The sequence below is a fragment of the Plectropomus leopardus genome, chromosome 14 (genome assembly GCF_026936395.1).
Source record: "Plectropomus leopardus strain MGB_pleo_1.0 chromosome 14, ASM2693639v1, whole genome shotgun sequence".
Lineage (NCBI taxonomy): Eukaryota > Metazoa > Chordata > Actinopteri > Perciformes > Serranidae > Plectropomus > Plectropomus leopardus.
Window position 1 is genome coordinate 3998711 of NC_142189.1, and position 144179 is coordinate 4142889.

General features: G+C 40.8%; 1 protein-coding gene across 6 annotated transcripts; it reads left to right on the top strand.

Annotated features, from left to right (window-relative positions):
• Window positions 1-20646: 20646 nt before the first annotated feature.
• fgfr3 (fibroblast growth factor receptor 3) lies at window positions 20647-119506 on the top strand. Of its 6 annotated transcripts, none has more exons than XM_042500597.2 (18): window positions 20647-21094; window positions 28348-28573; window positions 57871-58134; window positions 62275-62340; window positions 74056-74225; window positions 85943-86066; window positions 86249-86439; window positions 93722-93866; window positions 96384-96559; window positions 101846-101994; window positions 102323-102444; window positions 103331-103441; window positions 103529-103719; window positions 105350-105472; window positions 106358-106428; window positions 109413-109550; window positions 111293-111398; window positions 112559-119506. In XM_042500597.2, exons 2-18 carry the CDS (start codon window positions 28426-28428, stop codon window positions 112721-112723), a joined length of 2460 nt encoding a protein of 819 aa, XP_042356531.1. In that variant the 5' UTR covers window positions 20647-21094; window positions 28348-28425; the 3' UTR covers window positions 112724-119506. The 6 variants fall into 6 exon arrangements, with proteins under 6 accessions (XP_042356531.1, XP_042356530.1, XP_042356532.1 ...); XM_042500596.2 differs by lacking the exon at window positions 93722-93866 and adding an exon at window positions 95590-95734; XM_042500598.2 differs by lacking the exon at window positions 93722-93866 and adding an exon at window positions 95590-95734 and having other exon boundaries at window positions 101849-101994.
• Window positions 119507-144179: the final 24673 nt, after the last annotated feature.

Genomic DNA, 144179 nt, shown 5'->3' on the forward strand with positions numbered 1-144179 from the left:
GAAGCGTTGATTGAGGGAGCGATCATGCCAATTGCTATTGTAAGTGCAAGTGTCAGGGTGTTATTAATGCATCATACATGACAGCAGCGCATCAGTAAAGGAGAGAAGAAGAAGACAGCAAGGATCAATAGTGCAGGTTTTAAAATGTTGGAAAGACAGCCAATACAACATGAATACATGGACTTGGTTTATTGAAACATGACAGATTGTCCTGGTAGGTAAAACCTGATTTGATTTATTGATGTCAAATTACATTTCTGGGCCTGAAGTTTGAATTCTGAGCTCCTGTTGCCACTCTGACCTGCAAATGTGCAAAGATGTCCAATGTAATTTTGCTTTAAACTCACCATAAGTAATGAAAAGTCTGAATGACCACAAAGTTATGGCTTGTACTTTTTTGGCTGGTGAAGTGCAGTTTCTCCTCATTTGCCAAGTCTGCAGAGGTAATACCAACAATTCAGAGCATATCGAAGTGACAACTACTGTAAATCGCACTTCCAGAGCAATTCTCTTCAAATAGACCCTGCTAATGCTGTAATCCATTTCATTCTCATTTTTTTCTCACCATAACTGGTCTGAGACAAACTGATGAATGTACGAGCACTTTTAAAAGTGGGACCAACTCTTCACTTCCAATATTCCTTTATGTGAAAAACAACCACCATTACGTATTGTATGTGTTTCTCTCCTGACCTCAAAGGCCAAATAATTACTGAGCTCCTGTGCTGATCAATACAGATCAATATGCAATAAGTTGTCTGCTTTGTTTTGGCTTCAGGAGAGGACTCTGAAGGACAAAGTGCACGCACAAATGGAAATGTGGATGAGAAATACTGCCTCAAGAAAGGGATCAGTAAAAACTAGAAAACTGAATAAATACTTACACAGTGGGCATTCAGAATTCAGAAGTCGGACACATTTTTTATTGAACTGAGACAGTTGATGTGAAAATGTGACCAGTTGTTAGATAATTTCTCACACTTTTAGTGTGACACTGTAGAGTAATGTTAAGATTCTGGCAACTGCATCTCATTCAGCAGAATCAACACTGCAACAAATTGCTGTAAACATAAAGCAAAATTCCAATTCCAACAGTTTTGTATAGTCTTTTTTTTAAATAAATATAGTAAAAATGTCTTGATATTATTTGGGGCCTGCAAGTACTGCAGGCCCCAAATAATATCAAGACGTAAATATCAAGAAGTAAATTTAACTGTAATATGATTCTTAGGCAATTCTGAGGTCGTTTACCGTAACTTAACAGGAACATTTGTTAGAGTGTAGAAATGTAATAAATCTGTGGTTTGCAAAAACGTGCAGTGCCAACTTGACTTGCAACTGAGTTTGTTTCTGAGCATTTATGGGTTGTTGGCCTTCTTTTTTACTCAGTAGTAACTTAAAGTTTAAACTTATTTTTCTCAAACTGTAAGCAGAGTATTGGACCTGTGTTGCACCATAGCAGAGTTTACCTGGGAATTCATCATCACCTGAATGAAGACAAATGACTAAACAGTGACTAAAACAGCCTGCAGCGTAGCCATCTTCAACTCCTCCAGAGCTTCATCATGCGCACGCTGCAGATGTGACTACAGGAAAGATTGTAAAGAACCATCAGGGGAAATTTGGGCGTTTGAATTTCTCTGATGCGCAAGAGGAGAGCACAAGCTTGGCTGCACTGCGGTTTTTAAAAGAGACGTCTCTAATTGACAGCTTGCTCCTCTTCAATGTTCCAGGCGGTGTCTCGTCAAGGGTTCTTCTCCGTTACGCCTGTTTTCTCTGCTGGCCTGAGACTGATAACAAAACCCCCTCTTTAAGACACTCCACACACACTTGCATTAACACACAAATTTGCACACAGCATGACACACAAACATATAACTGTGCACGCTTGCATGCATCATATTGAAGCACGAGCACTCTCTCTCTCACACACACACACACACACACACACTCTCCCTTTTCATACATATGCTCACACACAACACTCACTCACTCACTTGCAGGGAGGGAGGAGTCAGCGCTAAAAGACTTGTAATTTGTGTTTTGCCAACAAAGGCTGGCTAATCCTGCAGAGGGCTTTGTCGCAGTTGCTATTGTGTTTGTGTGGTGTGTTTAAGTGACGGAGAGAGAGAGAGAGGGAAGAGAAATGTGTGTGAGAGAGAAAGAAAGCACCAAGGAAAGAGTGTGAGGAAGAAAGAAAAAACTGAGCTTGATTGCTGAGTCTTTTTTAATCTGTGTGTGTTTGAGTGTGTGTGTTACTCTTTGTCCCAGCTGTGTGTGCATATCTGTGGGGGGTGGGAGTGTGTATTCGTCGCCTCCCCCCTCCTGCCGTTTTCTGCATGACAGAGCTCATTTCGACCCATCTCCTTCTCTTCCCATGGCCACTCCTCCGCGGCCTGGCTCGGACCTCTGCTCCTCAGGCAGCCCGTGGTGCCGAGAGGTCGCGGGGGTCACGGGGGACAGGAGGGGAGGGCCGCAACGCTTGTTGGAGTCGTTTAGCCTAAGACGGAGATGATCTCTCTGATATCTGCCAGGGGGCCTCGGCTGAGTCGAAATAAAGTCACCAATGTGTGACAGGTGGAAAGAGAGCGAGCTAATAGCTTTGGAGCTGCGCGGGGCTTTTCTCCTCTGCCCTCCCACCCATCCTATCCCATTCACAGACTTAAAGAAACCTCTGAATCAAACTTACCTTCCAGTGACAAACAGAGAGGCGGCCCAGCGGGAGGCTAATCAGAATTAGGCAAATTCATCAGCTATCACACAGTGTCTCAAAGAGGAGAGCACAGGTATCACAGAGCTTGTTTGCCTTTTATTCCCAGCTCCAGAAAATTTCATTGTGTCGGATCTTTTTTGTAAGAATCTGCTGACGGGCCTCAGTGTTGGATCCAGTGGCCGCAGGGAAGCAACTGACATGCAGTCTGCATATTTTGCTCTTTTTTTTTTTCTTTTTTTTTTTTTGCTGCAGCGGAGAGGTGCTGAGCTGCTCTTGGCAAATTCTCCCCGTCTCGGAGCAGAGATCACAATCTGCATGTGGAGTTCAGTGTTTGTGCGCCAATAGCATGTGACGGAGCACGCAGGTGCAGCTGTGGGCATGTGCATGTGCAAGCAAACAGATGTGCAAAATGGGATTTCAACACTAGGGCACATTCACCAGTCGGAGTAGATAACAGTTGTGTTTATCATTTAGCTGTGATGTAAATTGGGATGTGTGTAGACTATGAACAATCAATGAAAAAAAAAGAAACAATGGAACGCTAAAATAAAACACCTGCTAAACCCTGTGAATGCCTCACTGACAGGAACATTTACTATCGGTTGCGTAACATCTCACATGGACAACTTGTCTCACCGTGAAGCTACACCTCCACCTACAACATGCAGCCAACTCGCATCCGGGAATTTCTGTGCTTTTCTGTGACAGATCCGGGCCAGCTGAAGTGACGTGATGATTGATAAACGCTGTGACATACCTGCCGTCTGCCAACAACACTCCCTCACAGGCCTGCTCACTGCTGAGTGCAGCAAAGCAGGTGAAACCACCACCCAGCTTCTATACGCAGACACAAGGCTTTATGGTCTTTATGCAGACACAGGGCTTTGATTTCATGTGTGTCTTCTCTTGTTTGCACATGAATGACAGAATAGATCAGTAGCATGCTGCATCTGTTTGATGAGATTGCCAACAAAGCCCAGACAAAGTCGCTCAGTTAGTGAATGAGACTACGACGCAGTCACATGAAATCTTGTGAAGCTCAGAAAAAACAGATTACATATTATGGATCCAATTTATGTAACTTGAATATTACTTTTTTTCCAGCATAAATTAACATGTTTACAGCATGGTACAAAAAAATGTGTGGATCTCTAATCGCTAATTTCAAAATTCATTACAACTATATGCTGGTGAATGATATACAACTCACCCGTTTCATGGTGAGTAAGGCTTTAATGGTATGGCTGTTATACTAAGTGGATAGTGTGATGACAGTGTTAGATAATGTAACCATGGTAATTCACAGAGTGTGGGCATAGCCGTAGCTTTTACTATTTAAGCTTGTTTTCAGTTCAAGGAAGTTAATTGTGACATTGTGGCTTTCCTCTAGTATCAGTAGTCCGCATGTTTTAAAGCTCTTCCTTCTCCAACGCAGCTGATTTAAATGATCAGGCTGTCATCCAGCAGCTTCAGGAGCTCTTAATGAGCTGATCATTAGAATCAGCTGTGTTGCAGCAGGGAGATCAAAAACATGCAGGACAACAGGTACTTGAGGAGAGGTTTGGGAAACACTGCGCAAAGGAGTCCAGTGTTCAGTATTGACCATTTTAAGGGAAAATTTTGTAATTTCACAGTATAAACTGTAAATGCACCGTGCTGACCAAGCTGGCAGCTAGTGTTAGGGTTAACTTCACTCATACATCCATATATGATCACTTCTCATCCCCTCTGGCCCCAAAAAATCCAAGATTGCAACAATCAAAACAAAGGGAGTCCTCAAACCAATGGGTGACGTCATCGTGGCTACATCCATTATTTTTCATACAGTCTGCGGATACAACTTGAGTTCAGATGTTCAGATGAATAAGAAACCTTTAAGTCTTTTCACTTGCAATTTCTAAACCCTGTTTTAAGATAGACTGCTCTGAATGCGTTTGTGCAATGGGGGAGCAAAATAATAGCCATAACAACCATGGACTATTACAACAGCTATGTTGGCTAGAAAACCTTTTATGCGTTGTCATTTTACAGTTGGAGGCAAGTGGAGGCACAATAACAGCTATATTTTAGTTCAATTCTTGAATTCACAGTTGCTATCTTATTTGTTGACACTAACATTTTCAAAGCATATCCTACTTCCTTTTGCATTTCAAGCTCATTTCCACCTGAGTTGTTCAGCTTAGGGTCAGTAATCAGCAATGAAAAAGGTCAAGTACATAGAGGTAAAAGACACAGTAGCATGGAAACAGATGATACAAAACAAATTCAGTCACAGTTCATGTGTTTAAACAGTGACTGAAGAATTAGCCCAGAACAAAAGACTTGTCATGAACACCTATTTGGACCGCGATGAAGCAACGAGGCCTTGTGACACTTAGCAGCAGGTGAGATAACATCTAGTTTGATTGGCAGTTTGTAAATCAAGTCTGGCTAAAGTCAGTCAGTCATCGAGGTACTGTGTTTGCTGCTTTCACCCAGGCTTTACGAACAGGTTTGACTGGCCATGTGAGTCTCTCCTTCACCTCCACCTCTCCTCCCACTTTGCTGCGCTTGCAATCCAGCGGACGAGCGCTGCAGTTCTGTGCGGAAAAATGAGAAAGCGGGGTCAGAGATCCGCCTCTCCTCCCTCCCACACAGTCATTAAAACAGCCACATGCAGCAGAGACAGAAAGAGAGAAAAAATATCTCTCTCTTGTCAGATGAACGCAGCAGAACTGGCAGTAGTTGAAAGGGCACCGCACTGCAGCACAAGTGAATCATGGGAGAAAACGGCACAGCTGTATTCGCCAATCACCAGTGTCGTTTTAATTTTAACCCCTCTTATATCACGACACACACACCCATCCCCCACCTGTTCCATCACCTCTGCGCTACATTGCTGCAGCTGTGTGGACGAGTTGGCGCTGACCTGCACACACACACGCACACACACATGCAGATGTGTACTCTCCCGCTCTCTGAAGCTCATCTCCTCGCTTGACGGTATCTTTCTTTCAAGCCCTCAGTTGTAGCAGCAGCTTTTTGATGTTGGTAAGAAACTGAGGGAGTGGTTATGAAAAAAATAGCAGTCTAAAAATAGCTTTAGGATGAGAAGCGGGCAGAAAATAGCCTTTCATGTGTCTTTGCAGTATGCCTTCATTTTCTCTCTTCTTCTTTGACAGATGCAGAGAAGGAAATCCTGAGCCGGAAATATGCGTGATGATTTATAATCAGTACAGGCTTGAAGAGGAAATAGGTAAGATCACTGATGGACTGGGGGGTGACTGGTCTTTGGTGTTCCATATGTTCAAAAAAAAAAAAAAAACACAAGGAGAGGGCCCTCTTGGATGCTGTCAAGTTAGAAGTGCTTAGAGTAGAGTAAAACGTTTAGATTACCCTTTCAGTGGAGAAAATGAGAGACATTGTATGGATAGATGCACTTTAGTGGAGAAAAAGTGATGAAGTGTCTTCCAGGCTGCCCTTATAGTGGAGAAAACATGATGAAGTGCCCACTGGGTGGCCCTTATAGCAGAGAAAATGTGAAAAGAAAAAAAAAAGGAAAATGTGAAAGTGCCCTCTTGGATGCCTTGATGTTTAAAATGTGATAAAGTACCTTTTAGTTTACTATTCCAGCTGAGAAAACAAGATGTAGTGTGCTAATAGATGTATTTAAATGGAGAAAACATGACGCAGTGTCCACCTCAGTGCTTCTCCAGTGGAGAAACCATGCCTCAGTGCCCTGAGGTGCCCTCTGCGCTGCCCTTCCAACAGAAAAAAAGATGCAGTACTCTCTAGGGTGCTCTTCCTTTGGAGACAACATGATGCTGCACCCTTTCAATGGAAAAAAAGGATGATTGTCCTGTGGGGTGCCCTCTTAATGGAGAAAACATGATGCAGTGACCCTGAGGGTGCTCTTCCAGTAAAGAAAGTGAAATGCAGTGTCGTCTAGGTTTTTCTTGCAGTAGAGAAAACACAATGCCATCATTTTAGGATGCTCTTCCAGTGGAGAAAATGTGATTCAGTCTATAACTGTATAGATACTGTGGCATCAGCCATTGGTTTGAAGTCAGCATTTTAGCTGTCACTCTCAGTTTTTCTGCAATGCCTTCACTTTTTTGGGGTCAGCAAACTATTTTTTAACACGTTTTATCATTCTTTGGCCCCTCTCTGATTTCAGATGTTTTTGTGAGTCCGTGAATGCAGTACAGTGCTGAACTCGTCATAAGTTCCCTATTTCCTCGGCAGCACCCTGAGGTGTTTGGGTAGTTTGAGGAGTTTGAATCATGAGGTGGATATTATTCCATCTATTTGGTCAAAGATGATCCGATTGATGTATGAGAGGAGCAGCTGCTGCAGTGGCAAAAGAAAGCAAACTTTTAGACCCCGTATATTCCCATAGAACACCTAATGAACAACCCAGCTTCAGAAATATCAAATCAATACATGGTGGCAGATATTTTAATTGTGGTGGGCCATCACAAATAAATGAATGTGTTGGAAACCCTGATGCAGTGCAACTAATAGGTGCCCATAAACAGAGATTTCATGACGTATTGCCCTCAAGGGCAGCCTTTAAATGGAGAAAACAGGATGCAGTGCCATATAGGCTGCCCTACATGCTAGAAAACTTTCTGCACGCTGGTGCCCCACAGCATGCAGCCTGTGCCCTCTTTATTGTATTCATTTATTTATTTATTTTTTGCCGCTGCCCCTCAGACAGCCTGAGTCTACCCACTGGGTCAGATGCTGCAGTCAGACAGAATTTCTGACCCTTGACACTTTCTCAACAAGATGTTTCTCCTGTTTTTCTTTTCATATCCATCAGTCTCACTAGAAAATAAGGCTTTACTACCATGGCTCTTTGCATGTTTAGAGCGTCCATCTGTTTGGTTTACATCACGTTATTGGTCGTTTTTGGTGAAATAAAACTCCTTTGGTCACTGAGATATGTACCGTATTCTTTGAAAAATTGGATATATCTGTTATGGTTGAATAAAACTGTAATCTGAAGTGTTCTCTAGGGTGAATGATTACGATAGCCTTTTTTGTGTTATAAAAGTCAGTGAACTGATACATATCTTGAATGTATTTGCTCAAATCTAAGGTGTTATTTGGTAAATTTAGAAATGAATTATTGACTGTGCTTGATCATCAGGATGTATTATATATGAATGCACCCTGCCAGTGTTTTGCGTTCTCTGGACTCTATGTATCATAGTGCATTGAGATTCGTTAATAACTGCAAGCCCCTTACTCATTTCTGTATCCTGTATGCTCAGGTTGGGAGGGTGGTCTTTAAAACTGCATAGACTTTTTTTATTGGCATTCTCTCATTAACAGAGCTGTTCTTCTAGTATATTTATGTGTCTACATTAAGCAAAAAAAAAACAAAACAAAAAACAATGAAAATGGCTATGCTCTCCATTCACAGAACTTGTTCTTATTGTCTATTATACCTAGGCCTCATACAGAGTTTGGATGTATACAGCTCCATATGTGTGTTATCTTCTGCAGAAAGACTTGATTTTGCTCTCATTGGTTCCTCTGGGTCATTTCAAAGCACTGTTGCAGGACTTCTGTTTGTCATCTTCTACATGCAGATGTCAGGGTGTATCTTAGCTGCTCTTTAACTGTTGTGTTTTATTAGTTCACTTAAAGTATATATTAATCTACTTTTTAGACTTTCCTTGTGGTAACTTTATTGTTCCACGTTGTCTGTCTGTAGCTTTTGTTGCTGCTCTTGAAAAATGCATTTTTAATCTCAGGAGGTTTTTCTGCTTAAATAAAGGTTAAATAAATGAATGAAATCCTAGCCTTATCCAGTTACAACTTTCTTTATCTTTTATGAATGTATAGTACATTACAAAGATGAAGGTGTGTCCTGCCTGGCTGTTACAGCATAGAACAGCAGTATGGAGATCTTTGAAGACTCGTGCTGTTTCTGCATTGGATGGATTCTGGTCTATTTTGACTGCAATTTCCACTCTGCTGGTGTGAAAATAGTCTTTGAGTGTCTACCATCATGGGTTCCTTCTTGTATTATTGCTAAACGTTGGCGCGAAATTACACATAAAGAAACCTTGACTCTTTGACTGACACCAGACCTGATGATTACCATTTTTCCTCCAAGCTCAGTTGTAGCTGAGCGAGTTAGTTAAACTAAAAATACACCACTGAGCAACACAATCGGCGAGAAACGACAACACTAAGCTTCCTTTCCGTCTCTTTTTAACTACATAAGGTTTCCACATTATACCAGTCAAGTTCATCTTTCTTTTTAACGCCACTTTCCCGCTGCTTATCTTCCTCACCGCAGGGCCTCCACTTCTCTGTCACTGTGTCAGCAGTAGCCTCAGGTGAACGCACTACCCAGATGCCTGCATGTCATTACCAATGTAGCACTGATGTCGTGTGATCAGAGCGTCGGAAAGATAAAGCTGAGACGCCGTGTGGCTGTGAGACGAGCGGCTGACCCGGTAAGAGGAGGAGAGACAGCTGACTTTATGTAACCTCAGCAGAAGAGCTTGCATATAGTTTTGGCTGCGTGCCCGCTCACCGCTGTGTTCAACGTATGTTTGTATAGTGAAATGTATAGTCTGCTGTCTGCTGTGTGTCTTGGATCGTCCTCTGCAACTGAACGTGAAGTCCCGCCGTCCCCCCAACAGGGATGGAAGAAAAACTCAAATTAGTCACTTCAGTAAAAAAGAAGCATTGACACACGTTAATGCTCTAGTACAAGAAACTAGAAGACAGATATATGTAGGAGCAAATACAACCAAGTATGTTTTGCTTTAATATTTTAAAATTGAAGAATGAAAGAAACCAAAAAGATGACAGAATATAAGGACAGAAGAAAGGAAGCACATAAAGAGGGAAAGAAAATTGAAGTGTACGTGAAAAGAAAAGGGTGCAGAAAATAAGGACAAAAGAAAGGACAAAAGAAGACAAAGAGAGAAGCAAAAAGGTTTGGGAGACAGGAGTCAAGAAATAAGGAAAGACAGAAGTAAAGAATACAAGGAATGTAAAACCCTACAATATCTTTGCAATATCAGGTATGTATCAGGTAGGTTTTTGGTCAAATATATGGTGTGGTATATGGTGTGATTTTTTTCCATATCACCCAACCCTACTAGGAAGCATCAGACCAAAAGATAGCAAGGAAAGTATGTCCAGCCTGTTGTCATTCCAAAACTGTCAAATACCGCCGCTTTTGCGGTGCTTTCAGCATAAGAGGCGTATCATGCAGATGCCAAAATCCACCTTTGGCGTCCACATGGTACGCCACTGTACAGTGTCAGCTGAGAATGCAGCTGGACAAAGCCGTTACTATGCGCCGGGGATGGCAGAACACCACTTATCACGGCACCATGATACACCTGTAACGGCTGTATGATCCGCCACTGGATGGCGTCAGGTTAAAACACTGCCAGTAACGGCGTAATATAAGGAGCATGAGAGTGCTTATAGGTTTGGTGTTGGCTTCCTGTCTGTATGTGATGGGTTTTTTTTTTGCTACACCTTACCCTCTGCCTCTCTCGCCTAATCCTAACCATCCATGGCAGCATTTACATTTGTTAACTTTCCGGCATAGGTTGCCATGTGCGTGTGTCGTCTAAACATAAACACTTGTTGCGGCATCCCACCGTATGCATTTGTTCACATCACAGTAACGCTAACTTGGACCACCAATAGCAGGCGTAGAAGGATACCAAAAATGTAATATGTTGACGTGGAAGTATGTGGACTTGATATGAGAAAGTGTTGGATTATACACAAATTACTGTTTTATAATAATATGGGGGATATATGCGAATTTTAGTGGATTACTTTTTGTAGGTAGATGTAGAAAAAGTGCCTGAGAAATAAAGAGAAATAAAGACAGTTTATGTGAATGTTAAATCTCAGTTAACTGCACTTAATATGTAAAAAGAGTCTAATTATGATTTTGAAGTGACTTAGTTTAACTCATATTACTTCCAATGCACTCACAGGCTGTGAAAGAGTTGAGGAAGAATAAGATAACTACATTTCATTCTCATCCAAGTACACATCAGTGTCTCCACGTTCTCCACCTTGATTCAATAAAGTTCAATAGAGCTTTTTTCATACAGTCTAGCTGGCAGAGAGGCAGTCGGCCAGCTCTTCGAGCCGCACAACAGCTGATACACAGCAGGCTGAGCTTTGCATTTTTTCAAATATTTTTTTTCTACTCCGTGCTTCTTGCCAAGCACTCGCAGCTGCCTATTTAACCAAGATATCACTTGACGTTCAGGTCTACCGATTAGATAACACTGCTTTGTTTGATCAGACTGAAGTGTTTAAGCCAGTGTTGGGATAAAAAAAAAAGAAAAGCTCCATGGGAAGAGAAATCTACCCGAAAATGTTGCCTCTTTTATCTGATTCTGCTTTTTCTTCCCCCCCTCTCGTTTCTACAAATCTTTCTCTTTCTGCTGCCGTGCAAACAGACTGAAACTCATGCTCCGTCTCAAAGCCAGGCGTTTAGCTCACTCTGTCCTCACAACGAGCGCTGCCTCCTGTTTGATTTTGTCTGTGAGTTTAGTTTGAATATAAATGGATATGTGTGGCGTAGTGCTTCTGTTGTTTATCCGCTGTAAACAGCAGATTTTCCTGAGTTCTCTGGGAAGGAGAAGCAGGTCTGCAGACTGACTCTTGGTATTTTCTTGGGTGAGTGCAAATGCAAACACAGCTGAGGGCTTGTTTTGTTTGCTCTGTTGACTCTCAGTTTTACACCTCAGCTCATAATCAGAGCAGAAGGGAGGTAAAGCCAAACTTGGAAATGGAGACGGATGGAGTGTGCCAAGGCCCGGACGCAGAACAACCGGCCTCTGTGTGCTGGGACAACACGGACAAGATTTAGCATCTCAGTGCTTTTGTGCCAAACTAAGTTTGAATGGTGGCAAATAATCTTTAACGAACTTCTTTTAATTTACTTTCAGGATCACATCAGTGTTTTTTTTTTCTTTTTTTACTGCATCAGGAGGATTCAAATCCTTCAAATTCAGATGGTGCAAATTAAGAAAGAGGGCATTTCACACCCTGCTACAGCAACACCAATAAGCTCCTTTGTCAAACAGGGAAAAACTCCACAAAACTCACTTCAGAAATCTTGCTGTTTAATTTTTCCTTCATAGGAACAAACTTTGCAAACTTTGTGACACACTTTCTACAGCTTATTCAGCGCTGTAAGTGTCTTTTCATTAATTTTGCATTGAAATATGAAGCTGCAGTCATCTGGAGAAACACCCATCCAAAATAACTCCTCAAACGCTGTGACTCTACTGACAAAAGCCAGTGCCAGAATATATGTTGGAATTGTAAGTTTCTTCAAACCATAGACACATTAATTCATGTTTCCTACACGTATTATCAGCATTTATATACTGCTGTTCAAAGTGGTCATTTTTGAAAGAGACATCACTGCGTTTCTATCCAGGCTTGTCACACAAAATGTGATTGTTTTTTGTAAAGACGTCACTGTATTTCCATCTGAGATAGTGCCATAAAAAGTGATTGTTTTTACTTTTATGGGACATCCCTGCATTTCCTGCCGGGCTAGTACTATGAAAAGCAATTTTTTATTTAAAGAGACAAGAGACGAGTGGTTATTTTTTACAGAGACATTTCTGCATTTCTAGGCAGGATAGTGCCACAAATAGCGGTTGTTTTTTAGACGACGCTGCATTTCAAGCTGGGATCGTGTTAGGTAAAGTGGTTGTGTTTCACTAAGACATTCGTGTGTTTCTAGCCAAGATAATACCTTAAAAAATGTTGTTTTTAATGTAGACATCACTGCATTTCCAGCATGGACAACACCATAAAAAGTGATTGTTTGTTACAGAAATATCCATTCATTTCCAGCTGGGATGGTGCCAGGAAAAGTAGTTTTTTCTGAGATATCACTGTGTTGGGATTGTGACACCAAAACTAGGTATTTTAGTCAAAACATTATCTTCTTCTAACAGTAACCGAGCTGTTTTTTGTTGTTGTTGTTGTTTTGCCTTTAAGTGAACCACGTTAACCACATGGATGTTGAAACATTAAGTTTTAACGTATTTGCTAAATAATTACGTGAGAATGTAAGATGTTCCTAGTTTGCAGGAATGTATAATGCCAACATTTATTCTGGCTTCTGGATGGAGGCCAAATAGGTTTAAAAGTTGCCTCAAGGAGGCAATAAGTTACATTGAAGAGCAATTTTCTTAATGAATCCCCAGTCAGAACGGGTTCCCACAATCCAACCCAGTCTCCAGGTAAAATGAATCCAATGTGAAAAGAGCTAATATCTCTCTTCAGTTACATACAGTTAGTTTCCTCTTTGCAATGGTCCCTCACAGGACCTCAGTCTTACTCTGAGAGTTTTGAGCACAGTGATCCAGTTGTGCCTGAGTGATTTACTCTCTCTCAGTCTTTAGATGTATTTCTCTGAGCAAACACCCAGGAGCTCCGAGTCAAGCTGTCAAACTGTTTTGCGCCCTCACCAACAAGCCCTCCTCTCTCACAGCGAGGAAAACGTCAAGCCACAGCGCGAAAATGACTCGTGGCTCGGCGGTCTACAACACAAGTGTAATGGGAGCGACTGTGCCGAGTAGGCGAACTGGCTCACTCCTCTACCCTCTCCTCCAAAAGGCTCCCATTACTGAGGCCATTACACCCAGCAGAGACGGTAGAGACAACACAAACAGTGTGCTGGAACCCCACAGAGCCCCGGCAGAGCGCTCAGCTCACCTCTCATCGAGCTTCAGACCTGCTGATCTCATTTCGTTTCGAGGTGTGGGAGCACATCGCAATTTGTGGTTACATGGGAGTCACACTGCACGCGCTCTCTCATCGACCGCATCCCCCTGTGCTCTGAGGCTGTCGTTGCACACATCAAATGCTTGTTTGTGAATGAGTACATGTGCAGATGCTTCTTAAATAGACGGCAGAAAAATCCCCTACTACAAACAAGCAAAACATTCTGTGATGTAGGAACATGTACTGCTATCGGGCTGAAATATCTGCTACTGTGGTAAACGCAAATTACTAGAGACGATTTGCTGAAACAGCAGATTCACTCAGAAAGCTTTTCAGCTTTGTTTTGTAACGATTTGTGCTTGTGTCCATTTGAAAACCATCTTGACTTCTGCCCTCTGAAGGAATGGAAACCAAAGATCCCATAATTGAGGAGTTATCATGTTAGCATGCTGAACTGCCAGCTCGTGCTCAACTTCACCAGACAAAAGACTGTATGAGTTGTAGTTGCAGCAGTGGTGGATCAATCAGCCTTCACATTAAATCCAAGAATGCTTGCCATGATTGGCTACCAGCAAAACCATAGATATAGTCCTTTTTTAGGATCTACAAAAATACTATACAAAAAGGATCAAATGCAGGTATCGTTTGACTGGAGAGGTTTCATGACTACTTGCTACTTTTTGAGTCAATACCTTAAAAGTATCAAGTGCCAATACCAAGCTCTATGCACCAATCTAATTTCACATTTTAAAAAATGACAAAAAGTTGGTGTGGTAGGCGGGTTTCCATAACAGATTTGCACAAAACTTTCTCGAAATGTCCATAAAACACAATTGCTAGATGACTGCATTTCCTTTGAGTGATGTTATGCAACTTATTTTTTCGCAATAACATTGCATGGATATTCAGAACATTGCCAGGTTTACTTCTTTTGCGGTCACTGTAGCTTCTGTCATTATTTCCAATCAAAGGCAAAATAGGCGAGCAATAATGGAAATGCAAGCCCTTTGTATGTGGGAGAGGCCATGTATGAGGGATTTCTGGGAAGTGATAGTTTATGATGCCACGACAGCTGGGTATTTTAAGTCAAAGCATGATTTTTTCCTGAATATAACCAATATAACCACTCTTAACCACAGCAATGTTGAAATTTAAAGTTTCAGAAAACTTACAAATGTAACGTATCATGGTTTACTGGTTTAATTCCAATACCAACATTCCTTGTGATTACATTATCTTGTGTAACTCACTGTCGTCTTTTTATAGTCGGAGTTCTTCAGGAAGTTGGTTTTTTTTTGGCAATTCATGAACTACCAGATCATTTCTGAGTTGTTTCTTCGTGACTCCTCAGAATTTGTGTTCCTTAAGCGTTACGAACCATCTAGCATTTCACAAAAAAGCAAAAATTAGTGAAGTCTGAAGAAAATGAATACAAACTTAGTGTTTTTTAGCTCTCTCCCCATCTCATGACCCCTCTGATTCATGTCATGACCTACTGGGAGGATCCTGACCCCTGTGATGGGAACCACTGCTATACAGTATGTGTGTGTGTGTGACAGAGACGAAGTGCGACAGTTGTTGTACGTGGGTCAGCAGTGCAGAGCAGAAAGCAGCATCTAGTCGAGTGTGAAGTGGCCTCGGTGATCAACTCCCACCCTTTGTGCTGCATCTTTGTCCGGCCACAATCCCTCGTGTTAATGAGTAGTCCTGCTGCTTTTGTCCGCCTCTTACAGACAAAGCCTCTGCGAGTCAATTGGTTGTTGCCCACACAGGCAATGTGCAACACACACTGAGCCCCGAAGAGAAAACAGTCAGCGCTACCAGCTTCAACGGGTTATCAGTGAAAATATGCACCCTGATAACGGCGTCCAAATAAACAGAAGCATTTTTTATTATTATTATTATTATTATGGATGTTTCTCTCTTTGGATCATTGCAGCTTAGTAATCAAACTAAACTCTGAGGCTTTCTTTTTGTTTAATTTTTAACTCCATTTTAAATGAAAAGGCCTCACCTTTCATCTCCTGCTGATCTGTTCCCTGGAGGGCTGGGGGGAGAGGAATGTGTGTGTGTGTGTGTGTGTGTGTGTGTGTGTGTGTGTGTGTGTGTGTGTGTGTGTGTGAGAGAGAGAGAGAGACTGTTCATTAGAAGTTAGGGTGTTGTGGGGGGTGCAGGGAGGAGTTTTGTTTTTCCTACTAACATGAGCAGTTGTGGAGAGTCAAGGAGTGTGTGTGTGTGTGTGTGTGTGTGTGTGTGTGTGTGTGTGTGTGTGCGTGAAGAGGTCATCTGGTCAGTCTGCCCATCAGTACTCGAGCTGTCTGACTGAGCATTCTCACCATCTGTATGACCTCTCCTCCTGACTGGCTGGCTTTTGTTCCCGAGCTCTCGTCCCTCCCACCGACGGTTCTCACAGATCACTGTAGTCCGAAGGGTCAGCGAGCCCGGCCTTCATCATCAGTCTGCTCTCCTCTTCTTCACCGTCTTTAATGAGAGCTGCTTGTTGTTTCTTCATTTGACTTTCCCATGAGCACTAAAGCATGATCACCTGTATGTGCTGGGATACATGTGATGGGATGCACCGTAAGCTCAGAGTTGTAAAACCACACGGAGAATTATTTAGCACTTCTTGAGGTCGCGGGCAGAATTGTTGTACGAGCTGATGATGCCAGAGATGATTTAGGTGCGTCATATTAAAGCACGTGAATACTTACGCACACACATATATTGTACTTTATATTTGTTGTTAATATTACTTTGTAGAAATGCTTTCAATTTGCTTCCTTCATTTTGCTTGGTGTAATAAGAACGATATGAAATCTGGTATTTAAAAAAAAGGAATATGGTAGAAAGAATAATGAAATGTCGCATTAATTTATGGAATTAATTACAGAAAAGTTACCTCAACTAGTCTTCAGATTTTAAGGCAGCCTGTACACCAACTTTTTAAAATCAAAACAAATATGTTTTTTTTATTTTATTTTTGCTGTTTTTACAGTGATACAGCGATTAACAAGGAAACAAGCTCGTCCTCATATCCAGGGCGTCAAATACTCACATCTTATCGTGCCCCGCGGCGTGCGACATTGACACCAAGGGCATCCTTTGGAATCTAAATGAATTTAACAGGGCTTTTAACAAACTACAACCCATCTGCGGCAATACTTGATGCTGAGTGCAAAGGACGAAGTATTTAGAGCGGGAAAGTCTGCGTAGGGCAGGAGGGAGTGGAGGAGGATGGATCAAACAAAACTGGACTTTAACCAAAAGCCCACACTGCGTCCCCATGTGAAACCAAAACTCTGTGATGTTCAAACATTTTGTTACATTACACACATACCTTCATCCCAGTAAGCCAAAAGTCAGCATTGTTTTAGCGTAATGATGTGCAATTTATTGTCGCACACTGAAATCACTCACGTTCCGTCGTATTTTTGTAATGATACTTAACAAAAGAAGCTTTTCTGAACCTAACCTAATAGTTTTGCTGCCTAAACCTAACTGCGAAGCTTTAACAACATTAACCGAGCGTTACATGTTTCAGCTACACCTCACAGATACGTTGTTTGTGTGTCGCTGTCGGTGACCTAAGAATGAGAAAGGGTTGTGTATGCACACTATATAAATTAGACAAACTTAAAATTGTCATTTTGACTTGATTGAAGATTAATTGATTTGCTGATTAGTCCAGTGGATCTCAACCCAAAGGTTTGCTTAATTATTATTTCAGTATGAGAACATTTTAATTCTGATTCACAAAATTAGGTTTACTTTTCAGACTTTCTTGATATCTTTGTTTTTCGCCGGTGAAATACTGAATAATTTTAGCCTTCCTCTTCAACCCTTTAAAAACATTCAAATAAAAAGCAGAAATCAATCTTTAACTAAACTGCTCATGCCTCATAAACATATACATACAAGAGGACTAGTGTATTGGTTTAGTCGGTAAAAGATCTAAAAATAGTGAAAAGTACAGATAACTTCTCTGAGCTCAGAGTGACATGTTTGTTTTATCTGATCAACAATCCAAAATTCAAAGATATTCAGTTTACAGTAATGTAAACCACATAAATCTTTCGCCCTGATGCTGCTGCTCTTTTTCTGTAATTTATGACGTGTTGATCGTTGCAGATCACAGTGAAGAGCCCACCTCCACTGAACAAACACAGAGGGCTGACGGCACACTCCATCCAGCCTCCTCGCAGTCACTTAGCAGAGGGCCGCTTCGCTTTATGGCGCCATAAAGTTCCTTCTCAAAACACAGTTTAGGAGATGACAGTAATTGCGTGTTGTTTAGAGCAGCTATCACCTCTGTCCTGACGGCGGTAATTAGCCCAAAGGCGGAAGTATACGGCGCATTAAATGGGTGGTTAATGGTAATTTACTGTTCACTCAGCACACTTTAGGGCTGACTGGTCAAACATTGGTTTGAGCTGGTTGCAATCGTTTAATGACTGCAAGGCCATTCTGCCTGGAAGTGACATAATTTACACCTTAACAGTGTTTAACATGTAACGATTAGTGAAATGGGTGAAAGGAAAGCAGGAGTTACTGCAAGATGGTAATAAAACTAATGAAGAGATGACATGTAGCATTTGAAAAACAGTTACTTTAAATCTCTACAAGTAGCAAAATAAGGTTAATTATACCAGAATAAGAAAATGGTAGCTTTGGATAACCTTACTTTAGGAGAATCATACATTGCTGGGTACAAAAACTAAAACCAAACAATTCCCAGCAAACACTGGTAGGACTGTGATGTTAGTCTTTGGCAAAAAATGGTCCCAGTTGGACACCAAAAAACTGTGATGCAGTAGTGATGCAGGTGATGATGTTGCTTCCACTTCCAAAAATGATCCATTCACATCCTCTCTTCTTCCTCACACCAGGATATATTTATGAGATTATTGCGATTTGACTTTTGATTTAATTTGATTTCACATTATTGTCAAACAAAGAAAAAAATCTGACATTTATCTTGCATCCTAGGACATCAACAGCCTCAGATATATACATATACATATTCGAAAATGACAAACAACATTTTAAATGCACGCATCTTTTTTAAAATACATTTTGTATACCACTGTGACGTCAGCTCCTCAGAGTAACCAACCTGTCTTCAATTGCTCATGTTTTTGGTATCTGACTTAGACCATTTTTTCATAACATGACGTCACTGTCAGACCTTTTGTCGGGTACAGAAACTATAACCAAATGAAAACCAACAATGTATGGAGGACATCTGGAAAATCTTAAAACTTATCAAACTCTGCTTTCAACTCTTCAGAATAAAATAAAATGCTTTTGGATCTAAGAGTGCTGAATAAAGACATTTTATGCATTTTTAAAAAGTAGCTGCCCAGGCTTTCTTCCACAGAGTCGCATGACACAAGAAGAGACAAAGTCCACACAGAAGGTCTGGTGGATGAATGGATAAAGTTCAGGGCTTAAACCCAGAAGGCCTGCAGGAATCCACATTAGTTGACAACCAGGTAACATTGGCACAACTTTCATTTTGGAACTATGTTTGAACCATAGCCTTGATTTGATGTTCAAATTACAATTCTTCAATGCCTTAATTTTGTCTGGATAATTTCACAAGAAGAGATTTCCATATTTCTCATACCCAGGACCCTGAGCACAACAACATCCAAAATTAAACACACTCGTTCCACATTTGTGGTTCAAAAGAAAGTTTTATTTAAAATATCCATCACGTATTTTAAGTGTTTTTAAGAATCTGGGAGGGTCACCGGTGGCTACACAGGAGAATAGTTTAAAAACAACTGACACACATTCACAAAAATTATCTCTAATCCTTGACATGTTCCAGGGCCCCTGGACAGCTCTGGGGCCCCTGAGTGTTTCAGGATTTATCCCTTAGAGATAACTTAAAAGACCTGAATTCTCTGGTCACAATATCTTTCTCCAGACATTCAGTCACTGTTAAACTCCACAGAGTCACATAATAGCTCAAATATTTTCCCCAGAGATCCCGTATCACCCTCTCCAGGTCCCTTTTGGGCTCCAAAACCCCACTTTGGCCCCCACTGCCTGTAAAGCATTCAGAAATCAGCTTTACGCACAAACAGCAGCGTTGGGTTCTCCAATAACGCTTGATTCACTTTTTTCCTGAACCAAAAAGTGGAGCTGGGAGGCGCTTGGTCCGGCCGTCACTTGCTGCCTCCAGCGGCCCCCGGAGGAGCCGCGCGCCGAAATCTGATCTCCCTCCCCCCGCTGCTGCTGTTTGTCCCGGCGGCGCGCAGCCCGGCGGAGGCAAAGGCAGCCAGGAGGCATCCCGGACCACGGTGAGGGACTGAAGGGGAGAGCAGCGTCAAGTGGGCAACACATGCGCACACCCTGCGAAACACACGTCAACCTTCAAAATAAAAGTCTTTTCTTATAGCTGCGTGGCACAATGGGATTCCTGTGATGACTTAATTGCGATCCAACTGAATTACGCACAGTTTTATGGCACAGAGGGCACTTAACTGACCTGTTTACTGTATGAAAGTGATCTTTTCAGTCTTATTCTGTTTTATAAGTGTGCACACATATAATATTGATTTATAATTTCTACTAATTGATGCTATTGTGCCTACTTATGTTTTAACTGTTTGTGTGCCATTCATTTTAACTTGTTGCACTTAAGTCAACAGTGATTCTTCTTAATCGTGATATGGGTTTAATAAGCTTGAGCTTTGATTTGCACTTTTTCACTAATTTAAGCATATTATTATACTTGTGCCAAGAAATTGCTTTTAAAAAATATTTCAGAAACCACCTTGATAGAAATAACAAAAACAATTAACCAGATGACGTAATGTTAAGAGGATAGGGGCAATTATGCTAAATTTAAAAAATAATTATCAAAAATTCTATATCTGGTTTAAAGATTGGGTATTTTGGGAGTACTCGTGGTTTATTTGACTTTATTATTGCTTAAAAACATTTCAAGAGATTAAATATGACCTTTACAAGATACTAGATTCAATTTTGTGGAAATGTATTTTTGTTTAGTGCACATTCTTCTTCAGATACACACATTCAGAGAAGCATTGCGTCATTGGTCCATCGGCTAAAGCGCTTATTTTGAATTTATTTATTTTGAAGGTGCAAACAGGAACTCCTCCTGTCTCCCAGCCGCGCTCTCTTGACGGCAGCAACGTGCAGCTCCTACTTCACAAGCAGCCAGCGGAGGAGAGCCACCAGTCCGAGTTGGTTGATCCGAGAAACACACCGACTGGCATTCGCGCTGGAGACGAGCGAGGAGCCGCGTTCACAGCGTCCGGTCCGCCTCCTGCTCCACACCGTCCCCGTGCGCGAGAGGATGAACGCTTTTCGGAGGTTTGGACACTTTGGACAGCAGCGCGTGGTGGAAAACAGGATTTAGTGGAGAAGTTGGCGTTCGGCAGCAGCGGTGCCCGAGCCGAGGACTCTCGCTGTCAGTCTTGAGGGGGATTTCTGACTTTTTTTTCTTCTTTCCACTGTCGCTTAACTGCTCCCCGAGGCGCGAGGACTTACGGATTTTAAGTAGTTTTGTGGGTTTTTATGAAGTTTTCAGGAGAATTACGACTGTTTTTCTTCCTCTGAATGTTTGGTGACATCTGAAATACTGAAATTTGCTGGCAAAACGGAATACTTTGGGTAAGTACTACATTATTATTATTATTATTATTATTATTATTATTATTATTATTATTATTATTATTATTATCCTCAGTCAACTTTTTGCAGCCTCAGAGGTATGAGAGAAATAGCTCCACTTCCTTGTAGATGTGCGTCAGACAGGTTGTCTCTCAGCGTTAAGTGGCCGTGTTGTACTAAGGAGTGTGTACGGTGTGTGTGACGCGTGAAGGAGCAGCCCTCAAGGCTGTGCCATCGCACAGGTGCCGCATAAGGAACGGCTCCGGTGTGTGCGCAATCAGCGCGTCTCAGCTGATGTTAGGGCGCTTTTTGCGCGTATTTCTGTCACCTTGGTTTGGAGAAAGCGCGCACAGGTTTCGGTTTCTGGGCTTATTGGTGCTGGCTGCAGTGTGTGTGGCGCTGGTTTGTGAAATTACGCACGGTGAGTGGCTGAAAATGACATTTTCCACTGTGGAACTGGCATTTGGCTGTGGTTATTGCCTTATTTTAAATGGAAATCAGCTTGCGTAAAAAAGTGTCTCTATTTAAGAAGTCATTTTAAAAGCAGTGACCCGTGTCAGTCTGTCAAGTTTGAAAATATCGACAAAAAATTCTTGGAGTAAGAGAAATCGTGCAAAGACAGATGTATGAATTGTGGAATTACGCACGTTACTCTGTCCATCAGGGTGGATTTAGGATGTCCATTAGATGCACCTAATAAAAGTTCTGTTTCCATTTGTAATCAATCAAACGTTTCCATGAATAATCTCACTGTCAAAAAAGTGAAATATTGACTTTCATCGCCGTCCTGTGCTCGCCAGGACGAACACGCCTTTTCTCCTCACTGCAACAGTGACGTCTTTACTGGTTAGGAGCAGAAATATGAATTACACATCAGCCTCTTTCACACAGCCGCACTCCCTAATGCCTCTGATCATCTCTGAAGTCCCTCCAGAAAGCAGCGCATTTTTTTCTCTCCTCCCTTTGAATGAACGAACTGTGCGGTTCTCTCCCCTCAGCAGCACATCACTCATCCCCCCTCTTCAAACACAAGCGCTTCAATCGGATTCAGATGGTGAGTTTTGGCCACTCAGCTCAGCTTTGACTCCCATCATGTCAAACCATCACCGGAGAAAATGACCGGATTATTGCATCCTTCGAGAGGAGGGGGTGCTGAAAATGAGATTTGGGACTTGTAGTGCGTTAGCCTATTAAATTCCAGAGCTGTAAAACAAGCGTGTGGATGATAATAGTTTGGCTAATGCTGCAAATTAATTGTATCTATTGACCCGAGAAATAACGCACGCCAGTTCGCAGCGTTTTCAATCAGAGGCACACATTTCTGTTCCAAATGAGACTCTGATTGCCTCTTTTCATTACCGAAATTGGCCTGAGACCATCCCTCTGCGCGGAGTTTTTGGTGCCCCCCCGCTCTATTATAAAGAGTAGAATAGTGCATTAATCCGCCCCAACTTGTCTAATTTGAGAAGAAAAGCTGATCTTTTTCAGGCTCCAACATTAATTCACTGTAATATTCCAATAATTAGAACCCTGTGTGTTGCAGCAGCGACCTTATCTGGCCTTTTTAAGCAGATTTATATCTTGTTATTTCTCTGTAGGACTCCCATCACTCAGAAAAGTGGTTCCCAACTTGTCCAGATTTCTCCTCAGTCATTAGTTCAAGGTCCACATCTAAAATATTTATTTCACAAAATGTAAACTACACGTAGGCTGAGATCACAGTGGAATCAAACATAATGCAAGAATGAAGTGCAACTACTTAAAACTCAGTAAATAAATAGGACTGCAGCTAAAAAAGTGCCCATTAGTGCTTTAACCTGTTATTGCCTGCTTCCCTTTATTAGGTCTATGAATTTGAGCGCTGTACGTGTCACTTTAGATGCCAGTGGACCAGATAAAATGAAGTCACAAGACAGAATCAATGGCAATTTTTGTCCTTTCCTGAAAGAATCTAACAGTTTTAGCCCAAAAGCTTAAAAAAAAACAAAAAAACAACATCTGACAGTCACCTGTGCAGTGGTAGATGCTTATAAAATGACGCAGGACAAAAAATAGGTTGGCATGATAAATTAGTCCCTTAACAAAGTCTGTAGGTCTCTACTTTTTTACAAACTTGACACATTCAAGAGTCACATGCGGTCCACTCAGAATGACCTGCGAGCCTCTTTTGGACCATGGCCCATCAGTTGGGAACCACTGAGGCAGAATATGTCTCTGATACTCGGTTGTGAACTTTATTGGCCTATATTCTTAGTATTTTATACCTTAATTGGCCACAAAAGTTAAATGTCCAAAGCACTGAGTCTGAGCAAATCGGTTCGATTTTTCAAAGACATGGGGAGAGGGCAACGATCAATTTAACAAGACATTGCTCAAAAATTTGCTAAAAAAAGTTAAAAAATTACAAGAAAGTTACAAATGAGCAAATTAAGTATCCTTTTTTTTGAGAAATAACCTAAATAGCTTGTGAAAAGCATCTGAACGCAGCACGAGAAAAGTGCTGTTGATCCAGGTTTCAGAGGGTTAAATGAACCTATATTCTGTCACTTCACATACTGACATTTCTCATCTTCTCAGAGGACAAATGTGAGGACAGGTATAGTCTTTTACACGTGCAGTATTGGACACATGACAAGATGTTTTACGTCGGGTTGAGCCTGATTCCACCGCCTGCAGCAGCGCTTTATACCTTGAGTCACACTGCACCTCTGACAGCTTTAAAATGCAGAGTCCTTTCAACTGATCAATATCTCCTCTCACCTGAGGGTGCGTTTGTTTTTGAAAAGAGGGCGGTGATGTGATGAAGGCAGCGAGGCGCAGCGAGGGGACAAGGTGAGGAGCAGAGACACGGGAATGAATGGGAGAAAAAAACAGCATTAGAAGAAGAAAGAGGCACTGATATGGAAGATTACCCACTTGTGCGTCTGTCTATCTTCCTCTCCACCACCCATCTGCCCTCCACTCGGCTGCTGTTTGCACTTGTGCTCTCCCAAAAAACCCTTTAATCCCCTTTTCCCAAAATGACAAAGTCGATCCGGGCCCGGCTGTTGATTCTCCGGCTTAATTATTAAAGATTACTGACACTCCGGAGAGGTGTGACTAGCATGTGACCGCCTCGCATTGATCCTCGCAGAGGGGAGAGAGGGGGGATGACAGGGATTTGAACCCCGGTTAAAGCATTTTTCTGCCTCGGAGCTATTACAATGTGAGGATAGTTCTGCATGATTAATGTTCATGTATTATTCACCGCGGCAGTTGTGTTTCTCTTTCATGCTTTAAGAAAATATTAGCATGAAAACACTGTGGAGGCTTTGAACTCCTCGCTGGGTCTTTGAGATCCATACCACCTCCTCCTCCTCCTCCTCCTCCTCTTCTTCTTCTTCTGGAGGTTGTTAAGTGAAATCAAAGTGTTTTCAGTCGGAGTCTGTGAAGAGTTCATTTCCAATGTTCAGCATGTCCACTTTGGTGTGAAAAAAGTTCTTAGTTGAGTTTTATCACTCAAAATAGAGGATATAAGGTTACTGTTTTGTCAAGGAAGGGCATTTATTGCCTACTGCGCTTACATGGGATTTAATTTGTTCCAGTTTCATGCTATCAATCATGTTGCAACACTTGGCTGCTCCTTGTATTCAAGGATTCACTTTGTGCATGAGGTTAGCTATTACCAGTGGTGTAATGTAACACAGTATTAATACTTTGTGACAGGATTTAAGTGTTTTAGGGAAGTATTTGTACTTTGCTTGAGTTTTTAAACGTTAACTTTTACTTCACTACATTTCCTTTAAGCATTTTAGTTACCTTCTACAAAAGGTAAGGAAGAAACAGACAAATGAAGGACTAGGAGGGAAGGAAAAACTGGATTTTGTTCTTTAAATTCTCAAAGTTGTTGTAAAGACACTGTTTATGTATTTGTTTTAACTTAAAGGTTGGTGCCCAGACTGCCTTAAATTTTAAAATAAACTGAATTTGGAAAGACAAGTTGAATCAATACAGAATTACCTCAACTTGATTTGTGAAATTCAGTAAACTTAAAATTCCTAGGCAGCCTCGGCACTCAATTATTGGTAAAACTGATGATTGATTAATCAACTAATTGTTATTTGAAAAAAAACAAACTTTGCTTATTTCAGATAATACCAAACACTTTTTTTCCTCAGTTAAGGCTCACAGCAACATACTGCAGGTTTTTCTACATTGCATAGCCTCTCTTAATTGATTACATTTCACGTGTGATTAAATTCTAATGACCTATTAATCAATTGTTGATTAATTATCACCCCCAGTTAAAACAAATAAGTGGGGGTTTTTTTTACAGTGTATTTGTTAAATAAACCTTACAATTCTCAAGTCTTTTTGCCTCTTCATCACCAGAATTTACTTGTGCTTTTACTTTCAATACTTATGAAAAATTACTTTTGATACTTAAGTACAGTAAATATCAGATACTTTAAGACTTTTACACAAGTAGTATTCACATAGGTGTCATTATTTGGTTAGAAATCTGAACTTTTAACTCAAGTATCACTTACAGGTACTTCATCCACCTCTGGCTATTACCCGTCACCAAATTAGTCAACGTTAAAGCCTGTATTGTTTTCCAGTGTCTTCTCACATGACTCGAGAGGCCGTCATGCTACTTGTCTAAACAGATCTGCACGTTGACATGAAACAACTCTGAAGACTTTGTCAACTCTCAAAGTGAAGTGGCTGTAAAAAGCTGGAGATTTATATTTTGCTGTGTGTGCCAGAGAAAACAAAAGATTCAAATCGGTGAGGCCTGCAATCAGCTACCTCCACGCCCGGCGAGCGAAGGCCTTATCGAGCTGTACAAACAAACCGCAGCAGCGTGTAGGCGTCTTGTGTTGTAAGAGGGTGAGGATGGGCTCGGCAAGGAGGAGAAAAGCTCATCGAAGTGCCTATAGTGAACATAAAAGGCTGCAGTGCTGTATGTCGAAGCATGAAAGGTGCAGTGTTTAGATTAGACTCAGTGTGTCTGCGCTGCTTTATCTGTTCATGTGTGTCTTGTGAAGTTTCCTCCAGTTGGTGTTTTCTGTGTCGAGGAGTGATAATGTGCAAACAGAGCCTTGCAGAGCCGGCCCCAGGCTTTGGTTTGTGCTGAGCAAGGAGTGGGTCACAGGTCCTCGGAGAGAAAGAAAAACAGTACCGTTAAGACTTAAGACAACACAACCTTTCTCTGGACTGAGTGTGTGTGTGTACAATACACCTCTGTGTGCAGAAGCTAAGCCCACTCTGAAATGTTTGCGTGTGTGTTCGGCAAACCTGTGCGTCTGTTTTCGTTGGGGTGGACATCTCACAGCCAGGGCTATTTTGAAGCTGGACAGAGCCCCTAAAGTTTGACACTTTGTATGGAGTTTGGAGTTTAACTTAGACTACATTTGGGGACATCGACTTAGGACCAGTCAACTGGGGACAGCTTGTGCAATTGGGGACAAAAAAAGGGAATGTTAAATATTATAAAGCTGATTATTGAGTTAGGGTTTGGCAAGTAGAAGTTAGGGTTAGGGGTGAAAGGTTAGTCTCCGGGAAATGAATGTAAGTCAGTGTAATAACCCAAAAAGTAATAGGGTGTAATTGATCTGGATCGATGCAAATTGGAAACATTGTTCCATGTCATCATCTTTAGGATACTTGAAAGTCTTTATCATCATCAAACAGCAGCAGGCAGATAATGGCAAGCAAGCAAGAGACAGACCATGAGGATTATGTTATGTTTATTTTGAATTTTGGAGAAAATAAGGGTCAACAGACAGGGCACATGCCATATGTAAACAGTTACGTTATGAGTTTAACAATGATGTACTTTTCTGGATGGGCGTCTCACTCCGCTAGCTTCTAGCAGCAACACAGGAACACCAGCTGCTCTGTTTCGCTCTGAGAATGTGTACCAATGGTATTCACACCCACATCAAATGACTGTGCAATGATGAGCTGTCACTAATTACTGCCCGTCTCCTCCCAAGCCGCACTCAAACATTATTCCAAGGTAGTCTGCACCAAGTTTGAAAGAGAGAATGAATAAGTAAGAGATATAGAAAGATGAGAAACCACTGAAAAGTTTTCAAAGACCTCTGTTCCTGCTGCTGTCAACTGTTTATCTGTGAAGTTGCACAGACACACCAACAAAACAACCCAAAAACACACCAGCTAACAGAAAAGCAGACTCGTCAGCTGCAGTGGTGTGTTCACTGGCAGTAGGAATGCAGTCAATTCCCTATATTTAGCGGGTTTATCCATGTTTGAAAAACTTGTGTGTGTATATGCTATATTTGGTGGGAAAGGAGTAAACATTTGTGTGTTTGTGCCTAACCTAGGCTTCCAGACCAGTTAGTTGGGACAGCTTATGCACCTGGGTCAAAGTGGGAAAAAGCAGAGTTTTTTGGCTAGTTAGGGTTAGTCTCCACGAAATGGATGTAAGTCTATTCAGTGTCCCCAAAAGTGACATAAGTAAACATGTGTGTGTGTGTGTGTGTGTGTGTGTGTGTGTTTGTGCATGTGGGGGGTTTTGGCGCTTTGCTTTTCTGGGCACCTCGCTCAGAGCTCTCTCCTCGAACCCTCAGTGCATTCCAGCTTCTCCCTGCTTAAGCAAACAGTAAGCAGAGCACTCCGCCGACTCTCGCCGGAGCCGTCACGCTCCTTCCTCCGCCTCCTCCTCCTCTTGCGAGCCGCCGGGCAAGTTGGGCAACTGATACTGTAGACTCCAGCATTCCTTATCCTGCAGGAAGATTAGTGAATCCGTGTCAATCGGTTGCTAAACCACGCAGAAGAGTTTCTCAAGCAGAAAAGAGTCCTGTGGAAAGAATGACAGGGTGTTTAGGTCTGAAATGATGTGATTTTTCTTCCCCCTCAACTAATCCTATCGCAGCAAAGCTAATTGATTAGTTGATGAACTTGTATTCTTGGCTGGGGGTACAGAGAGCCGGTTTCTGCTCCAACATCAGAGCTCCTGTGCGCCCATCTTAACGATCAGGTGCTCTGAGAAAGTTTCTGAGAAAAACTGCGAAGAGGGATTTCCACTCTAATCCCAGAAATCTGTGTGGAATGTCAGGTCAGAATATGGTAGCATGTGTGCAAACCCTGAGGCGCTTCTTTGTACTTTGTTCAATTTGCAGTTTATTTTATTTTTTTCAGAGTTGATTGCATGGTCTGCCTGAGTCAAATTTGGGCCAGAATCTGAAGAAGAACCTCCATATTTCAGCTTTGATTGATTTCTCCTCATGTTTGTTGTCTTTCAGGTCAGCGCAGGGGAGTTGTTGGATAGTTTCTTGCGGCGTCGGAGGCCGCCGTTCTGCCGGACAGCATGCGAACGGAGGATGTTGTCTGAGTCTGAGTCGGGCCTCGCTGCTCTACGTGTCACCTCGTCGTCCAGAGGAATGACGGCTCTGTGGTGCTCATTCTGGATTTCCTTCCTCCTGCCACTCTGCGTCGCTCCGGCCAGGCTGCCCACCGCTCAGCCCACAGGTAGGAAACTAAATCAAACCTTAAGCATGTTTGTACTGCTGATACCACTGCTGACACAACACCGGTTATTGTTAATATTGTTAATATTTTGAAGCAATTTGATAACTCTCAGGACAGAAAACAAAGATTCATACATTGAATTGCATCCAAATTGTTACTGCTGGACTCGAAAGTAGTAATCACATATTTCAGATATGAAATTACCTGTGTTGCATCCTTTTTCTGCCACCATCACAGCCAAAATCTGAGGAGAAAATATTCATAAAGGCATCTTGGGTGTTCATAGGCTTTTTTTTCAAAGTCCATAAGAATTAAACACATGAAAAAACATTATGCGTTACACAGTGTTGAACTCATTGGTTGATTTAACATTTACTTTTGATAAGATAACACCTATCTTATTGATAAGATATTGTGTGAATCCTGTCACTGAAATGCACTGTTGTGCGTGAACGTGTTCATGTTTTTGGTGAAAGATGAATTGAATGTATCCATTTGCAATGAATGGTTAGTGCAACTGACAATTTAGACAACATAGCTACTACTGAGAAAGCAAGTTTATATGAATATTTGATGGAGTTTTACCAACAAATCAGTGCATATTCCAACAGAAAAATGTCACAAATCTTTGCAAAATGTGCCCATTAGCTCCAAAACAACGAGCCTGAATGTCAGTCACATGTGCAATAAATTTTATACAGCATATAAAGTTTAAGCATCTGACCAGTCTTCGGAAATATCTGCGTTTGAATGTTGATCTTTAGATTTTATTTTATTTACAGAAAAAAACTGAAGAAATCACTTATGTGTTAACTTTGTCTAGATGTCAAATGATAAACTATGAACATAAACTAGTTCATGTTATTTGTGTAACTTGCTTGTGAAGTGTGAACGTGCATAATACTGCTGAAATATGAAGATTTCTAGCTTTTTTTTCTGTTATAAATCACTACGAACTAAAGATCTTCCAGTCTGACTGTTTGTCAGACGGAACAAGCATCTTTGCTCACACGAGGTGAGAAAAGCAAACTTAAAGCGACACTTTTCTTGTAGAACAAAAACACACCTCCGAAGAATTCCCGTCTCAAGTTTAGCTTCACACTCAGTCATAAACCGGGATAAAAAGAAGCCTGAAAGTGTGCTTGTCCGAAATCAAGAAAGACAATATTTAGCTGTTCATACACATTTCGCTCTATCCTCAATTGTTCCACGCTTCATTTTCCATGCTAATATGACATCTGCTCAGCTGTGTGTTCATCACTTCAAATAAGGGCATTTCAAAAGGCACATTTATTGTTTATACGAATGTGGCAGAGTCTTTTTTTTTTACGAGCAGGATTTAATTGGACTCTTCTTGGTTCGCTGAGCTTAGTGCGATTTTCCCTCTTTGTTCTCGAGGCGGAGAAATACCCAAAGATCAGTCCAAAGTAAACGTTGACTGTGTTTGCTTTAATCTCTCCATATTGCGCAAAAAAACTAACACAGCAGAGTAATCTTTTTCTGAGGCGTTAGCCAAGTGTTGTTTTTTCTTCTCTTCCCCCTTCCCTCCCTTTTTTTTCTTTTTATGTGAGTTATTTAAAATGAGTCTTTGACACACTTTACACGCTACAGTGCATTAAGAAAGACGAGGAGCCGGGCGCTTTCTGGATAGGACCCAGCTGTCTTATGCAAGTTGAGATACCCTGTGTGTGTGAGTGTGTGTATGCACAAACATGGACATGCAATTTTTTAACTTGTGCATGTATGTAGTGACTCTTTGACACACTTTAGACAGTGCAATCTTTCGAATAACTGATGTCAGACCAGAGATATATACTTGAGATTGGACTTAAGTCATAAAATTAAGACTTTTGACTTGACTTGGACTCTGCTGCTGCTGCTACACGTGTCTCCCTGAAGACTTGTGATTGACAGCAAAAATGTTCTTATCTCAAGTTTTGACCTGGAAAATGCCTGAAACAAGAAAACTTTCAGTTTCAGGCCTCCGCATTGAGACGTTTTGGTCTTAACTATGCAAGAAAAGCACGGTTAACAGAGCTTTGGAACGAATGTGAAATGTCTTGAGCATTTGAAGGTTTAAATTACTTAAATTTTTTATTTCATTTTGACACAGACTTGCCCCAAAAGATTTAAAAGCAGCTCTACGTCAGGCTGGTGTGACAGCCCCTCTACCTGTGTGTGAATTCCACTCTTCATACCCAAAAAAGCTCCTCTGCTCGCCTGTTTCTGCACTCCCTCATGAAAAAAAAAACAATGTTACAATAGAGGTGTTGTGATTCTGTCTGCCTGATTGCCTTCCCTGCTGGGAGCCATCACAGTCTATCATGCTTGGCATCATCCAAAAAGCAGTTTTTTAAGCCCCTCAGGGTGGCGGGTGTTCAGGCTGTGATCTCCGTGTACCTGTGCCGAAAGCAGACGGGGCCAGATACAGGATATTGTTTCAAGTTGCTAATGTTTGTCATGTTTGGGTGTGATGATCAATCTGACGTGAAGTGGATGATGGTCAGGTGATAATAGGCAACATGTGCAGCCATGTTTTTAGCAGAGATGTTTGAGACGGAACGTTTTTTTTGGCTCTGAGTGACTCTTTTGGGTGTCAGACATGTTTATTAGCCTTTTCAGACAGTGTCATCCATTTTTGATGTGGTTGAGGTTCCTTTGTGACCACAGATACAGAAAACACTCTGGAAAACCTGAATCCTGAAGAAAACTAACAAAAATGAAAAGCTTTATACTGTCTGTTTTCTGGATTTCCATGCATTCACTAGGGATGCACCAATCCATCTTTTTAATTTTCGATATCATTCCCAGGGCTTTGGGAATTGGCCCTTATCAAGATGTAAAATAATAAGCTGTATACCTTATTATGTGAAAGCGTATCTATAATGCAACATCAGGCTTGACTTAAACATTAATGGTAAAAAATTGTCTGTTTATTACAACTTAAAATGTTCGTGTCTTGGCTGCTGTAAAATTTAAAGTTGTTGACATTGAGATAATAAATTGAATATTTTTACAGTGTTGCTTTCCTGACTTTGCAAAACAAAATGTAACAAACAAATACATACAATACAAAATTACCCCTAAACAGCTACCATGTTTATTTTTAGCTTTCTCAGTTACGCAGTCTAACGATGTGCTGCTAATGCATGACGAAGTATGTACACGTGTCATTAACATAGAACTGAAGTAAATAGATCTGGCTCATTGTCACTGATATCCAATCCGGCAATTTAAGTCAGGATATATTTATAATATAGGATTGTTGCACGCCTAGTTTTTAGGTTACAAGAAAATTAATAAATGTCTCAGATTTATTGCCGTCCAGCTAAAAAGTTTTATTACCAGCAACCATGATTTATCATCTCCTCTTGTGTTTAACCGATAATCTACTGCCTCTGATAATCTGCAGACTGATTTTTTAACTAACCTTATCAGTCAGAAAGATCTTGAAATCATATTAAATCTCATAGTCTGACTCTCTAATCCTAAGCCCCCCAAAAGAAAAACTCATCCATGACTGTTTCTTATCTGCTTTAGCTTTTAACATTCACAATATATTGTTGTATCATCCAGTTGTTTTTGCATTTGTCGATATAATCATGAGGTAAATGAGGTTTTGGAGCTCACATACAGCGACCTTTGCACCTGGTAGGCATCTCCGGCCTGCGCCTCGTCTCCCCTGTCTCCCCCACGGGCCCCTGGCCTCCAGCAGAGTTCCCCACGTCCACAGATGGACGAGCAGTGGGGATAAAATGACTGTCGTTTACTGGCAGATGGCACAATTTCCCCTCAGCCGCCACAGCACTGGGCAAAGTTGTCACTTAGGTTTGTGGTTTTCAGTGTGTATTGCTCTATGTGTGTGTGTGTGTGTGTGTGTGACTGTGTGGGGGTGCAGATTAATGTGTGTATCTGTTTCAGGGTCAGACATTAGCAGGTGCTGAGGACAAAAATGCCCTTGGAAGTGTACAGCAGGCGTGTAAATAAACATTAAAGGTAATTGATTAATGTATGGCTGTGACCGCTGAGTGCCTGTGGGCCACCGTAGGGATGTTTTTAAAGAAGATAAAATAGCGTTCCATCAAAGATAAACAGGTTTTATGGATCAGAAAACAACACAGTATGCTTGATAAGCTGTTTAAGTAATGGCTTAACTTAAAGATAGATAAAGAGTTTATCTCACCGAATGTCGAACAAGCAGATCATTTCATACTTTTAAAAATGCCTCACGAAACAGAACCGCTCTACTTCAAACGCTCTCAATCACAGATATTCAGCTTGCTTTGCTTGGGGGCCACTTTTGCAAAATGACAGGAGGTCAGGGCTGAATTGCAGCAGCCCCATACATGTTTCTAGAATTTTAAGATGTTCCTAGGATTTTAGGACATCTCTTGGATTTTAAGACGTTTCTAGGATTTAAAGACATTTCTTGGATTTTAGGACATTAGGGGCCTAGCTTGGACATATGTCATATTAAAGTCATCCCCTGTATTTATGCAAGTGTGAGATCAGACACTGGTTTGTGTGTGTATGTGTGTGTTCACCATCATGTTGTCTGAGAGAGCTGTGTTGTTTATTTCTCCTGGTGGCATTTCCAAATGTTGAGGAGAACAAAAAAAGTTTTGAGAGCGCAAGTCGACCGATGTGAGAGACTGATGACAAAGAACAGAGTCTGTGTGTATGTGTGTGTGTGTGTGTTTGTGTGTGTTATTCTTCTCTCCTCTGTATTTACTGACCACACACACTCCCTGCTGGTGCCCCCGTGGAGCTGCCATGAAATATGTGTCTCCTCTGCTGCGACGTTTTCTGTGAAACGGCAGAAGTATAAATTCAACACATTCCGTTTTCAGCCATTGTGTGTGTGTGTGTGTGTGTTGGTGTATGTGAGTGTGTGACAGAGCAGGCCTACGTGGAGTCTGCAGTTAAGTGAATGTTATGTCTGTATGAGCAGAGGCGGATTATAAAAGGGAGGCAGTAAAAGAAGATGAAAAGAGAGAACGATAAAAATTAAAGGATAGCTGAGTGTGTGTGTGTGTAAGTGTGTGTGAGTATGTGTTTTTGTGTGTGTGTGTTGGGTGAGAGAGGGAGAAAGAGACAGTGTGGGCGTGTGTGGTCATTATGCCCTTCAACCAGAGAAGAAAGCAAATATGTGTCTCATTTTTAGAGACAGAAAACGTCAACGTTTTTGTGTGTGTGTGTGTGTTCGTTCATGCATGTGCATGTCTGTGTGTGTATGTGTCTGTGTGTATAGGTGTGTATGTGTGTGAGGTCACTGACCCCCCTGCCTCCCCCCTGGCAAGGACTGTAAATGTCAGCAGGGGTTGTTTGGGTGGTTAGGAGACTCGTTAAAACCACGCCATCCACAGATTTACGCCCAGGCTCTACAATTCTCTCACACACACACACACACACACACACACACACATGAACATGCACAATGTCACTCGACTCTCTCCTTGTTTCTTTTTCTCTGTTGAATTTCATTTTTCTTCCCCACCACTCTCCTCGCTCTCTCTTGAACACTCACTCACACTTGTCTTCTGAAAAGCTCTCCTGTGCTCTGTAAGTCTTTGATTGTGGCAGTGTTGTCCTGCAGGCAGTCTGTGTGTGTGTGTGTGTGTGTGTGTGTGTGTGTGTGTGTGTGTGTGTGTGTGTGTGTGTGTGTGTGTGTGTGTGCTGTAGTCCAACATACAATGTGTTCACCAGCAGCTTCAGTGCAGAACTTCAGTGAAATCAGGCAGCGTTTACAGTCTGAGTTTCCAGCGTGAAAAATACTCTCCGTACAGTTTGTCATTGTAGAGAAAACGGTCTTGTTCCTTTAAATGGAAGCACTTTAGGTCCCTTTTTTAAACCAAAATGTAACCAGAAAGTGTCTGGATCTGTTTCATGGTTTGTTGTTTTCAGCTTAGGTCCCACCAGGGCCCTTCTTGTCACAAAGCACACATCTTTTGTCACTCGCCTCCCTCTAGTCCACCAGAGTGCTCCTCTGGTCTGCTTGCCTGCTACTTTGGTGAGTCCGTAAACTTCTCTGTCGGGCTTTACTATTGGCACTTTTGGCCACTCCAAGTCAAACCATGCTGCATTTATTTCTGTTGCCATAACCACTTTGAATATGCCGAGTTGTGCCAAGTTGCACCCGAGACGGATCATCTTCAGAGTGGTGTCAAAGCGTGCCAGACTGCCTCCAAGCAGGTCATGGTAATGTCAGATGGGCTACAAATTAGGGACATGTTTAAAGAGCCTCCACTGCTGTTGCCAAACTTGGTGGATACCTCAACAACAGTTTCAACAGTTTGAAACTAGATGCTAAGCAAAATTGTATACGTCTAAACATCAATGATGATAAAAGTAGCTGGCTACCAACAACTGTTGCAAAGTACAATAGTGAGCAGCACCAAAGAGGGTGCTGGTTTTTTAATGTCGTAGACTTCGATCAACTTTATTGTCATTCTAACTAAACACAACAGTGCACATGGAACGAAATTTTTTTGCATTCAGCTAAAAAATAAAACTGCAGCTGATGGACCAAGTCAGATCGAATCAAGCCAAGCCAGCACAAGTGTATTTCTCTAATCCACGCTAGTGAGCCTCTGGTCTGCCACATGCCCCTGAAGTCTGCGTAAACAGCCCTCTGGTCTGCCTTTTGGGGCGTTTCCGCCAGGAGGTTTGGTTTGGCTCGGTTCAGTTCAGTTTGTTATTGAGATTTAATATGATTTTGTTGGGGTTTTTTTGCATTTCTGTTGTGAGACGTTGTACTTTTGAACCATCCTTTTTTTTGTCACCTAGCACACCGGTACTAAAAGGTGGAGAAACACTACAGTTCATTGATTGGTTGGTAGAGAATCAACTCTCTGTGCTCAGGGCTGAGCTGTGGCTGCTTTAACCGCTGTTCATACCGTGAAGTTTTTCATACGGACGTTTACTTGTAATGTTACTCAATGTATGAGCTGACAACGTGAATCCATAAACACACCTTAAATTTCAATACAACCATGTAAGTGCTTTTCTGTTTTGAGTCCACATCCTTCCATAATGAAAATACCTGGTTCAGTTTCTGATTTTCAGTAGATGCTGAACTGTGTGTGTGTTGTCTGAATTCAATAATGCATCAAACAGAGAGGTAGTATGGTCACATATTTTACTTTTTGGCAACCTTGACACAGTTCTGCTGATCATTTCGGCTTTTGTTCTCTTGAAGTTCAGCATGTTTTTCCTCCCGAAGAGATACAGTAGCTCTGCCTCTCTCCAGAGTGCATTTATAGAAAGGTTATTTTCTCAAGTATGATGGCGGTGTAATCTTCTGAGGGGCACTCAACATCACCACCCTTTAATCATCCTATTATGTAAATGAGCAGTGCTCCATGTGTGGGCTTTATGCTACTGTTCATCACAGCTTAAGCGTAAAGTTACTCTCCGTGCGAGTTTCTCTTCCTCTGCAGCAACACTTTCCGAGTCTCTGCATGAATGTTCATTTCCCTGGCAACATTATCAAGAAATCTTTTGGCAAGCGTAGAGGCGTGCAGTCCAAATAAGCTTTGGAGAATGACGATTTGTTGAACAATGGCTGTTCTATCCTCAGTCCATCAGGCACTTAATCCAGTAGACGCTTAAGACACTTTGTTGGATGGGAATTAAACACTGAACACAACTCTTAGCGCTGTTTAGCAAGAGGTCATAGTGGGAAGCTTCTTCTGAAAGCCAATCAGGATTTACAGTGAAACACTTATAATGAATTTATATATTCATCTGTAGAAAGTCTTAAATTTACACAACGATCATCTTTAAGTTATCAAAAAACATGGCACTATAAGTTGTACATTTTTAATAACCTTTGCTGATGCTCTCCTATGTTTTGTCATCCTTTGCAGTACATCATGTATTAGAGAGATTTTCATTAAGTACTTGCTGAGTATTACAGTCTAGACTCAATATTTTTCCAAGGATAACACACAGTTGAGCACAAGTGGAAAAAGCCTGTTGCTAAGCAAAATGTTATTAAAGGTTTTCATATCAGATCGCAGACTGAAGTGAAAATGGTCGACTTGAATGAGACTAAATTGTGAGACAAAATGCGCCTTGTATTTCAGGATCAGTGCTGGGTGTTGAATCTAAGTACTACTTTTGACACTGAGTACAAATTATTATACGTATGACTGAATGTCAAGTGCAGAAAGCTGGCATTGAATCTTAGGTCTGATTTGTATTCTTGCTCACTTACTTATACTTTTCTGATTTAATGAAAACCTCTGCTGCTAGAAACAACACTAATTTAGCAGTTAGAGTAAATTAAAACAATAAAGCAACCCTAAATATGAGTTGAAACAATCCATACAGCAGCCCAGTCACCATAAGAAAATGTTGTTATTGTACATTTCTGCAAACTACGGATACCTTGCATTTGTACATTTCATACGCATCATACAATGTAGTTTAGATTACATGTATGAGCTGACTTTGTCATCTGGATGTGGAGGGCGGGATAGATGGCATGAGCCATAAGCACCAAGCTGCAGACCACAGTTTGTGACCTGAAAAAGACAAAACAGGTTGGGATTTTGCTGCATTTTCAGCAGCTTTTTAGGCATAAAAAAGCGACATGGCTGCCTTTTCTGCCAGGATTATGGCTCCCAAATAGGATTTTTTAAAAGTCAAAAATGGTCTTTTCCAAACCATAAGTGTTTGTTACCCAAAGTGTTTTTCAAACATACACTACACAACACTACATACTAACGTGTGAATGTAACATTTGCAGAAATGTACAATGCCAGCTCTGGTAGTTGGGTTTTACTTGCCTCAAAATGTGTTTGAAGGTAGTTAACTAACACTGAGGGAATGTCTGCATATAAATTCACTTTACTGGAGTACACAGCATCACACTCCTGCTCTAAAACTAGAGAAAAAGAAGTTTGAACCTGGGAATGTCAAAACTGGTTGTTGCCTTGCGAAAAATCACAGCATTTCCAACAGTGATTGTGCCACCAAACCGTGTCAGCATTAGTTATTTATTTTTATTTTTCCTTTATTTTACCAGGTGAGTCTATTGAGAACCAATTCTCATTTACGACGACGACCTGGCCAAGAGGCAGCATAAAGCAAAGAAAAACAAACGAGACACATTCATACAAATCAATATAAATATCCTAATAATAGTATGTAAGTATTGACTGTAGCTGCTTCAAAGTCTGGAATTTAGAAACATTTTGCTGCAAGTACTAGGAATAGGAAGATATCAAACAAGCTTTCAGTGATTCGTGGCTTTATTGATTGATTGAATGTAATCTGATTTAGATATTCACTGTCACTGTTATCCTTCATCTGTAGTCACAGAGTGTAAAATCCTCCCAGAAGTCACCAGGCTGTCTCAGGTTTGGGTTAAATGTACACCTCAGCGAGCTCTCACAAAGCATGGAAAGAATTAGCAGACAGCTGTAGATCAGTAGGTCATTGTCAGCCAGGGGCCTTCGTACGAACCTTGTCCGGGGGCCACAGCTATGTATGTATTAATACACCTCATTAATGCCCTTTGAAACCCCCTCTGCATGTCTTCTCGATGAATTATGGATGAAAATACAGACCTGTCTGTTTGCTCTGCTCACATCTAACCCCGGCCGCCTCTTCTGCAGTGGGATTGTTTTTCAGTCCTTTATATCTCTTTTGAGTTTCGCTCCCTTTCGGCAAACAGACATTATGTGACTTTTACACAAACACATTTTAAGCTTTAAATCTCCCCAGTTATCTGATCTTTTTTTGGGGGGGGCTTTTTTTTTGCCTCAAATCAACATCAGTTTCGCTGCCCTTTGAAGGTTGCCTTACTGCCCATTCAGCCTAATGATGTCTTTGCAGCACGAACACACACTTGTGTGTTACACACACACACACCTGTACATGTCCTCTGCTCTACCTCTGGCTGCGGTTCAGGCTGGTTCTTAGTCTGCTGGCTGACAGCGGCGTTGACATACGGTGGGTTTTTAATTACAAAGCTCCCCTTAAGGAAATTGTTGAGATACTTAACAGATAAGGCAGACATGGAGGGGAACAAAGAGGCTCGTTGTATCGTATCAGGAGGACTGCGTTTGGAGGGCGCGCAGGGAGGAGGAGCGGGGGGTCAGTCAGCTGGAGCTGCAGTTACATCTGACAAAATATTTTTGTGCTGTGAAGTGACTGGATGATGGTCTTCTATTGAAAGTTACGTGTCTCCTTTCAAACATCTCTCACCGTTCACTCTCTCTTTCTGTCTCTCTCGCTCACTGACACCTGGATTTATTGCCACCATTGGTATAATTGCATAATTTTGATTGAATTCTTGTGATGGATGGCAATTGCAAAAAGGAGCCAATATACTCTGTCCTCATGCATGTATAAACATGTTTGCATGTGTGCGTGTGTGCTTGTGTGTGTGTTTGTGTGTTGGACTCCGTACAGCTCGGCACACAACCTGCCATCTGTTTGCCTCTGCCAGCAACAAAATGCACTCTTCCAGTGGGGTTGGCACAAAGCGCACGCACGCACACACACACAGACACACACAGACTTGATCTGTCCCACCCATCACTCAGCTCCTTGAACCTCTGCCCCTCTGCACCCCAACTGGCTCTTTAGTCTCTCTCTCTCTCTCTCTCTCTCTCTCTCTCTCTCACTCACACACACACACACACACACTCACACACACACAGTCTCGTTCTTGTTTCTTTGTGCTTCTATTTGACGTCTTTCTCGTCAGACTGATGTGTTACCTGAGCATATTTGCTCCACTGTTGTTCGATACAATTTCCAGGCTTAGTACTCATTTACACAGGCATATTTAAAAAATGTAGCTTTTTCTAAATGCTTTGGCCTTTTTTTTTAGCGCTCTGCAGCGCTTCAGTTGTATTTTTGCCTTTAATGTGGACAAAGATTATTTTATAACAGTGCTTGTGTGAATGGGAATTTAGTGAGAACAAAGGAGGGAAAACCCCCATTTTCATAAATATGTGTCTGTGTGGACTTAGCCTCTGTCCAAAAACCCACATATTTTGAAGCTACATTCTTTGCATGTAGGGTGCTATAAATATCAGCACATTCTCTCTAATTTCAAATTCTCTTTCAATGCATACACTGTATAAACCTCCTCTGACTTCCCAGCATACACGCTGTACGTCCTGCTTTGTTTCTCTTTTTCCATCATAAACACACATTTCCCCACACATACAGACACTCACTTTTACATTCAAACTTATGTGTCATGTATGTCTCAATTCATCCGTTTGTTGTGACGTATTTATGAAAGTGTTTCAAAATCACATGCTAAACATTAAATATTTCATATAAACTAATCCACACCCCCAAAAAACCCGCCCCTCTCCCCCCACTCCCTCTCTGACCACTAACCAGAAGCAGAGCTGTCCTGTCTGGCTCTGCTGCACCCCATTTACATTTCTGTGAATGGAAACAGAGAGCCAACAGACAGTGTTCAACTGTGTGTGTGTGTGTGTGTGTGTGTGTGGGTGTGTGTGTGTGGGTGTGTGGGTGTGTGGGTGTAAGGCAGAGTGGGAGAGAGGCCGTGAGTGTGTAGGGGTATGTGCGTACCTCCTTGCTTGTCACTGTGAGTGTGTGTCCCTCTTTCATCTTCTTCCTCCCTCTGTCTTTCTCTCTTTCCCTCTTCTCTTTTTTTCTCTCCCTCCTTCCGTGTGGTCACACTCACACATCTGTCCCTTCATCCTCCACCTCCTTTATCCCTCCTCTTTTTCTTTGTGTCTGCCAGGACTAATTCAAATTAGCTTTATTGGCTTGAGCATAATTAGGGAGAGTATACAGGGGTTACAGTGTGAGGGTGATAATTGTGAATTACTCTCTCCTCCTCCTCCTCCTCCTCTGTCTCATTTTCTGTCTTTCTTTCTTTCTTTCTTTCTTTCTTTTTTTCTCTCCATCGTCTTTGCTCACCTCCCTCACTGCCTCTTCGTTCAAAAACGTCCAGGGTCTCCCCTCGCACCCTCACATGCGCTTCTGTTTAAAGCCCCCCCACATCCAGGGCAGCTGACACATCTAATATTGAAACCAAACTCGGCTTCCATCCCTCCCACGTCTCCCCTCCTCCTCCCCGTCACCCCCTCTCTCTCTCTCCCCTTATGTTATTTTGCCAGGAGAGCTAAAATAATAAACCCTGGTCCCGTCTGCAGAGCGTAATGGAAGGCTTTTTCTCCCCTGGAAAGAAGAGAAAGAGAGACTTCTGCGTTGTGCTGTTGAGCAGTGACAGTCGAGCTGACTCGAGTTTTGGTTTTTTAAAATAACCCACGGTCAGAAATTGTTTCAAAAATTCCCATGAAATGTTATTTTTGAGTGCGGTGTATCTGGTAATTGAGTGCATTTTTTCCTTGTGTGACAACTTTCTCCTCATCGGTGGCGCACAGCACGACGGTTTATCTGCCGTGTGGAACCGCAAAGTCAGAATCGGAAAACATTAAATTATTTCTAACAGTGTAACAGCCTGGGTTTTAATTTTTGTTTATACAGGGGAGCAGTGTGTCTGGTCCTTTGAAGCATAACTTTGGTGCAGACTCCTCAAAGGATCATGATGTCATCTTTGACCTTTATCGACCTTGATTGATGACAAGGAGAAGTAACAGCACTGGAAAAAATAACTTAACAGCAAGACTTGTTAGTTTTTGTTGGCGGACATGATTTTCAGTTTCCAGTGCTCATTTGTTATGAGCATTTATTGTATACCATTAAAGGTGGGCAACTTGATGATATATACTGTGCAATGGGAGAGATTTGGTAATACCGTTTCTACCAAAGATATAGAAATGTTGATGCGTTATTGGCCGTTGGATTGTACATCACGGTCAAAGCAAGACATTCTCTACTAATGTCAGTTAGTTGTTTTAATAGTCATGTTTTTTTGTCTCTAGTTGTTTAAAAACTTAATAGTAAGGCTGTAATTGCTGATGCTCAAGAGATTCTGCGAAATGCTTACATGTTAGGAAATCAGAGCTGAATTCTCACATGATCTTGTGCTTGACGCATGATGTCGTGAATCCAGCTGCCTTGAGATTAACATGAATTAAGATAATCCATTTTTAATATCACAGTGGGGAAATTTTCACTATCACAGCAGCAAAGAGAAGAGAAACCTCTAATGCTTCAAAATATTGTTCTCGGGGACCGTTAAGCTATCTATATATAGAGTAATTGTGATATAAAATGACATATGCTGTGATAGAAAATTTTGGCTACATCAACCACCCTTATGCATTTAACAGCCCTGTCTCCCAGAAATTATGTTTGTTGTCAGCTAATTTAAAACAGCAAATATGTTTGGAGGAACCATAATGCAGAGCAAATTATGTTTTCTATTAACACAAAATGTTTCTAATTAACTTAAACTGCAAATATTTTTGATATTGAACATATCATCAAAATGTTGCACAGGCAGAACTGACCACGAATTAAATTTATTTTCTGTCAAAAGACTTGAAATATAATATCCGTACTGACTACAGCATTCATTTTCATTATTAACATTTTTATTTACAATTATCCAAAATCTCCATCTTCCCCAAAGTCACCGAATTGCTTTAGTTGCTTAACCACAGACAGGAGTCTGGATGCGAATCCGGGGGTTCTGCTGTCTCAGTCATGCACTTTGTACGTGAGGCACCGCTCTCGACCACCTTCATGTTAATCCAGCGTGGTACACATAAATGTAGTGTTTCATAAACTCAGAGAGACGTTGTGTCCAAACAGAATCCAGGCAGCAATTATGTTGTCACCACAATGAAATTATGAAAGCAATTCAGCAATACACAAACTTAGTTTGGAGGAGACAGGGTTACATATAAACTCATCGTCCCAGGTTTAATTCTGGTTGGTCGTCTTTGTTGCATGCCGTGCCCTTCTGTCTCTCTGCCCCCTTGTTTCCTGTCTGCATCTATCATATCAGCTTTATATGAAACAGTAATAATGTTATAGACGGATACATTTATCAAGACTTTATTAAACAAAACATTTGTTGCAGCCCCATTGTTCGGCTGTGATCACTTTGCTCCACTGTCACACAGAACGTCTCATATTCCTGTTGCACTGTTCAACTGCCGCCCCAAACTGTCGGCCAGCGATCTGCTTCTCTGCAGCAGTTGAAAGTCAAGTGCGAGCGCTTTGCTCAGTGGCACGTTGGCGCCGGCTGAATAGGAAAGCAATTGAACATTTTCATGTGTGAAGCACTATACTGTCGCATTGTCCCCTGTAGGAACCTCCATTGACTCCTTAATGAATGGCAAAGCAGGACTGTAGGCCACAGTGGAGCGCATACAGGCGCAGTCACCCTGGTTACTGAAGTGGTTACCATAGATACGTTGGGCTGTCTGGGTACCTGCAGGGCATGGCTAACTAGTTAGCGATGCTGACACTCTCTCTGGAGATACATTAGCATTGCAAAATGATGATTTCACATGTTTAGCATTTATAGTAGAATGTGACACAAAAACTGAAAGGCAGATGTTTTTTCAGTCTGTTCATATCAACGCTGCTTCCAGAAGACTATTGTGCAGTGTTCAGGCTGTGTTGGTATAGATGTCCTAGGACAACTGTGCTCCAGTTGTTCTTTCTCCCAAACAGAGGCTCCTCTCTGTGGCCTGTTTGTGCTGTAAGTGAAGGCAGGTCCTGGAGGGAAGCAGGAGGGAGGGATGATGGGATTAGAGGCTTTCCTGCTCTCGTTCTGCTCTCATAAGCAAACACGCTTAACACACCAGATTTTTTTTTTTTACCATGTTTAGATGGAGACACGGGGAAGTCCTTTTTTTGCTTCATCACATTCTTGGTTTCTTCTCATCGGGCTTTTACATAGTTAATGAGAAAAAAAAGATCTCTCAGAGCAGTGATGCTCAATTTTAGGCCTGTGGACCAAATCTGGTCTTTGATAGGGTGCCTAGATATGTCTTAAAATCCTAGAAACAACCTAAAATCCTTGGAACATGCTAAAATCCTAGAGTCATCATAAAATCCCATAAATTTCCTAAAATCATACAAACATCATAACATCCTGGAAACGTCCTTAAATCTGAGAAACTTCCAAAATACTAGAAATGACCTAAAATCTAATTTGCACAAGTGGCCCCCAAGCGAAGCAAGTTGAGTATCTCTTCAGAGTAAAAAGAAAGGAGATAGAAGAAGAGCCTGATGGTTGGTTGTTCAGTAGGTCCGGGACAGGAAGCAGCTCAGGAAGTGTTTGCGGGTTTCTCCTGGTGATCAGAGGCACATGGCAGCTGAGACTTACAGCAGGTTTCACGTAGAGAGGTAACAACCAGGCCGAGAGAGACGGACCCACGCAGTCCCACCGCACTAATAAACAGCATCATAAACAGGGCAGTAAACGCTTTTATGTCCCGCTGATTCCAACCTGGGGACACACACACACACACACACCGCCTCCACCATCAGACCTTCGTCAGATCAAACAAATTCAGGCTGCATAGCTATAATTGACCTTGATTTTTTAATTTAGATCAGACACCAAAAATCAAATATTTTCTCAAAAATGTCCCAATTATTTGGATTTCTCACATTTAATTTATTCTGTTACTTTTTCAAGTATATGTTCTGTATTTTATTTCCCCCCATGAAGGTTTAAATATGGATTCAGAGTCTTATCCGGGATCGAATCATTTTAAAATTCTGTTGGGAAAATATTGAACTCTTGAACTGAAACCGAATATCAAAGTCAGGCTGGAATCAACCTTTCAAAGTACGTTTCATCTGTGAAATTTAAGTGTTGATTCTCTCCACAATCCCATAAAATTTGTAGAAAAACATAAAGGACATGACCTCAGGGAAGGGAATACTTCACCTCCCAAATGAGCATCTGTCCGTCAGTTATGCACCCTGTATTACATTGCATTTGTAAAGAGAACCACACAGGACATGCAGACACCTGAATGACTGGACATCAAACTTCGTGCTTCATGTTTTTGGTGCTGTTCATTCAAAGTGACGACAACATGCAGGAGGCTGAAGAAAAGCTGCGTCTTAGTGATGCCTGACAGATTAATTAACAAAGTCACTGTGAGAGAGTGTAAACACTAATACTGTGGGGTTCTTCTTCTTATAGGGTGAATGCACAACTGATTCTGCTGTGTAGGGTTGCAGCGTTGCCACGACGACGCCCCAATGCAGAACAATCCGGGCTTTGGTCTTGTTTTGTATATATGTGTGTGTGTAGGTGTGTGTGTGTGTGTGTGTGTGTGTGTGTGTGTGTGTGTTCAAGTCCAAAAAACAAGTGTGCCTTTACATTGATCACGTTCTATGACACTGACATCTTTGTCACCTCACACACACACACACACACACACACACACACACACACACTGACTACCAGAGACGTGTGTGGGGGCAGGTCACTCCAGCTGGGGAGTCTCAGAAGTTGAGGTGTCAGTGTGTGTGTGTGTGTGTGTGTGTGTGTGTGTGTGTGTGTGTGTGTGTAGATGGGGGGTACATTCAGCACGCTGAGAGGTCAGGGCAGAAGTTGAGGTCAGCGAAGTCAAAGTTTAACGTTTCAATCCTCCTCGTGCTGTGTCAGTGTGTTTGGAGATGGTTTCTATCAGCTGTTTCTTGTCTTTGAGGTTTTAGATAAGATGCATTCAGACTTTGAACTTTTAGAAACACATTGTTCTTTGTAATCGATTTCAATGATTTGCAGCTGAAATTCAGGATATCCCCTAAAAACATGTAATCTTTAGATGTTTCACGTCTAACTTGATTAATTAAAGGTTTATTTCAACCAAACCAGACTTGGTGATTGTCGGAACAGTGAAAAGATGAACTGAGACGGCTTCTGTGAGTTTTTATTGTGTTTCTGTCAACTTTGAAGTAAGTGTTTTTTATGATGATAAAATTACTCTTAAAATATGGGGGGCTGTTTCTGGTCAAACAAAAAGCATTTTACTGTTTAACAAACAGGTCTGTCTTTGTAGGGATCCTCTCAGTTAGTTGTCAGACACAAATAACAACAATCTGAGTCTGTCAGTGGCAAAAACAAGCACTTTTAGGGGACGTAATTGACCGTGCGCGATTGCCTGGAGTGGTTACATTGCAGTTTTTTTTGGGGGGGGTTGTCCTCATTAGTCTCTTAGAAACAAAACATAAGAAAAAGGTTCCAGGTTGAAAAATATCTGCTTAAATGTTTCTGGTTGAAGGCAAGTTGACGTGGAGTTATTTTTTACGATGCTACTTTGATTGCTCAGGTATTTGAGTTTGGAATAATTTAGTAAGACTTTGGGATTGTTTTCAAAAGGCCCATTTTGTTCTTAGGCTCTGTAACTAATTCTCCACATCCTGCACAAACCTTTTTTTTTTTTTATTTTGCTCTTGTCCCATTTTCTGCTTTTTGTCTTTTTCTCATCTGATTCAGCAAACCCTCTCAGGATACAGCAGTGCTGACCCAGCATCCCTCCAAAGTCTGTGTGAAATCATGTGGCTTTTCCCAGAGTGACCTTAAATCAATACACTGTACAGCTGACTCTTCAAATATCACCACTAATCTCTTTGTTAAGGGAAAATTAAGCACTAAGACAAGTCGCTGCCTAAAAAAAGAAGCTTTGACATCCAGAGATCCAAAAAGCCGCCTTGTAATCGGATTGGTTCCTCCGTGTTGTTAAAGGAAGTGTGATTATGTTGTATAGTAGCCCCACACACACTTCGCAGACATCCTGGCTTTTGTGGGCCGAGCTTCTTACACTTGTCTGTTGAATTGAAACTAGGCCAGTTCGTCTTTGGAATGACAATTACCATGGACCAAGCCCAGGCCCTATTCTGAGGCTGGAGGGATGGAGGGCAGGTGGGGGTGATGATGAGGGGTATGAAAAGGAGCAAAGACGATTGGGCGCTGCCAAGATGCTCTGGATGTACAGTAGCTTCCGATGCTCGTTAGCGCAGCCGAGCGGAGGGCCAGGCGCTGGGGGAGGAGGAGGAGGAGGAGCGAGGGGGAGGCTGGCACAGGCCGGGGCGGGATGTTTAGAGGCAACGTCTATCTTTAACTTGATTTTAGGGGCTCTTTTGATAAAGCGCGGCTCAGCTCGGTGAAGAAAAGAGGCAACAAGCTGGGGGAAACCCTCCCTCCTCTCCCCCTCGCTCTCCTCTTTTCTCCTCTCCTCCTTGATCTCCGCCGAGCCATCCCTCTTTTCTCTCCATCTTCTCCTGGCAGGCCTCTCCGCAACGGTGTGAGGTTGTCAGGCTGGCCCAGATTAAGGGCATTGTCCGAAGGTATTTACATCCGGCCAAACCATATTAAACAGAGATTAGGGGTTTTCACTGCACATTGCAAAAAAGAGAAAAAAGAGGGGGTAAAAGAGAAGAGGGAGCTTTTCCAAGATGAGCAGGATTTACAATAGACATAGCTGTGAAATGGAGGAAGAGAAATTTGCTCTTTATGGAGAGGGGGGTGATGGTTGGTGGTGTTGGTGGTGGTGGAGAAGAGGGGGCTCCACAGATCCTGTTTGAAGGTCATGTGATGCTGGCTTGTCTGAGGTGGTGCTGAGCGTGCCAAACGGTTGGCAGCCGGTCTGGTTTTTCAGCATAGGAAGCAGAAGTAAAAGAATCTGTTGGCGGGATGCGGCGAGCAGACGGGCTGCTGTGGAGGACATCACGCTCTGAGGCAGGCTGTCTGTCTGTGTGTGGCTGCTCCACAGGAAATTTTAAAAAATAATCTCTTTCTATTGCAACTTTTGAATTATTTTTTTAGTTTTGTCCATCTTACCTGATCTTAATGGTGGCCTTATACCAAACAGCTTTTCAAATTCATTCATTCAATCTTCATTTGATCTTGATGGATCATTGAGAACAAGCTCTCATTTACAAAGACGTCGGTGTGTTCAAATGATTTCACCGTTGCAGACAAATTCCCAGTCGGAATAAGATCATGAGAGATCAGTCGGTGCACGCTTTGTGATAAAACACAAAACTCATTCCAATATGTGTTTAATATTATCGTAAGTTTTTGGCTCATGCAAATAGTGAATTTCAATGGCGTGAACAAGAATTAGCTGCACTCTCAACAGCCAGAGAGAGCACATCTTGACAGAATTGTTTGTGGTGTTACTATATGCCACAGATGGCCAAAGGGTGCCAAACCATATTAATCCAACAAACCCAGGATTTTCATGAGGGAGTCCAGTGTTCACTTCTGAATGTGATGTTTTTTTTAAAGCTTTCCATGTGTCTCTTTTGCCTAATCCTAACCATCCGTGTTAGCTTGTGCGTTTGTTGACGTCCCGGTGTTAGTTACTGTGTGCTTTTGCCACCAAAACATTATCCTGTGCAGCATCATACCACCACATGCATTTGTTGACATCACAGAAGCGGCATCCCAGAACATCAACAGCAAACGCAGAAAGATACCTAGAGCATAATATGTAGACTCAGAAGTCAACTGCAAAGCAGCAAAATGTGACGACTTTTTGAGTATTTTTCATCAGGTCCAGAATGGGAATCTCATTGTAGTCTTACAGATAGTGACCCTGCAAGATCCAAAGTCTCTGCAAAATCTAATTTGGCAAAACACTTCTAGTGGCTTTAAGTATTTTCAAGTATTTCTAATGAATAGTAAACTTAAGATATTTACCAGGTTAACTGCTGAGATCTGGGAGACATTGGAAGAACAAGGCTAAAGATTTTATTTACGTTTGAGCCCTTTTCCCTGAAGAAATACACAGATTAACTTCACCCACATGTGTGCAGACACACTGTACACATCCCGGCGTCACACACATTCACAGCAATTGGCCCTAAGTGATCACAGAAATGTGGAAAGCATTTGCTCCCAGTTCTGAAGAAAAGGAGAGTCCGTTCTTTTTTCAGCAGCAGAGGCAAACAACTAATTACCTGCAATAAAAAAGTCCATTTGTCGCTAAAATGTTTGCCACTGGTTTGGGAGCAGCCGGCTCTGCAGATGTTGGAAGCATGGCCTTGTTGTATTATTAGCTCCATGTAGTGAGAAGGAGGAAAAAAAACGAGAGCTTGATAGAGATGAATGTCTCTCTGGCCCATCTGGAGTCCATCACTCTCAGAAGTGGTTTAAACGCAGATATGGTTTAAAAAGGTATGTGCTGCTGCTTTTCTACCAGACTCAATAAAAGTACCTGTTAAGCTTCTCTACAGAAAGAGTCTTGTAATCTTTTGCTGTTTATGGTCCATCTTGCCGGCCTGTTTGAATCTGCAGGGATGTTTCTTTATGCAAAGCAGCTTGGCGGAACAAGAAGACTTTATTCTGAAACAGCTCTGTAAATCAGCCTGGAGAGCCAGTGGGAAGTTTAAAGGGCACTAAATTGGCAAAAATCTTTTTTTTCTGAGGATTTCTGGTATTATTAAAGACTCACTGGTTCAGTGTTTCAGCACAGCACAGATGAAAAACTCTGCATTTATCTCCTCCAGAGCAGAAAATGAATTCATCAAACTGCCAGCGCAGTGATGCCACGATTTAGTTGTTTACTGACAGATGTGACGTTCAGAAAATACCTTCCTCGCTTTTTCGAATTTTAAAGAGGGACACGCATCGGGAAACACAACACACACACTCAGACACAAAACAATCTTTTAAGCATTTTAAGGATCATGTCTGGATTCACGGTTGTCTCGTTTTAACTTTAATGTGGAGTTTTGCATTTTTACCTGAGCCAGGTGTCAAGCGCTTAGACAGCAGCGTCAGAGTGAAGAGATGTGTTAACAAAGCTGAAAATGGGGTGACGGGTCACAATTTCTGCAGAAACAGATTTGCTCCTGAAGAATAAGAGAGCAAAAAATGTTCATCTGAATTCCAATCTGCATGGTATTGTATTTTCATTCAGATAAGCGCAAGAGTTCATTGGAAAAAAATACCAAATATTTTTTTAAAATGCACCAAAAGCCTTTCACTTGCTACAAGGCTATTTGCTTTATTTTCCTCAGAATTTAACTAAATAAAATAATTATTGTATAAAAATCCAACTTGAAGTGACAGTTCACCCCAAATAAAAAAAAAACAAACATATTTTTTCTGTTAGCTGTAGAGCGGTTTATTATTCTCGATTGTTTTGGTGTGAGTTGCAGATTGTTGGAGATACTGGCTGTAGAAATGTCTGCCTTCTCTCCAATATAATGGGAGTAGATGACACTCAGCTTTTGGTGCTCAAAGTGCCAAAAAATAAACCTGAAAAACTCAACAGCAATGTCTCTCTCCAGAAATCATGCACCCGGTTACTTAATAATATAATCCAATAAGATAATCCACAGAGCTAGTTGTGTGCAGTTTCATGTTGGAACTATTTTCTTTCTACAAAACTGCACCCACCAACTGTAATACTGTGCAGAAGGAAGCCACTGCTAGTTCAGCTCGCATCACTAACCTTCCATTACGCTCCATTATAGTGGAGAGAGGCCAGACATCTTTGTGGCCGATCAGCCCGCTCTCATTCCTTAGTCGTCAAATACCACTGCTTTGACAGTGATCTTGATGCCAAAAGCCACCTTTTGATTGTCGTCAGCTGTGAACGTGGCCAGACAGAATGTGGTGGATTATACGCCACCGGGTGGATGGACATCATGCCGCGGCAGCATGACTCATCACTGGATAGCGTCAGGTTTAAACACTGCAGGTAACAACACAAGGAGCACAAAGGTCCCTATAGGACAGGTGGGACGGGCAGTGGATCCAACAATCCCCGGACTTTAATGCAGGAGTCCACTGTTTGCTTCGCGTCTGAATGTGATGTTTTTTTCTTCACCTTACCATGTGCCTCTTTTTCCTAAACCTAACCATCTGTGGCAGCATGTGCGGTTATTGACATCCTGGCATTAGTTGCCATGTGCTTTTGTTGCAGCGTCATCCCACCATGTGTTTGCGTTACAATCAACGTAGCGGCATCCTGGAACGTCAACACAAGACGCAGAAAGATACCTAGAACGTGTGTAGATGTGGAAGTGGACTGCAAAGCAGCAACGTGCCAATTTGGGATGAGAACGCGTTAGTCTAAAAGTTTATTTAGTCTCCACTGAAACTTATCAGGCTCATTCTAGAGAGACTCTACTGAGGAGGACTGCAGTAAGACAAGAATCGAAACATGTTGAGGTAAAAAAACAGAACACCTCGCTAGTCTGTCGATTAATAAAAAGTTTAGCCTAATGAGAACATGTTGGGTTTTCCAGCTATCGGCAACTCACACCAAAACTATGTAGATAAATGGCACTATAGACAAGAGCAGAATATGTTGTTTTTTATTTTGGAGTGAACTGGCCCTTTAGTGAATCACAAAACCTCACATATATGCTCTAAAAATAAGCGAAAAAGACGTTTGATTCTGGAAATATTTTCTTTGAGTCAGTCAGCTGCAGATGGTCAGCCCGTGTTATAAAGCAGTAAAACTCTTTTTATCAACCCTTTAAGATATATGCTAGTTGGATACACTGGGATTAAGTGCGTTTACAGAGCTAAACGTCATCCACGTTCCCTCCTGTGACCTGATATGACAGCAGCCATGGCGACAGCTCCTCCGTCTGGTCTACACTCCTTCCTGTTGGTCCAGGATCCCTCACTCACTCCCTCAGTGTGTGTGTTAGAGAGGCAGGCGTGGAAAGGCTTCCCACATAAAGAGGTCTTTTCATCCCCAGGGCCGCAGCCTGCCCGCCGGCCCCTGGAGAAGTTTGTAGAGGATAAATAAACCTCTTCAGACGGACAGAAAAGATGGAGTCTGTGCGCGGCGCGTTAACGTACAGCCGTGCCGCAGTATCTCAAAGAGAGACTTTATATTATTCTGAAGGGCTATTTGTTATGATATTGAGCCGAGAGGGTAAGAAGGGCCAGGAGGGCAGGGGCCTCTTGATTTATGGAGTGACCGTCCACATGCACACACACACACACACACACATGCACACACACACACACACTGTTCCCCGTGTACAATCGCAGATACATACGTGCACATGTACATATCACATTTACACAGACACACACACATACACCCAAAGAGCACATATCACACATTGCTTCCAGCTGGCCCTAGGTTCCGGCAAGAGTGCTCCCACCCCCTTCAAACACACACACTCACACACACCAGGCAGCCGATAGCTCACACATGCCGCGCCGGACGAGAAAACAGCGGGAATGTCTCGATGACACGAGGCTGGACGGCACCAGAGTGCTGCAGCGGAGCTTTCATTTATCTGCTTTGTCAGAGTCACTTCAGGTCTGATTTATTCATGAAGCGCTTTGATATCAAACCGGTTCGCCACCGAGAGGTTCACAGGGAACAGAGGACGTAAACACAAAAGATCTGAGGAAGACAAAGCCTTTGAATTAGTGCTTTTAATCACAAAGAACAAAACTATGTGCAGGAATGTCTCAGTGTGACATCAGCGCGGTCACACTGTCGTCTTCTCCTGGATTCAGTATACATAGATTTACATATGGGCATCATGGTGATATCTGATATATTGTTTGTCTGTAGATTCTTCTATCTTCTTCTGACTGCAGCCACGTCAACAGACCTTAAGCCCTCTATGGTACAAATAATTTGTTGGTTTTTTCTTGTCATAAAATAGACTAAGTAAATATAATTTAAAGAAATTTAGTAGGTTTCTGTTGCCGTACGGTGTTGCTTCCATTGTAAAATTTTTTCCAGTTTGTAAAGTGACTGAAAATGATGCATTCAGACCGTTTTTGTGGAGAGTTGGAGTTGAACTGTGCGAGGAAGGCCCCGGAAAAGGGACTCAACGTGACCTTCAGAAAGTCAATATAAACCTTGCCATTGGTTTCTTTAGGGCCCACAGTTGAGGATGTACATTACCTTTCGGCAGCACATTACCATGGAGGGTTATTTCCTTGTTTATATGTTGCATCGTTGATATAGTTGATATCGTATAAAATAATACAAAGAAATAGACCAAAAACAACAATAACAGAAACAGTAAAAGCAATAAAACCACATGCATACAAAAAAAGTAACATATTTGTGGTTTGCAGAAACGTACAATGCCAACATTTTCTCCTGGCAACTGGGCTGAAATAAGCAAAAACTGTTTTGTGACTAATTTGGGAGCTTTAGCTGTGGTTTTAGTGTCATAAATATAAAAAGAAATTCCCAATTACTGCACTTCCTGCTGTCAAATGCAGGTAAAACATCTGAGTTTCTTTAAGGGTTTCTTGAATATTTTCTGCGGTCAAAACGTGGACCTAATACCCGTCTTTCCAGGACTCCAGTTCATTAAACCGCCCTGTCAGACTCAGAACCACATGAGACAAACTGGCCCCGTTTGATTCCAACCTCCACTCTGAGTTTTATAACCTTTGCTCACACGCAGAGGGAGGTGACTGAGTAACGCCCTTTTTTTACATTTAGTTTGTTGCCACCTCTGAGCTGCTCAGTAACACCAGCACAGCTGGACACACAGCAGCTGGAATTTTCTCTTCAGGAATTTAAAGTGCTCACTCACTAATTAGGAATTCCTCTTTTTGCATATTTCTCTATGACACACGGCACATGGAGACAGTGTGATCAAACCTGTGGCCGCACATTACAGGACGTCCGCTTGAAAGGTGCAGCTCGCCAGCCACAGTCTCTACTAAAGCTCAGCGTCTGGTCGATGTGTCCTGAAAGGTTGCGCAGTGAAACCTTTCAAACCAAATCCACTTTTATTCAAATTAGCTTTTTTTTCACTCCCCCATATTTAAATCTGCATTTCAAAGTGCAGGATCTGAAGCAGAAGTAGATATTTTGTCATTGATGGTGACCGAAAAAAGGGGGCTTTGCTCTTTTGTGTGACACCTGAGAAATGGAGTTTTTTTTTGTTTTTTTTTTTAATGTATGCGAGACATATCTTTGTTTTGTTTTGTTCTTTCAGTAAATTGCATTTTGTTTCGCCTCTGGCAGTGTAAACATCCGAGCGGTGCACAAACGTTGCTCCGATCTATTTTCCAAGCATCAAAGAAAAAATATTTCTTTTGCAACAGGATCATACAAATGCACTGCCTCGCCTTGCTATTAAATAATCCTAATTTAATAAACTGATATGTCTAACTCACAGTGTGCTTTAACCCTTTGAACCCTGGGCAAATAGACTTGATATGTTTAAAGAGAGGAAGCCAGTGAACTACAGATGAAGAAATGACCCAAAAATTTGCAAGGAATTAGTAAAAAAGTACAAAAGTATTACCTAAAAATTATTTTTTTTAAGAAAGAGAAAACATTTTTTTGGAAAAGAACAGGAAATAATTGAGAAAAAGTGCTCAAAATATCATAATTCTCATAATTATGAAAACTATCCATACATGAAGTCTTTCCCAAGCCTACTTTGTGGACGACACACAGGAGCATGTACCAACTGAGATTAACCCTTTCATACCAATGAAAATTGGCTTGATTTCTTTCAAAATCATTTTTTTTATTACAGAAATAATTTTTTTTCTAATGTTTTTTATATTATTATTATTTTATACATTTTTTCTAAATCTACTTTTTTTTAGTTTTTGTTCTGTTCATTGCCTTTCACATATTTTGGAAAAGAATTAAACCGATTTGCTCAGGGGTCAAAGGTTAAAATACATGTGAAAAGTGTCTGGAAGCAGCATGAGAAAAGTTATGTAGCTCCAGGTTTTGTTAATGGAGAGAATAGTAACAGATGATCAAAAACCTCAGCTTATAAAACTGAAACTATCTGCAAGATTAAATACCATTAAGTAAGAAAATATGTTTTTTATAATTTGGGCAAACTAACCCTTTAAGCAGGAAATATGTGCCTAATACAAAGAAACCGCTCCAGTCAAGCCTCGCTGCCGCCGCCGCTCATTCAGAGCAGCCAGAGAAGGTTGTGCTCATGCGCTCGGGCTCCATAAAGCCGGAGTGAGCTATGAGTCTCTGGAGATTATTATATCTACCCCATAAAGCCCAATTCACCATGTTTAAGACCTGAAGATATTCTAAGACCAACTTTCTCCTTTTCTTTCTCAGAGGTCATAAGTAATACACGAAGGTAGCGAGCCATTCATGCTGGGATTGAATTTATGCTCTGTGCACCGCAGCCTCTGTGTTTTTCTTCTCCTGAATGGGCCTTTCTGCTTTTTAAAAGACGTGTTGTAAATATTGTTGTCAAAGCCAGAGGCCATGCAGAGAACTGCACAGCCATATCAAGCACGGTATTGACTTAACATCTCCAGGATTTTTAATGGGTGTAATAAGAGAGAGAAAACAATTCACAACTCATCTATTCAGTTCACTTTGTATAAAGGGATAGTTCAGATTTTTCATGTGGCGTTGTATGAGGCACTTATCCATAGCCAGTGAATTACATACAGTAGACGTCTGTCGGTGCGGCCTCAGTTTGGAGAAGCAGGCTTTGGTATCACGAGGAAGAAATGCAATATACTGCAGTGGACGGCAGAGGCAGAAAAACATGTTTTAGCCACATAAAACTTACTTGCTATCAGACTGTACCAATGATAAAGCCCCCGTGTACACTCTCATAAAAACCACCAGACTCCATTGACAAAAACAGTAATTTACCTCGTTGAACATGGGAGTTGCTGTTCTGCTGCTTTGACCAGTAACTTTGATGTTGTTGTTGACTGGTAAATCCAAGCTAACCACAAACAAACTGGTAACAAACTGTTTCCCGTTGAAAATCACAGTCTCACAGCAAGATAAAGATAGAAGATATAAAGATATTTTTAGGTGGCTGAAATATCAATCTACCTGTTGCTTTGTTGATTTAATGTCATGACAATGTCTATTGCCAATGTCAATTTAATGTAGATTAATGACATCAGATGCTGTTAATATTTTAATGGTCTCAAGATGTGTAAAGTAACAAAAATCATGCTAAAGTCATCTTGATGTAGACTAAAACAATGTCGTTAAAAAACAAACAAAAATAACAAGGAAATTGCCTAAAAAAGTGATAAAAGAAATATAATAATAATAAAAAAAAATAATAATAATAAGTTAAAAATGATAGTTTACTATATATATTTTCCTTTTAATTTTTTTTATAAATACCTTTTTCTTTTTTTATCTGAAACCCCCCTCCCCATAAAAAACCCTAATTTTTAATGATTTTTTAGTTCATTCCCTTGTCGCCTTTCCCTTGCAATTTGCAGGTATTTCTTACCAAAGTGCTCACTTTCTGTTTCCCAACTATAAGAAAGAAGGTTTTAATAATTATGAAAGGTGCCTGAATGCCACACAAGAAAGCTAATGTCAATCCAGTTTTCAAAGGGTTAACAGCACGTCTGTCTGTCTGTCTGTCTTTTTCTGTCTGTCTGTCTTGTGTGTGTGTGTGTGTGTGTGTTCGTCTCCTTGGCTTCGTCCGCACCAGCATCCCGTCTCTCATTGAAAGAGCCCATCTATAATTTAGTGGACCTATTATGTATTCCCCGTGAAGATTGTCTCGTCTGGGCCGCTCCAGATTCCAACCTTGCCTCTCGCCTCCCGTTCGAGGCTGTCTGCGAGAGCGCCGCGTTCACGTCCGCTGCCTGTCAGCGAGCCTCTGTAAGGCCGCTGCCCTTTCGGCGGGTCAACAGTGGGTGTATTTGCCATCATAAATCACGCTCTTAACACACCTCGTCCAGTCTTTCCCATGGGTGGGTGTGTGTGTGTTTGTGTGTGCAAACAAAGTGTGTGTTGTGTACACTGTTGCCCAAGCAGCTCATTCAAAGCGTGTTGCATATGTGGAAGTATGCATGTGTGCTTGTACATGGTGGCGTTCGCTTGATTGGTTGCCAGAGCGACCAGAGTGTGCATGAGGTTACTTTGCTCCCTGATGGAGATGATGTATAATTGAGGTCTGGATGAGAAGACACTTCTGATGGACAGACAGGAGGAGACACAAGGGGACCCAGTGTTTATTTATCCAGACGTGCCCTCGATGTCTCCTGCGTCCTCAGTAGAGGCCGGCATCCTTAGCGGAGCCAGTAAACATGTTGATTTTTCCCTGGCTCTAACCGAGCTGGCACACGAGGCTCCTGGAGTAAATGAGCTGGTGTTTGACAGCAAAGGTTGGAGCTGGAGGGGGGGATGGAGGTTCATTCCCACACAGTCCAGATCTGTCTCCTTCCTCACGCTGGAATAAAAAGTTGCACTTTTCTGACTTCCAGAGGCAGATTAGCTGATAGCTCGCCAGCGGGTCTGCGGTTAATTCTGCATCACTGAGTCTTTGTTTCGGAGGGAGGTGGGGGCGTCTTTTCTTTTACTGAGAAAACTCTGTGGCTGAGTTTGCCTCTTAATTACACTCTGGAAAAGAAGGTGTTTATACAAAATCTTAAACCCTTAATTATTTCAATTCTTCGGCATATACCTGTGGGGAGAAAAGTGAGTTAGATTAGGTAGCAAACAGGCAGACACCTTGATTTCCATCATTATTGCTACCATTGTATACTAATGTTGTATGCTGCCATTGGCTGCTAGTTGCAATTTCAGTATCTACCCTGTTGTTGAATTTCAATTAATTTATTTATCGTTTAGCCTATAAAATATGATCTTAAAGTGCTTGAATGCCTAAACCAAAAGTCCAAACTGCACTATGTATTCAGTTTAGCGTTGTATGATTGGAAAGAAGCATCTAAACATGCAAACAGAAAGAAACAAACCCTCAAATTTGAGAAGTGACACCAGAGAATATCTGGCATTGTTATGACTCCGCCCATGTGATAGCTGTGGCCGGGGCATCACGTTCTTTGAATTGTCCATCTGTCCGATTCTCGTGGACGTGATATCTCAGAGCACCGAGAGGGAATTTCACCGTGACCTTGGATCCATTTCATTCTCGTGAAGATGATATATTTCAAAAATACCTTAAGGGAATTTCTTCATATTTGGCATAAAACGTCTACTTTGAGATAACAATAAACTGTTTTGAATTTAATGCTTGCATGTCAAAGGTCACCGTGGCCTCACAAAACATAATTTTGGCCATAACTTAACAATTCATACACTAATTATAATACAATTTCACACAAATGTCTAACAGGATAAAATGTTGATGTGATGAAATTTTAAATCAAAAAGGTCAAAGTCATCTTCACTGTGACATCATAATGTTCTGCAAAAACACTTCTGGCCATTTCTCAATGTCATAACTCAGAAACAGAAGGGGAGACTTTTGTTCAGACACTGAACTGGTTTCAGTAATCTTGAGTGTCCACATTGAAACTGTGCTGATTGTATCAGTCCTCCATATTGTTAGGCAGAAGACGTACATGAGGCATTCATGTTTTCACAGATATCAACAAATCATACCTAAAGTTCTTGAAATATGTTGAAAATGAGTCATCGGTCTCATAACCCACTGTGTCCTCTTTGTGTTTGCAGACTCTGTGTCCAGCGAGACAGCCTTCCTGGAGGACTATGTTCTGGGCATGGGGGACACCCTGGAAATGTCATGTGACCTGGAGGACCACTCGGAGCCCGTCGTCTGGTTCAAAGACGGCGCCGGGCTGGTGCCTAGCAACCGCACGCGGCTTGGACAGAGGATGTTGCGCATCATCAACGTGTCGTACGAGGACTCGGGCGTCTACTCGTGCCGGCTCGCCCACAGCAACACGCTGCTCAGCAACTACACCATCCGGGTAACAGGTGAGGGAATTTAACCTGTAGTCTACAGTCGGGGCTCCAGTCATCAGTGAAAAACAGCCAAAAATATGCCAGCAGTGCCAAACAGTCTATCATATGTTGAACTGATTCCCAGTCCACCTTAACTGCTTGACTGTCCCTTGAAGCAAATACAGTATACTGTATATTGCTAAATAAGAACAAAAGAAATAAACCTGGCCATGTTTCCATGATAAAGATGTAAATCTAATATTTGATGGCATTTCCCTTTAAATAAAATATAAAACTAAGGACATACTAATTTTCTAAGACACTTGAGTCACTAGCAGAGCTCCAATGGAAACAGGCTTTGGCTGCACCATGTGGAGCGCTCCGAAAACCGACCAGCCTCGGTTTTTCTGCCTGTCTGACGGACAACTTGAGAATCAAAGTATTTCCTATCCATAAACACAGTGGAACAGTTACAGCAGTGATGTGTGGACATGACAGCTTTTCATAACGGTTCGTAGAAACGCAGTGAAAACTTTGCCCGAGAGTAAAATGGTATTTTCTCTTCCTGCTTAGTTTCAACTGCGGGGTTAGCTGCCTGCCAAGCTGCACACACACACACACACACACACACACACACACACACACACACACACACACACACACACACACACACACACACACACACGTTTCCAGCATGACACCGGCACAGACTTTCACCGGCTAACACCCAGCCAAGTTTCACACAGATTCCCCCTCCTGATGCACAGTCAAAGGTGAAATTCATTATCGTATGAAGGGATGAGTAACATCTTAAACAAGTGTGTGATGCAAACAGAGCTCTAATAGGAATGCGGGAGGGGAGGAGGTGAGGATGGGGGAGTGTGGGTGTGGGGTCAGGAGGGAGCGAGCAGTAGCTTAAAAGTCTGGCGGCTTTTTCCCGTAAAACTCATGGACACCAGCTGAGCCTGTTATTGACAACTAATTAGAAAGCAATTAGCTCGAAACATTTCATCATTGAAAACAGATGGGGTGGCAAGAAATGAGAGAGTTCGCTCCCTCTCAACTCACCCCCCACCTCCTCACACACTCACACACACACACACACACACACACACACACACACACACAGATGCATGTGTTTGGCTGCAAGCCTGGGAGAAAATGGCCTTTTCCAGGACTGATCAGAGGTGGACAGCTTCTCCTCTTGGACCCTCATATCATCTCACGACTGCAGGACGACACGTGCAAACAAAAGTTACAGATTAAGAGCGGAGAGTTGAGTGATATGTCATAAAAAGCAATAAAGTATGATTAAATTATCAGAAGTGATGTATAAATGGTGAAAATTATTAGATAAAATGAAAATATTAGATAAAAAGTGTAAGTTATGGACAGGGGATCTTCTCATGTCGCCCACCGTTCCGTTCTTAATCTGTCTCTTTAATTCTCATAAAATAACACGTTTAATTAACTTTTTTCTTGTAAATGTATGATTTTAATATCCTAATAGTACAACTTTATTTTTGTAAATCAATGAGTTTTTTCCTGAAAATATTATGACTTTTTCCTCTCGAAATCTACAATTTTTTATTTTATTTTTTTTTTCAAAGAGGCCTCAGTCCTGTGTTGTATGTTTGGCTTTAAAATCAGATTTTTAAAAAAAATTTTAATGAGAAAAAAATCTCCTGTTGAGATGAGGTGAGATAATTGCATTTGCTTCCAGCTCAGTGTGTTTCAGCAGAAAAACCACGCATGAAGCGAGTTCATCGCAGCCCGTTGTCAGACATTTCATATCATTTTAACACTCAGTAAATGTTTAAATTACTTTGGACTTGTGGTGGAAACATCCTGTTCTCTTCCCTCTTTTTTAAACACAGAGTCTCAGCTTCATCTAAGACACACATTGTGTTTTTCCTCAAATATTTGACAAAGGTGTCAGATATTTAGAAGCCGTATCAGATGTAGCACCTGGACGGCGTCCAAATGGCGGAGAGAGCGGCCAGCTCAAATTGTACAAACACACACACGGTACACATGTTGGAAGCAAGAGGCTGTAATGTGAGAGGGTGAAAGAAGTTATCTGCAACACGAAATGTATGAAAACCATCACAGGTTGTTGAGAGGTTTTGTAGGTGTGGTTTAAATCTTTGGAGGGCTGTCAGAGAAGTGAAATATTTACCTGAGTGTAGATCAGAAAAGCAAATAGTATGTAGACATAATTATTTCCATATTTTCAGGACCAGCAAAACTGTCTTCCCAGCCAGCAATTTTTGGTTCTAAAAACGTTCTCACAATGGTGCAGTGACACCATTGCAATGTTTTAGTCATGTTTTCATGTTTTAAATTTCCTTTTAATTTCCATAACATTCTTATTAACGTATCACATTACATTACATTTTCTTTTTTTTTTAAATGGTCTGTAATCTCAAGCCTCAGAAACACGTTCTGAATGTTGCTTTGAGAATGTTCTTCCTTTATTCTCATGTAACATTGTGGGAACGTATTATGAAAGAACATTGTATGATCTGTCGCCTCTCAACATCACCAAAACATCCTCAGAATGCTGCACTTTTAACATTACTTCGTAGTCTGCATTTAATCTTACAGGAACATTATTTGAAATGATAAACATCCTTTAAACCTTCTTTGAACATTGGATTAAAACATTTTCCTTAAAACATTATTGCAACTTGTAGGTAACGTCAGCAAATATTGTGGGAACGTTGCCTCAAGAAGCATGGCGATGGATGTTTGAAACATTAGCAGGTTTTATTTTGCAGCGCCTGCGCTGGTGGTCATTATTTCCAATCGAAGGTGATATAGGAGTGAAAATGCAAAGGCAAGCTCCTTACACATGGGATCGGCCATATGTGGCGATAGTCCACGATTTCATAGAGGAATTGTGGAATCAAAGTTTTGCATGAACCGCTCTGGTTTTGACGAGTCTTGCAACGCAATAACAGCTCTTATAGCGCCTGCTGAATCATGCCTGCATGTTTTTAAGAGTGTCATGTGACTCTTTGTTGTACATCATGTGTCCTATGGAAGCGAAAAGTGTTTCCATTGCAGTTTTGCAAAATATGACTTCTTCAAGTCACTTAAAATACCACTTTATCCAAGCATAACAACTTTATGCGATAAATGGGAATTGACATGTTTACATTAGGCATATTTTATATTCACAATTAAAATGTGTGAAATTTGAGGGTAAAAAGAAGCCCGTCTACTCTGTCAAATTTATTTTGACAGCTACATTTTTTAATTTTTTTTTACAATGGTGGATCTCCTCCAGACTGTAATGTGAGTCAAACTCGCCTCTCTCTGCTTAGCTGCACGACAACAGCGGTGGAGTGGAGTCATGGACGAGGTGTCAGATAATAGAAACTAAAACCTGCTAGTCAAGACTTTCAGGAGCCGTTTTAGCTCACCGTGGCTGTCGATGGAGCAGCTGGCTCTCATTAACCAGACCTGCGGAGCTGAACCAGAAAACTTGGAGGTCAGATTGAAAATAATTACAACACAGCCGTGCAAATGTGTGATACAGCGAGCCTAAACAGTCAAATCTGTGGTAGGAGAATAATTAGACGTCATCCGACACGCTAACTGTTAGCCAGAGCTAGCGCGTCTGTGTGTGTTGCAGTGAGTTGTTTTTGTGTGTGTGTGTGTGTGTGTGTGTGCACATGTGAACACACACGCACACGAGAGCTAATGACACTCGCTTTCAAAATCTGTGGAAATGTTTTGGTTGTGATTTCTGTGCGAGCCGCCACGCTGCAGAGAACTGTGGACTCATTCATGAGTTTCTCAATGAGCAGTTTTAATATGCATTCATGCACGTGTGTGTGTGTGTGTGTGTGTGTGTGTGTGTGTGTGTGTGTGTGTGTGTGTGTGTGTGTGTGTGTGTGTGTGTGTGTTTGTCTAATCAAACTTGTTGGTGAACACACACCATTTAATCTCCACTGGGCATTTCATATACGCTAAATTCCTGCTTCGTTTTTTTCCCACCTAATTTTCCTCTTGTCGTGAGCAGAATCAGTTCTGGGCTTCAAGCTTTCCAGATGTACTTTTTTGTGTTATCTGATATAGTTCAAGCAGTCTAAAAATGAATGAGTAAAGATGCAAAATCTATTTTTTTTAATGTAAATACTAACTCTAGTGTTTTTTTTTTTTAAGATTCTCTGTCGTCTGGTGATGATGAAGATTACGACGAAGATCCAGAAGATGCAGGTAATGGAAATGGTGAATTCTTAATTACTATTTTTCAGCTACTTTTTTTTATACTTTTGTCATTTTGTGTAAGTAAAGATTGTTTCTGAAGGCGTCATGAGGATATTTACAATTTGGGCTGCAACTAGCGATTATTTTCTCGATTAATCAATTGAAGAAATCGGTTTAAAAAGGTTGTTTCTCATTTAAGTTGTTTAGTTAACTTTATTAAACAGGTGAAAAGTGAGAGCAAAGTGTTTATTCCACAGGCCTTGTGTGCAACAGCAGTTGTGTCTTGGCATTATTTATGTTGTCAACAGTTAATCTGCATTTTAGAGTTTCACTTGTCACTGTGAGAAAAGATTTTGTCTGTAGGAGCCACAAGAATTGCTTAGAACGGAGCTTTTATTGGCAATTACGTGACTCTCATTGGATTTGTGCAACTGATTAGATTTATATGAGTGCGATGAGAGTTTTATATCTGTAATTGGAATTATATGGCTCTCATAACCGCTTCACTGTCTCGCTGTGCTCGCATTAAAGCTTCTCCCCAGAGCACTGAACTAAACGGCACTATTGCACAGATCAAAAGCCGGTGGTTCTCCGGCTGGTATCACCCCTCTCGACGCCCCGTCGTGATGTGAGCTGTTTTGGCACATTCGGAGACGTGCCGAGTTCAGGCGCAGGTGAACAAAGAACGATGAGGGACGGCTTCTGCTGGCTGCGTGTGCTTTACACGCCCTGCTCTGTCAGGTAACATAACTGTAGAGACAGAAAGCGTCTCCACCCATCAGCGGCCTTTTGACCAGCCAGACGCAACACTGTGCTGTCTTTGTTGTATCGTATGGAGCGAGACAGACGTAAAAAATAAGTGAAATGATGGAAATATGGTGAGAGAGAAAGAGATGACAGAACAGAAGTGAAGCGAGGCAGACAACAGAGCCTGATGCAGAATCTGAGGAATCTACAGAAAGAGATAGGCGGATTTTAAGTTATGCTTACACCATTACAAATGCTTAAATTTCCACTGAATCCTCGAACAGTTTTCATACAGTTCACAAAAGTTCAAAGAAGGATTCGATTAGCTGTCAGTGAAAAACAGCCAAAAACATGCCGGCAGTGTCAAACAGTCCATCATATGTTGAACTGGATCCCAGTCCACCTTAACTGCTCGACAAAATTGGAGCCAGAGGCGAAATGTGGAACTGCTTCGGTGACGGAGCGACAGGCGGACGCCCAACCGAAATCAAAGTCTCTTTGTAAACGTCGATATAAAGCTCCGAGCCAAATCACGTGTCGTCACATTCGACTCAAAGTAAAGCACTGAGACAGTGACGGTGACTCACGCTGAGCTTGCTGAAAAAATACCACATGGTCGTCATTAATGTTTCACCCAATCTATTGTCATCAAACTACAGTCGTTACATGGTGAGAGAAAGACGTGAAAAAATGGACTGGTGGGCAAAAAGACAGATTTTAGTTATTTAAATGATGTTAAAACTGAACATATTAACCTTCATGAAGGATATTTGTATTAGACTGCATTAGTTTTAACCAGGTGTACCAAATAAACTAACAGCTGAGAGTATTTTCACTATTAGAGGGGGCTTGTTTTCATCCTTTATCTCCCCTCATTTCCTGTCACAGCTTTACTATCAAAATAAAAACAAAATATGTAGATATCATGCGCTTTTACAGCAACAACCATTAAAATTTCCCAGTTGATTGCTTAGATATTACAAGTTTTCTGAAATGTTATGTTCAAATATGCTAATGACGCACTGTCAACAGCAAAAAATATCAATTTTTGATTTTGTTTTTTGGAATAAAATGTTCTCAGTAACTCTTGCTACACTTTTTTGTCCTATTAGAGTCAACAGTTTTAAGGAGGTTATTTTGGATATCTCTTTTTATTATGCCATAAATCAGACAATATTTTCAACTGCCATTGAAAATCAATTTTCGCCTTGTTTTCAGAATTAAAAAGTTCTATAAATTAGGCTTTTTAATGACATAAGAATAAATCACTCAATAAAAGCATTTAGAATGTATAAAGTAATAAAGCTTTAAAATGTGGTGTATATAAGTGCGAATGAAAATTAGATTTTAGACAAAAATAAGACACTAGGGTGGAAATACTAACTAATATATATCACTATTAAACTTCCCATGTTGATTACTTACGTTAAGACAGTTAACAGTTAGACCCTAACCCTAACCCTAACCCAAATGCAAATGATGCATTATCTAATTAAACTGCATACATTTCCAGAACTGAAGTCTTAACTTAACTAAACATCAACATGTGTATTTTGGACGTTTTCCCTCCACTAGTCTGAAAGAAGACATGTTATGGGATTAAAATTGACCAGTGCATGAAAAAAACGATGTCTTCACCTGGAATGAACTTTATTCAACTGCTGATTCCTGTTTGTCTGCATTTTTTTTTTTTTTAAGTTAAGGATTTCCTTTCTGTTTGGAGACAGGAAAGACGTCTGTATTTTAATGAGACAGTTGTTGCTGGTGGCAGTTTGCAAAGGCAGCTTTTAGAAAGACAGACTGTCAAAAACAGGTAGCAACTGCTAGTAAAGCTGGTGCCTGGAAAAATAAGAGTTACACATCGAGTAATCACCTCCTAATTTATCCTAATCCGCTTATTTTATGACTTTACGACATGAAGTCATAGCTGTTTTTTGTTCTGATGGCAGCGGTCAAGCACTCTGAATTTTAATGAACGCAGGAATGTCTGGTAATATTCTTTGTCTTGGTTCACTTTCAACATTTAATCCCTGCATTTTGCTCACTTTGGATGTTAGAGAATTAAAAATGTAATCTAGCTTTATATTCATACAGTATTGCCTTTTTTTCTCGAAGGCGTTTAGCTCTTATCCAGAGAGATTATAGAAGAAAGCGGCAGAATAAGCTGTAGAGTAACACTGCAGAAAGCTTGATGTCTTTGTGCTGAAAGTCGCTGTGGATAAGCTTAACACCTGCGATGTAAAACCTGAATGCGCAGCTTCACTTTGCGGTGAAAGGCTGAAGTGTTTTCTAAATGGGCCGAAGTGGCAGCAGCGGCAGCAGCTTACTGCAGACATCCTGAATGCCGGTAAATAGCCTCAGACTGCCAGACTTAATCTCTGGATGTAAGTCCACCTCATGACATACGAGGCTCCGATTTCCTGGCCAAAAGGAGAGGGATTAGCCCAGAAACATTAAACCCCTATCGCTGCTTAATGTCCGCTAAGCCACCGCTAATTAGCCGGCTGTAGCAGGAAGGAGCCATGTGACGAGCCACGCCGCCAGACGGAGAGTCCCCGTCAGTGAGCGGAACAACGTCCCTGTCCACTCGCAGGGAGAGGGCGATAATAGAGATGTGGAGACGGTGAAAGAGTCAGGCTGTTAATGAGGGAGAGGGGATAGAAAACAGTCGCTGATTGACAGTGAGACAGAGAAAATTGCTGCGAGAAAAAGAAAGAGAAGATTTGAGGGGTTGAGTCACTCTGAGCCGTCGCAGAGAAGCTGCCAGTCGAAATGATGCTGCTGGCCACAGCTGACTGTTCTCAGAGGAGGGACACACAGGACAGACAGAAAGACAGACAAGCCGCTGCAGTCATGAGCTCATTCTTCACCAGCCTCCACAACTCGCTCAGCTGTCTCCCACGGCCTTCTGGGAAAAAGGCGGAGAAGATAGACGCCCGCCCAGGAGCCACAGTAATGCCTGTGCAAGTGATATTATCGACCAATTTGTGAGACTGACACCAGATGTGTGTTTGGTTTTATTCGAAAAGAGAGACGGCAGCCATGTTTGTTGCCTCTGTATCTTACAGAAAACTCTCAGGTGTCGACACCGAGTGAGCAGGTATGAGTCTAACAGGCCTTTACACAGGAGATACAGTAGATAATTGACTAACCTGTGAGGTTGAAATTACTACTCTGAATCACATGGGTTCAGTTCAAGTCAGTTTCAAGGCCTGGTTACATGTCATGTCTTAAACAGCCTGGAAAAGACAAGTTCGGGTGCTGCTCTTGTGTCCAACTCTCAAGGGCACGAAGGCAGGATGCGTCTGAGGTTGCCAGGCAACCATAACCAGCACCGTATCATGGCCATGTTACCAAATATCCTGAGTGCAGAGCAGATCTTCCAGGCGTTGTTTTTAAAGTGTGTGTTAGGCCTAAACTTTTGCCCGGGGGACAGATGTAAAGCTCTGGGTGTCAGACTGATATTTACAGGAGATGGGAAAGACATCTGCCCATTGTGATTGTTTGGTTCTTGACAACACGTTCTCGTCCCAACTTGTTACACGTTACCACTTTGTCATCCGCGTCTACTTATGACGTTTTAGGTGTCCTGCATCAGCTGTGTTGGAGTGACTGGCCCTTGACATCACGACTGCAAATGCAAATTTAATCAAGTCTGCAGGACCTTGCAATGTCATCCAATTACAACTTTTTTTCAGCAAATTTGACCGATTGTCATAGTTTGCATAGAACTCCCTTGTAAAACATCACCAAACTCACATTGTTGTTTCTGGTGTTGGAGACGCAGACATGTGCCACGCTAAAGACGAGACGAGGCAAATCTCTGATGATCTGCACATAAGCAGGGTTAACTGTTTTGCAAAGTGTGCAACATTGTGGTGAAACACAAACAACATTGATGGAAAAAACTCCCCAAAACACCCACAGGATAGCTGATAAACATAAAAACCAGACAAGACAAATCACCATGAGAGAGGCTGTTGCATCCACACCTCTGACAGGTGCTGAAAGAAGCAAGAGTTAGATTCATTGTGAACGATTAGTGATAACATTAGTGTCGTATTAATCACAGACTTAGAACAATGCAGTTTTATTCTCACTGAAACAAATTGCCTTCAATTATTTTAACAGATTACACTTTTTTTGTCGTAATTTTCACTTGCTCCTGCAATATCTGCAAAAAACTGCCTAAACACGTTGCATTGTGCATTGTAATTTTTCAGAAAAGATGCTGTGAAATCAGGTGTATTAGTCAACAAAAAGCCTCAAAAACTCCTGGGGGGAGTTATCATGTGGACCTGACAGGCAAGCAAATAAAAAGTCACGCATCGAACCACCGTCTGCCCTCACACGACGTATACAAGTTATTAAAGAGAGTAACTTTTACACTGCAGTTTTGCAGCGTGGAAAGTGGCATACACACTCAGGGTCTGTGTGAAGTGAAAGGGCAGCGTGTGTGTCGGGGGTGGGGGGGGATGTTAACAGAGCCTAATCTGTGCTGTGCTGTGCTCCTGAGCTATGCAGCCTCCTTGTTTACCCTGGCAGGAGAGCAGAGAGCCGGACGCCGGGCCACGCTACGCTGCTCCACGGCCGCCATTCCTCCGGCTCTGTTTGCCTTGAGTCCCTGCAGGCCCTCCGGGGCAGCGTGCCTTCAAAGAACCCCAGTGTAATCTGTAATGAAATCTGCCTGTGTGCTCGCAGGCGTCAGTGAGGGCAAATTATACAATTACACAATTAGAGCCCCCCCCCCCTCCTTTTCCCCAGATCGGTGTCTGAGCGCTGAAGGGCCTTGTGCCGTGGCGAACCGCACCGCAGTGTGTCCTGCTCCAGCTAATGGCTGTTGCACTGAAGTTGGGCAGATAGAGAGCCACACAGTCACGCTCCTCCGACCCGCAACACAGAGCCGCGAGTCAGAGGAAAAGTGAGCAGAGAGCTGCAGGGGTTGTGTGTGGGTGTGTTTCTATGTGTGCAGACACTGCAATGCTAAGTGCAAATACAAAGAACATTAAATTATACTATTTTGTTAACAAATAAGCACTCAGGGATTACAGCTTAATCCCTGCAAGGCTGCATAGTCCTCTGAAGTTGTTCTTCTGTTAATAGAAAGTGTTTAACATTTTAATCAGCATCTGGATCTGCATCAAATTACACACCGGGACAGACAATTAGGGGAAAATGTGCCAGATTTTCCCTCTTTTGAGTAACTGCAGTAGTTCATGAGAAAATATTATAAATCTCAATCCAATCTAAAAGGCGGAACTCTTCATGACATATTTTTTCCTCAGCAGCAGTTTTTGGAGTTTGAGTCTAGGGCAGGATAATTGATCAGTCGATCCAGTCAATACTGATCCGATCAGATCAATGTGTGAGAGGCGGGGAATGCAAACTTTTAGACCCAACTTAATAAACAGTTAAGTTTCACTTTCACTGCATCTTGTGTTCTGCTGCTCCATCTGTGGCCAGAGTACGCTCTGCGCTCCGAGGGTGTGATGCAATGAATAACCAAACAGTATGTATATATTCTAATCGCACTCATAACGAAAAGCCCAGCTCCAAAAATAGAAAATCAATATGTGGTGGTAGATGTTTTAATCATGGAGGGCTGCCACTAATAAATGATTTTGAGGGAAACCCTGCATTAAAAAAAATTCTGAATCCCTTCCAAAAAGTAATTTTTTTTTAAAAATTTAAATCTCCTCCTGATTTCATTCAAATTACTTAAAAATGTGAGACATTAACATACAAACAGCTAAAGTTATTACCTCTTTATCAACAGTTATTGAAAATTCTGAATGCAGATACTAAAGTTGTTTTTTTTTTAATTTTTATAGTCAAAAAAGGAAAATTAAACAACTTTGTATTTCCATTATTCCTCACATAACATGCCTATGTCACCTTCCATTGGAAATAATGATGGCTAGTACAATGGCTGCAATAGAAATGAACCTGCTAATGTTTTGAGCATTCATCACCATGCTTCTACGAATGATTTCCCGAGAGAAGTCGCATAACATCACAAGAAAAGTTGCATAACATCACTCAATGGAAACATTGATTTTTCGGATATATCGCTGATGGAAACCCACCTAATGACAAAGCAGCGAGTTGGGAGTGAGTACAGACTGTTTAAATCCAGGAAAAGACAACACTTTGAATGTTACAGTATCCAAAAGTGACGCAGATATCTAATCTCATATCACAATATCAACACATTGCCCAGCCTTCATTACAATACTGGTAGCTGTAATTGAATACTTTTTCCACAGTAAAAATATCTAGTGAATGTGTGTGTTAGTGTGTGTGAAGGTGTAAAGCAAACAAACACCACAGCAGGAATACAGCCGAGTATTTTTAGGCTCCCGGAGAGATTCCCCTGCTCGGTTAACCTCTGCAGCTGACAGGTGGACGTGACTCTGTAACTGCTGAGCTGAGAGAAGATGTTATGCTAAACCACTTTCCACTGCGCTGATTGCATATCCACGCAGGGCAGGGTTATCTCCAGACCCGGTCCCCGTGGGGGTTTGAGGGGTATCTGCTCGCCCCCCCTCCATGCTGAGGAAATTCCAGCCAGCCAATTAAACACGGGATGGGATTCCTGTGTGTGACTGTAGCGTACGAAGCAGATCTCCACAGTAAATCAAAAACATACTTAAATACAAATATTCACTGCTGTTTCTAGACTGTAAAAGGCTGCATTCTTTACTCTCTTACATTGCAGTGAGCATGTATCAGCATCCTAAAGTAAGCTGTTGACGAGCTCTTTGATACTTTGAGGAGTGACGAACAATAAAATGACTAAATTTGTCATAGCCAGAAAGTGTGAAAACAGGAATTAGTGTCAGAATTTTACATTTCCGACGGTTGCTTAAGAAATCAGCTGTTGTTCTTGGTGATACTCCCTTCGTGCTGTTTGCTCGTTGCATTGGCTCCAGCACTACTTACATTTGGTTTGAATATAAAAACATATGGTTATTTATGATGGAGGGAGGCTCATACCGCAGTCACTCAAGGAGGCCCAAGGCAAAATATTTGTGGCTCTGGGGAGGGACAACATTATAATGATAAAAAACAAAAACAAAGTCACACCCCAGCCACCCCTCCTCCTCCAATAAATAACAAAAACTTCCCAAAAATCTACAGAGTTGCACAAAATAAAATGGCTTAAAATAAGGAAATTGCTTCTGCATCAAACTTTATTTAAGTTCATACCATGCTCATTAAGTTGAGTTTAAAAGAAGAAAATAAGTCTAATCAAAGAAATTAGAGAAATTCGAAAGAAAAAAGAGACAGTTTGTAATGAATAAAAAATTTTAATTACAGTTTAGTTTTAAAAAATCTAAGAAAATAGAGAAATTAAGAATTAAATAAAATATTTTTTATTCCATTAATACAGTTTGCGATGCAATAAAAAAAAAAACTTATTTGATTGCTTTTTTCTTTTTCTAAAGTATATTCTATGATGATTCTCACAAGAGGTTTTTTTCTACTGTTAACAACAAAAGACAACAGAAAAAAGCAAAAAATGTATTCATACCCACCCTGCTTTGAAAATAGTGTGTAGTTCTTCATAAAATGGTAAAATGAAAATAATTACCCTTAGCTTTAGTCACCAGCTGAGGGCGGTCAGGCTCTCAGTTGCACAGGATGTGGTGGTATTTCTGTTGTGGAATAAGAACAAGAAGAACAAAATTGTTAGCACAAGTACTATGAGCTCTAAACAGACAAAAAACCTAAGCACTACCTGCAGAAAACGAATTGCTAGAAAGTGCAAAGAAGAAGACGTTGCAGCACCGCCCCGTTTGACAGACAGATGATCGGGTGCAGAACCACAGCGGTTAGCACTTAGCAGCTAAAGGTCAGCGGATAAACCAATCTCAGTGTGTTTTTGGGACAAAACCATGGAGACGTGCTGAATCCACCCAGGTGTCTATTTTGGGTTAAAGACATCACGGTGGCTGAGGGATTGTCAGCAGCAGGAAGGTGTTCTTAGGCCCAGATGAGTTCAGGAGCAGCAGCAGGAGGAGGAGGAGGAGGTAGAGGAGGACCACACATCAGGAGAGAGACTGTTTAAAAACCCAGTGTGTGTTTCTGTTTGACCGAGCGTGTGTGTGGCTGATTACGATGCCAAGAAAACAATGTGTTCAGACTCCTTGGAGGGTTGTCCCACGCTGCGCACAGTGTCGCTCCAAATACGCCGAGACGGAGGAGACGCAGGGAGAGAGAAGTAATGAAATCTAACAGATATTTCCCTTTTAAGGTGGAGGCTGTTAGTGCGTGTGGTTGCACGTGGAGAACGTTTGTCTTAGCGAGCTGGGGAGTCTCTAACTCAAGCAGGGAGCAGTGCTTCAGCTGCTCCATTAGAGTTTGTAAACACACACACCGAGTTTACAGCCTGTTCAGCAGAGTGAAGTAACGCTCTGTTTGTTTGCTTTCTAAGAAGATACGTCTGCGTCTTTCATCGCTGAATCTCTCTCTCCTGCTCTGGTTGTAATTACTCTGTGAAGCCGGAGCCAGAGTTTGATGGCAGGAGCCAAAGAAATGTGTGTCAGAGATATATCAGAACACCCAGAGCATGATGATAAACAGACACACACACATGCGGTGGATCGGAGTCAATCACAGACAGGTGTTTTATTCCAGAGATCGAATGCAATTTTCGTGGCCGATTCCAATTTCTTTAAGTCTGACCTGCCAGGTTAAATTTGTAACTTTTTAAAGTCTCACCTGCTGAGTCTGATTATTTACTTTTTTTTAAGAGTCTGTTATGCAGGTTTCCAAATTTGTAAAATTCTTACTCTTCCACTTTGCCCAATTCTGATTTCCAATTTTTTAAAAGTCTAACCTGTCAAGTCTGATTATCGACTTTTTGAAAAGTCTGATCTGCTGAGTCCAGTTTTCTGGCTTTATTTAAAGTCTGACCTGCCGATCCAATTTCCATCTTTCTGAAAGTCTAATCTGCTGAGTCTGATTTTCAACTTTTCAAATTTCTGACTTACCGATTCCAATTTGCAATGTTTTAAAAGCCTGACATGGCAACAACAAGCATTTACAGTCCCTGTTTTATGCTGGTCGATCTCTCCCTATACTCGGAGGGCGTGGAGCTCCGGTACTTTCTGTTGCTGTACTTCCTGTTTGAGTTAGCTGCTAACTGCTGCTTACTACTTTTTAAATCTGGCAGTGGGTCACTCACAGAAAACATTATCAAAACCGTCTTGCTGAATATCCCTTTATCACAGACGTTGTTTCTGTGCTGTTACTACTCCTCATAAGGGTGAGATGACTCTGTCCCTAACCCCTTTGTGTGATCGTACCTCTTTGACAGAACAGGATGGCACAATGATTTTGCAACATTCCTGCCTTATACAGGAGCCACTGACCAGCTGGTCACCGGTTATCAAGCTGAAAATCAGCTGATTCGGATCACTGGCCGATCAATAGATTTATCTCAACTAAAGTTGTCATGTCTATGATTGACAGCTCAACTGAGATACAGTATGAGATAAAAACCTGCTCATGTGGCGCTCAAGGGTGAGAATTACCTCTTTAACTGTTGTTAAACCCAACTGATAACACACACACACACACACACACACACACACACACACACACACACACAAGCCCAGACATTCAGATGGTAATTAGCTCCTCTCCTTTTGCATTTAGAGAGTAAAAGAGACATCTGATGACCGGTCAGCCACCTCCCCAGCTTTTGTCCTGGAAACACACACACACACACACACACACACTCTCACAGACCTATAAAGAGAGTGAGTGAGCCATGCCTCAGTGCTCTCACCCTCCACACCCACACAGCAGGAACAATAGGCCTCTCTGACTCGCTACACGCTCTTTGTCCTCCGTCTTCTCAATACAACTCAATAAATCGCCCTGACAGGTTTCCAAACTCTCAGGATCGGACGATTCAAATGAACTCTTGCATTGTTGTCGGGGCTGAAGAAGATGATAAGCTTTGTTTGGTCCTTGTGATGCTTCACACAACCGTTTTGTGTCCTTTCAACATCCGTCAAACTGTGTTTTACACCTTTTGCGCATCTTGAACCGAACTGCGTCTCTCGGGACAGAAGAGTGGGCTTGACAGTTTAGAAAAATGGGTGCAGGTACTGTGTGTTGTTTATCAGAGCGGTGAGGGAAGACCTCCACTGAAACCACAAGCTCACATCTGTTCTAGTAAAGTACATAACTCATCCAAGATGGACCAATTTGAAGACAGGGCAGAGGAGCAAGTTGTAACGTGTGTGCCATCTTTAAGCAATTATAAAAACATGTAACTATGAATTCCTGGAGGGTCTTTCCCCAAAGTTCTATGATCTAAGAAAATATACCAGAAAATGGAAAACTAAGGGCCGATCTGTTGGGATAAGGAAGTGGTACATCTTGGCAGAGCAAGTCAGAGTCAAGAATGAGTCACATTACAAAAAATAAGGACTTTAGACCTGAAAACAAAAACCTGGTCTTGGGTTTTGACCTAGAATCATATTAATTGAAAGGACTTGGTCCCAGCTGCACAACAAACAACATCAATCCTTTCAGGGGGAACATTTTAAATAGTTTGTCATTTTAGTGGGCAGGATTTAGACCTGAAAGGTTTGCATTTTGTTTTTTAAGTCTTATGGTTCCAAAACTTTTGTCACTTATGTCCACGGAAAAGATTAGATTTTCTTTTTTCGCATACGTCAAAATTAGTAAAAGTAAAATGTCTTTCAGCCACCTATCGTGAGTAGGAGGTTGAACATGCTTCCATTTAAGAAATAAAAGTCAAGGCGATAAATGTGAGGACATGTTGCCGCCTCAAACAAATCGGGCTCTGAACAAGCAGCGAGAGGGCCGCGAATAATAACGGTGTTGTACGCAGTGTGAAGAGTATTAAAAGAATGTATTAAGCTTCAGGCAAGAGAGTTTTTGCAAATGACTTGAGAGCTGTCGTCCTCCATGACTGACCCAACACTCTGTTTTGTGTTCCACCAACAGAAGCTCCATACTGGACCAGACCTGACCGGATGGACAAGAAGCTCCTGGCCGTTCCAGCCGCCAACACCGTCAAGTTCCGCTGCGCCGCATCCGGAAACCCGACGCCGACCATCCACTGGCTGAAGAACGGCAAAGAGTTCAAGGGAGAGCAGAGGATGGGAGGCATCAAGGTGAGAGAACTTCAAACATGTTAACACCTAAAGGTTACAGGAGCAGCACTGTGATTTTAAACATTCAATACCTCCCACCAGCTCCCAAAAAAATCTACCAGCAGGAGGTGATGCTCTGCTCGCCTTGAGCTCCCATCAGAGTGCCTTTTAGCAAGGCATCTTAATCCTCCCGCCAGTCCGGTGAGGCTGCTGTGTGTCCATCAGTAGATCAGTGGGGGTGTTGCGAAGCTCCCTGGTGGGAATTGCTATAAGTGGACGAGTGTGAAGCAGAGTGCTGAAAGAACGCTCGTGCTCTGTGAAGCTTCTCACGGTAAATAAAGGTCAGAAAACGCTCCGCAGGGCTCGACGCCCCGGGCAGGACGCGGACCGCTCTTAGCTGTGGCTAAGCTGACCGAAATAAATTTGGAGGGTCAAGCTGCTGTGCTGAAAACAGAGTGGTACACAGATACATGCGTGCTCGCGTGATAGCTCAATGTTGACAGTAATGCAGTGCAGCAAACAGCTGCTGTACTCCGTTTTGTCATCGGATTCACTCTAAACACTGGGCCCTCATGTGGAATGGCACTGCTTAAAGTAACAGGGCTTGGTTTACTTTTGTGTTCCTTTAATGGCCCTGAGCTGTAGGATTAAAAGGCAAACTCGTTGTGGTAAGAAGATCGGAATTCAAACAGTCAAAACGTGTGTTTTGGTTCAAAATAAACTCAAACTTAATGACATCTAAATTCTAAAATGATGCCCAGAGATATAAAATCTTCCTGGATCCTTCTGTCCTGTGTCTTCTTCTCCCTCCGTCTCAGTCTTCACACTGCCTTAAAGTTATGATGATGAGGGGTGACAATTTAGCTGTACAGATTTTAGTCATTTAGTCCCTTAGTGCAAAGCATTGGTCCCATTCACATTTTCAAAAATTATCTTTTCGATGTTGAATTGTGTTGCAGAAAGCTACTTTGAGAGGATAAGGCAATAAGCAGAAAGTACACAAAATGGCCTTTTTTTTCCTGGGACATTGCATCTTATAGAGCTACACTCACACCATTGCCTTTTCACTTTAAAACACATTTTCCTACGTTTATGCCGAGTCTCCTCACTACTCCAGTATTTTGGAACCAAGACCTTTGAAAATCACATCGCAGACACTCTTTCCCAATTAGGACTCATCAGTCAGGACGTATCACGCCAAACCACTATAGCCACGTCTAATCAAAATCAGAAATACTTTATTGATCCCCAGGGGGGAAATTGTGAACACATTAGGTGGGTTTGCGAGATGACTGCTTTTCCATTGAGTGATGTTCTGTGACTTCTCCAGCGATAACTTTACAAGAAGCATGGCGATGGATTTTCAAAACATTAGCAGGTTAATTTCTTTTGCAGCCACCGCACTAGCCGTCATTATTTCAAATCGAAGGCGTCATAGGCATTTTATGCAAGCGATAATGGAAAGGCAACCCCCTTATACATGGGAGCGTCCACTTATAAGGGGGTTGCCTCAGAGGTAATCCATGATTTCACAGAGGAATTGTGGATTCAAAACTTATGGATGAGCAACTTTTGAAGAGTCATGTGATGCTATAACACTTCTCATAGCGTCTGCTGCATCATGTCCAAAGGAGCCAGTTCCTGCCAACAAGTGCGTAACCATAGCATCATGTGACCTAGAAAAGCAAGAAAAGTAATTCCATCACAGTTTTGCAAAATATGGCTTTTTAGAATTGCCTGAAATGCCACCTCATGCAAGTCTAAAAACCTTTTGCAATAAATAGGATATTTTTAAATCGACATGTTTCCATTAGGCGTATTTTATATTCTCAATTTCAATTTTCACTTAATGGAAACCCGCCTAGTGTAAATGTGGCCTAACTTCAGCAGAATAAAGTTTGTGAGTGAGGCACTGAGAGATGCTTTCTCCCCAGTGGAGCTTTGGCATTTAAAGAGTTAAATGTAATGAGATCCTGCAGCTATTAACAGTTTACAGAGATCTCCAACATCTGCTCCCAGCAGACCAACAGCAGTTGTCTCCCTCCCTCTGTCCCCACTCTCTCTCTCACACACACACAGAACGGCACACACCTGTCACCAGCCCTCAGGACGCTCCGGAGTAGCTCCCCGACAGCAACTTTTAGCATGTTTAGTATGCGTGAAGATTTGCTGATGATAAAGTTTTCTGCTTCGTTGTTAGCAGCAGATTAATCCCAAACTGACCGAGCAGAGCACTTAAATATTTATTCCATCTGTTCACCAAGTCTCAGACATCTCCCCCCAAATCCCTTAGTGTCTTTTTGGTGTAGAAAAAGATTCACCAGTGGCACATTAAAGAGTGCAATAGAGATGTTTTTGTGGTGACTGAAGCCAAATTAAGATATTAATCTCAGCCTAATCAGCATAATGCCTGGAGGTAGACTGTGTGTATCTGCAGCAGTAGCCGTCTTGTACACTTGCCCGCTTTAACACATGCTCCTATGGGATGTTACATGTATAATTAGCGAGTGATATGTATAGCTGAGTATCCATAGTAAGCCTTAACAGCGTATGTGATGTCCTGTTGGCCTTGTACTGTGTTGTGTCAGTGTGAGCTGTGACATTAAGTTGTCACCGAGCCACAGAGACAAATTCCTGTACATTTTCCGCTCTGTATAGCTCAGTAGGTCGTGCTTGGCACCAGCTTTTGCTGTGGGGTCCGTTCCCACTGTGACCACCCATGCTGACAGTATAGGCACTCATGGTGCAGTAAAGTGTTTATCTGTCCAACCAAGGAGGACATGTTGTATTCGTGGTTAATGCTAAGTTGGTGGTAGAGTCGATTTAGATTCTGTCAGAGATGTTTGGCAGTGGCTGTGGGTTTATACATGGATGGATTACTGTATGGAGCTACCGGGCACAGACCCAGGACCTAAAGTGTCAGGGGTCCCCCTGGCCTTCACCTGTAAAATGTCACTCAAATTAACATGTACGGACCTGGAAGAGACTCAAAATTACCACAAAAAGACACAAAATTACCTCAATGAGACACAAAAAGACTACAAAGAGATGCAAAGGAACTGGAAAGAGACACCAAATAATCACAAAGAGGCATGAAACTACCAAAACAGGCACAAAATTACCTCAAAGAGATGCAAAAAGACTACAATGAGATGCTACTGGAAAGAAATCCTAAAGAACTACAGAGACATGAAGCAACCAAAAAAGACACAAAACTATGACAAGGAGACATAAAATTATCACACAGACAAAGACAAATAATCGAAAAAAGAGCCAAAAAATTAGAAAGTGCTCTTCAAATATGAACCAAAATTCTTTTACTGTGTTGCTTACCAAAAGTATAGAAGTGGATCAAGAGAGAACAAGAGAGAGAGTGACTGAGAGCGAACCGCCCCTCTCTATTTCTCATGTTCAGACCAAATTCTGATTCTGTTACTGACTTGCTTATTTCTCACCTAAACATTTTTTAGAGACATATTTTAGCTTGCCGATTAACTGTATTACAAGATCATCTGCGACCAGCCTGTTTTTAGCAGCATTTCTTGCTGTTCCAGTGAGGTGCAGTGCATTCTGGTAGTTGTAGGTTTTCTACCTCTTGAGTGAAAGATTTTTTTGGGTTTCTTTGTTTTGATCACCAATTTCAGAAGTATTTGTGTCTTTCTACTGCATAAAGGTTTCGTCTTTCAAGCAGTGAAATACTTCTTGAACTCTTCTTTATGGAGTTTTTTAATTGGTTTAGGGTGAAAGGGTTAGTTCACCTAAATCACGAAAAAGAAACCACTTACCTTATCTTGAAACGCAGAACTGACCCTTTAATTCTCTTTCAGTGAACTTGGCTTTATGTAACTTTACACTTTAAAGCCACTTAACCTTAGTCGACATTCTTTAATTACTTCTGGTGCGCACATCACTATGAAAAGTTGAAGTCACGTGTACTTTATTATCAACTGTGTCTAAAACAAATTGCTGCAGATTAATTACATCTGCCAGTGATGGAGATGGAGATGTAGATCGGAGGTGGCAGTTATTGAGACGTTTTTCTCTGTGTCTTAATCAAGATGCTATCACATGCTCCTCCCCTCCCTCGGGGCTGTTTTAAAATCCAGTTAGCCAGTCACCATGTGGCCGCTGTTGGCCTTGAGGGAGGTGAACACAGAGGTCACCCTCTATAGAATTAGGGTGCTGGGTGACAGACAAGTCTGTGACATGGCCTGGCTTCATAGGGGTCAGGGGTAACAGCTTCACCCGTCCTTCTGTCAAAACCTCTGCTGACCCCACCACTGCCATCCTGCAAAAAATGAGGCTTATTTGTGCGGCCCGAAACAATGGAGGTGACTCACATTTTGTCTGTTGTGCTCCATTATGTAAAAAGTAGAAATTAACAAAAACCTCATCAGTCTTTTTCTTTTTAAAGCAATGTTCCATCTGAAGATGATTGAGACATTTGAAAATCAAGTCACATTATCTCCAATTAAGTTGAGTGATGTGCCTAATACCATTATATTGTCACCTAATTTTTAACATGGTTATCCTTCACATTCTCCTTTTCTTCCTGCCGTACTTTCATTGTTGTTAGTGTCTGTGCGCTGCGTTTCCCAGAGATCACCTGTCAGTCAGACACTGTGAGAAGAACTTAAATGTTTCCGTAGATGCCTCTTCTGTCTTTGTCCTGTCAGTCATTGTGATAGGCTCAGCCCAGTCGTCAGAACAAAATGTTGGCATTGAACGTTTTTGCAAATCCTGAATATGATACATTTGTACAGCCAAGCTGCAGAACACCGTTCAAGACCAAAAAACACTAAGACGGGTTGTTTTTTGGCGAGACATTGCCGATTCCAACAGTTATTCACCTCCCAAACATTGATGTTTGTTTGCTGTTGTTTTTCCTGAGGTTTTTTTTTGCCCAAAAGGTTGCTTTTTAGCTACTTTTCACTGTTTACAGCAGCTTTTAGCTCCCAAACATGGGTGTTTTTAGCGACCTGCAATTGTGATTCCACCAGGAATAGTGCCAAGAAAAGCAGATATTTGAAGCCAAAACATGATCTTTTCCTAACAATAACCAAGTGGTTTTTGTGCGTAAACCTGATCACACCTTAAAGCATTGTTAAAATGTAAAGAAATGTAAAATTTCAATGAATCTGCTACATAATTACATACAATTGTAACAAATCTGTGGTTTGCACAAACATATGATGCCAACAATTATTTCCTGGTGATTGGATTGCAATGCTACTCATGCTAAGTACCTTCTTGGTCTCTTCATGATACTTTTGGGAAATGCACTGCACCATGGAAGCTGCTAAAATGCATGATTTGTTGTTCACTAGATACATTTTAGTTTCAGTCAACAACAGTGAGAAGAATCCAACAGCAGTCCATCACTCGTACTTACTTTATTTAGATTTATAAAACCCAATTATTAAGTCTTCTACAGACTGACTTAAGATTGAAACGTCATTGTGCAGACAGACACATAATAGACAACTGCAACATTTTTTGCAGCGCATTCAGTCTCTCTGTGTCACAGCCCTCATCACCCCACCTCACATGTGCCTGTGATGAGTTCATCGTGCAGGGTCGGAGGTAGATGAGCGCTGAGTGGGGGGGCATCCTGAGTCCTGACAGCCCGACAATGGCCTTCTAAAGACTCTATTCCTGCAACAGGGTCCTCAAGGTGAAGCTGTCTTCCTGTGGCATCTGCATTGAAATGACAAAATCATTTTTGATTTGACAGCCGTGGTTAATTTCGGCTGAATGAACAGCGACCGTGTCTGATTTTTAAAGTTTGGACGAGCGATGGGATGACTCTGTCACCCGTCTCTCAGGGCTGGAAGTGTGTGTGTGTGTGTGTGTGTGTGTGTGTGTGTGTGTGTGTGTGTGTGTGAGTGTGAGTGAGTGAGTGAGTGTGTGTGTGTGTGTGTGTGTGTGTGTGTGAGAGAGAGAGAGAGAGAGAGAGAGAGAAAGAGAGACTGTAACTGACTTGCTTACTGATCCATGATCAGCACAATGGAGTCCTCTCCACTCTGCGCTGCCCACCAGCACAGTTTGTCATTTACTCTAAGTGCCTTCAGATCAGTGTGAGAGAAAGTTACTGACTGACGGGACCATTAAGGTCCATTACCCACCTACAAAAATACCTCCTGTCTTCACACTGGAGTAGTTCAAAGTGGCCTCTCTGAGGATACACCGTGCTCTGCTTTGTTCCTTGAAGACATCCATGTTGACAACAGGTTTCATCTTCCATACCAGCCTGAAATAACATTTATTTCTTGAAAATATGAAGGGATACATACACTTACATTGTTTCATCAGGTTCACTTCCTACACAAAATGTCTCAGACTTTGATGTATTTTCTTTGTGGATTTTATTCTGCTTCTTTTGTGAAAAATATTTTGTGCAATGAACTGTCAAAGGACTTTTTCACAGCAGTTATGTTTCTTAGAAAGTTTAGGTATGGGTCGCACTGCATTTAAGAGCTGCAGCAAAGAGTTTTATAATTTTGGTTTTCAGTGGACAGTTGTAGTGTCCTTTAATCGTGCAAATGATGATCAATGGAGGGTGGAGAAGTATATGTTATATATACTATAATGTAATAATAATACTATATTAATATATCAAAATCACGAATCCACGTAGACATATACTTTTCATTCAAGGCGGCTCATCATTAAATCAAATTTATTGAGTGTATGTTTATATACATGGGATTTATTGTTTTGTTTTGTGTTTTTCAAACCGTGGTATAAAATTGGGTATCAAGATTCATGGGATTTCCCTGGTAGTGGTACCCACTATTAAATTTCTGGTACCGTACATGACTAACCTAAAGTATAATATTCACTCTTAAATGCACAAATGAGACAAATCCTCTAAATCCAGTCTTACAGGCCTGTGTAGTTGTACACCAACGTCCTCTCGGTACGTTCTTTTCCATCAGCACACTGCAGTTTGTTCACACATTCAGGTTGATCTAACAAACGCTTTGTAAGTCTATTGAAATGCAACACAAGGAACTAAACGGTACGTTTGTTGAAACTAAATGAAACGGTAAATAGGATGTGTGGCTCATTGGTAAAATGGAAAATGAAATTCCAGCAGGGCGACATGCTGGAGCATTGTGCGCCTTCCTAGACAACTGTGGCGCTCGGAGCCTCGTCCATTATGGAGGGGCAGGGCCTAAAGGTTAAAGTTCACCTCTCTATTGAGCCATCAGATGGAGGTGGGGAGAGATGGGCGTGTCGCCAGCCCATTGAGCCGGCCTGAGGCTTTGACAGCCAAAGCCAATGCTGTTGTGTTCTGCCACATATGGTGGAAGGGATTTTATTGTGTTCATGCTAAACTGCGGCAGCGCAAGTGGGACAAAAGTTGACAATGTAATTATTGTGTTTGGTTTTGTGCAGGTCGCTCGGCGCTTAACTGATTTTTCAATCCCAGTTTTGACAGGTTTCCAAGGCTCTTAAAGTGGCTCCACACTGTTACTTTTTAAGACTTTAAGCACTTTAAATCCTTGTTTTTCCAGTTCAGATTTTAACACAGACTGGATTGTGAGTCTCTGTGGGACGCAAAGGAATTTCTACACTTTGCAAAATTATTTTTGGACTCTCTTTAAATTTAAACCTTCCACGGTCATTCACCTTTCCCCCCCTGCTGTTTTACCCAAATACACCAGGGATATCAAAAGACAGATTATCGTGTTTATTTTGTTTTCTCGTGTGTTTTTCTGTCCTTTGAACTTTCATGTTCCCAGTTTTACAACCATCTCCTCTACCGTATGTTGATGCACGCAGAGCCAAACTCAGACAATAGACCCACAAACCTTTCCCAGCTTTAACAGCAAGCCCTGAGGGCCGCTTCTATCTATTTCCGCTTTCTCTGTAGGTCAAATTAGACGGTAGCACAGATCCGGGCCACTGGTCCGCTCTGACACAGTCATAAATTCTGGTAACTGGCCCCGCTGGTTCTGACAGGGCTATTTTGCGAGGTGAAGACGGAGGGTTTGGACTATAAAGGGAGCAGAGCTTCCTGTGTTTTCTCAGACAACTGCTACGCTGCAAAAAATGTCTGTCTCTCTTTATGAACCATTTAAATCTGGCAGTCGAATCGGGAATTCTTGTTTTGATTAAATAAGTAAATGAATCAGCCAATAAGGTGAGGTGACCTCACTGTTTTCCATGGCAGGCAGCACAAAGACCTCAAAATAAAGCCGATAACTTTATTTGTCTCAAGACATTTCATGCACAAAATGCTAAATTCAACACAAACCCTCTTTTCTTTTTCCTTTATGCATATACTCTGTATGCTAATGTTTCCATCACATGCACACTTTTTGCAGTGTGAAACTCTGCGTCCATTCCCATGGCTTGTGCCCCTCTGTAGGTCCACAGCCAAAACCCTAAAACCTTTAAAGCCTCGTATGACTCTAACGTAAGCTCCTTAATAATTTAATTCTGTTTGGAATCTGGCATGATTGGAATGGATGGGATTATCACATTTGGGGACTAATGCTGCAAGTTCAACAGGGGTTAGCCAGTGTAACATGGTCATTAAAGCAAGCAGCATGTATGGAGAAAGTAATTAAATGCACCAGCGAAAGACAGGAGGGGAATTAAAGTCGAAACGTCACTTAAAGTTGAGAACTACTACATGCAAGCCATTCAGTTTTAGTGTATGTTGCATTTGAAAATCAAATAATTGTCTAGTTTTTTTAGCAGCTAACAGTGGTGACAGTAAAAGTCTTTATTTAAAATTTTAGAGGAAGTCCTTGTAAACTCTTTCATCCCTCTATCATTGAATCCCCTGAACTCAAGAAAGGGTGTAAATTGAAGGGCAGTGTTTCATGTATTTGAATGCACTTTATGTCTGTTTCTGCACTATATTTGTGTTTCATGTGGGAATTATTAGTTATAGTGCAAAGTAAAGCTGCATCAGCAGAATGTCTGAGTGTACTCACGTAGACAGGAGAGTGTTTTATTTATGAATTTAACTCTTCATTTGTGAGTGGAAAGTTGTGTTATTTTTCTCCTTCAAAAGTGACTTATTCTCTTAAAATAAATAAAACTAAACACATTTTAGAGAGATGTTAAGATTTATGAATCTCAATCTGAAATACTTTATTTATCTCCAGTGGGAGTGAATCGTGAAGTTTAGATTTTTACATTTATTTTCATTTCAATAAAAACAACTGAATAGTGACTATATCAAAATCCCTAAATGTGCAGCTGCAAAACAAATTGAATATCAGCTTGGTCATAAATCTTTTATCTCCAGTTTGGGGACATTCATGCTGACTGACTAAGTTAAAGGATTAAATGTTGCTCTACAGATTATATCAAAAAAGCATGTTGTATGAAACTGAAAGTTAAATGTGATTCTTAGAGTGTATTCTCCTGTTATTTTGCAAAAGTGGCCCTCAGGCAAAGTTGAGTTTCCCAGTTCTAACCCAAACTGTAATCCTAACCCTAAACCAGATAAAACAACACTTTTTCATGACAATTATTATTGGGGCAAGTAAAAATGGGCTTTGGGCTAATGGATTTCTGATGGGGCAAGTAAGAAAAAAAAAAATAACGTTGAGCCCTGTGGTGGCATAAAAGGTACTTCAAGTACGACAACCCCAGAAGAAGCACAGAACTCTGAAGTAAATGTACCCTCCGTTATTATGAAATGAGGTCTTTTTATGAAATGGAGACTGAAATAAAACCAGAGCTCTGATCGCAGCCTCGTTCACTTTCTGTTGGTGGTCTTGGCCTCTTCTGAGCATCGGCTTCAGCTCGTATTTTACCACCTTTTAGCTTCCCTCCTCATGCGTCGCCACTTTTTTCTGCCCCCCTCCTCCTCTGTGTTCAGCTCGGGCTCAGCGACCGCAGCAGAAGGCGTCACTCATCTGCTCATGAGAGCAGCCATTGACTTCAGTTTGACTCCCGGCTCTGAGAGGGGTAGACGGGGTGGAGCCAGCCGCTCTCAAAAACCATTTGCCAGCGTTGAGCGGGCTGCCTGGTCTATGTTACCACGCAACTGCAGAAAGCACACACAGGCATAATATTTACACTGTTACATTATTTTCCGCATGCGCCTCCAAGAGAGAGAGTCAAGGAGTGTATACTGTAAGACAGAGGGAGAAGGAGGAGGGCCAGAGATCCTCAACCTACAAATATATACGTCCTGTGAATGGCTGGCGTCCTACCTACACGCGTGGGGTTAAACGTTTGTGAAAACACTAAGCCCTCTCCGGGTCGGCACATTTTCCTACGCAGGTGATGTTAAGTGTTCCACCCTGAAAAGCCTCTTTGTTGACATCACTCACTCCCGTCTTTAGTAATTCTGACCTCTTTCGGAGGAGTTCACTCCACGCTTGTCTCGCAGCAGTGAGCACAGCGTCGGCGTCTGCGCCGCATGTTTCCACTTAAGCTGCGGAGGTCGTCCCTCTTGGCCCGTGGAGACTCTGCCTATCGATGCGTAGCAGGTTCTCTGTTCTCGCCTCGCCATGCTGCGCCGCTCACTCTGCTTCTGAGCAGCTTCTGAATCTGTCAAGTTAGTATCTGTCTGCTGCTGCCATCCAGACACACCTGGTTTGAATTACTACGCAAAATTTACCCTTCGACTCTCCGGGGATGGATTGCTCTTGACTGGCGCAGTGGAACCAATTTCAGAGGTGCAAAAAAAGAAAATCTCTGCCTCTCTGTCTGCCCTCAGTGCAAACAGAGAGAAGAAATGATTTCAAGAGACTTCACTGAGCTCTCTCTTAGGAAAATAATCAATTAGTTTAAGTGATTGCTCAAACATTTGGGGCTTTGTGGCATTCTGATTTTAATGTCATCGTTGTTTAGCAACTTGTTATGCAATCTTTTGCTTTGAGGATGACTAACTAAGTCTCGTCACATTTCTTCATAACCTTTCTTAGAAAATCTGATCCTCAGTCTGCAGACACTTAATCAGACCGCTCCGTGCTCTTGAATGCGTTTGAATCCCAGTTGCACGTTGTGCTGTGGGCGAACAGAACTGTTTCCCATCAAATGTCAGAAGATTGTTTTTGCTCATCACGTCTGTTCTGCATCAGCCAGCCTGCAATTAATACGTTAGGTTAAATAGGTGAAAGGTGTATTACCGTTTTAAATGTTTGTTTGAAGGGGTTTGCACCTTCGGTAAACACGTGCTGCAAACAGCTCGCTCCGTTTTACCAGCCTGGCCGCTCTCTGATGTTTTATACCAAAGGGTATCAAAGGACAGAGCCAGTGAAGGTTTTTTCTGAAGAGAGCACTCATTTAGTGAAAGAGATGTTTGTCTCTTTTTCAGCTGTGGTTTGTGAGATACTGCACGATATTTCATCTCCATCTGTGAAGAGTGTCTTCACATGTTGCTCTTGTGTTGCACCAAAGGATGCTAAGTCTTCAGACAAGGTTTCCCACAAATTTGTTTGTTTGTGGTGGGCCACCACACCACTGATTGATTATCTGTTTTTAGGGGCTGTACTGTTTATTAGGTGCGCTGTAATAATATACTCTTCCATTATTCAGAGCACCACACTCAAGGAGCCCACATGGATGGATTACTGGACAGGCCCAGGGGCCCAAAATGTCAGGGGGCCCCCTAGCCTTCACTTGCAGAATGTCAAATGTCAAATTATTACCGACCAGGAAGAGACTTAAAATGTCCTCGAAATAGCTTCAGTGTCCTCACAAACTTAGAGGTGTTGTAATGACATATCCTGACTGTACTGTCCTCTCTGTCCTCCCTTCAGCTGAGACACCAGCAGTGGAGTCTGGTGATGGAGAGCGCCGTGCCATCAGACCGGGGGAACTACACCTGTGTGGTGCAGAACAAGTACGGCGCCATCACCCACACCTACCAGCTGGATGTGCTCGGTAAACAACACGGAAACATTTACTCTCACTCCTGCTTCTGTGCAAACAATGAATACATTAACATGCGCCAGTGCCTTAAATAACCCACGAGATTTGTCAAAAAAAAATTCTAACTTTCCTGCAGCACATACTGTAATTCCCATGCATGGCTCTCACTAATGACTTCATCCTTCCTCCTTCAGAGCGTTCCCCCCACAGACCCATCCTCCAGGCAGGCCTGCCAGCCAATCAGACGGTGGTGGTGGGCAGCGATGTGGAGTTCCACTGTAAGGTTTACAGCGACGCTCAGCCGCACATCCAGTGGCTCAAACACATCGAGGTCAACGGCAGTCGCTACGGCACCGACGGCGTTCCCTACGTTAATATCCTAAAGGTGGGTCTGCTGTTCACATCTTTAATGAGTCCGGGTTTCACCAGCCTCGAGTAGATATGAGCCTATGATAATTTTACTCATAATTAATCTCTCCTAAATGTCTTGTTTAATGAGTTTTTACAGTAGGTGGGTCCGCGGGGCCCACAGGCTCTTTTCACCGCAGCGTGTAATTGACGAGCTCATTCCTCGAACATTACACCTTCATTATGAAGAAAGAAAACCCTCACCTGCACTTTCGTGCACTCTGCAGCATACAGAAATGTACACTCATTAATGCAATAATATCACTGTAAATCACAGTCTAGGTTTCTACTCTTAAATGTTGCACCTGCACAGCTTCAGTTTTGATAAAACTAAATGAATGAACTGAAATGATTAGGGTGGCCTTTTATTCTAGTGTTGAATCAATCAAAAATCCACCTTTAAAGGAAAACTTTACCCTTAAAATTAGCATTTTAATACAAATTTTCACCTTGAATTCATGAAGAAAACATTATTTTTCTTGCATGCCTCCACGGTGAACGAAGAATCCAAAAAGGCGAAAGTTCTTGATGAAAGAAGTCAAAGGGGATCCTCGTTTAACACAGCAAAATCATATTAAAACATCTGTTTACAAACTCTTATATAACTCATTTTTCCAGTCATGTGCTCAGTACTTTCCAAACACATGCATTTTGCAAAAACGTTACCATTTAAAACATGTTAGTAAGAATAGTCTCACACATAGTCTCACAAATAGCATTCCTTGGCTATTTTTTATTTCATTTATCTTGTTTTTTTAATTTTGTAAGCCTTTTGGGGTTCTCTGATCACTGTCGTTAAGGCATGTGAGAAAAACAAAGTTTTCTTCATGAATTCACTGTAACACAGAGTGAGTAGTTGATATAAATCTAATCATTATGGGCGTGAGGTTTTCTTTGAAAAGTGGTTTGTTTGTTTGTTTAATCCTCAAAGTGTTTCGATTGTGTTGCACTGAAAGCATCCACCAAAAGAACTGATTTATGCCCACGACACTACCACAACAATACATGGATATGTCTGTGTTTTGTATATCTGAAGTAATCCTGTTTACATTCAGTATCTGATATAGACTGATAATAAGGAGGTTGTGGTTGATAGTTAATGGGGTAGCTAGATTGCAATCTTATCTACAACAGCCGATCCCATCAGTTATGTGTGTCCATTTCTTCTTGAACTTTACTTATTGAATTTTCAACATCTTGAACTTCATTTCGACTTTCTGGAATATTAGAAAAAGGGCAGACACGGGAAAGAAAATGCCAGCAGACAAAACAAACAAAAAAATATATGAGACAGTAGCACCATGATAAAAGCATAAATCCACCTTAAAGGTCATGTTTTGGACATTTTGAGTCCATACCTGCTACTCCGGCAGTCCAGCTTTGATTAACTGATGATCTGTCTTGTTGCTGATTTCTTTGTTTACTTGTTCTGAAATGAACTCGTCAATGATACATCAAGTAAAATGCAAGAGTGTGAAAGAGCGTGGCTATCTGACCTGCATCTCCAGGTACTCTGTCTGCATTCATTAGTGATGTTTTGTCACATATTTTACATGATGCTCTGATGCTGCAGCTTGTTGCTCCTTTGAAAGCATTAACATGCAGTCTCTCCTGAAATGAAGGTTAACCCTTTGAAAGCTATATTGACATCAGTTTTCTTGTACCGTATTCAGACGCCTCACAAGCATTTAAATCTAATGAGCAACTTGCCAAGAAATGTCCAAGAAATTAAAATGATGAAGAGAAAATGACCTGAAAATTTGCTAAAAGAAGAGAGAGAGAGAGGAAAAGACAGGCAGAGAGTATTATAAGAAAATGAAAAATATGTCCAGACAACTATATTTATAATTATGCCACATTATATAAAAAAAAAATTATTAATTATTTTTGTCTTTTTCTTTTCTATCTTTTCTCTACTGTTCTTGTTTGTTTTAATTTTCTTTTTTCTTTTTTTTGGCTGACTTTCAGGTAATTTCCTTGTGCCATTTTACTAATATCTCGCTCATTTTTGGGTCATTTCTTGTCAGGTGCTCATTGCTCTCTTTTGATGTTTTTGAAAGACTGCAAAAGTTTCAAAGGGTTAACTAAACACAGCAGGGAAGGTGTCAGATAGTCTTAGAGGGTTTTGCTCCTGCTAAAGAATAACTCCTGGAGGTCTCATCACCTCCCCAGGCAGCGATGGTGTTTAAGAATAGAGCAGAAAGCATTCCTAGCTGAGGAGGACAACACCCTAAACCCTTTTTTTTATTTTATTTGGGGTAAAGCGAGGAAGACTCCCATCGCAAAAAATAAAAAAAAAAATAAGAAGGCCTTTTGCTTTCTTATTTAGCCTCTCCCTTTTCTTTTTTTCTGCCTCTAGAGAGAGCGAGGGAATAAAACAAACATCTGGTTTGGACTAAGTTAACTGCCGTGGTGGCGGCAACGCAGGGAGAGAGACGGGGCTCTGTTAACCGCCGCTGCCGTCAGATGTGCTGCGTCGCGTGGTTTGAGGAGGAGGAGAGAGGAAAGAGGGAAGAGGCACCCAAAAAAGCCATGGAAAAAATGAGTGGAGGAAAACAAGGAAGGGCAAAGTCAGCAGGGAGAGAGAGAGAATGTGACAGAGTGGTGGGTAAAGACGGAGGGCAAGAGACTGAGAGAATGAGTGGGAGGGGGAGAGAGAGGCACAGAGACAAGAGGAGGGAGTGAGAGAAAGAAATAAGAGGAGAAACTGAAACAGGAGAAGAGAGAGACAGAAATTGGAAGGAAAGAAGAAGAGTGACAGGAGACTGTAACATCGCTGGCTTCATCTTTTTCTTGAAGTGATGGATTTGAGGCTTTATTCAGCAGTGAGTTTAAGCGAATTGAAAAATAACGATATCGAGCTATGACAGCGTTCTCAGGCTCTCACTGCTGCAGCCGGCTACATCGATGATGGATTATTTTGTAGCTGAAGCTTTAATTAATAACCTTCGTGAGGGACGCTCATTGTCTCAGCATCTCGCTGATGGAAGCTGTAATGAGCTTTTTAATCTTTTTTTAACCCTTTAAAACCTGAGCAAATTTGCTCCATTTCTTTCAAAAACACACAAGAAGATAATCAGCAACAAAAAAGAAGTGACCCAAAAATTTGTAAGAAATGAGGGAAAAAGTATGAGGAAATTTTTCAAGAAAACATTTTCAATAAAATAAAATAAAAAAGAAAAGGACGTATAAAAAGTGCTTGAAATAATAATTTGGTAAATTAATTTTAATGTGAAAATATAATAATTAGCTAAAAATATAGTATTACTCTAGTTTTTTTCCCCATGACATTTTCCCCTAGCCTTTTAAAAATAATTTCCTAAATGTACTTATTTCTCACAGTTTGTTGAACATTTCTAACCAAATTGCTTATTGGCTTTTTTCCCATGTTTTTGCAGGTGTCTGAAAGCAGCACAAAAAAGTGATGTTGCTGCAGGTTTCAAAGGGTTAATCATTTACTGGCTAGAAAATAGAATATATTATGAACACTTGGCATGAAAGCGGAAAAAAATGGGGGTAAACTGATGGTCTGATGATTATTGTGGTTTCTTTAGGATCTTCGAGGGTTTCTTAAATTATTTTCTTGGCTGGAGATAGATGAAAAGATTGATACTCATTAGAGCTGTACAGTAAATATGAGGCTACAGCCAATAGCAGGTTAGCTTCGCTTAGCACAAAGACTCGAAACAAGGAGAAACATTCAGCATGGCTCTATCAAAAGGCAGATTTACAGTCATGCATCTGCACGCAGAGCCTACCCTTTAGCCTCCGCAGGTGTTTATGCCGTTGTAAGCGTTTATACTTGTGCAGTAGAATTCCTGTGTTGCTCTGAAACTCCAAAATACCAGTAGTCAGTGGTGTGTCTCTGCGGCTGTGTTGAATTTATGTAAAGTGCAGGAAAGTTAAAGCAGGTGGGTTTACATGAACCCTCAATATGCGTAAATTAAAATTGCAAACATAAAGTTTGCCCAATGGAATAATTAGTCAATTTAAAATGAACTTCCATTTATCACAAAAAGGTTTTTAAGATTGCATGAAGTGATATCTTAGGCGATTTAAAAAAGGCATATTTTGCAAAACTGCAAAACACTTTATTTGCTTTTATAGGTCACATGATGCTATGGCTATGTGCTTGTCGGTATGAACTGGCTCCCTCAGGCATGATGCAGCAAGAGGCGTTATTGCATCACATGACTCTTCAAAAGTGTAGCAGATCATCGGGCAGTTTTAAATCTACAATTCCTCTGTGAAATTTGGGACTATCACCTCCCACAAATCCCTCATACGTGGCCGCTCCCCATGCTTCTTGGAATTTTATCGCCAGACGAGAAGTCACGTAACAACACTAAATGGAAACGCAGTCATCTCGCAATTATGTTTTACTGATGTTTCAAAAATTTGCTTAAGTTTTTAACAAATCTGTAATGGAAACCCACCTAGTTATATATTTTGACTCCATCACCAAAAGTTACAGACAGACAACATGGACAAAAAATGCAAAATCAAAATATACAGCACCAAAGCAACAATATAAAACACAAAAAGAACATGAAACACAGTTATCACAAGAAAGGACTAAAATTATATGAATATATCCCATTATCTGTGAAAAAATGGTAACAAATGGTTTCAAAATATGCCCTCCAGCACCTCTAAAGCTCACTAATTAAATGTTAAAGTACCTTTAAAATTGGCTCATTCACAGTATTTCGTGATTTATTAGACTGCCTGAAACAGACATTCATTTCTTTTCTGCGTGTATAAGAAGTGATAATTAAATGACAAATTTATTACAATGTTCTAAGAAGACAGAACAAAACGGCCTCTCAATATCTCCCGCTGTTGATTTAACCTTTTACGTGCTTCACATTAATATAATAGCGTTAGATTCAGATGTCTGAGGTGTTGGAGGTGTTCCAGAAATGTTTCTGGTCCAGATTGGGAATTTAACGGAAAAGTGACTGAAACACGAGGCTGATGTGCAAACTTTCCAGCACATTTCAGCAATGAGGTGCCTGTCTGATATAGAGTGAGAAAAAGAGGGAGGAGGAGGAGGTGGTGACAGTAAGAGAAAAAGGAGTATGATAGAGAGATGAAGGGGGGGGCAGGGAGAAAGAGAAGGAGAGAGACAGGCCAACAGAAGGGGGGGGTGGGGGGGCAGCCAGCCCGCGGCTCCACGCTCTATTTTCGACTACCACATAATTGAAACAGTATTTACTGAGATCTGTGTGTGCGTCTCTCTCTCTCTCTGGCTCCACCGCAGTTCATTCAGACTCTCTGCGACATCTCATGTGTGCCATATATACTGTGGGAGTTAAATACTGAGGGTGGGAGGAGGGGGTCATGCATGATTTTTTTTTTTAAGAAATGCTTGAATCGCTCTTTTGATGCCTGGAAAAAAAAAGTTAACGATGAGCGACTTGCCTCAGCAAAGGGGAGGGAGAGGGAGGCGTCTGGAGCCGAGGCCTGGATGTTCATTAAGCAACCATAAAACATGATATGTTTTCTCCTTTATGTGCTTTGCCCGTTTAATTATTCATCTGCCGTCTCTGCCGGAGAACCGTCACAAGCAATGTGTGTGTGAGCACGTGTGTGATCAGAATTTGGTGTGTGTTTTTGTGCTCAGTGCACACACTTTGGGGAGATTGACATATTGTAATGCCTTTAATCTACAGATACACAGTTTGTGTTGCTATTAGTATGCAATGCGTGGTGTGTGTATGTGTGTGTGTTTTTGTGATCTTACAGGTTTGGTGTTTAATCTCTCAGACAGCCTGCCTCACTATGCATGTGCAATGTGTGTGTGCGTGTGTGCGCGCGCGTATGTATCAAGGTTTCCATGTAAATGAGTAATACTTGCAGGCCTATGCCAAAGTAGTCAGTTACATGTTAAAATTCTGCATTTGTACTATTGTACTGGAAAATACTTTTATTTCAGGGTTCATAAAAGGTGCTTGAGCAACAACACATTCTCATCGTAACATCTTATATCTCTACTTGGTCAGTGATAATCACATAATATTACGTGCTAAGTAACCTACTGCGTGTGTTGTTGACGTTATAGGTAGGTGTGTTAATTAACACTTGTTAAATGCACTGTCTTTTTAAAACACTCTTTCATTTATTCATTTTCAAAGTAAATGTACTATTTCTGGTCATTAAATGCATAAAGTCTTTTTCAGAGTAAACGTAGAACGGCAGAAAAACACATCATATTTACGTTTATTTCCTTGTCCAACACAAAAAAGTGGTTACGTTTAGGTCACAAGAGTACATGGTTTGGTTTACAAAATAACGGTTCACGGTCACAGTTTGTTTCAACATTCATATGGGAAGCAGTCATCAGGCTCCAGGGTGAAAGTCTGGGGTTTGCTGGACCCCATGCGTCGCCACTGCCGCCCCCCCTATAGGGACTTTCCAGCTCCTTACATCATTACTGACACCATTTAAACTGACACCGTCCAGTGCCGTATCATACTGCTACGACAGGTGCTGTCTGGCTGACCAGCAGCGTATCATACTGCCACAAAAGGTGCCACCAGGCCACATCATAAACTGACACCATCTATTTTGTCCTGTCTAATGCTGAAATCACTGACCAAGCAGCGTTATGAAGAGTTGGGAACGAGAACAGGCTGGCTTAAGGTGCTTGAAGTACTTGAATTTGGCACTCAAATGTACTGGAATACCTTAAAAATCTGTTTTGTTTTTTTATTTGGACCTTGAAAAGGTACTTGATAAGATTGAGAGGAGAAAAGAATGACATATTATTTCCCATTTAACATTTTAGAAAAATCTTTTAAACTAGGAAGCCAAGAACAGCCATGTGGTATGACCTTGTGTGTGAAAGGATTGGCAGTTGTGAGAGTGAGTTGTGGTGAAACTGTGTAGTATTTTCTGCAAATCAACTTCCCCTGGAATTGTTTTTTTTAATTGCTCAAGTACATCTAACAGAGTAAATGTAATACTTTGCTCATGCCAGTTATTAAAACTAGAGCCTACAGGTGTTATAAGCTTAGCTTAGCATAAAACCTGAAAAACAGCTCTCTCACAAATTCAAAATTAAGCCCATCTGCACCTAAAGTTCATTAATTAATACATTTTATCTCATTTGCTTAGTTTGCATTCAAACACAGAATGAAAATGTCTGTAACATATTTGCATGTGTTTGTCTGTGTTGCCATGTATGTTCTGTACATGTGTTCTCGCAGGAATTCGCTGTATCGGCCTCACTGTGCCTCTCAATGTTCCCTTTACAGAGTGTTGTCAGTAAACACACTGAGGCCCACAGTAAGTTGAAACTGTACAACGTGACAGAGAGAGATGCTGGGAAGTACTGGTGTCGTGCCACAAACTTTGTAGGCAAGTCGGAAAACGCTTTCTGGCTTAAGGTACACAAACCAGGTAAATCCTGAGCTCCGGGTCACAGCCGCCTTAAATACGTCTGATCCTCTGCTGTGTCTCCTCCTCTCTGCGGGGCTCCTCTTGGTTGTGGGTTTCAGTGGCTCACTGGCTTGCTAATAGGATAGCACACCAATATATAAACACATACATATTCCTCTGCGGAGTTAAAAGGCTTATATTATGTTAGGTTTTTGCTATCATCCATTTTAACGCCCAGTGCCACTTTGTCTTCCTCCCCGATCAATAACAAACACAATATCACACCTTTAATTACTGCGACAACCTCAAAAGCCTCGCTCTCCCACAAACCACCTTCACACACACACACACGCATACATAAAGGCCCACGTAAAAACCCCCCATCGACCAAACCATCCCACACACACACCGAGCAGTATTGATTTCCCCGGGAGTGCATTCTCCAGTTGTATTAATGTGCTTTTATATGAAAGCATGCAGCAGGACTCTGATTCATGACTGGGTCTAGATGTCACTGTTCATTACTGAGGCCCGGGGAATGAGAGTCCCCCGCCCCGCCCCCCACCAAGCCACATCAGACACTGGGTTTGAAACTCCCCCACTGGTCATCACACCAATCATTAGTCAAAGGCGAAAAGCCGCTACTGCAGTGATGCTCTTTTTTGAGTGATTTCAAGGTTATTTAAAAGTAACCCTGCTGAATCTTCAGGGTATTGCAAAGCATTATGAGGTCCTTGTAAGTCTTTGTCTTTATGGCACTAAATGTAAGTTTGCTCAGCTGAAACAATTAAAGTATGTGGTTAATAAATATATCTTGTATTAGTGAACTAAAATCTTCAATCAGTCCATTTATTTTTCACATGAAGTCATACAAGGTATAATGCCAGTACCTTGTTTAATCCTGACCCTCTATGTTAAATAGAAAACGATCTTAACAAACCATAACTATGATTGATTTTGTTTTTTAAGATAAATGGGCCCGGTATAGATCCCTGAGGCACCCCTGGAAGAAAATAAAGATATTAATGTACTTTCTAACTTCCAAGTTTGACGCTCAAAGAAGACTATTATGATTAACAACACTGAAAAGGCTTTTGAAAGGTCCAGAAAAAAAATGGCAATTGTTCGTTGTCCACATTTGTTGCCAACACACCAATGAGGTGGCATCATTTCTGGTGAAGGGAACTGCTTTGCTTTGGCGTCAGGTAAACTTTACACTGGTTTAATTCAAACTCACATGTGTGATGCTGCAAAAATGTACATCTTATGAAGTATTTTTTGTGTATTACTGAGCGCTAGAAGTCTTGTTTCTTAAAACAAGTTATAAAATCTGACATTTCAGTAAGAACATTTCAACCAGAATAAAGTAGATTTTAGAATATTTTTAAAACAAGCTGATTGGAAACATGTTCAAATATACTTACTGAAATGTCAAACTTTTCACTGTTAGGACAGATGAAATAACTTGATAAGGGGGATATGTTTTGCAGCGTGACAATTTGTGATCTTAAATTGAACCAGCTGGCTTCTTTCCCAGCGTGGTGATGGTGCTGCTTGGGTGTTTGTGCTGTCAGCTGAAGAAAACAGCACCGCTGACTCCTTTAAATCCTTACTCCTGTTCTTTCCTCCAGGGTGTATTTGGTGTTTCCTCTAAGAAGCTGTGGGCTCATGATATCTCTTCTCCCCCTTCTCTCTCTCTTTCTTTTCTCCCTCCTCCATCCTTTCCCCCTCTCATCTTCCACAGACTGCTGGTATTAACACTACAGATAAGGAGCTAGAGGTTCTCCTCTTGACCAATGTGTCTTTTGAGGATGCGGGCGAGTACACTTGTCTGGCAGGGAACTCTATCGGCTATGCTTATCACTCTGCCTGGCTGACGGTGCTTCCAGGTATATTCCTCTGCTCTCTCTGGGTCTTTGTCATCCATTTCTTCCACCTCAAATGTATTGAACACCATAAAACCATGATAGCTACTGTGATAGCTACTGTAGCTTTTTTTGTTTTGCTCAGTTGCACAATCTCTGACGCTCATTTTCAAACCTAATTATCGCACATTATCATAGCTTGTTACTTGTTAACACGTTTAAAGTGCACTGCAACTATGCAATCGCCCTTTTAATTGAACGAACAGAACACGCAATCCATCCTCCACTGAAAGATGCTTTTTAATCAGAGCAGATCGTCTGCTTAAATGTCTCAAGGCTACGAGGCAATTTAAAGACTTTTTTTATGTTCAAGACAATAATTACCTCCCTGGGGAGAAGCGTATCACAGGTGCAATTACCTGCTGCAGGATAAAACTACAAGCTGATTACTTTCTGATGTTTTTTGATTTATAGATGTTATTCCATAGAAAAGAATCTGTTCGGGTTAAATGTGCTACTGAGCAAAGCAATATTTCTTTTTAATCATTAAGCAGAAAAATCTGCTGAGACCATATTTGGAAATAAGTGTAATAATAATAAAGTGTAAATTGATGATAGATTGTCATTTTTCTCATTTGATGTGTGTATTTTCACATCCTTCTTCCTACTAAAGCAGTGAGCCCGGAGAAGGAGGACTACTACGCCGACATCCTCATCTACGTGACAGGCTGCGTGCTCTTCATCCTCGCTGTTGTCATCGTTGTTCTTTGCCGCATGAGGATGACGACGCAGAAGACGCTGCCCACGCCTCCCGTGCAAAAACTGTCAAAGTTCCCCCTCAAGAGACAGGTAACAGAAAGTAGATACAAGATTCGTATGAACACTTTTCCCTCATTTTCTCTCTCCCTATCTGTTTTGTTTAGCTTTTAGCACAACAATTTTGGTCAAACTTTATGCAGATGATGAAGTTTAAAGTATGTAGCAATATGGCTTCTTTTTTTCCACAAAACTGAATGAAAAACATCATAAAACGTGCTAGAAAACAGAGTCTACATCTGTAATATGTAGTATGTAATATTTTACCAACAGAATCTTTTTTTTTCAAACTTCACTTACTCTTAAATAGAAACATTTAATTTTTGAGCAAGTTTCAGAGGTGATGTAGTAGACTAAAATGTAAATCTGCTCCTTTTTCTGCTCTTTTCTAATCACATATAAACTGGATGTTTTTATGTGTCTTTGGTTGTCAAACCAATTACAAACCAAACATTCCAGTATTTCATTTTTCATTTTATTTTGCTTGTTCAAAATAAAAGCTTAATGTCTCAGGTAATGATTTGGCACTGATAGATTTAACTTTAATCGGTACTTGGTAGTAATGGTGTAATTGATCCCCTCAAAAGCACAGAGTTTGATACCCAGTCCTTGTAATTCCTAAAAGTACTTTTTCCACAGTTACCGAGCATCTTTTTTTAATTCATTAACATTTCAGCAAACCTTGTTGGCTTTGAAGGCATTACAAAGTTTGGTGGGAAAACCTTTGCATTTTCAAGGTTTATTCACGACACAGAAAGTTTGTGAAAAATCATACTTTGTCTTGAAAAAATCAAGCAATATAAAGTACTTTTTTTTAACACATTCAGCCATCAGATGCTGTTTCCACATTTCTTTTCTCTAGACTGAACTGCAGCAGAATTATTTTGAAAAACAACGACAAAAGTCACGGAGAGACTAACGATATTAACTCAAGGAAGAACTCTGAATTAGTTATGGAGAGTCATGGAAAAATACTGTAATTTTCTGCATTGGTGCCACAAAAGAAAATCTGCAGATGAGTGTGTATTTGTTTTATCTGTCAATAACATTTAAAGAAGAAAAACTCATAGGATAGGTCTCGCAAGTTATTGTGCGTCTGTCTGTCGTGGATCTCTCTCCGTCCTGCTGTTTTGATGACGTCGCACAGACGCTGGAAGGCATCGCTCTGGTGACATGTGTTCACATTTATCTTGGAGCAGATTCAGCTCAGGGATATTTATGCCCTCCTGTGACTGTCAGTGTTAGTTTTAGATTTCACTCTGTGTAACGCACACTCGGCCCTCAACTGTTTGAGGAGAAACATAAAGTGGAGCAGCTGCATCACCGCGGCCTGCAGTCTGCACAGCTCCTGCACGTCATTGTCTCTCAGGGGCCGCATTGAAGACGAACCTCAGTCGAGTCCGAGTCAAACCTAAAACCGAGTTCAAACAGAACGCAGAGCAGGACGAGATAAACTCAGGCCTGCTGAGAACCAAAATAGGCAATAAACTGAAGCAAATCTCAAGGACTATAGAAATGGTTGGACACCTTGGGAAATGTACTTATTTTCTTTATTGCAGAGTATAAGATCAGAAGATTCATATCGTTCTCATATGAGTCTCCTGAATATAAAGCTATGAAAACAAACAGTTCTTGAGTAGACTCGGGTTTGTTATAATTTGACGTAGATCCAGAACTGAGGATTCTGGTATATTATCATCTACAGACTTTACTCCATTTCTTGATAAAACAGCTCACCCCAAACCAAAATTACATGTTTTTCCTAGATTTTCTAGATTGTTTTTGTGTGAGCTGCAGAGTGTTGGAGATATCGGCCAGAGATGTCTGCCTTCTCTCAAATATAATGAAACTAGATGGCACTCGGCTTGTGGTGCTCAAATCGCCCCAAAAAAAACCATTTGAAAAACAAAACAGCAATGTCTCTTTCCAGAAATCATGATCCAGGTACTCAAGATAAATAACAGACCTTGATATGAGCAGTTCACACAGGAGCTGTTTTCTTTTTACCGACTGTATCACTGCGCAAAAGGAAGTGTGCATCTACTCATGCAGGGTGCATGCAGTTCCTAAAAAAAATGCATTAAATTCTATTTTAAAAAATATTAATATAAATATGTATTATATATGAACTTTTTCTCATTTGTGAGGCCTTTATTGCCACAATTACTTACTCACTCACTCACTCACTTTATTTTACTTACTTACTTATTTTATTTTACTTTACTTTACTTACTTTACTTACTTGCACTGATGTTGTTTTTTTGCTTGTTGGCAAAATGTAGATTAACTAAACTCACTCAAAAATCAGTCTTAAATTTGGTTAAAATCATCTTGAAAAAGTGTTAAAAGGCATTAAATCTAAGTGTCTGATACCTGTAGACACCCTGCCATAATGGCGTCCTCCTCAGCTGAGCTGTTACATTAGGGAGCTCAGTGGCAATCAGTGAGCGAGCGGTAGATGCACACTTCCTTCTGCACTGTGATACAGTTGGCTGTGTAGTTTCGTAAAAAGAAAATAGTTTATGCATAAATGTGCTTACAAAAAGGTCTGTGGATTATCGTGAGTACAAGTTCACAAAATCTGAAAAGAGGCATTGCTGCTGAGTTTTTCAGGTGTACTTTTTTGCTGTTTTGAGCAGCATATACCATGTGCCATCTAGTTCCATGGCACATGGCAAAGAAAACAGACATCTCAACGGCTGATATCTCCAACACTTTGCAACTCACACGTAAACTATCTAGAATGAAAAATAGGATGACAGGTAAGAGGAAAATATATTGATTTTGTGGTGACCTGCCCTTTTAAAGGTGTGTTTCCAGATAAAGAAATCAATTAAACTCATGGTTTGAGTTATAGTTTAAGTGGTAGGAATGATGTTTGTAACGAGATTGTTGAGGGAGGTCATGCTCTTTAGACAGGGAGGAAAAAATCCATCAGTGGTTCAACCGGGACGAGTCGGAGTCCAAACAGAATCAAACATGTCCGAGAAGGGAGCAAAGCTTTCTGCAGGTTAGGCCAGAGTTCCTTTAGCAGGCTTTCCCCCTCCACACTAATTGAAACACCCTCACCTTTGTGTCCTCCTCTATTCACTCGGCTTTACTCTCATCAAAAGACCTCTATTTGAGCTCCCGAGCTTCTATTTCGTGTCTTATTATCACTCTGTCTTATGTCGTCTTCGGGCAGTGCAGTGTGGTTCTCATTCTGTTCATTTCTTGCAGTAACTCTGATCCCGAATCCATGTTGTGATCACACTGTGGATGCAAAGATCAGTGCAAATGCAGATGAGTTTATCCGTCTGGCTGCCCCACCCTGCTGGACTCCCGCAGCCGCCGTGTGGTTGTTCTGTGCGAGCTCCAGCTTTCCAGCTTCATAATTGAAGGCTTGTGCTGCTCAAAATGCAAAAAGATGCATTTTTAGAGAGGAAAACTATTGCTTGACAGTCATAATTCAGTTCTTGGAAAACAAACACGTCTTTTAAAACCAATGTCTGGATTTAGCTGGAAAGGTTGTACAATGATGTATTTTTGTAATTAGGCCTTGTTACATAAAAGCAGCCTTGTTGGGTTATATCAGGGAGAAACCTCGTCTTTTGAAAGAAGCCCTAATTGAAGCCTCTAAATCTTTTTTTATTCTGCTACCTTCATGCTCTTATAAGGTAGTGCAGGGAGAGATCTTATTGCATTTTTCTGTAATCTTTGCTTCGTTTTTATAAAGCTAATCTCCTGGTTCTCTCCTTTCTTTTTCATAACTCTGAGTAAATCTCCCATAAACCCCCTGGCATGTTCTATCAGATATTACTTTTCATGCCTCTGAAATTGTGGTCGGGGTTTTTTTGTTTTTTTTCACAGTATTTTTCTCATTTTCCTCCAGTGGAGAAGTTTAGGAGGGATGTCTGTTAAGTGGACATGTTTGTTTGAGGACCCCACCTGAAGGGGCCGAGGCGGCTGACACAAACAGATTCATCAAAAACGGGGCCGGAGCCATCAGCTCCCCCTCGGCAGTCAGATAAATGGTAGGAGGATGTCGAGCCCGCGGGCTCGGCGGCAGGACCGCCAGTCTGGAAATGGAGCCCGCTGATGGATAGAGACGTCCATCCCACCTCACCATGCGCTCGCCCACCTCTGCTCCCTCCTTCATTCGTCTTTGTTACCGCCTGCCTCCTCCTGTGCACAGCCACAAGCCGGCTGTTTGTAAAAGTCACTGCTAGTGTCAGAAGTCCGGCAGTTTTTCAGAGAAACTGCTGAGAGAACTCCGACATCGGTCCAGAGATGTGATGTTTGCAGTCTGCCGAAAAACATCCCGTCTTGAAGCGATTTAATCATTGACGCAGTCTTTAAATGTTATTTTTAAAAACTAATGAAGTTAAATTATTTTTTTAAAAATGTGTCATCTTAATTTTCCAACACTGAGTTATTGAAACTTTTAAAATTAGACTAACAAGTAAAAAATTAGTCCAGTAATGGCATGAGATGAATATAGCATGACAAATGTTTAATACTTCAATAATGTTAAAATTTTAGCTTTTCTTACCTCTTGAAATTCCTCATAAAGACCGGGTGTCGGTCCTTCAGCTGCTTTGCAAAGTTGCTACTTGACTTCGTCACCACCACTTATTACAGCTGTTTGCATACAGGCTTATTGATATCTTTAAACTTTCCATGGTTGTTTGCCTCGTATGCAAAATACTTCCAAATGGCACTTTAGCTCTTTTCATTTTTTGACTGGGATATCATTAGACTTGTTGATACTGAAGAAAAGCAAACAAAGTCCAGCTAATTCAGTAATAAACACATTTAATTCCTGATAATTTTTTCACAATTAAAAGTTAAAAGTAATTTTGTTGTTATAAAGCTTTAATTGTGAAACAGCATAAGTTGAGTTTTCATCAGCAGTACCTTAACAAACTCGTATAAAAAATGAACATGAAACAGTAAAATAAAGCAGAAACTAAACTACAAAGATTCAGTTAGAAGCTGCTAAAGTACTGACAGCTGAAAAATCACAGACATTTGAAAACATCTTTTTCTCTGATTCCCTTGCTTTCGGCCAAACTCTGGAGATGATGGTCCATCTTGGTACAGTGTGGCACAACTCTGCACTTTTTAACTGACAATGGAGACACAAATTGGTGTGGCATGGTTTGACTCAGAGCGGCCAAAAGAGCCAGTGGAAAAGCCCTGAGAGTTAGAAGCTGTGTTGAAGTAATCTTTGTTTTGTTGAAGGTTTGTCGAGCTTCCTCTCTTCCCTCTGTCTCTTTGTTTAAACACTCATCACCTCGTCCTTTTCAGAGTCTATAACAGTTTGTTTTTGCACCCAAGCAGGTGTCCTTGGATTCCAACTCCTCCATGAACTCCAACACTCCGTTGGTCAGGATCGCCCGCCTGTCGTCCAGCGATGGACCCATGCTGGCCAACGTCTCGGAGCTGGAGCTGCCCTCCGACCCCAAATGGGAGTTTCCTCGAACACGGTAGGAAAAAAAAAAACCTCCACTCTTCTTCATCCATCGCTGCTCTCTAAACGCCTGTCAGAAAGAAAAAAACATGATGTGCTTTGGATTTTTTTTGGCGTTGTCAGGAAACATATTTCAGAGTTGACAGATCCTGTGCTGCTGTCCTTGTAACGTTATGTGCTGTGAAAACATGAGCCGTCAATTCATCAAGGTCACAGCGACACTTTCCTCCACGCTTATTGTACTTGGCAATCAAATCATTCAAAACTGTAGAGACTGATTTTTTAAAATGGCCCTCAACATTGCCAGGAGCAAAAATTCAAACTCTGTCTTGCTTGTGTTGCAGGCTGACTCTGGGTAAACCTCTGGGCGAGGGCTGCTTCGGTCAGGTGGTGATGGCCGAAGCCATCGGCATCGACAAGGAGAAACCCAACAAGCCGCTCACTGTTGCTGTGAAAATGCTGAAAGGTGAGTGATTGTCGTACAGCGGGGATACTCAGTTTGCTTTGCTTGGGGGCACTTTTGCAAAATGACAGGAGGCCAGGGGCCAGTCCCAGCAGCCATGTTCCTAGGATTTTGGGACATTTCACTAATTTTACGACGTTTCTACAATTTTACAACAATTCCAGGATTTTAGGATTTTGGGACATTTCTCACACTTTAGGACGTTTCTGGGATTTTAAGACATTTTTAGGGTTCTAGGACATTTTAAGGATTTAAGGGCATTTTCTAGGGTTTTACAATGTTTCTAGGATTTCAGGACATTTATTTGAGTTTTCGACGTTTCTAGGACTTTAGGACAGTTTTAAGATTCTATTTTTTTTCCATTCCAGGATTTGAAGACATTCCTCAGATTTGAGAACATTTCTAAGATTTTAGGACATTTCAAGAGTTCTAAGACATTTTTAGGATTTTAGGACATTTTTAAAATTTAGGACATTAATTGGATATTAGGACATTTCAGGGGGTGGGGGGACCCTCTACAGGCACTTTTTAATAAACAAGCTCTATTTTTATGCTGTTTATGCACTCTGGCACAATATAAATACTAAAATTACAAAAACAATTCCCAGTGTGAATCACTTTATTTTTAATGTGAATGAAAAAATGGTTGGGGGGGGCCACATTTGGCCCGTGGGCTGTTAGTTGAGTATCACAGTTGTACACGACCTTGATAGTGACAGCGATGGTGTTGCGTTCTGGAGTGAAAGAAATCATCAGAATTGTGTCTTTGCCTCTGCATTCTCCATACACGTAATAATTTGGTTTGTCTGGTCTCAAGTCTTCCCCTCATACTGTGTTTTTGTCACTAGATATTTACACAATTTGCTTCATTCTCTTTTGTTTGTCTCAGATGACGCCACAGATAAAGATTTATCCGACCTGGTGTCAGAGATGGAGATGATGAAGATGATCGGGAAACACAAAAACATTATCAACCTGCTGGGAGCGTGCACGCAGGACGGTGAGACCTGGTGCACTACAGAGGAGGATAATAACCCAATAATTAACTGTGTCCTGAAAGTGACCCTGTGCTCTGTGCTGCACGCAGGTCCTCTGTACGTCCTGGTGGAATACGCCTCCAAAGGCAACCTGAGGGAGTACCTGCGGGCGCGGCGGCCACCGGGCATGGACTACTCCTTCGACACCTGCAAAATCCCAGACGAGCAGCTCACCTTCAAAGATCTGGTGTCCTGCGCCTATCAGGTGGCCCGAGGCATGGAGTACCTCGCCTCGCAGAAGGTCAGCCGCCATGATGCTTTGCATGTCACTGATGCTGATATGCAAATGTTGTTTCTCTGAGCTGAGCCTCTGTGTGTGGAGGAATGCATGTTGTGGAGAAGATGTCTTCAAGGCTTTAGCATAATTATTAATCCCAAGGACATAAAAACACAAGGAAATTTTTCCAAAATTAAGGATGCTTTGACCAACTTTCTAAATTTTCTAACAAAATGAGGAAATCAGATATGTTTTTACGTGTTGGATAAGGCTGACAAACATGGTAACAACAAAGTTATATGTTGTAAAAACATTTTTTTTAATGTTTTTTTCTAAATCTTACAATCCTAATGTGATCTACATGGCAATATTTTTTTCTTTGTTGATTAATCTGCTGATTATATTCATGATGAATTGTTTAGTCTACAAAATGTGAGAAAAAAAGGTTAAAAAAAATGCTGATTGTCCAGTGCTCAGTTAGCTTCCTCTGTCCAGCCGACAGTCCAAAAGCCAAAGACCCTCCACCTACTATCATAAATAAATGACAAAGAAAAGAACAGTTTATCACAAAAGTTTGGCATTTTTGCTTGAAAAATGATTGAAACAATTCATCGATCATCAAAATATTCGGTGATATGTTGTTTTTTGATTTATTTATATCTTTGCAGCTCTAGTCACATATTAAGTCACACGTTAACTTTTGCGGTTATTTGAAGGTTTTTTTTGGGTAGGATTAGAATCAGGACTGGTTCAGAGTCTTACCTGGCAAGTGACCAGCAAAAAGGGAATTCACAGGTGATATTTTGTCTTGAAAAAAGAACAAATGGATCAGATCGCAGGTGTTGGATGCTTAATATATATTATTTTGAAAAGAAAGTAGTTCATTTATTCTAACATTTCAACATTTCAATCATCTGGCTGTGTCGACTTCGTCTCTTGCACCAGCTGGAATATGATCCTCCTGGATCACGTGTATTGCTAACAGGTTTACTGTTGAAATGTGCTGCTCAACATTATGAGAATAAATGAAAAATATCCATTTAAATTGCATTTCCCGAATTACTTTACCTTAACCTTACCTTAATTTTTAAGTATAAAATCTTGTTTTCACATGTATGAAATGTCCTAAAATGTTCACTTTCAACATGCTGCCTAACTGAATTACTTAAACAGGACATGGTTATTATAGGATTTGCGGTTTTGGGTCTTGTGTCAACGGGTTGGGTCAGTTTGCGGAACTAATTGGTCGAATGTGCAGTTGGCCGGGCGGTTGCGGTATTGCATGTCGTCGTGGTGCCGGATTGGAAGCCAGTCTTGAAAATCCGACCTGTGCAGGACTCTGGCCTGGGTTAGATGATTTAAAATGTAAGGATTAGTGTATTATAAACACCTAAAAGTTATAACCACAGTAATGATCTTTGCGAAATAAAAAATAACCCCATTGTGATTAGGTTTCTATCAATTTGAATTTTATTTAATAGTTTGGAATAAGTTTCAAGGATTAATGTTGGAGGTGATATAGTCAGACAAAGGTAAATGAAAGTTTTCAGCCTCAAGTGCATCGATGCGCAAATGTGTGTGTGTGTGTGTGTGTGTGTGTGTCTGTGTGTTTGTTCAATTTGTTGTTCTGAAACATTTGTACTTCTCCCCTCAGTGTATCCACAGAGACTTGGCAGCCAGAAACGTCCTTGTGACAGAGGACAACGTTATGAAGATCGCCGACTTCGGCCTCGCCAGAGATGTGCACAATATAGACTACTACAAAAAGACCACGAACGTGAGTCTCATTCCATCAGCTTGTCGGAGAAGTAGTATTGATTCATCCTTTTAGGCTTTAACCTGAAAACAGAAAAAGGTACTGTGAGCCGAGGGCCACTGCGCCCAGGAACAAATAATCTGCAGCTCTTAAAAGGAAAGTTGGAACTTTAGTTTGTAACTGAGATTATGTGATTTAATAATTTGTGAAGATTTTATAACCATGAAGGCTTTTAGAGGATTTTTAAACTCAAGAAAACGAAAGGAAAACTTTTAATTCAGGTAGAGCAGGGATACTCAAATTGCCTTGCTTGGGGGCCAATTTTGCAAAATGTCAACAGCCAGAATCAGCAGCCGCTTACATGTTTCTAGGATCTTATGACATTTCTAGGATTTTAAGACGTTTCTATGATTTTAGGACATTGCTCAGATTTAGACATTTGTAGAATTTTAAGACATTTCTAGGATTTTAGGATGTTTCTTGGATTTCAGGATATTAGTGGTTTAGCTACGACTTCTGTCTGTGGGTGTGGGGGATCCTCCACTAGCACAAGCTCTATTTTGATGCCGTTTTATGCACTCTGGCACCAGATGTATGCTAAAAGTGCATAAAAAATTCCCAGTATGAATCACTGTACTTTTTATTGTGAATTTGAAAATGGTGGGGGGGGGGGACTCGGCACCCTATTGGACGCTAGATTTGCTGTCAGTTGAGTATCACAGCTCTATACTCTGGTGAATTCATGTTGTTGAGATTCTTCAGATAAGCCAGGTTAGCTGAAGTTCAAGGTGTCGGGACAGTCACGGCAGGACGAGGCTGGACTCTGTGTATTTGGGTCCATGTTTTTGCTCTGTACAGAATGGTTCTGCTGACCGAGCGGTTCTGTTGTCCCTTTTATTGTTGCAGGGTCGTCTGCCCGTGAAATGGATGGCTCCGGAGGCTCTGTTCGACCGGGTCTACACGCACCAGAGCGACGTGTGAGTTTGCACAAACCAACGGTCACATGCCAGATGCCCACTCATGTGGAGCCGCTGCACACCGGAGGAATCCGGGTGTTGAAATATCGTGACTGAGCGTGTTAGCATCAAACGCCGACTCTGTGCGTGTGAATATGGAATCGTAGCGTTCCCTTACCAAATATCTCCCGCTCACTGTCATCTGCACTAACTGGGTAATCCTGAGCTTCTTGTGTATCGGCGGCTCTGCATTCCTCGCTGCGTTTGTTCTTTAATCTCCCAACGCGACATGAGAGCGAGACAGAAACACAACGAGCCTTGACAACTTACTGTTGTTTTGTCAGCGTAAATCCAAGAACAGAAGGAGATAAGAGGTCCAGTGGATTTATCGCGTTTTATAAACCCAATCTGCCCCAGAACAGACGGCGATAAAAGGGTCAGTGGATTTAACTCAAGGAGTTCCCTCAGGGTGTTTTTCCACAACAATTCAAAGGAATTAGGGCGCCGCAAACACCTTCTCGACCTCTGATTGCTCCTGTGTGGCTGCGATCAGAAGCAGAAAGGCGAGTTCAGGAGGGGAGGTCACAAAGTCAATCTGTGTTGCGGTAGCTGACACCCCCTAAACTGCTCTCCGTCCCCCCGATGCAGCCAGACGCTGTGTCCCCAGCACAGCCATCCAAGCCAAACACGGGCCCCTGTCAACACTGGCTCGCCGTGTGATTACACCAGACTGGGAACAAGCCGAGAGGAGAATCAGCCTGCTCTGTTATTTCAGCAGGTCTGGATTACAGAGTCGATCCTCCCGCCAAACCTCCTCCTCCCTTTATACAGTAGTCGCTCCGCAGCCAGTTTACTCTCACACACCCCCGGGGGGCCCTGGCTTTTGACCCGTGATGGTTTTTACTGAAATATGTTACGCCGAAACAGACAGAGAACAATTAAAACACATTAAAACTATTTTTCCACACAAGCAAACAGTGAGAAAAACACTGGATGTAAGGAAAGTTTTGCGTGCAGAAGCTCAAACGGCACAATTGGCATCACAGCTAAAGCAGCTTTCCAGACGTTTACAGCTCTGAAAGCAGAGCTGACTGTGTGAACATGCGCTGAGCCATATTTTGGGGGAATTTTACAGAGTCGTTGCACATTTTTTGTGCAGAAAAACACTGTTTGCATCATCTCCTCGTGACTCCAAGCGGCAGTTTCTCCCAATAATTAAGACCTAAGTTAGCCTTTTATAAATTCAGATGCGAGGGTATTTCATGCAGATAGATTACTTTTAATTCTTCCCACTGTCAGTGTCTTGGAGGGGGGTGGATTTTATTATCAACAGTTTCACTTTATTATTGCTGCCTAACTGATTATGGAAATTCATCTCGGACAACTAACAGTGAATATAAACAGCTCAAGTCTGCAGCTGATACCTGCGGTTGTCCCTGAGATGGTCCTGAATGGGCCCTGACCCTAAAGACCTGATTTGTTGTCCAAAACACAAAAATAACAATGAGTTAGTAAGAGCTCAGTTGTCTGGGTGGTTTTTCTGTTTCCCATGTTCTACCTCTGAATATTGATGTCTCTCTTTCACTCTGTGTGTTTGGACGGAGGGCTCGCCGGCTCGGCCAGTAGCGGCTGTTTTTCACCCTCTGGACCGGAGTGTGGATAATTAGATTAAGCCCCGCTGAGCGCCCGCAGAGGGAGGGGGGGGGCCTGATTCAGATTCACTGGACGAAACGGCCGAACAATAGTACACTGGGTTAATAGACCGCCATTATCTGATTACCGTCCCTCGTTTTTTCGCCATTTAGGAATAATGCAGCAGTTCACTGGAGCTGCAGACAGAAAGAAAGAGAGGATGGCTCGGGTTAGAGGTGCAGCAGATTCTGGATCTGGCAGCAGCTGCTCTGTAACTGTAGATACAGTGTAATAGTGATTTTTGGAAACAGTGTGGTACTCAAGAAACATCGTGTGTCAGAAGATTTATTCCACATTTTCAGCTTGTTAACAAAACAGAGCTGTCTAAACAATGTGAAGATAATGAAATATCTTTTATTCTGCATGCTTAATCCTATTGAGCTTGCACTGCCGAATCAATGTTCAGCCTCGGTTAAATGCCACTGTGGTGCTTTATTAAAAGTTTCACAGTGGAGACTAATGGATTTAAAACAAAGAGGCATATTTTTATTTCTTTGCACCAGACTGCAGCTCTTACTGGCCCAGTTTCAGAGGATGTTGACAGTAGGCAGGTTTCCATTACAGATTTGCATAAAACTTAAGCTATATTTTCTAAATGTCAATAAAGAGCAGTTGACTGCGTTTCCAGCGAGTGATGTTAAGTGACTTCTCCTTTCGTGATAACACTCCAAGAAGCACGGTGATGGATGTTTAAAACATTAGCAGTTTTATTTCTGTTGTAGACACCGCACTATCCGTCATTATTTCCAATCGAAGGAGACGTAGGCGTATTATGGAGCGATAACGGAAATGCGAACCGCTTATACGTGGAAGTGGCCACTTATGAGGGTTTCCTGGGAGGTGATAGTCCATGATTTCACAGAGGCATTGTGGATTCCCAAACAAATGCACCATTTCTTCCTGACTAACGTGTACTATAAACTACAGTATACAACTGTTTTAGGAAACAAACTGTTTTTGACTGCGAAACTATACATTATGACCCATTTTACAAATGAGTCTCCTCAGTATGATCCAATGAGAAATGGACTTGCACAATCTGTCTTTCATTTCTTTCTAGTGACTTTGAGTCTTCACTTGTCTCTTCTCCGGCTTGAGGCACAAGTTGTTTATTTTTACAAATATTGACTGACTGTCCCAGACAATAAGAATGTCAAATTGATTCTTAAACTCAGTGCAGTAAACATTATTGAAGATCAATATTTGCCCAAACCAGATTCAATGGGTTATCTGGGGAACACGCGGCTCTTTGATCGCTTCAGGCCATGAATACAGTTCGACCTCTAATCTGTATTGTGTGTGTGTGTGTTCAGGTGGTCTTATGGGGTGTTGTTGTGGGAGATCTTCACCCTGGGAGGCTCGCCGTACCCAGGGATCCCAGTAGAAGAACTCTTTAAGCTGCTGAAGGAGGGACATCGAATGGACAAACCTGCCAACTGCACCCATGAACTGTAGGTGCTTTTTTAAATCACAGTTAGTTTATAATATCTGCGGTTACAGCAGGAGGCAGCTCAGTGCAGATAAACCTGACCTGGAGTGGAAAATATAGAAAGAAAGTCCTGTAGCCAGGACTTTGGGTTTTGTAATTTGACACAATTTTTAAAAAGTGATAAAAGGCCTTATTTTTAGTAAAAATGTTTTTAAAATGATTACATAATGTTACTTTTACCATTTAAAATATGTCACCTGATTAATGTTTACATTTTAGAGTGACCCTTGACTAATCTAAGCTGCAATGTTAAAATGTTATCAGGGTTTTATGTAAGAGCGGTGCTGAAATATTAAATAAAAAAAAAAAAAACAAGAACTGTGGAGAAAGGAAAGACTGAAAAAAGACGTCTATTGTTTTACCTTCAAGTCTTTTCTGTACAGTTTGTTTTTTTAAGTTAGCCAGCTACATTTATCAAAGACTTTAATTACAGAGTCGAGAGTTTTGGTATTGGTGTGAGAATGCTGCGACTGTGAGCGGCTGAAGGAGACGGTACTTCAGTGCTGCATTGAACGGCAGAAACTGCTGATCCTCCGCAATCAGCGGTGCAAAACAATGGCTGCTCATAATATTAGGCTCTGAATCAAAGACAGTATCACAACTATTTTTGCAATTTTCTTTGCCCCTGCAATTTCATTGCAAAAAGCATAGCATCGGAATTTCTTTAGAAAAACAAAAGATGCTGTGAAATCAGGCATTTCAGGCTTCAAAAAGAGCCCACAAAATCCTTGATGACTGAAATCAAGACATAAAGCATGCGCATACAATTCACATGGCAAAAAATGGTGTGATTGTACAACAAAAACATGTTATAAATTCGCTCCATTTCACAGTGGCAGCTTTTTGTCCTGTGTTTATTTAAATTTCAGGGGATAACCCTGCAAACTTGAGGCTAACCGTGCTCCGGAGCAGAGTTAGTAAGCTTGAGGCTAAAGTCGGGGTTAGCCCACTTTGGTATGTGTTAGGATTGTGCCAATGTGAAAGCTTTCTTAACCTCCAGCTCCCAGGTCATGATGCCTAGGAGCTGTGTAAAAAGAGGTAATGTGGTTAAATTAAGGCCATATACAACACAGGAATAGAACATATTGGTGGCCAGGCTTAAAATGCATTTTTAGTTTATATATTTTCACCAGAATTTAAGGTCACACATAGAAACTGGCTGCAAAAACCTCTGCATACGCCAAAATATAAAGAACATTATCTAAGCGTCTTCATTTAGATAATTTTATGTGTTTTGTTTCCAGGTTTAATTGTATTGAATTTAGGCTAAGTTCATCAGCATTTTGTTTTTAGCATTGAAAATCTGGTTTTCAAGATCAGTTATCCAAGACTGGAGTTTATCCATTCATTACATTTTCCATCAGTTACTCAGAGAGATCTATTGATCATAGAGCAGGTTTAGCAGCTCATTTGGGTTTTGTCGTCTGTGCTTGTCATAAAGAGTTCCTCTGTGTGGTGAACAGTGTCTTTTTGCAGCTGGAATCACAACAAATAAAAGTGAAAACTGGTAAAAACCAAAAGTGATGAGCCTTTGCTTTGCTTTAACCTTAATTACAGACCAACTCCATCCAGCTGCACATCAAGTAGACCAATAGGAACCCCTGGAAACAGTCCATCTCAGATCTGAGAGTACTTATTGTAGGTTTATATTTCATTTTAATGGATGAGATGCAGAGAAACTAAAGTTTTGATGTGGTGTTTCAGGTACATGATCATGAGGGAGTGCTGGCACGCGGTGCCGTCGCAGCGGCCGACCTTCAGACAGCTGGTCGAAGATCACGACCGGGTTTTATCGATGACCTCCACTGATGTAAGTCTCTCCGCACAGCTGCTGCCCACTCAGAACAGGGAAACACCAGGAAAAACACAAAACGCTGCCTTTAGTTTCACCTTGGACCATCGCAACTTTTCATTTAGCCACCATGACCCAAAAGCTAACAGAGAAATGTGCTTTTACGTGTTCTCTGTGTCTTTAAAATGTTCAGTTGTTTATTTATTTATTTATTTATTTTACAGTTTATGTATTGGCAAATGTTATAGTCAAGCAAGTTTTACATTTCTGCAGATCACGAATACATTACATTTGTACGTTATTAGGCAGTGTTTCCCACACCTCTCCCAGAGCACCACCTGTCCTGCATGTTTAGACCTCTCCCTGCTGCAGCACAGCTGAGTCAAATGATCAACTCGTTACGAGGTCCTGAAGCTGCTTGATGATTGTTGAATTCAGCTGTGTTGCAGCAGATTTAAACCAGCAGGGCAAGTGGACTCAAGGGGATGTTTGGGAAACACTAGTGTAGGGGATATATTAACATTTCAAAAGCACTGTGGATAATGTGTGTTTATGTAAAGACACAAAAAACACTTGTTTATGGTTAGAAAAAGATCATATTTTGGCTTAAACTACATGCATTCAGTTGCATAATGCTCGCTGGAAAAGCACTATTCCTGCAAATAAAACAGCGATGAGTCCCAAAAATACATCCACACTTGTCCCTGAAAAAACAGCTGAAATGCTTCATGTTAAAAAGGGTTTGAATGACAGTTTCCTAAAAATGATGGGTCCCTAAAAAACATTCACATTTGGAGCTGAAAAGTCACTGGAAATATAGCAATGAGAAGCACCCAAGTCTGGAGACTGAAAACCGCTGAGTCACTTCTTCCTTTTTTCCATGTTTTTGAAAGAAATCAAGATTCAGGTTTCAAAGGGTTAAATGATCAGCTTGTCATCAAGCAGCTGAGATAAAACAATCTAGACAACATCAAATAAATCTGCGAAATATGTCGGAAAAAAAGCACAAAATAAAATAGGGTTAAAGTCTTTTTTAAACATGTTCTGTTGAACTCACTAAGATATTAATGATTTTGTTACATTGCAGTAAAAATATATAATTCGTCACTTATTCATGTAACCACAGAAAGGATGTGACTGTGACACCCCGGTGTAACCTTTGACCTCTCCTCTGACAGGAGTACCTGGACCTGGCGGTGCCCTTCGAGCAGTACTCGCCCACCTGTCAGGACTCTAACAGCACCTGCTCGTCAGGAGACGACTCGGTGTTCGCCCACGACCCGCTGCCCGACGAGCCCTGTCTTCCCAAACAGCTCCCCAGTAACGGGGTGATTAGGACATAAAACCTGAGCTGGGGGGAGGCGGGTCGGACTTTAACCTCCTCCCACAGTTTGCGGTTAACAAACACCTCTCAGTGACTCCTCAAGATATGGAAATGAAAACTCAGCATGCAATACTTCCACAGCGCTTCGTCTTAAACTCTTGGTCGAAATCCTCTTTGAGTTTTCCTCCTCCCCCAAGAGACTCTTGAAACATTGAAGGATTATTTTTTGCCGTTGAACCATGTTTGTGTTCTTCTTTTCAGAAATGAAATTATATTTTTGTACTCGGGCCAGTCTTTTGTTACGGACAATCTGTGGGGTGAAACCATTCCGTGCCTACTGGGATTAAAAAAAAAAAAACCCTCCTGAAACTGAAAAAAAAGACAAAAAGGATAAAATAGGAGGGCATGAAGGGCATTGGTCAGTGACTGGTTGGCGATCCAGTAGGCGAGGACCTCAGATTTTTATCCTCTCGTCTGCACGGAGGCCTCAGATCACGATTGTGATCTTTAGGAGAAAAGATACCAGCAAAGCCAGAATCAACTCGATGATGGGACTCGTTCTTCCGAAGACACTCGATAACTTTTCTTTGACAGAGGACGTTCAACAGCAGAGAGGATTACAGCATTTAAATGTGTTTTCACACAAATTTGTACGCCATCGTCCCGTTTTAGCATCCCGAAAAACAAGTTTTGTGATAATCATGGAACAAATTCCTCATCAGATGTGAGGCGAAGTTTCAGGGCCATTCAGTAATTAGTACAATAAGGTTCAGAGGTTTTTTTTGTTTGTTTTTTTTTTAATGTATCTAGAAAATGATTTATTGTAAATATATAAATGCAAATATGTATCATATTGCTGTCCACAGCCATGTACTTAAAAGACAAAAAATTACATTTTTTAAAGTATTGTTTTAGGATGGAAGCATTGCAATCTAGAAGACACTGTCATGAAAGTGTAAAACATTTAATCATTTAAAGTGATACAGAAAAGGTTTATTTGAATAATTAACGTGTATATTTGTAAAGATATTTATAGACTTAACATGTGGTTCTTAAGTTCGAAAGGTTTAGTTTAGGTTTTTAGTACTGTACGCAAAGATTTTTATTTCTTTTTTTTTGTAACTTATTTTACAACAGAACTGCGACGTTATTTTTCACAGACTCCTCTGGTTTTGATCCATCTTTTTTTTCGTTTGTTTGTTTACAGTTTTTTTTTTTTTTAATAATGAGAATGTATGACAGAAGCGAAGATGATTTTTGAGAGCGAGTGTGATTCGACCACTAGAGGAGGACTTGTGAACTGAAGGCTCCCGCTGAAGGGACGCTGGATGTTTCCGCTGAGTTCCAATTCTGGTTTGAAAAAGTTGACGTTTGCAATATCAAAGCAACGATTAACTCTTGCTGGGCAAGAAATAGCAGCGCTTCAAGGTATTTACGGAGAGGCCTTTTAGTACGACTCAAGTACTTAAAGACAAAATGAACATCAACAAGAACTAGCTGTGAATCATAAAAAGCCTTCAGAGAACCTCAGCAGTCTGAAAAATCCTCCCACTCATACGGTTTCACTGTTCAGTCTGTAATGTACAAAAAAATCTGAATTTTAGTGATTAACTACATTTCCAATAATTCTTTTTCTTAAAGAACGTACTTGAACTTGTGGCATATGGAAAAATGTTAAAGCATGCAAGAGAACTTGTGTTAGCAGTAGACCAAACAAACAAAAAAAGAAAATTTGACGTTGCATTGGCAAACCCAAACTTACTATGCGTTTAGCTGCAATGCATTTAGGGGGTTTTGGGTATCAAGCTGTCCCCATGCTCTGTTCATATGTATAATTACAAATGTAATGCACCAGAATTTTTATGTAACCCATGTATTGAAAGGCTACAGTTATGTGACGGGAGTAAAGAATGAAGAGCAGAGAGCGATAGTCTGTGTAAGGAGGTGGGTTGGGTTTTTGGGTGGGTCAAACAGCACAGGACTTCCCCCTGGAAACAGGTGTTTGTGTCCTGTGTGAAACCACATGATCTTTAAGTTATGTTTATTTTTCTAAACCTAACACCCACTGTGTTAAGTAAGGAAACATGACAACGCCAAACCATGTTCGGTGTTCCCACACATTTTTATGGACAAAACTTTTCCATGGTTTTTCAAGGACCCATGATAGTAAACCAAAAATGTCTTGCCCCAACTTACCCGGCATTTTTCAAACATTTCAGTTTATTCAAACATAATTAGTTACAGCAAATACATTTTCTGTTAAGGTGCATTATGTTGTGGGACTGTGAAAATTTCATTACACACAACACAATTCCCTGACTTTTCCAAAACTTTCAATGATTTTTGTTAGTTATATTATTTTTTCAGGCCTGGAAAATAAAACTGGGAAATTTCATGACTTTTCCAGGTTTTTCTTAAACCTAACCTACATAATGTTAAGTCTGAATGTAGGTGAAGTAAGTAACTTAATGTTAAGTAGGTAACATAATGACATCCATCCATGATTCTCCGAAATCTTGGAGCACCAATTCTGTGGTTGCTAAATTGTTAGATATTATTTGAACTGTTATATGAGAATACATTGTAAGTCCGGTGAAAGTGCGGAAACTGTTCCTCTTTAACAGCAATGCTTAATTGCTGAATGTCAATGGCTCCAGTCTAGAAAGAAGGTCTCGCTCCTTCATTCTGACTGTTATCATTAAATACAAGAATTTATGAAATTCACCAAATGACAAAAATGACCCAGAAATTCAGAGTATTTGTACAGTGTTAAACCATTTTTAGGTGGATTTTTTTTAAAGGTTGCTCTGAAGGCTTCAAACTCTTATATTGTAACAGAAAGGTCACAGGGTCGATGCTAAAAAGCTGCGTGCGGTTGTCAAAGTGCCCTTGAGCAAGACACTCAGCACCTGTGTGCACACTCATGGATAAAACATCAGCTTGAAGGCAGAATTGTAAAGCTGTTATGTCCTTTAGTGCTTGAGTGTTACTGAGGAAAAAAAAACTGCCCAGACGCTTGAGATTTTATCGCTGCTCTATAGTATTAATACTGAAATGAAGGCATGCTGTGTGATTTACAGATCGCACAGCAACAAATACTATACAGTATATGTGTCAGTTTGTTAGAGGGGACTCTGAAGTCTGTGGCGAAACCTCAACTTCGGAAAAAAAAGTGCCAAATTAGTCTTAAAAGTCTATTTCACCGAGTCTCCAGATCTCTGAACCAAATACTGCACTGTGGAATGTAGGTGGGCGGAGGTTACATGTGCAGCGAAGGATCATGGGATTGCCAAATGGATATCTCCCCCTTTTTTTATGCAGTCGTCTCTCCAGCTGACCCCAAAAAAGCGTAAGGGTTGAAATGTTTACAGAGTCTGTTTTTAGCAAAGTCACAAAAAAAGGGAACATTCAAGTGGAATTGAAGAGTTCAGAAACACGATTCACTCGCTGCTAAATGGAAACGGTGGAAACACTTTGCTGTGCAACGGCCTTATTCAAGTGTGTGAAACTGAATTTTTGTAGACTTTTATTGTAATCACCCAACAATACTGTGTCGGTACTTAATGACATGCCTCCCCAATATTTAAAGTACTTAAACGCGTGAAAATCTGTATTTAATTCTTTGCTACACTGGGAGATTATTGTGTTTTCTAGCACGAAATTGTGTTGTTGTTTTTTTCAATGGTTTATGCACACAAACAAGGCCTTTGTAAAGTGAAAGGTTACACCCAGTTATTGTTGTACAATTTTGGCCCGAATCTATGAAGTGCCTGGAATAATTTAGCAAACAAAAAAGGATTCATTCTGATCACGTTTTGAATGTATAATTGCAAAAAATATATAAAAATAAAAGAAGCAGTTCTCACTAGAAGCAGGCTATGTAAGTATTAGCCTTTTTTTTTTAATTCTCTTGAGTGAACAAGACAGACAAAAAGGCACTTGTGTAAAGGTCAGATGGATCTAATGAAACAGTGTTTTGTTTTATTTATTCTTCCATGCTGGGTAAAAGCTTTCCCTATGGTGAGAGTATTTTTATTCATAGCTATCTGCTTTTCAGTGTTGTTTTTCATTAAAGAGCCAGAAGATGATGAAGATGATGATGTAGAGTAGTCATTTTACTAGATAGGCTACTGATGCCCCCCATCAGGCTTTGCTCCTGGCTTAGTTTATCTTTTATTTTATTTTTGTTTTGTTTTGCCCTCCCTGGCCTTTTTTTTCTGCATCCCTGTCGAGCTTTTTAATCTGATACTGACGGCCTCCGTCTCTGTGTTAGATCTCTTTTAAAGGTTGTTGTGTTGTTTTTAACGTGTTGTCTATGGCAACAAAAGTAAAGGATTACTGCATGTGCCAAAACAGTATATCTAGCATAGACAAACAGAAATGGCCAAGAACTGAATTAATTGATTGTCCTTCAGGGTTTTTGTTCCATTTTGGAACTAATGAAGCTTCATATTAGACCAATCTGTCAAGCTGCTGAAACATTTCCTCGCTGTAGCATGAAATCATTTATCTCCAAAATGTCAACTTTTCACGAGCTTAGAAAAATCTGTGTTCAACTTTGTGACGTGCATTTTAGATCACCCAATGGGTGTTCTAAAGTCATACCTAAATTTAGATTTTCCAAATTTGTTTGTGTAAGGAAATATAGTATATTTTATAGCAGAAGTTTCAGCAGGGGACGTACATAATTCTGCTTAGAAATCATAGCAAAAGACATTGGCTATAACTCCAGAATTTGCCAAGGAATAACCAGGGTTTTTCTTTTCAGTATGGAAGTGATACGATGCGATGCGATGTGATGCGATACAATTTTATTGTCAATTTAGACTGAAATTAATTTTGTATCCTCAGGCAGCTCCACTTAAGAAGTTCATACACAAATTAGACACACAATTACACAAACAACACATACCTTTAAAAAACACACTAAACAGTCATGACCATGGACCATGATCTTGATACTTTTTCTGTAAATCAGTAGGTACATATCAAACAAGAGACCTCAATGATTCAGTTCCATTTTAGTGAATAGTATGAATTATTAAAAATGTAAAGAAATAGTAATAAAAAGCTGCAAGCTTCTAGGTAGATATCCCCAACCACTGTAACATTTTCGCCGGCCTCCATGCTGCTTTCTCTATCAGTGATGTCAAACATGACACACCAAAACAATAACACACACACAGAAAGGTTCACCCGTCTGCTGCAGAGCCGTGTACACTGCTTTACTGTGTCACTACTGTGGCAATGAGCAACTTACCAAAACTTGGCCCAAAAATTAGGAGGAAAATAACCTGAAAATAAGTAAATTAAAAAAAATTAAAAGAAGAAAAGGAAGAGAAAAAAATGAAGAAAATAACAGTACTCTACTGGCAATGGGAAAGCAGTCTATCGCTTATTTTTTCTACGTGTTCAAAAAAACCTGCATACATGCTTTAAATCTGGTGGAAAAGGGGTATAGGACACGTTAGTTACAGCGGAGTGCTACCAACTAGTATTGTTGTAACCATCAGTGCTAGCATGCTAATATTAGCAACTATTCCTGCTAGACGTTACATTTTGTTCATGTAATTTTTATACTCTGCAAAATTGAAGAAAGATACACATTGTCGTTGTACAGCAATGGCAAAGGACGCAATTTTATTTTAAAAGTGTTCATAATTATATATGAATGTTTCCTTGGAATTATGATGTTTCGTAAGAAACATTAAAAAAACAAGAATCTGGAGTTTTTGGTTAAGCATTTTCATAGTTTAAGAATAGTCTAAATTAAGTTTCAGAAGCATTTTTATTATTAAAGGAGACGCAAAATCCTTGGGGAATGCCACTCTCACATTAAACAGGATTTGTATCAGCAAAAGTATCATCAGCAGTAATGCAAAAATATAAGTATTGGCCTTAGGATATGTTCCTCGACAGACGTGTTAAAAACAACACATGCTTTTAAGAGTGCTTTCTTTATTGGATGACAAACAGCTCGGCCTCAGCAGGGAGGGACTCTTACTGTATGTACAGTCACACATCGGCCTTTAACCACCTGTTGTCTCCACTCTGACTGACTTATTTATTCTCTTTTCTGCTCAACAAAAAGAAAATCAGGATCAAAGATGAAACTGGGAGGAGAGGCGCATTATCTCGGCGTCCTCTGGTGTCAGAGATACACACCTGTCCCTCCAGAGATATCAAACTATACATGTTTTTTGTTTGTTTTCCGTTATTTTCTGGGTTGGAGTGGTTAGTTTTCAAACATTTTTCCATCCCATTTTTATTTTACCATGCAGCGCTAACCTGACAATGTTAGGCCAGATAATTTATAGTTTGAAATATGCTTTGCTGATGTACATGAGTAGAGTTTTATGTAGCTGTGTGAGCTATTTTATAAGGAGAGGAAATCATATACAGTTTATTTTGCATTCTACATCAGGTGTTTTTTTTTTTACAACAATAGCAAGACAAAATCATGTTTGTCCTTTGATTTTTTTTCAATCCCACATAATTTATTTTCCTCCCTCTGTATTCATGTTTCTAACATAGAAAGGTGGAACTAACCATTTGGCATTATGTGATATTTTTTTTTTTTTTGTAATTCATAGCTTGCTTGTTGCAATGTACCTGTTTTGATCATGATGAATCCTCTGTAACATTCCACCACAACAACCCCTCTGGGCAAACATCTCCCACCGGGGAAAAATAACAATTTCACAACTCTCTCTCTCTCTTTCTCTCTCTTTCAGTCTCTCTCTCTCTGTGCCTGACAAACTATGCTGTCAAAAAAGGTTTTCAATAAACATGTTATAATAGCGTCCGCTGTCATTGCTGTCTGTCACTGCGAGCATGTATTAGGAAAAACAAACAGGATCCCGTGGCAAAAACAAGTCAAACAAAAAAAAATCCAAACAGACTTTGCGATTCATGTCGAACAAATCGCAGGTTTGGAAGTTTATGTTAATGAAATGGAACCAAAATACACACAACGGCGAGTTTGTTTGCAGAGTGTCTCGGTTTGTTTTGTCTGAACTCTTTGTCAGCACAGTCGTGGGTATCGAGGCTTGTTTTTCCTTCTACACAAACTAACTGTGGGTGAAACTGAATACAAACAAGCTCTGGACGTGGACGCAGGGTAACAAGGCTCAGACGCTGCACTGAGAGTGTACACTGAGAGGTGCTAAACAGGGATAATGTGTGGAAAAGGGAAGCTCTTACACTCATTATCAGGTTCATACTTGTATTCTGGGTTTTCTACTAGAATATGTTATGCTTTAATGATCAAAAAAAAACACTTTTTTTTCTCAAACTATGTGCCTGTATACAACTGTATTTACCGTCAGTCCGAAACGCTCTATTTTAGCATCTGTCTCAACAAATCCCTTCTTATTGGTCGGTATTTCCCAGTCCTCCAGGTCTGCACTTTCGGTGTCTCTGCACCATCAATGCAGCCAAATAAATGACTGTAATCAAGAATTGCAGATAAATCATGCAGCAATCATGCAGCAATCATGCAGCAATCATGCGTGCGCGTAGTTAACAGCAAATATATCTTCGGCCAAACACAAATGCAGCACATCTAAACACATTATCAGATGCTTACAATAATCTGATTTGATTACTCGTGTGCATCTAAACATAGTTTCTCATTCAAGAAATGTTTAGCAGTTAAATTCAATATAATAATAATTCAGTGAATCTGTATTTAACCCTTTGAAACCTGGGCAATATGACTTGATTTCTTTCAAAAACATAAAACACAAGAAATGACCCCGAAATTATCAAGAAATTACAAAAAGTACATGAAATTTACCTGAAAATTGACAAAAAGTAAAAAAAAAAAAAAATAATAATTTTAAAAGCCAATAAAAAAAATCCTAAAAATATAAAAAAAATTCTATAAAAATAATTTTGAATATATAATTTTGATCATTTTAAATATAGTTCTCTTGAATTTTTTCCCCCTAGCTTTAAAAAAAACAGTTTCCTTAACTAATTTCATGTTATTTGCTGGAGGTCTCTTGACAAATAGTTCATTGCCTGTTTATCCAACATTTTTGACATAAATTAAACCAATTTGCTCAGGGTTCAAGGGTTTAAAAACACATGAGAGGTGTCTGTTGGCAGCACTAGATGTGATGTCGCTTCAGGTTTCAAAGGGTAAAAATGTGGTTACATAAGGACACAAAAGATGCAGTAATTTTAACGGACGTAGATATCGATAAACAAGCTCCAACTCTAAATCGAAGCAGTATTCTCCTCTAAACTGCAGCAGGAAATGCGGGCGGCACAGATTTCTGCCTCCAGTTCCTGTTGATTCTGTCACACAGTGAACAAATTAGCCTCTCATAGCATCTTAACTGCTCTTTAATCACGGAAAGTCTTTGCCCCTCTGTCTTTGTTTGCTGAGTACAGTTCCACGCCCTCCCTCGCCGCCTCGCTGGCTGCGGCTCAGCAAACGGCTGGTAGGAGGTGGGGGGAGCAGGCTGGCAGGCAGAGGAGGAGGTGGCGGGGGGGTACTGAAGCCTCTCAGCCCGGGTGGGAGGGCAAAGCTGGACAGTGACAGAGGGAGAGAGAGGGGTCTATGTATTCAGGCTTTTGGCCCTCAGCCCGTCTCAAGTGCGTCCTGAGGGGAACATCCTGCCCCTCGTTGGAACTTCCTCGGCCGGCTGAAGTGGCCCATTCACGGAGGTCTTGTGAGGGGGGCTTGTTTTCGCTGCTAAATGGATGTTTCTGTTTCAGAGGTGTTTGCGTTGGTGGACGCTTTCCATTCCCTCCCCCCTCCTCCTCCTCTTTCTCCTTCCCATTCCCCCTTTTCCTCCTTCTCCTCTCCCCTCATTCTTCCTCCCCTCTCCCCTCTCTGCTCACTATTGGCTGCCGGTCATCACTCTGCCTCTTCAGACCGCTGTGCGACCTTTAAACCACCTTTCACCCGGCCGCCAGCAGGAGGAGGAGGAGGAGCTGGAGAGGAGGAGGTGTGGTTGTACAGTAGATATAAAGTGATAGGTTAGTGATGGGATATTTTCCCGCCGGTCAATTTACAAAAAGTGATGATTGCAGGCGGCAAATTCACACTGAACAGATTTTTTTGTAACAGCGAAAGAGAAAATGTGGCAAGGCTTATTAACTCTTTAAAATCTGAGCAAAGTGGTTTGATTTCTTTCAAAAACACGGGGAGATGGCAATGAGCAACTTACCAAAACCTTGGCCCAAAAATTAGGAGGAAAATAACCTGAAAATAAGTAAATAAAAAAAATTAAAAGAAGAAAAGGAAGAGAAAAAAATGAAGAAAATAACCCCAAAAAAGCTGAAAATTATTTGAAAAAAATACATATATAAAGGTCTATTTTTTCTGTAACATAATTTTAAATAAAACGTATAATGAATAAAATATCGTTTTTTAAACATTATTTCCTTTTTTATATATATATTAATTTTTAAGTAATTTCACTTTTTAATTTCTTGAAATTTGTGGGACATTTATTGTTGGCCTTTGCCTTTCCACCCCATGTCTTTTCAAGAAATCAGACCAATTTGCTCAGGTTTCAAATGGTTAAATAGATTTTGAGAGGGGCCGAATGCAGTACGAGAAAACTGGTGTTGATTTGGGTTTCAAAGGGTTAATTAATCTGATGCTTCCCTTTTTCATTTCACCAAAATAAACAATGCAATATTTTTTAAATGTTAGATTAGGAATAAAATAAATCGAGTTGTCCTCCCTCCAAAATATGACACAATACAACACGTTCTCATCCCGACTAAACACCCATAATACAAAACACTGTAACTCTAAAACTGTTATTTAGTATGAGAACAATGTGGTTTCTCTTTCAGTCATGATTTAATTCACTGCTTTGCTTTTGTGTGTGTGTGTGTGTGTGTGTGTCTTCCAGGTGCAGCTCACTGATTGACTAACTGATGACACCTGATTCAGGACACCTGTGTGAGGGTTTGGGCTGGCTCTATATAAGGAGCTTTTCATGCTGCTCACACTCATTTGCCCCTTTTCCCCAGATTAGCTCTTGGACCAGTTTCCCTGAGGACTCTTGTAACCTTGTTTTTTACTTATTTTTTTAACTTTTATTTCACCAGGTTGGTCTCATTGAAATTAAGGATCTCTTTTTCAAGGGCCAAGACAGTCAGCAGTGAAAACACAAAGTTGCAGACAGACACAAAAGGAGACAAAATACAATTCAAGCACTAAAATTTGCATTATCAGAGAACTTTCTGGGAGTCAGCTGTACAGCCAGGCAGTCTAAAAACATCCCACAGAATCTGCTTCTAATACTTTCATGAGAGATTAAAAACCTTCAACGACACCAGCTCCTTGATTTCAAGTCATTCCGCAACAAATTCCAGGCTGAGGGTGCAGAAACCCAAAAGCCCTTCACAGTTTCTGTCTGTGGGACAGAAAGCATAAAGAGGTCCTGAGAACATAACAAATACTGCCCAGTGCTTTGTTATTTTCTCATGAACCAGTCTGCTTTTCCACCAGTTGTAATGAGTGATGCAACATCAACCGAGGGCTTTGCACTATGCACAACAGAAGCTTTTGTTCTGTTATTACTGTTTTTTTCCAAAAACAAGCATGGACCATCTATAAATGAGACCACTGTACCTTCTATTGTACAAGACACCAACTCTGTTCAGAGCATCTGTCTGCAGAAACAGATCATGAAGAGGACACACTCCACCACTGTAGTAATAAGACAACAAAGACACTAAGCAAATTGGCTTGATTTCATTTTCTAACTAAAAAATAATATGAAATGACTCAAAAATTAGCAAAATATCTGTAAAAAAAAATTGAAAAAACAAAAAAGAAAAGAAAAACTAGAAAATTACCCCCCAAAAATTATTTAAATACCTTATAAAATGCTTTAAAAAATATGTTATATGTTATAATACGATTTTGAATATGCAATTGTGACAATAGAAATATAGCTTCACCCTAGCTTTTCCCCCCTAAACATTTTAGTTTTTCCCTAACTTTAAAAAAGAAAGTTTTCTATATCTGCTAATTCCTTGCAACTTGTACATTTCTTACATACATACATATTTTGAAAGAAATAATCTCTTTAATTAGCCAGCCCCCACTGTATGCTGACTGAAAGACTAGATTTTGAGAAAATGAAAAAGGAAGATATTTTGTGATGAGAAAGTTGCATTTTGCAGCTGCTGAGTAAACTGCGCTCCCAAACTGAAGAGAAGTAAAAGCGGAAACAGAAGAGCAGAAACTGACCGAGAGTCCTGGAGGAAAAAGATTTCTCAAAGATTCTCATGACTCCAGACGGGCCGAGCTGTGGGGCCTCACTCGCTGAAAAGCTCAGCCATTTTTATCGCCGTCTGGCTTCATGTGCTGCCAAGAAGCACTTTAATTGTTTCCCATTCAGTCGAAGCCACAAAGCGTCAGGCCTTCCAGTATACACAAACTATCGGCCCTTTTTCTGCAGACAACTGAAAATAATTGCACGTTTCAGCGTGGCCTCTGAAAACGCAGCTTTATGTGTTTTGCAAAGTTTGAAGTTATTTTGGTGACTCGACAGTCGGAGGGAAATCAAAGATGGCTGCAGGGCCGGACTGGTCGTCTCATGATGAGGTTTCAGTGTGTTTAGTTACACAACCATTGTGCCTGTGTGTGTGTGTGTGTGTGTGTGTGTGTGTGTGTGTCAGTAATATGTGCACTCTAATGTGTGTAGATGTGTGTGGGTTAGAGGTTTGACGCTGTACTGTGCATCTATTTGTGTATGAGAGTGTGTATAGGCGTGGGAGTATCTTTGTGTGCGTATGTGTGTGTGTGTGTGTGTATGTGTGTGTACCAAGTTCCTGAAACTGGACCTTGGTATGTTGTCACTGTAAGTGTGCCAAATCAGCGATTAACTGCGCTCCCTCTGAGACAGGCGTGTAGCCGAGTGACGTTCGGGAACAGGTGTGTGTAAAACAATCCGGTTTTCAGCGCTCCTTGGAGAACTCGGGTCCCACTGAGCAGCAGGAATAGACCTGATGATAGTTTGGGGACCAACATAGGTTTGTTTGCTGCTTAGGTTGTGGATGCCCCTCTGACGGCGGGGTTCTTCTCGGATGTCGGCCAGAAAAGCAACAGTTGGTTTTTGATATTATTCATTTTCAATCATTTTTTTCTTTTAAATGCAAAGCAGAAAATCAAGAAAAAAACAGGGGAACAGTCCATGAATGAATTACATTTATTTAACCATTGGAAACTGGAGCAAATTGGCGTTATTTATTTCAAGAACAACAAAGACGGTAATGAGCAAGAGGAGATGATGTAAAAAATATCAAGAAAACCTGAAAAAGTACAAGGAAATTACCTGGAAATTTTAATAATAATAGTAATTATATTTATGGGAAATGAAAATTCTAACAATTCTGTAACATTCTTTTAAATATAAAATTATTTATTTAATTTTATTTTTATTCAACATTTGAGTTGTATAAAGTGGTAATTTCACAACATTGATTATGTACTATCTATTTTCTATCACACTTTGTACATTTTTTTTCCCCATTTAAACGATCTTAAACAAAGGAAACTGACCCAGCTTGTTGTCAGGGATAAAAATTAATTTTATAATTTTTAAAATTAAAATTTAAAATTAATTTTAAGATCAACTATTTATTTTGCAATCTGTGGAGCATTTCTTGCCAAGTTGTTCATTGCCTTTATTCCTTTTTTTTGTTTTGTTTTGTAATTGCAACAATTTGCTCTTGGTCCAAAGGTTTAAATACGTCTAAAAACAGCAAAAGAGAAGTGACATTGCTCCAGGTTTCAAAGGGTTAAAGGTTTATTGAAAGTCTTCCTGTGCAGCTGAACATAATGTCAGAGTACAAAAATAAAGGAAAAACTAAGTAAAGAACCTCAAACTGCATTGACAGGAAATCCATATATGGAGAAAAGACTGCACAGTCCCGCCCATACTGTTTGATTGACAGGTGACAGTGCAGAGACTCCACTGCAGCTCAGCTCACTGGAGACAAAAAGTATAAAAAGAGAAAACTATAAAAAGTAACTTTTTCATTTATTAAAGTTTTTTTCATATATGGCAATAGATGAATGATGAATGCCTCGTTTCATAACAGAAAGGATCCTCCTCCTCTCCTGCTTTGTGTTCGCAGCGGGTTTCTACTGTAACTGATTTCACAGCGTTTGTATTTCTGGACACCAGAAGTAGCACATAAAACCCTTTGAGTCTGCAGCCAAAAGCAGATCACTGTCAAACCACTGGACGCAACTTCAAAACACGAAGCGTTTGGACCTAACCCCGACTGTACAAATCAGTTTCACAGCACCTAAAACAGTGCTGTGCAGACAAGCTCTTTACTGTCTCAAACCTGGAGCCAACAAACTGTTCCTGAAAAGCAGGTGGCCTAATCAGTTTTGATAAATGTGAACATTTTCATGCCAAAATATTCATGAAAATTCAGTGTTTTTATAGTAAGGACGCCCATAACACCCATTTCTTTATATTTAATTCACAGATTCATTCATATAATACGAGACAGGTTGATCATCTTCCTCTTCTTCAGTTTAACGAGAGAAAACACTCAAATATCGCAGTTTTACAGATATGGATGAATGATGAAATACATGGTTTCAAGAGCTCATCATGTTTTTGTGTGTATATACATAAATATTTCCATTTTTCTTTTACACTTTGTATTGTGTGTTCTATGTACTTCTTGTTTTTTTGGTTTTTATGGATGACTGATCATTTTTCTGCTCCTTGTTGTCTTTTTTCTTTTGTTGTATCGTTCCGTAAAATGTTAATTAAGGGGTATTCATTTGTTTGATAATTGTTTCTTTGTTTGTTTTTGGCTTCTTGATGTCTCCTCTCACTTTTTTTTAAAATTTAACCGGATTTTATTCAGTTTAATTGTGTTCAAATAAACTAAACTAAAACTTGAACTTAACAATAGTTATGAGTGGTGGAGAAATTCTAGGCAACACTAGACCATTAATAAATCATTTTAATTATAAAATTATAAAATAAAAAATAATTAATGTACTGTTTCATCAAAACATATTTTTTTTTACCACTAGTAACCATGAGTACTCATCATCCTTACATTGTGTACTGCAAACATATCTATCATAAAATTTATATAAAAAAAGAACGTTGGGCGACTTTTGAGGGTAAAAGTGTTTATGCTTATTTTCAATGGCGACACTTAAAAGAAGGGGATTAACTAACAATGAAACAGAAGTGTGAGGCGTGATAATCATACGCTTTCGAACAGCCTGTCCTCGAAGCTGCTCATGGTGTTGCAGTAGTTTGTATATTAAAAAAGTTTCAAACTGTGTGAAGATTTTTCTTTTTTAACAGTAGAAACATGGCTTAATTTCTTACCTCTGTGCTACTTATCAATAACAGTGTGAAGTATGTGTGCTTTTAAAAAGTTACCAAAATTGTCGAACACCCGAGGTCACTTCACTTCAAGAAAAGTGATCTGATAATCACTTTACTTGAAGCATAATGATCCATCAAGGAGCAAACCCCACCCTCCTGGCAACGGCTGGTGCTTAAAACAAGCCCCATGAATTATTAGCGGAGCACCGTTTGACCCCGGTCTGTGCTACAGCGGGGTCGCTGCTCCCTTTCTCTCCTTGGTCGTCCTCCTCGGAGAGATTAGGAATACCATCGTCGGCCAGGACTCCCTCTGCCATTCCCATTTATGGAACATCTGTTCCATCTCTCTGGCCTCGTCTCTAATTGCTGGATTAGAGGGTGACGGGAAGGCCCTGGTTGTTGAGAGTCGTCTCTGAGCTGTTTTGACATGTTCACCCATGATGTGCGATCATGAGGGAAAAATGTTGGTGCGGGTCACGGTGTCTCAGTGTTCGATAGCATTTTACAGGACGAGGAGGGCACGGTGTGTTTATGATTCCCTCTGGTGGTTTTCTGAGGCTGATTTACAGAGAGAGGTCATCCAAACAAGTCATAACTCCCTGTGTGCAGCGTGAACTATCATAAGTGTCCTACAGTTACATGACATTTCCATCTATAGTATTACTTCAATGTGCATTAAGAAGCTTTTTATTTTGGTTACAACCAGTCGGCATGCAGCCCCAGATACAATGAATACTGCTCAGCCTTTGGGATAATCACATATGACGAGATATATGATGAGTGTGTGTTACAACACTTTTGCTAGATATTTAAAATAGTTGTTTAGCACATGCAAGATTTGCTACGAGAGATAAAACACGGAATGGATATTATGAATATTAATGAATATTAATACAGAACACAGACCGGGCTGTTACAGAACTATAGATAAAATCTTCTATTATTTTCTTTTTCCTTCTTTGTGCTGCAGCGGCGGCTCCGTGGGAAATTACCGGATAATGAGAATCTGGTTTCTTTCTGCACCGGTCTCACATAGATACATTCTGGCTGCTAATTAAAACAAAACATCTTTGTTATCTTTGTTTTATATTTGTGTATTCTGTTTCACTTCACTCTGCAAAAAGAGAATAATATGATGTTAGAGATTTCTGCCTACCATCATAACAAAACTCAATGTTACACCATCAGAGATGTGAGCATACTCACTAATGCATAACATGAACAGAAATGTTAAGGATATTAGTCATATCTTCCTAAAAAAAGTGTTGGAACTAATTACTTCAAACAAAAGATTATGGAAATTACAATTCAGTTCCTGGGCGCCATGAAAATTTTCATTAGCCAGTGACCGCTGACAGTGTTATCTAGATCAGCTTGTTAGCACTGCTGAACTAAAAGTAGCCAAATTAGCTGCAAAATTATTCCCTTGATCAGCGAAGTTTAATTCAGTTTGGTTATTTCTGCAAATTTTGAAAGATTTGTCATTTACTATCAATTGATGATAATTTAAAAAATTGGGCTGAGACTCAAGGCAACAACTTTCAGCACTTAAGTTTGAGGGGGCAATCCTCCAAATTAATAAGGGGCTGTTGGAGGGACAGTAGAAGGGGTTTTCATTACAGATTTGCACAAATATTATGCGGTATTTTTGAAATGTCGATAAAACACAATTGCGATATGTGATGATATGTGACCTCTCCTCTCACGATAATGTTCAAAGAAGCATGCCAATGGATGTTCAAAACATTAGCAGCTTTATTTCTATTGCAGCCACCGCACTAGCCGTCATTATTTCCAATCGAAGGTGACGTAGGCGTGTTATGTGAGCAATAATGGAAAGGCAAGCCCCTTTTAGTAGGAGCGGCCACATCAGAGGGATTTCTGGGAGGTCCACAATTTCACAGAGGAATTGTGGATTTAAAACTTTAGGACGATCTACTAAACTTTTGGAGTTATGCGATACAATAACTCCTCTTCTAGCACCTGCTGCATTATGCCTGAGGGAGCCAGTTATTACTGACAAAGCTATAGCATCATGTGAACTATAAAAGCAAAAAAAAAAGTAGCAGTTTTGCAAAATATGGCTTTTTCAAATCGTCTGAAATACCACCTCACGCAAGCGTAAAAACTTTAGGAATATTTTACATTCGCAATTTCAATTTGCTCAATTTGAAGGTTAATGGAAACCTGCCTAGTGTCCCAGCATGAGGTACCAGATCCTAAATGAGCTGCAAAACCTGAAAAACAAGATCACAACAAACAAAGTGCACTCACAGGTCGGTTGGTAGATAAGAAAGGAGCATTTAAAGCTGCACTTTGACTGGAAAAGAATGTGATTTTGTCTTGTAGCAATGCTTCACAAATGGAGCGAGACTCAAAGGCATCATTGTTTAGTTTATTTGCCATGAAATTAGGAGTCATTAAGGCTAGGGAAAATGGTTCCACATGCGAACACCGTCCTCCATCGCACGTTCAAGGTAAACAACAAAGAAAGACAGCTCTCTCTCTCATACACACACACACACACACACACACACATTCTGTCTTTGTGCCCAGACTCTTTTATTTTTATAACCTTAAGCTCTTTGCAGGTAGCCCCACTGAGAGTACAATCTCCCCCTCACGTCTGACCTAGAAAGTAGCATCAATGACAAACTTAACAACGTACAACACCAACAATATCTCTTTTTCTCACCCTCACATTTCACATTTTAGTTTGACCTTGCAGAGTTTTTGATCCTGCACAGACACACACACACACACACACACACACACACACAGAGAAACACACTTCCTCCTCTTTTTGTCAGCCAGAAACGAACATGACTGATGACACCAAGGTAACGCAATGCTACTGATGTGGAATTTAAAGTAGGCCTGTGAAACTTAGCTGCTACCATCAAGACAGGGCTCATGCGTACCGTGTACAGAGGGCCGGGCACACGGCGATGGATAGAAGGTGTGAACAGGAAGTTCATGGCCTTCGCAGACGGCGGCAGAGGAGATTTTCACAGACGTTGACACACGATGACGTCATCAGGTTAAACTGTGTGACCTTGGCGTTGTTGACTGTCATGTGAGATACACTTTTGACACGAAATGAAAAGGCAACAAGTGGAGAACAGGCATCACGGTTTTAGAGATTTACACCGGCATCCTTTCCTTTGTGACAGGAAAGCTGAATAACCTTTCTTAGTATGAGAAAATAGTGTTTATACGGTGTGATTTGTAAGCAATAAAGGCCTGTTTCCGCCGGGAAAAAACCTAATCAGTTCATTGTTGACTCCAAGTGGATGTTCGTGCCAAATTTGAAGAAATTCCCTCAAGGCTGTCTTAAAATATCAAGTTCCCAAGAATGAGACAAGTGAACTCACAATGACCTTGACCTTTGACTCTTGCCAAATTCTTACCAGTTCATTTTTGAGTCCTGAAAAAATGAACTGGACTTTTGCGTCATATTTGAGAAAATTTCTTTCAAGGTCTGCTTGAGATTTCACATTCACAAAAAAGAGACTAACACAATGTGATGAGATATTGCATTCAAACGATTGAGATGGATAAAGGCACAATGACCTTGACCTTTGACCTGGCACCACCAAATTATTGACATTTGTGCCAAATTTGAGTGTTCGCAAGATATTGCATTTACGAGAACGGCACAGGCAGATGGACAACCCAAACATAAAATGCTTCTGGCCAAGGCTGTTGCTTAAATGTTAAATACTGGTGAAACTGAATAAAAATTGTGGGATTCAGATTCAAAATACAGAGAGCAAGTCAAAATTGGTTCATCAAAATTTTGTCGTGATTATGAGATACTAAATTATCAAAATTGTTAAATAAAAATACTCACAATAATAATTTGCTATCTCAGATAGTAACTATTTTAATTATTTTCTCATAATTTTAACTTTCTCAATCAGGATTTTGATTTACTAAGTCAAAAGTATGAAAATGCTGAAAAAATGCTGATCTTAAAGTTTTGACCTGTTGAGTCAATATAAGACTTAGAATAAGACTAAGAATAATTTTGTTTTCATCATGCTTAATTTCCATGTTTTCCCTTTCATTTCCTGATGGAAATAGACTTGCATGGTGAACCTTATGCATCACATCCAAATCAGATTGCAACTTTACGAAATATCATCCTGCAAACAGATCAATAACAGAAGGGGATGAAAACATCACCCCCTGTAGTTACCTCGACGCTGCCATCAGCCAGTATCCTGTGAGCGTGATGAAACACACTTATTTATGCTGCAAAATAACAGCATGGCTCATGTATTTTTCAGCAGTGCGGACAACTTTTCCAGCTTTTGCAAGTTTGCAAATCAACCATTTGCATCTTCTCTTTTAATTCTCAACTTTAGAAACTTTACTGCGGTGCGCTCTGCAGAACCGTGCATGTGAATGAAGCAGGAGCCTCGACTGAGCAGGTCACTGTTTTTATGAGTGCATTCAACAGATTCAGATTATGCTCTTTATCCAGAGCAAAATGATAAACTGAACAGCAGTTAATGGGTAGAATATTTACTCAAGTACTGTGAGTGAGCACAATTTTGAGGTACTTGTACTTTACTGGAGTATTTTGGAGGCTGATATTTTATACACTACATCAGTGATGTTTAGCCCTCAAAGGTAGAAAAAACAAAATTATTGGGTGATTTAGACCGTTCCAAGGCTGAATTTTTCATTATTAGCATATTATTAAAATGTCAGTGTAATTTTACTTCTAGAAAAAAACCAGGTTTCACTTCAGCTCTCTATTCCAACTTTGAGGGTGTTTCCTAGTGTGGCATTACCATCCTGTTGTTTGTTGTTAACAAGAACAATAATGAAACAAGGGTGCTTGTTTTTCACTGTAAAATGATCACACTCTATTAGCTACACACAGCTTGTGTTCCTGTAGGACAGAGGATACAGCCCAGATGCCAGAAAAAAATGTTGGCATTGTACGTTTCTATAAACCATAGACTCTTTGCATTTATACATTTCATAAGGACCCATTGCTGTGTTTCTAGTGGCAATGGTGCCAACAAACGTCGGGGTTTTGGGGGGTACCATGGTTGCATTTCCAGCTGCTTTTGTGCCGTCAAACATGGGCGTTATTTAGTGACTCCTCGCTGCATTTCAAGAAAAACTTTCCAACTCTTTTCCAAACATAACCAAGTGTTTTTTGTGCCTAAAGATAACCAAAAGTTAACCATATTGTTGTTGAAGGATTAAGAAACACAAAGTTTCAACATATCAGCTACATAATAACATACAAATATAACACATCTGTAGTTTGCAGAAACATCCAATTCCAGCATTTATTCTGGAAATTTGGTTGCCGGACGCCAGTCCAAGGACCATTAGAGGAGAAAATGATGTGATCTTTATGTAGTGCACCAAGGATTAAACAGAATTATGTTTTTGTTTTTTTTTTTTTATTCACAGACCCTTTTAAAAGTAGCCAGCCTGGACAAAAACACTAAATATCTAATCTGAACTTTATGAAAAACAATAGAAATTCATCCAGCACTAACAGCATTGGTCCAACACAGTACAGCATATATAGACTTGTACAGAGCCACCCTGCTACTGTTCACTTATTATTCAGGTTAAGCTGTCAGACCTTTACATGAACCTTTGATACCGTGGGACTGAGTTTCCTCTTGTCACAAAAAAAAGTTAATAGAAAATTCCTGTCTGCTCCGAGTCATCTCCTAAAAAGTCGTCTCCATAAAATATATGAAAGGGCTCTGCTGCCAGCTCGCGCGGTGACTGAGGCTTCCTCTAACAGCCTACAGGGGAAATAAATGAGGATTCCCATGGCGGCGCTGATCGTGCTCGCTTGCCATGCAGTTTTATTGACATCCAAATCTACCTATGACCCATAATTAAATTATGAGCTTAGCAAGGTTATTTAGAGTTATGACATTTATATGCATTGATCCAAAGAGGGCTGCTGCTGTGCATGTAAATGAAATATCTGTTAGAAAAGTGTCTCTCAGCATTATTTGTTTTTCATCCGAAGCAAGGACAGCAGATCTATGTGCTGCAGAAATAAATTAAAGTTTTACTCACTGAAAAGGTCCTTTACTTGTCCCCGAGCCTAAAAACGCTCCAGTAACCAGGTTAAGAAATGAACACTGTGCGCATGTAAACACGGCTGCTGTCTCCTGTGCTGTCAGCGTGTGATGGATGGGCTGTGAGGGAGATGAAACGCTCCTCAGTGTGCAGTGACAGGTGAGTCCGGCGGCTCTGTGCTGCACGCTGCATTTCTGTCTGTCTCCAAACGGCACGAGACCCTTTGTCAAGAGCCTACAAAGCCCCTTCAGGTCTCTATTGTTCTCCGCAATCAATATGGAGATACAGTGACTGAAAGCACCTCTAGCACTGTAAGAGGAGCTCAGTTAGAATGATTGGAAAATATAGTGTATCATGTTAGAGTGCTTCTATAGCAATAGTATTGATAAAATACATACATGATACAGTGGTGTATTTATGGGTGGTTTCATCACATCAACAAGCTGCTCAACCATTTAATAAAGCACATTTTCAGTCACAACATCTTAATGAAAACCTGACTGAGCTATCGCTACCATTCAGTTTAAGTCTGTTATACGAAAAAACTCCACTAGGTGTCGCTGTGTCTTTGAACAGTCTGCCCTTGTTTGCCTGTGAAGCTAAGCTAATGCAAGTGAAATTGGTTGTTTTATACATATAATTTATTTTTTAAATTTGTTTTTTATTCATGTTTAACCAAACTGTTGAGATAGCCTTTTCTAGTACAGTTAGTAATGCTAAGATAATACATTTACATTTTTAAATAAAAAAGGATGAATATTCACTGTTGTTAATACCACATGTAATGTTATCCCATCATATATTTGATGAATAATATATATCTTTACGGTTTTTGTCACCATGTCTGACACTCAAAGTAATTGTAAATATCTAGAATAAATACGTGGAAATAATACTAGTTTTGGTAATACTACTAATTCCATAGGGAAACTTTGATATATGTTGGTAAACTAACATATTAAAAACATTATTAGAATAAAGGGTTTGTCTTTAAGATTTCATCACCTCAGACAGAGACTGCAGATGTCTCCATATTTTATTCATTCAGACCTGCAGTGTTATTGTGATTTTAGAGTATTTGGGGAAGTTTCATATACTCGCCACCCTTCTTATTTTCATACATTACTGTCTGTCAAAGCAGAACGAAATAAACTCAATGCCTCTCCTTTATTGAAGCATCAGTCAGAGGCTGCAGGTGTCACAGCAGCGGTTGCTTTGATGCTATAGTGTTTAATGTATTCAAAGTGCAGCTTGTTTTGCAGCATGGTGTTTTATAGTGATTACGGTGCATTAAGTATTCCAGAGTGCCATCATTCTTGTCCTCTCAACACGACAAAGTAAACAAAACCACGTAATGGATTTTTTTTTGATTGTTTGGTGTTCCACTCAATATCAGAAACGTGCAGCTCATACATCGGAGAAAAGTGAGGAATATCCTGGTAGATGACTCCCATCCTCTTTTCAGCAAGTTTAAGCCCCTATAGAGTCCATCTGGTAACTAACAATGTATTTAAGAAGTCCTTCATCCAGAGTGCCAGATGGAGTTTTAGGACCACATTGAAGAAAAAAAACTTTGAGACTAAAGCTGTTGTTTTATGAGATTGTAATTTTACAAAAAAAAAAAAAAAGAAGTAATTTTCTAAGAATGAAGTCATAATATTATGAGAAACCAACTAGTTGCCAAGGAGGCTGCCTGGGCTCTTGCCTGGCAGTAGTTTTATTTCCATAATATAACATCCCTTTTCTCATAAAAGTACGACTTTATATGACTTTATTCTCATAAAATTATTACTTTTTTCTCAAAATATTATGACTTTTTTCCTAATGTTACGACTTTATTCTCAAAATTACGACTTAATTCTCTTAAGATTATGACTTTATTCTTGAAATCTAACTTTTTTTCATTAACATGGCCCTAATCCTGCATTGTAGTTTTCAATGATCTTGTCTGAAACCAGAATATCCCGGATACGACCGCTGCCATCTTGCGCTAGTGACGTCATTTTGAGCCAGATTCTGTGCAGTTTTGATCTACGCAACATCGAGTTCCCACCCGTTCACCCGTCTGACTATTATATATCGTTGCTTCATTTTTTTTTTAAGTGTAGACTGTATACACAGTCTATGGTCTGAATCATAATCTTGGAATGTCTCATACAACAACACTCAACAACAGAGATGGTGACTGTGGTGAACCGACTGACCCATATGATGGAGACACTGTTTTCTTACAACATGTCAAGGCAGAGCCAAATTAAAGCATATACATGTGAATTGTTTTTCTGTAAACATCAGGCTGCACAACTGTGGTATGTGTAATTATACAGTACATATATGCACGGCTATTATGAGCTCATATCCATGTTTACATTTACAGTGTGGTTTTCTATGTATTTAAAGCAGAGCACAAAATGTTACTGTTTTCTTTGGGTTTAAAACAGCAAAGTCTGTTATTGCCTGACCCACATCCTGCAGGGCTCCATAAATTACATGTAGAGATGTAAGAATTTAGAGGAGAATAAATCTCAAGTCTTCACATGTTGCTGCTTTGCAGTGGATTTCTGCGTCTGCATATTACACTCTAGGTGTCCGTCTGTGTCTGCTGTTGACGTTCCAAGATGCCGCTACAATGATGTCAACAAAAGCACATGGCGTGACAGCTGGCATTAGTTGCCATGTGCTGTTGTGTGAACATAAGGACCGTGCTGCTTCATCCCACCATGTGCATTTGTTGACATCACGGTAACAGCATCCCGGAGCATAAACAACTGACACAAAATGATACCTAAAACATTATAAGCAGACGCGGAAGATCACTGACAGAGCGGCACCCTGTGACGAGTTGGGATAAGAACGCGAGTTGCACAGACAGTTTAAGGTTTAGGCAAAAAGGCAAACAAAAAAACATAACATTCAGACGGGGAGCAAACACCAAACTTCTGCATGAAACTCTGGTCGTCACATATTGTCGCTTTGCAGTGGACTTTTACATATTACACTCTAGTTATCCTTCTGTGTCTGCTGTTGACATTCAGGGATGCTGCGACCGTGATGGCACGGATGGTTAGATTTAGGCAAAAGAGGCAGAAAAACAGAACAGAACATTCAGACCAGAAACGAACTCCGCATTCCCGCATGAAAGTCCGGGGTTCGATAAACCCATCTGCTGCCACCTTTGTGCTCCTTATATTCTGTTGTTGCCTCGGGTGCTTCAAGCTGATGCAGTGCAGCTGCATATCATGCGGATGAGACAGGTTTCATTTGACCGTATTCTCAACAGACGCAACCCATTCGCGTGCTGTGCGGAAGTCCTGTGTCATATAAGACCACAAACAGTTCTGTCTGACCTCATGTTCAGCTGACACAGTCCAACAGCATATCCTGAGAACAGTAAAAGTGTTTTTTGGCACCTGGGTCTTGAGCCAAAAGCACTGCAAAAACAACGGTATTCGATGACTTAGGAATGACAACAGGCTGGATTTAAGCATTTTTAAGCATCTCACACACGCTGACCGTGCAATCTGACCTGACTAAATAAATATATATATGAAGGGACTGTTTAAGAAATATTCAAAATGTTGCAGCTGACTTGTTCACATTGGTGGCAAAGTTTCTTCACAGCTAAACAGAGTTAAGAAAAGGCACAGAAGTCTCATATTTTTTTTCTATTTTTTTCTTCAACAACAGCCTCTTCTTGTTGAAAGAAACCACAGGCTGTGGTTTACAGTATAATCACATACTGTCGTATGTACATTGTGTAATTATAGTATCACATGCAGTCATACAGTTGCAGTGTGTTTTCCTACATCACGCCAAAGAAGAGCCAAATAAAATCACTCTCTTCTTTAGAGTCGAGGCCACAACTGTGGCCCAGAGCATACTTTCTATATGCTGTAACTACAGTGTTGCATGAACTTCTACAGATAGACTGTGTCTTTGTAAAGGAGAGCAAAAATAAAATCACATAAATCTCATATTTCTGACTTTTTCTCTCTGCGAATCGGAGGCTGCAAATGATTAGTGTAATTATATAGTAGATCCATACATCCATACATCTGTTTATCCTATTCAGGGTCACTGAGGGCTGCAGCCAGAACGTACAAACATACACTGAATGTGTAATTATAGCACTGGGTAGTCAGAAAGTAGCAGGGCAGCGATATGTTTTCTTTATGTCCTCCAACACAGAGAATTTGAACAAAGACATCTGAGATTAGAGTGCAGACTGTCGGCTTTAATTTTAGTGTGTCTGCATCTATATCGGGTGTACATTATATGACACGCTGCTCTTTTTATACACTACATGGCACAGTGTTTCTTATGTTTTACATACTTTATCTCCATAGTCAATGTACTTATTTCAGGACAGACTTAATTCAGGAATTTAAGCAATAACAATAATTTATTAAATATTGCAGGATAAAGATAAATGGTAGAAAGTTCTGTAGTGACTGGACTACATTGTGACGTGTATATTTAGGGAGAGAAAAGCCATGGTTAGTTAGGAATATTCAGCCCGTTCTCATTCTGAAGTTGTCATGTACCGCCGCTTTTGCAGTCTTTTCGCAAGAGATCCCAACATTAAAAGCCAATTTCTGCATCCGCATGACATGCCCTGGATGGCGTCAGAACGCCGCTGGTCAGAAACCTTCTCCGTGTTATTAAACAGCGCCGGACGGCCGGAAAACATCTGCTGACATCCATGCAGACATGCCATTGGACAGCATCAAGTTGCAATGTTGCCGGTAATCACATATTATAAGGAGCATGAAGGTCCCTATAGGGTGAGCTAGAGGGGCAGTGGATGGATCCAACACACCAAAGACTTCCATGCAGGAGTCTGGTGTTCACTTCCTGTCTGAATGTGATATATTTTGTTCTGTCAGCATCGCAGAATATCCTGTAGTCACAGAACGATTCTTAGAGCAGAATATGTAGATGAAAAAGTCCACTATTTAGAAGCAATTTGTCAAGAGTTGAGATGAGAACGTGTTGCACACGTAGCTGACAGAGTAGAAGCCAGAGAACGAGGTTGTGAATAAAATGAGAGCTCAAAGAGTCTTTGATTGAACTTCACTATGCTTCATTTGTCTTAAAAGATATAATACGTAACATTTTCATATTGAAATCTAAAAATGACTGGACCTATGTTCTTTTTGTTTTGAGAAATCTAGTTTCATTCAAGGGAAAGGGCTCATAAGGTGTGTTTCATGTGGTCATTTAAGTTGCTCAAATACAAAATACAGTATTTTTTCAGCCACCAAGCATAATTTCACATTAGTCCAGCAGAGACCTTATTGATATATTTCAGTATTGATCCAGCTTACGAGAATGTGTGATACTGACGCGTGGCTCACGCCAGCTGCCAAGCTAATGTGTACGGCAACATTAACAACAATAATCAACATGCTCATAAAGTTATTACCTTCACAAGATGGTTATGTTTTCAGTTCTGTGTGTGTGTGTGTGTGTGTGTGTGTGTGTGTGTGTGTGTGTGTGTGTGTCAGCAGGATTATGGAAAAACTGCTGGCCTGATTTTCATGAAATTTGGTGGATGGGTGCAGCATGAGCTAATGACGAACCCATTACATGGGGCAGAGACACTTGTGGGTTTTATTTTTTTACAATTTATTTTCAAATAATGTTTTACCTTAACACTGAGAGATTTGCGGAGGTCTATGCTCTTTGAGTGTCCTTCAGGTTTCTTTATGCATTCAGCCTACGTGCATTGAAAGTAGAACAGACATCTCAGCATTTCACTGCACAATGCATCAAAATATGATTGTGTGTATAACAGACATGTATTTTCTCCTGCATTATGTAAAAAACAAAAAGCCAAACACAGAAATCGCAGAAATCTTGTAGCTTACAGTCGTCAGTGACTGTCACAGTCCATCCGAGCCAGAGGGTTTATTGTGCTGTGATACTGAACTCCAGCCAGCCAACTAAACAGCCCACACACACACACACACACACACACACATATCCTCCGTCAGCAGCACCACCACTGGCTCTGGACCGGCTTGTTTGGGCTGGAAGCGAGCAGCTTCGGTCCGGGCCGGGTCAAAGGAGCACGGCGGGAGGACGGCCAGCTCTGGCGGCTGCTGTCCCTCTCCAAGACAACTGTTGACGGGCCAGAGAGGCCCCAACTGGGCCAGGGCCGGGCACGCTCAATAGTTCCCATTGACAAAGCACTTCCTGGAGGCTGCAGTGCACAGAGAAATAAGCAGAGAAGAAGAAGACGATACAAGAAAGGGAGAGGAAGAGAAGATGGAGGGCGGAAATAGAGTGAAAGAAAGAAAGCTGTCTTTTTCAATTGTGCATTGTGCAGTGCCCTCCATTGATGACACATCCTTGATGACAATGATTCCACTCAAAACTGGTGTGCCGGTTTGCTAGATAACACCAACTTTCCGATAATCCTGAACAGAACCGCTTCAAGAACCAGAACTAATTTTTGTGGAGAGAGGGAAACAGTGGCGCTAGAGGAAATCACAGTCGTTCAAATGCATCTTCTGCATACAATGAATGTCTGTACACAATTTTTTGAATATCTTTCCAATAGTCATTGAGAGATTTCATTGAATTACAATTGTGAACCTCACATACCCCTTTGCCACCAACATGGAACTATTTTCATTTCACTTTCCACACTGAATTTAGAACCATTTACAGCTTTTTGACCAAGAATTAGGTTCAGAACCCAGAAAGCTGGTTGAGGTCCTGGCATTGGTTGCCATGTGCTTTTGTTGTCTAAATATAACCACGTGCAGCATAATCCTCCACCATGTGTTTTTGCTGACATCACAGTGGCGGCACCCCCAGAAAGTCTACAGCAGAAGCAGAAGGATACCTAGAGCATAAGATGTAGACGCAGACGTCCACTGCAAAGCCACAAGATGTCACGTCTTGGGAAGTGAACATATTGGCCACAAAGCACCAAGGTTCCAAGAATCCTGAATGGTTTAAAAAAGCAGAACAAATTTGGTGGAAATGGAGGGACAGTGGCGCTAGAGGAAATCACCAAAGTCGTTGAAATGCATCGTCTGCAAACAATGACTGTCTGCACACAATTTCATGGATTTCTTTCCAGTATTTGTTGCAAGATTTCAGTCTTGGCCAAAAAGGTGGATAGTCTGACCTTAAAAAGACACTGCTTGGCTAAAAAAATATGAAAAAGAGGAAGAAAAGTAGAAAGAGGACAAGAAAGGCTGAGACAACAGAAGTGTGAGAGAAAAGAGGTAAAGATTGACATGTGGGAGATGAAAGGGGACAAAGGGAACAGACAGAAGAAAAGGAAGCAATAATAAGATGTAGAAAGCTTGGAGGGTGAATTCAAAGTAGAACACAGAGTATCATACGTTGACCCCCGCTGAGCACCCAGAGATTTCGTCTCCTCAGCTCTCCGGTCGCCTTTCCACTCATCTTCTTCTGCTTGTTTGTTTTCTGCCTTTTTCCCCTTTCCCTTCTTTTGCTTTTCAACTGTGAACAATTATCACATCTGGAACATTCTTCCTGACGTCCTCGCTCCTGTAAACATCCAGCACCTGCTCAACCTTTCATCTGATCAGAGACAACCGGGTCACCGCCATGTCGCCATCTGGAACTGCAACTCGTTCGCTTAACTGATGCAGAAAAACTTTACGAGATAATGTGCAAGTGTACAAACAAATGAAAGTTTGTTTTCTTGGTTTTGTTTATCAGCGGCTGATGTAACAGACGAGTGAAGACAGAATGAGTAGCTGCTTCTCTGTGTTGCATCGTGCTATTATTTGTTTCTCCCGCAAAGTCGGTTTCCCCTGGTCATTTGTTTACAGTATATTAATTATTAATAGAAATTTATGTGTGGGAAGAAATAACAAATTTCAAATTCATGGATTATTCTTTTGGCAAACACAACAACATGCTTCAAAATCATGGGGTAAGGATTACAAAAACTGGAAATAAAGTAACCAGGCTATAGATTCAATTTGTCTTTTAGTTGTATAAGACAAAAACATTTCTGGGGGACACGAATTTTGGAACAAAACCAGCAGGAATGAGGTTTGAGCAGCAGAAACGGCAATTTGAGTCAGTATCTGCAGTTTGCAGACTCCCTGCAAAACACAACCATTAGTAACAAACACACCCACATGTATGAGATACAAAATACAAGACATGTTTGATGATTTGAAAGCATCTGAAACAATCGCTGTAGGCTCTGTTCGGTGTGCTGTTTTGTACTTAAAAGTTTGCTTTGTGGGAAATGTGCGAACGAAACACAGAGTTTGGTTTGTTTGGAGTAAAAGTAAAAACTGGTAGTCCACAGTATGGCATGATTCATGGCAACGCCTCTCCCTTAAGGCCCTTCACACCGGCATTTGCTGATTGTAATATTGAGCAACAAATGTGGAGTCATGATGATGGTGCAGCAAACCTTTGGATGTCTTTTATCTGATATGACGCTACACCATTGATACTCGATTTATGGCCCGTAGGCCAAACCTGTCCCCCTAACCATTTTCTTATTCACAGTAAAAAATAAATAAATCATGTTTGTACTTTTAAACATAAGATGCCAGAAAGCATTTTTAAAAAGCATCAAAATAGAGCTTGTTTATAAAAAGTAGTAAGTGCAAGACACAGAGGTCCTACCTAAGCCCTGAATGTCCTAAAGTCCTAGAAATGTCCTAAAGTCATAGACACTTCCTAAAACCTTTAAATATCCTGAAATCCAAGAAATATCCTAAAATCCTAGAAATGTCCTAAAATCATAAATGAGAAATGTCTCACAATCAGAGAAGTGTCCTAAATTCTGAGCAATGTCCTAAAATCCTAGAAATGTCCTCAAATCCAAGAAGTGTCTAAAATTCTCCTAATATCCTAGAAATGTCCTGAAATATTGAAAATGTCCTAAAACTCCAGAAAAAAAATCTTAAAATCCTACAATAGTTTTAGATGAAATAAGTCTTAAAAAGGCAGATATATAAAATGCACAAAGTAGATTGCAGATTGTGAGAGCTTTTGGCAGGTTTTCCTGCACACCTGCCTCCCATCAGCTGATGGTCCCTCTGACCTGCTGCCTGCTCAGCTGCTCGTCGTTGGCTCGTCAGCCTGGAGGCATAAAGGCAGCTCCATCCATGCAGTCCTGTCAGATCGCCGGTTATCTGACTGCCAGCCTGTTGTTTCACTTGAGTATTTGAGTTAAAGTGCTTTATATCTGGAGCTGATATGTCATGTTTGAATACTGAGTTCTTTATCAGCAAACAGAGCAGATAACATGATGGCAAACCTTGCTGCAGAAAGAAAAAGAATGCAACTTTGTGCATTCATTGACAAAAACCTTTATACATGAAGGTCTGAGAATAATGACATTGAGGTTTCTCCTTGCTGTTGATGTGATCTTCAAGACAAAAGCACAAATACACAGCAAACAGCACTTGGAAGACAACAAATAATGTAAAAAAAAACAAACAAAGTAGCTGATAAACATGTTTAAAGATAGATATACAGCTGCTGCTGTTTCTGTTTTGAGAAAATATCTCTTTTTTAACTTAAGGTGTGAAAGACAGAACTGAGTTTGTGTAGCATAAATATAAGGAAGTAAACAAAAAGCCCTTCACAGCAGTATTTATGAATTTGAAGTAATGATGGAGAGAAGAATCAGCAACAAGCTACTGCTTATGTTTCAAGCTCATGAGTTTGTTTAGGGTTTGGGCACAAAAAACACATGGTCATTTTTTCAAATAAGATCATGTTCAAAACACTCACATTTGATGGCATAAAAGTCACTGAAGAGGGGACAGGTCAATAAAAAACACAGGTAAAATGTTGCCTAAAACTGCAGCAAAGGCTCTGTAGAAAAAAAAACTGGCATCAGGCGCTAAAATGCTGCCAAGAGTTGGTTAAAAAAAAAAAAAAAAAAAACAGGATTGGTGGCTCACAGCAAAGGGTCAATAAAAACACCCGAGATCAGTGGCTCAAACTCCGCCTGAAGTGGTTCTATGGCACACAAACCCCACTGGAAATCACATTCAGCATCAAATCTGACTCGCTTGTTGGTACCAAGCTGCAACCTCCGAGGCTAAAAAAATTAAGCCAATGCCAAAGCGCCAAAAACTGCAGTTCCTCTGACGGCCACATGAGGCTGGCTCCAAAAGAGTCAGTCAGCAGCAATAAACATGTTTACAGCCTGGCACAAAAAAATAAACTTTACAGGGGGCAACTTTATTTTCTATTTTATTCTCCAGATGCACTGGAGAAACATATTTATGATAAAGCCATGAAAGTGCATTTTGCATAATATGTCCCCTTTGAACTTCCAATATACTGTATATTCTGTACATTTCTCTGTATATAATTATGAAAGCTTGTTAAATCATGAATTATGTGCAGAGAAGTCACAGCCTGAGTGTTCGAGCTCCAACATTTAATCACTCTCGGGGTGAAATGAAGAAGAGTTGTGGGTGTTTTTCAGTGGGTGCCTACTTCAGTGAAAGCCCCGCTCCATATCTTCCCCACTGTTTAGACTGAATTGCTTTTTGAATAAATTCCATGGCTGATTTCTCATGGCTGTTAGCGCCTTGCTGTTCATCTCTATGAACAGAGGCAGAGAGGAAAGACGACAGAGAGAGAAAGAAAAACACTCTGCTTTCCAAACCTAGTTAGCGCCAACGCTAAAACTGTCCGCACCGCAGCAGCGAACACAGCTCCCTCCCGCTCGCTGTCGTAAAACAATACCCATCCCTGAGGTAATAAGACCTCTTTGCTGAGCAGAACACCGGGTTAGTTTTCGGGGTGTGTGCAAGAGAGAGGGAAAAAACAGACTATCTGAATGAAGCCAAGTGGAGGAGAGCACCGAGGAGAGCTGTTGCCTAGCAACCAGAAGGCCTGACAGGTGCTTTCGGGGATGGGATGTTGAGTTCATCCAGTTGTTTGGTTTTTTTTTTCTTCCTTTAAATGTTTTGCTTCCTTTGGTGCTCTCCAGTTGTAAAGGCATCTGTTGTTCTCACAGAAAAACGTCTTTGTCACAGAGAGAGCTGCAGAATTTCACCAACACCGAAATTTTATCCA

Bases quoted from the DNA above. Each gene is read 5' to 3' on its own strand.
- fgfr3 (XM_042500597.2), top strand. From the start codon at position 28,426: ATGTTGTCTGAGTCTGAGTCGGGCCTCGCTGCTCTACGTGTCACCTCG. The intron at 96,560-101,845 runs GTAACAGAAAGT...TTTGCACCCAAG, and splicing joins AGTTCCCCCTCAAGAGACAG to CAGGTGTCCTTGGATTCCAA. The intron at 109,551-111,292 runs GTAGGTGCTTTT...GTGGTGTTTCAG, and splicing joins GCCAACTGCACCCATGAACT to GTACATGATCATGAGGGAGT.